General features: G+C 47.8%; 6 protein-coding genes and 2 long non-coding RNA genes across 23 annotated transcripts; 5 read left to right on the top strand and 3 right to left on the bottom strand.

Moving 5' to 3' along the window:
• Positions 1-2,496: 2,496 nt before the first annotated feature.
• Positions 2,497-39,251, bottom strand: Ilf3 (interleukin enhancer binding factor 3). Of its 11 annotated transcripts, XM_021733858.3 has the most exons (22): positions 39,092-39,240; positions 37,000-37,060; positions 24,421-24,518; positions 24,077-24,115; positions 23,409-23,638; positions 23,099-23,276; positions 18,131-18,278; positions 16,688-16,779; positions 16,199-16,294; positions 15,279-15,390; positions 14,744-14,841; positions 14,056-14,167; positions 13,866-13,976; positions 12,907-13,106; positions 12,421-12,588; positions 11,965-12,102; positions 11,653-11,829; positions 11,408-11,561; positions 11,193-11,246; positions 7,174-7,539; positions 6,283-6,411; positions 2,497-5,747 (listed from the first exon to the last, which is right to left on the bottom strand). In XM_021733858.3, exons 3-22 carry the CDS (start codon positions 24,421-24,423, stop codon positions 5,611-5,613), a joined length of 2,742 nt encoding a protein of 913 aa, XP_021589533.1. In that variant the 5' UTR covers positions 24,424-24,518; positions 37,000-37,060; positions 39,092-39,240; the 3' UTR covers positions 2,497-5,610. The 11 variants fall into 11 exon arrangements, with proteins under 11 accessions (XP_021589533.1, XP_005336196.1, XP_013218763.1 ...); XM_005336139.5 differs by lacking the exon at positions 37,000-37,060 and having other exon boundaries at positions 39,092-39,250; XM_013363309.4 differs by lacking the exon at positions 37,000-37,060 and having other exon boundaries at positions 11,965-12,090; positions 39,092-39,250.
• Positions 39,252-39,266: 15 nt separating this feature from the next.
• On the top strand, positions 39,267-39,808 carry LOC144372944 (uncharacterized). The gene is made up of 2 exons (XR_013432763.1): positions 39,267-39,376; positions 39,544-39,808. It is a non-coding gene; the product is annotated as an uncharacterized LOC144372944 (long non-coding RNA).
• Positions 39,809-47,680: 7,872 nt separating this feature from the next.
• Slc44a2 (solute carrier family 44 member 2 (CTL2 blood group)) lies at positions 47,681-79,823 on the bottom strand. Of its 3 annotated transcripts, none has more exons than XM_013363332.4 (23): positions 79,674-79,823; positions 60,368-60,416; positions 57,662-57,735; positions 57,467-57,551; positions 56,580-56,664; positions 56,333-56,443; positions 56,186-56,246; positions 55,974-56,097; positions 55,784-55,867; positions 55,580-55,692; positions 54,091-54,222; positions 53,906-54,005; positions 53,725-53,817; positions 53,492-53,576; positions 52,773-53,035; positions 52,606-52,700; positions 52,095-52,198; positions 51,928-52,001; positions 51,769-51,839; positions 51,518-51,606; positions 49,889-49,973; positions 49,337-49,461; positions 47,681-49,079 (listed from the first exon to the last, which is right to left on the bottom strand). In XM_013363332.4, exons 1-22 carry the CDS (start codon positions 79,702-79,704, stop codon positions 49,340-49,342), a joined length of 2,130 nt encoding a protein of 709 aa, XP_013218786.1. In that variant the 5' UTR covers positions 79,705-79,823; the 3' UTR covers positions 47,681-49,079; positions 49,337-49,339. The 3 variants fall into 3 exon arrangements, with proteins under 3 accessions (XP_013218786.1, XP_013218785.1, XP_005336194.1); XM_013363331.4 differs by lacking the exon at positions 79,674-79,823 and adding an exon at positions 60,972-61,105; XM_005336137.4 differs by lacking the exons at positions 49,337-49,461; positions 79,674-79,823 and adding an exon at positions 60,972-61,105.
• Positions 60,509-64,325, top strand: LOC144372886 (uncharacterized). The gene is made up of 3 exons (XR_013432719.1): positions 60,509-60,715; positions 61,535-61,730; positions 62,453-64,325. It is a non-coding gene; the product is annotated as an uncharacterized LOC144372886 (long non-coding RNA).
• A 9,173-nt stretch (positions 79,824-88,996) lies between the features above and the next one.
• On the top strand, positions 88,997-98,980 carry Ap1m2 (adaptor related protein complex 1 subunit mu 2). 3 transcript variants are annotated; one of them, XM_005336136.5, is made up of 12 exons: positions 88,997-89,130; positions 90,648-90,804; positions 91,034-91,101; positions 92,936-93,066; positions 93,177-93,324; positions 93,417-93,543; positions 94,029-94,171; positions 94,274-94,345; positions 96,642-96,800; positions 97,691-97,816; positions 98,090-98,165; positions 98,548-98,980. In XM_005336136.5, exons 1-12 carry the CDS (start codon positions 89,089-89,091, stop codon positions 98,568-98,570), a joined length of 1,272 nt encoding a protein of 423 aa, XP_005336193.1. In that variant the 5' UTR covers positions 88,997-89,088; the 3' UTR covers positions 98,571-98,980. The 3 variants fall into 3 exon arrangements, with proteins under 3 accessions (XP_005336193.1, XP_005336192.1, XP_040146395.1); XM_005336135.5 differs by having other exon boundaries at positions 94,023-94,171; XM_040290461.2 differs by having other exon boundaries at positions 89,024-89,164; positions 94,023-94,171.
• Positions 98,981-100,809: 1,829 nt separating this feature from the next.
• Cdkn2d (cyclin dependent kinase inhibitor 2D) lies at positions 100,810-102,938 on the top strand. Its single transcript, XM_040290463.2, has 2 exons — positions 100,810-100,950; positions 101,980-102,938. The coding sequence occupies exons 1-2, from the start codon at positions 100,810-100,812 to the stop codon at positions 102,337-102,339; spliced, it is 501 nt and encodes a 166-aa protein (XP_040146397.1). The 3' UTR covers positions 102,340-102,938.
• Positions 102,871-120,213, bottom strand: Atg4d (autophagy related 4D cysteine peptidase). Of its 2 annotated transcripts, none has more exons than XM_040290459.2 (10): positions 119,756-120,213; positions 119,206-119,289; positions 118,951-119,124; positions 118,167-118,443; positions 118,029-118,093; positions 116,886-117,016; positions 114,813-114,891; positions 114,666-114,742; positions 114,463-114,582; positions 102,871-103,033 (listed from the first exon to the last, which is right to left on the bottom strand). In XM_040290459.2, the coding sequence occupies exons 1-10, from the start codon at positions 119,985-119,987 to the stop codon at positions 102,980-102,982; spliced, it is 1,293 nt and encodes a 430-aa protein (XP_040146393.2). In that variant the 5' UTR covers positions 119,988-120,213; the 3' UTR covers positions 102,871-102,979. The 2 variants fall into 2 exon arrangements, with proteins under 2 accessions (XP_040146393.2, XP_005336189.1); XM_005336132.5 differs by lacking the exon at positions 102,871-103,033 and adding an exon at positions 112,878-113,432 and having other exon boundaries at positions 119,756-120,211.
• Positions 103,348-113,762, top strand: Kri1 (KRI1 homolog). Its single transcript, XM_005336131.5, has 19 exons — positions 103,348-103,502; positions 103,607-103,680; positions 104,387-104,492; positions 105,338-105,452; positions 105,809-105,863; positions 105,942-105,991; positions 106,224-106,320; positions 106,402-106,479; positions 106,784-106,917; positions 107,248-107,374; positions 107,469-107,564; positions 107,636-107,806; positions 108,963-109,038; positions 109,131-109,219; positions 109,292-109,418; positions 109,502-109,632; positions 111,058-111,122; positions 111,229-111,327; positions 112,294-113,762. The coding sequence occupies exons 1-19, from the start codon at positions 103,409-103,411 to the stop codon at positions 112,637-112,639; spliced, it is 2,130 nt and encodes a 709-aa protein (XP_005336188.2). The 5' UTR covers positions 103,348-103,408; the 3' UTR covers positions 112,640-113,762.
• Positions 120,214-120,422: the final 209 nt, after the last annotated feature.

Genomic DNA, 120,422 nt, shown 5'->3' with positions numbered 1-120,422 from the left:
TCTCTAAATAAAATACAAAATAGGGCTGGGGATGTTGCTCAGTGATCAAATGCCCCTGAGTACACGCTCCTCCCCCCCAAAAAAGGACTCAACCTCCCAAGTAGGTGGAATTATAGACTTATGCCACTGCACCCTGCTTAAGAGGTCTATTTTAAGTCAAGTGGCCAGAGCCTCGTTAATTGAGTAGTTATAGATTTGAATTAATGCCTGAAAGGAAGGGGCAGGAGTCATTCCAAGTCCTAAGAAAGCTTTGCAGGCAGCGGAGGCAGAGTCAATCCCAGAGATAGGAACGTGCCAATATTGTTTGAAGTGCGGGGAGGAGGTCAGTGTGGCTGGAAAGATTGAAGGAGAAGGCAGAGAAGTGACCACTGGTGGTTATGAAGGGCCTAAGGATCTGCAGTTAGGACTTGAGTTTACGAGAGGGTGGAACATTCTTAGTGGATAAAAGAGCTTAATGAGCTTTATCACCAAGAGGTAAAGCAAAGGTTACGAAGGAAGGGCAACTGGAGGCTCGGTGACATCCTGCCTTAAGGTATTGGCGCAGCTCAGCTGGGAGGGATTGGGGGCACCCTGAGTACTCCCTTGAGGCGCTAAGATCGCGCCTTCAGCACAACGGACAGCGCCGTGTCCTTGGCCTGGAGAACTAGAAAGCGGTCTTCCTGGGGGCGGAGCCTATGAAACCGTCCTACAGGAGCCAGCGAGCTCCCAGAACAGGGCACACCTATGGAGCAGGTTCTGCAAGTGTCCTATTAGGAATCGCGTACTCTATTGCACAGAGCACTCTTTGTGGCCGATTGGATGTGGCGCACTACGTGGCGAGACCCGTGGAAGTGTTATATTAGAAAAGGGTTTAACCACTACGCCCACCGTACTGGGGGCGGAGTTTTCAACTTACATTAAAATAATTTGGTGGGTGTTCTGTGAAAAAGCTGGCTGAATTCATTGAGCTGACTACCCTGGGGTTGCTGTGTGCGATATTCGGGGCGGAGCTTGTTGATTGGGTAAGGAAGGGGCAGTAAGTGTGGGGAGACTTCGGGGCACATCCGAAGTTCAGAGGGGTGGTGTTCTCAGAAGCTGGACCTGAAGAGAGTTTTGCGCACTTGGCCAAAAAGCCTGTGCATAACCACTAGGTGCGGTGAGAAAATATTTGGGACTCTCAGCCCAACTCTGCCCGTTTGGGGACGCTGCGGCTGTGGATGGAAAGCTCCCAATCTGGGGACTAGGTGATTGGCAAGGGAGCAGTGGTGCTGAGATCTGGAACTGAGATAGGCAAGAGCTGTATTTCTGTGCAGAGGGGAGAATGGGAGATTTCTGGTAGAGAACTGGTTGTTTGAACACACCCAACTTTGAAATAGGGGTCCTTGAAACCCTGGACTTGGCCTGGGGGGTGACTGGGGAATTTGGAGGGCTTATCTAGATGGGATTAGAGGTATAAGTCTACAAAGTCCAGGTGTCACACAGGTTCAACTCTTGGAAGACACTGGGAAGAGATTTGGGGTTCAGAGCATGGTGGCCACTGCTGACAATCCTCCTTGTCGCTCAGGAAAGAGAAGGACCCTGACATCTGGGTACCTCTGGGACATGCAGTTTTTAAACCTTTGCATCTCAAAAGAATTCCCTCACCAAGTGCAGGGAACCTTTTGGTTTAGTCCTCAGCACTGACACCTGCTCCCCTCCCTGCCCCCATCCCAAAAGCAAAACAAACCTCAGTTCAAGTATTCTAGAACCCAAACTTCTGCTGGCCTTGCGACCTCCTTCCTCACTTCACCTACTGAACAACAGAATGATAATAAGTTTTCTGGGCTAGGGTTATGACTCAGTGGTAGAGTGCTCACCTCCATATGAAAGGGACTGGGTTCAATCCTCCACCACATCAAAGTAAAATAAAGGTATTGTGTCCATCTACAACTAATATATATATATAGTTTTTCTTCTCAATACTGGGGATTGAACCCAGGTCTACCCTTTTATGAAGACAGTCTGACAATGTTGCCCAGGATAACCTTGAACTTGTCATTCTCACATCTCCTAAGTAGCAGATTACAGGTATGTGTGCCACCAAACCCAGTCCAAAGGATTATTCTGAAGCAAAACTGGACTAGCTTTTTCCAGGTTCAGAATCCTGGTGTGCTTCAGGGATTTTATAAGGGTTGGTTGGAACCCTCTGCTTATGCACTCCCCTCTCCACTAACCTCCAGCCACACTTCTCACCTCCCCTTCCTCTTGCGTTTTAAAATCCTTCACCTGCTGAACTGCAGCTCCTTCAAGTTCATTCCCACCCACCAACTGAATTTTTGTGCATGCTGCTCCCTCTTCACCAGAGGGAAGACTGGACATTCCTAGACATTTCCTGACCAGCAGGGACAGGGCCTTCTTGGGGCCTCCAAGCTCCATTAGGCAAGGACCAGGCTCACCATTTTATTCCTAGCTCCCAGCACAGGACATAACATGTAAGTGCCACCCAATAGACACATGATAAGTGAATGAAGCAACAAACACATGAAGTCTCTCTTTATTCTGGGATGGATTAGTGAGAATCTGAGCCTCCGATAAGGTTGTTGCCCAAATTTTTTTCCAGAAGTCTCAGGCATGTAAAGTGCATGGCCAGTGTGGAGCTAACACCAAGACTGAAATGCAGACAAACACCCCAGCTGCAGTGACCAGGTATACACAAAGCTTCAGGGTAAGATGAGCCTTATGAATTGCACAAGAATGGTCAACATTCAAGAAGTATACCTTCCTGCCAGAGTAGAAGGAGATCAGGCAGCCAAGTGGTAGCCCCCAAATAGAAAAAAAAAGTCATGGTGGCACTGCTTAAACAGGGAATGGAAATGCTGGGTCCTTCATTGAGGCTGATATCCCGCTTCATTTCTAATAATCATTTCCCAATACTTTTCCAGAACCCAAGGACCAGTCCAAATTCCCTAAGGCCCTGCCATTCCCCAAAATGTCACTTCAGTCGGCCACTCCTGTCTTCATATGATTGTTTTCCTTTCCCCCAGCAGCATCTAGAGCTGAGCCGACTGGGGTAGTGTGCACCAAGTGCCCCATCCCTGACACCAGCTCACACCAAGTACCCCATCCTGATCAAATCCACGAAGAGCAGTAGGAAACCTACTTGATCTCTTGGTGATGTCTGCTGGTGATTCAAAATGTTGTACACCAATCACCTGAACCATGTTGCACAAGAAGTCTCTCCATCTTACGCTAATTCTTGCCTATATTATGCTGGACCCAAGAAGAACTTCCCCAGATCAGCTTCCTGGAATTGCAGGATCACCAGCTGGATGGCTCACTCAGCTCCAGATAGGGAACAACAGCCCCAGGACTTCTCTGGGCTCAACTTAACAGCTTTGTCTTCCTGAAGTCAGTTTCTAGTTTGACAGATCCCGAGGGCTGGGATACTGCCACTGGTCAAATGTGTCACCCTCATCATCAGTGAGATTCCCCCAATGGAATCAGGATACCAAGGGCACTGTGCTCTCCGATTGTCTTTCGGATAGGTTTGCTGCAATTTCTGGTGTGTGGGTGGGTATGATTCCTTCCCTCTTGATAGGTCTGTTATCAGAAACTTGAACATGGTGGTTGTTGCTGACTGAGAATCAACTGGAAAGAAAACCCTTGTGTTGAGGATAGAGGTGCTTTGACTGGTTTAGTGGGGCCTGGCAGGTAAGGCCGGGATAAGTCCCTCCCCGTGGGTTTCTGAGCAATGCAGACAACCTCCACTCCATGTTCTCTGCTCAAAGCGCCGATGAGTGTCTTCTTGTCCCAGCCCCTGGATGGGACTGGGAGAGGCAGATCATGGACACAGCATTGTGTCTCTCCACTACTGTGTGCGTTGGTGGGATCCTGGGATATTTAAGGGTAACTTGAAAGCTCCAATTGTGGGTCACCTCTTGGCTTCACTTTGTGTAGTCACCTCCTCCTTCCTGCCTCTTCCTGGGCTGGATTCACACTGTATACGGGGTATCCTCTACACTAACATAAAGCAGAATTGTACCAATATTTTCTCGTTTGATACAGGATACCTTTCTTTCCAGAAAGCCAACCTTCACCCCTTCAAAGTATAGCTGATTTGCTGTGTCAGCTGAGGGATTCCCAGTGGCCAGTTACTCACACATGGGAGGCCAAGGGGCACACCTGAAGCTCAGCTGGTCAACAGCACCAGGTCTCAGAAGCTGGAGAGGCGGCTCCTAGATAACGAGGAAGCTGGGAGGCTGAGGAACACTGTTGAGAGGTGCATAGGCTCTTCCCAAACACACTGAATTGGAGCCTGGGTAAATTCAACTGGAGTGCAGCTCTATCGCCCCCACCACCCCCACTCCCATGGGCAGGGCAACCTTAGGATGGGTTTGTCCACTTCCAGTGCTGACACTTTTGAAATACAGTTCTTTGCAGTGGGGCACTCACTATTCCGTGTGGTACAGGCTGTTCACAAGCATCCTTGGCATCTACCCAAGAGATGCCAGGAGCATCTTTCCAGGTATGATAAGTGTCCCTCAAACGTTGCACAGTCTCCCTTCAGAGTGACAATAACTGTTCCAGGGAAGTCTGCTAGAGTAAATCTGGACAATTCAAAAAAGCAAACTCTACATGTGAATCTCCCTGTGGCAGAGCACCTTAGGGCAAGGCCACAGCAGACACCAGATTTTCCCAGGGCACAGCTCACCTGTAGCTGGGTTGCTTTACATTAGACAGGTCACAGCTGCCCTCTTTCAATTGGGGTACGTGTACATGTGAACTCTACAGGGACATTTTATTCCATAATGATGTAAAATTGCACTTATAACCACCAGAATTTATGGAGTAGCAAAGAATATGCTTCCATTTTTTGATCCAACCTTGAGGCCACTGCATACCACCCAGGATTTAGAGCTGTGGAGCCCACTGGGTTGACAAGATCTCAGGTAAACAGGTTGGTGGCCCTTGCCAAGCACTGAGTAATGTCTGGAGGCCTGGAGTTGGACCCTCTATGCTGACCAGGCACTGTCCTGCCATCCCCAGCCTGCTTCCCAATAGTGGGAACAGAGTGGAGGAACCTGCCCATTGCCCTGCTGGAGGGTCAGACACCCAGGCCTGAGACAGGCACAGTTTTCTTTTTCTTTATTGTCTACAGTCAGCTGAATTCAGATGTAGTGCCTGAATGAGCCAGACATACAAAAACCCCACTCTTTCCCATTGTTTTTTAAAATAAAATCTTCACTTATAAAACTGAAACACTAAAGCATTAAAATACAGAAAGCTCATTTAACTCACTTCACAAAAGCATTAACAGATGATGTATCCCTTCTGTAACTATTTAAAGACAAACTGAGTCAACACTAACACCAAGTGTAAATAGACAGAGGGATACTGAACGGCAAGAACGCAAAACTCTACCCAGACAAGGTTGTAATGGCAACTAACAAACCATTGAAGACACGGAGTCCCAAACACGGCTAAATATGGGTCACAGCACAGGTCCCAGGAGGAACAGCTGCACCTCACAACACAGCAACGTGGACGGGTGGGGGCGCCTGGAGGACCGGCTGACATGGTAACTGTGATACGTAAAACTGAATCTTCCAACGGCGTAAATGCAGAAGGTACAAATGGGCAGCCCCAGGGCCTTTATCTGTACTGGTAGTTCATGCTGTGGTCTGCGTTTCTGCCATAGCCACCCTGTGAGGACTGGTAGGAGCCGGGAGGGCCGCTGTAGTTCTGGCCAGACCCTGGGGAATTGTAGTTCGACTGTGACGAGTAGCCTCCTACAAGAGAGAGGGTAGATTAGAGGTGGTGACAAGGATCTGCCTGCCCACCAGGCCTAAGGACCTCAGATGCACCTGAATTTTTGTCCCCAGGTGGGAAGCCCCACAGGCTCCTCCTTTATTCTAAGTGCCTTTCACTTCTAATCGGGACCCAGCACACTGAGAGGGGGACCACTGTGATCCTGGCTTCTACAAAGGGTGATGGCAAATGGTGATTTTCTTGGTTAAAGAACAGGGGGGCTGCCTGAGCTCAACACCCCGAACCAAAGGTAGCATCCAAGATCATGAGTCAGTTTGGGCCTCAATGTTGTCAACATCTCTTCAAGCAGGTACCAGCGCTGAAGAGTAAGGCAATTTCTGGTCTCCAGCTTAAGAAAAGGCCAAGCAGCTGGTATGGCCAGAGCCCATCTTTTATAGGGCCCCAAATGCCCCACAAGGAAGCAACAGCACAGCTGCCACCACTGTCCTGCCCATGCAGTGCTGTTCCTGCCAGGCCCAGGGCCACCCTGCTGTGCCACCTGCTGCCCAGGCCCACCTTGTTTGCTTTGATATGAGCCGCCGCCCCCAGAGCCTCCACCGTAGCCCCCGTGTGACCCTGGGTTGTAGGACGACCCGCCTGAGCCATAGCTGTTCCCGCCGCTTCGGCCTCCGCTACCACTGTAGTCTAGGGGAGAGAAGACAGTGTCATTAGGGGATCTGAGGGGATCTGGCTGGCATGGTCCAGGACTCTAGCGAGGCTCCCCTAGACAGAGCCTTGCCCCTGCCTTTAGCAGATGTTTGCCTGCTTAAATTTGGCAAGAGGTAACAAGGGCAGGCTAGGGTTGTGGCTCAGTGGTAAAGCGCTTGCCTCGCATGTGTGAGGCACTGGATTCGATTCTCAGCACCGCATATAAATAAATAAAAAGAAAGCTCTGAAACCTGTTCTCTCCAGCCTTCCCACCTGTCCCTGCAACCCAAGCTTTCAGATGTAAATTCAGTGACATGATGCTCCCTCCGGCCTACATGTACACAGCACAGCTCCCTCCAAGTCTCCAGTCTTGATAGTGACCACTATTCTATATCAAGGATAAGTGCACACCTACTCTGCCAACTGGGTCAACAATACAGCCAGTGCCTGCTGGGTCTGTGCAGGAGGTAAAAAGATATTAATAACACTTCAAAGAACTATCCCAGGAGACTGCCTCTCAGCCTCTACCCTCATGCCTAGTCACCCTGAGGAGAGAGGCCTCAGCTATATCTGCCCATGGGGAATAGCAGAGAAAAGAGCAGAGACCTGGGCCATGAGATCCTTCCTAACACCTGCCTGCAGCCAACACCACCTGTTTTCCTCCTAGTTCCTTGGGCAGAGGTCTGGGCACTGCTGGGCTTCTGCAACTCCACAGGACTCACTGCCAGGTTGACCCAGGAATGCTGGAAGCCAACTCACTGAATTTGCTCTCGTAGTTGTAGTCTGACCCGCCCCCGCCTCCGGGAGAGTTGTAGGAGTTGGAGTAGGAGGAGTAGTTGCCTTGTCCATGGTTATAGCCTTTCTGTTTGCCCTGAGGGGGCCCGTAGTTGCTGTACTGGCTCTGGTTGTAGGACTGCTGCTGGCCTTGGTGGGACTGGTAGCCCGAGCTGTAGGAGGGCTTCTGCTGGCCCCCATGTGGCGGTTTCTTCCCAGCATGTTTTGGGGGTACTGGTGAGTTGTAGTTGTCCCCTTGGTAATAGGAGCCGTAGCCGGAGGAGCCACCACCGCCCCCGCCGCCGCCACCACCAGCATTCCCAGAATGCCCTCCGTTGCTGTAGAACTGACCTAAACAGGGAGGCAGCGGGTCAGGTGGAGGAAAAGGAAAGGCAAGGGGGCAGGAAGGAAAAGGGAGGTGGCAGCCGTGGGCCCTGAAGGCTGACCCATAAACTGGCTGCCCAGAGGCAGCAAGGAGGAAGGAGAGCCCTGGCTCTGCTGTAAGGCGCCTGGCTCGGCTGGCCCAGCCTTCAGCTCCACTCACCCATCAGCTGACGACAACAAAGGATCTTTGCCAAGCAGCGGCACGACAGCAGCTTTTGCAGCAGATGTCAACATTACAATGAGATGGGCTCCCAGCGCAGATGACATTCAGGACTAGCTGACGGGTACCCAGATGTCCCCCAACGGTGACAGGAAAAGCAAAGCCCCAGAGAAGCAGCAAGCCACCCCTACTACCTCCTCCCCTCTGTGCTGGAAACAAATTCAGCAGGCAGAGACTGGAGACCTCAGGAGTACCCTGTAATAAGGCCCCTAAAACCACCCTCGCTCTTGGAAGACTAATTAGTATGAAGCTGGATCTTAGAAAAACAAATTGAGACTCAAATGATGTGGGCCTCTCCCTGGTTACTACTTACAGAAAAACATGACTACAAGCAGTATAGATTTCCAACCTATTGGGGAGACCAGCTCAGGCTAAGGCTGGGAACAGGATGTCAGGCAGAGCCTTAAGCTAAATAAAGCCAGTGGCCTCCCCAAGGCTCCTTCCTCATTCCCAGTACAGCTGCTGGGGCACAGGCAGGACAGAGTAGCAGCACTGACAAACTTGCACTGTGGCTGCCACATGTTCAGTCCTGAGGCAGGATGTTACAGTGAGGACCTGCCTTCTGGTAACTAGGCTTTCAACACACTGCTGTAGCTAAAATTGGGGTGGAATAGGGGATAGGCTAAGGAACACTTCATCCCCAGTTTTACAAGAGTCTCTAATTAATCAGGGGGTTCAGGCTTGGCTGTGGGAAGTCCCAGAATGAACTGGATGTAAGGTCTGGGAGGCCAGGCTGTGTGGGCAGCTCTCCAGCCCAGTTAGACATTCACCAGCACCTCAACAGGGGCTGCGGTGTTCCTGGGTCCCTGCAGAAGGGAGGACTAAACATGAAGGCACCTCTGCCCACAGACATCAAAGGCAGCTTCCCTGTTAGGTCCCAGGATGGATGGGAATTAGGGGAGGAGGCTCCCACACAGCCTGTCCTTTCTTCTCGTATCAAGCATGAGGGTTCCATGCCTTCTGGATGGGGACACTGGAGTTCTCACATGCCTTCCATTCTCTGCAGATGTGTAGCCCATGTTGATGTGCCATGGGCTACTGGCACAAGCATATGGAAATAGAACTGGTCTCCAAACTTGAGTCTGTTTCTTCAGGAAGGCCTCTTTCCCCTCCCACCATTCACAAAGCCAACACTGAGGGGGAGGATGTATACCACAAAGCAAAAAAGCAAACATGTGGAGGCTCAGTGAGGAGACTTGGAGGATAAGAGCTTCAGTATACTCCCCGAGAGCACTGTCCCCACCACCCCAAATCCCAGTTTCCCCAGTGTCCTGCACTGAGCACCCCACCTTGCCCCGCCTAAAGCCGGGAATGAATGAAGACGCAAGTATCGAGGACTCGTTACTTTAACATGTATTGATTAAAAAAAAATAATAAAGGGAAGGGGAAGTTTTCAACGTCATTCAAGATAACTATTTCCTGGTATAAAAAGACATTATTCTCAAACAATAACTTTCTAAAAAAAAATAATAATACATCATGCAATCAAAGTTTTTAAAAAGTTTCACTGAATGTTTCATACCTTGGGGAACAAATCACATATTAACCGTTTTGACCGTTTTTGCCTGAATAAACGCAAAATCTTGCAAGTCAGCACAGAGGCAGGCTTTCCTGCAAAAAGAACTGCTGAGCACAGCCTAAACCCCAGTTTTCAAGGATGGCTCCCACCAGAAGAGCCAAAAAGACCACTGGGGTCCCAGTGAAGAGCCATAAGACCATGTGCCTTTGCACACACAGAAAAATATCCAGGCCTCTGGAGTGTGCAGCTGTGTAATCAGCAGAAATCTGGGAATGTACTAGGCTTTTTTTTTCTTTCCTTTTTTTGCAGCGTTGGGAGACTGAACCCAGGGCCTCACATTGTGAGCAAGCGCTCTACCACTGAATCCCAGGCCATGTATTTTTATTTTAATGGTATTGGGAAATGAACCCAGGGGCAATTTACCACTGAGCCACATCCCCAACCTTTTAATTATTATTATATTTTTTCTAAGACAGGGTCTTGGTAAGTTGCCCAAGGCAGGCCTCAATCTTGTGATCATCCAGAGTAGCTGAGACTATAAATGAGTGCCACCATGCTCAGCTCTACTAGACGATTTTTCAAGCCCCATCCAAAAAAAAAAAAAAAGAAAATTCCAGAATCCCATGCATTTGCAACTGTGACCAAGACTTGCAAAATTTCATGTTTTCTACCCCTTAAAGCCTGTCTATTTCTTGCACAGGAAATGGAAGCACAGTTTTGATACCTTTGAGAGTTCACTCTCTAGCTAAACCAGCCACAAAATACCGCACCCTAAACAAGAACCCACCAGAGCATTTACAAAGGCGGGAGGAGGTAACTTAGCACAGTGTACAATTCCCCATGTTCCCAACATTTTACATGCTTGTTTAAAAAAAAAAAAAAAAAAACTCAGTTGCTCTGGATTCAGATGTGGTGAAATCATTTTCATCACTGTCAAAGGCATCAACCAGATGTGGGAATTTGTTAAAAGGTTAAAAATTCATACAAAACCTGCTGTAAATTAAGACAAAGGTAGATTAAAATGCATCATTATCTGTCTCTTTAAATAAAGTAATGCTTTCCATAAAAAGCAAAGGTGGGCTTTTGCCTTGATGCTGAACAACGCTGGCTCTAGAATTCTGTGCAAGTCTGCACAAAAATACATTCTCTGAGAAAATTGTTTTCCACTTATTGTGAACTTCAATATGACCAAGTTCAAAGGCAAATCACGATAAAAACTGCCATTGTCTTAAATTCTGCAGGCTAAGAGTTTCAGACAAGCTGCGGTGGAAAGCCACGGTTGAGAAACCCAGTGAAGCACAGGGACACAGCACGGACACTTTGGGTTTTGGAGTTGGAGGAAATTGGAGTAAAAAGTTGATTTTGTGTGCAATACTTTTAGACGCTCTAGGAAGACCCAAAATCATGATAGCCGTAGCAGTCTGTGAAAAAGTCACCTACAAAAGGGGGAGACAGAGCAGAGAGAAGAAATTAGAATTCTTTTGAAAAATGGCACAGAGCGCCACATTTGAAATTCATGTTTTAGATTTCTCTGCTCCTGTGACCCCCAATGAAGGCTCCTTCTCAAGACAAGAGCGGTGCACTGGCAGGAAAGGTGCGTTTGCAAGATGGGTGCTTCGCATGGCTTAAAGCAGAGAAATTTAAAATTCTGACTTCTAAGGAGCTTGGAAGTCACACAAGTTGGTGTGTTAGCACTTAAGAGTCAAGGACACACTTGTGGGGTCGGGGAAGACCTGAGGGCTGTCTGACCTAATACCCGCAAAAAGGTGCGGGTGGCTCTTTAGCCTCACGAAGGCTGTGGCTAGGCCGCCCTGCACTAACTCAGGCCCATGACTAAGCTGCTGCTTCCTCCCACGTGGACACAGAGAGAAGCACACTTACTGTAGCCTGCTGTCGCCGAGTTGCCTCCGTACCCATAGCTTCCGTACCCAGCACCTAGAAGAGAACAGACAGGGTTATATGCGTCTGACCTGCCCTTGCCCTCTTGAGTTCCACATTTCAGCCCCACCCAAGTCCCTGCACCCCAAAATAAACATGGACACACCCAGAAAATATAAACTGGGTAGATGGGGACAGCACAGGACAAGGGCCCTCACCAGCATTCATGTAGCCTCCATGATTGGTGCCACCAAATCCTCTCCCTCGCCCTCGTCCACGAATGTTGCCTCCTCTTCCCCGTCCTCGGAGGTTTGGAGGTGGAGGCACTTCATTGTGCATGGGGCCTCCCATGCCAAAGCCAGGGTTGTGTGGCTGGAAGAGAAAGCAGACAAGTGAGGGTCGCCTCCCCTCACCATACGAGAGAATTTTTGCTGAAGCTGAAGACTCAAGGACATGTGCTTACCTTGGCAGCAAATTTAGGTCCCCCTCTGACAGGGACTGGGGCTCTCTTTTTTTTGTTGGCTTCGAGGGCAAGGGGAGCATCAGGGAAAAGCTTTTCCAGTGCAGCAAGGGCAGCATATGCCTTTGCCACCTTTTTGTTTGAACCAGCCCCTTGAAACTTCTGTCCATCCACCTCGACCTGAAGACAATGGATGGATGGGTGTGGAGGTGACACAGTGTCTTCCTCTGGGGAAGGAGTCCCACCTTTGTAGAGACCAGTCCCCCAAAGAAGAACTCAATCCAGGAAGTACAGGACTGGCCCTAGGTCACTCACCTCCATGACAAATCGCTTGTCGTGGCTGCCCCCAGTCTCAGAGATGAGCTCATACTTGAGGCCACGCCTCTTCTCATTAAGCTCCATAACTGGGTTCTTGCCATGCTTAGTTAGGATCGGCCCCTGCTGTTTTACGTTCTCAGGGAAAACACAAAAGAAAACCAACAAACTCAGCTACAGGCTATCCAACCACATGGTGGGATACAACTCAATCGGGGTTGAGGTCCTCTGCTCCACATCCCCTGCCATCCCCATATGAGTATATGCCAACTCACAAATGCCTACGCCAAATAACGCAACCAACCCCACCAGTCCCCACTCTGGTGAGCCAAACCATTCCCTGTATGTTGTGGCTACAGTTTTAGGTGTGGGGGCAATCTTTTTTTATATAAATAAACAACCAATGGCTGCCAGCTCTGCCCTGGCAGTCACTCCCAGCACCCACCACACGCTCACCTCGGCAGTTGCATCTGAGGGAAAGGCAGCACTGGGCGCTGAAACAGCTTCCACTACGGGAGGCGGGGCCGCCACTGCAGGCTTCGCATCCGTCTCCTCAGCAGAATCCTCCCCCTTGCTGGAGTCCCTGCCTTCAGCGCCAGTTGGCAGGCCCATGTCCTGTAACACCTGCAAGGAGGCCAGACCCAGAGTCCTGATGTGGAAAGGACCAGTGTGGAACCTTCCCTGCAGGTCCTTGCAGCACGCTACAGCTGCCTGGGACATCCTAGATCAGAAGCTGAGGGTACAGCCCGGCAACTTGCAGTTACTTTTGAGGAAGCTCTAAAAGCATTCTTGCCACATGGTACTTGGCAAATGTCTGAAAATCTAACCTTGGTGTATCCATGCCTTCCCCAGGATGCATGCTATACCGACGGGGACTGAGGTCTCTAAAGGAGCCCAGGAGGAAACTGGTTTTGCCATTCAGACGACATCAGCCACATTTACCTTAACAGCCACGTGCAGCTTGGCAGTCTTTTTGGATGGCCCAGAAGCCTCAAATGAACTTCCATCCACCTCCACAGACATAGTGAAGATAGGGGCATGGACAGGGCCCGTCTGGGAAACCAGCTTGTACTGCAGCCCTGGCTTCAGCTGGTTCAGCCGCATCAGAGCATTCATAGCTTGGGGAGGCTCAGCCTTCTCCTCTGAGGAGAGAACACCAAGATAGTTTGGAATGAGACACCAAAATGCCTGTCAGAGAAAGCCCAGGTGAGGACGCTGAAGTCTCAGTGACTGCTGCACTGCCAGACAGTTTGGCCTGTGCTTCTCCCACAGCCACCCGCAGATGCACATCCACCCCCATGTGTTCCAGTCATCTGTGAGAGTTATTGATTACTTAGTGTTAGGGATCAAAACTGAAGCCTCGAACATGGTCAGGCAAGGGCTCTCCACTGAGCTATAACCCCAATCTAATTTTTAAAAGGACTTAAAAAAAATCACATTTAAGAAAAATGAAGGTCAGCGCAGTGGTGCACACCCATAATCCCACCTGCTGAAGAAGCTGAGGCAGGAGGATTGAGAGTTCAAAGTCAGCCTAGGCAACTTAACGAGGTCCTTAGCAACTTAGTGAGACCCTGTCTCAATAAAATTCGAACAAGAGCTAGGGATGCGGCTTAGTGTTTGAGAGCCCCTGGGTTCAATCCCCCATACCAAAACAAAACAAAAAATTAAAAAAAAAAAAAAAAAAACAAGTTGCTGGGTGTGGTGGTGTACAACTATAATTCTAGCAAGCTAGAAGGCTAAGGCAGGAGGACAGCAAGTTTGAAGCAAGCCTCAGCAATTTATATGGCCCTCAGCAACCCAGGAGACCTTGTCTCGGAAAAAAAAAAAAAAAATTCAGTGTTGGGGCCAACCTAATTGAAGGAGGACTAAATCAACAGCACCAACAAGATATATGCCTGTACCTTTCTTTTGAATCTTCTTCTTCTTCTTGCTGGGAGACTTTTCTTCACCATCTTCTTCCATTGGGCGTTTCATGGGCGTAATGGCATAAGTAGTGCTGGGGGGGATTTGAACTGAAACAGGAAAATAGGTGGAAGGGCTGTAGGTGGCCACTCTGAAGAGACTAGTTACCCAATGCCTGTGTATGCTTACCGGTGTAATCCACTGGATTCTCATTCTTTGGTTTCTTGGGCATCTTGGAAGGCAAGGGGTCCATTCCGAGTACTTTATGAAGCTGGCCAAATGCAGCAAGTCGTAGTGCATGCTGGAGAAGGGGAAGAGGAGTCTGACCTGGCTGCCCTGCGCTCACAGCTATAGCATATGTTGCTCACTAATGTCTTCTGAGATGGAGCAGGAGCTGGGTAACTACTAATGATCTCCCCTACATAAAGGAGGGGTCCCCCAACAGCCAGGGCAGGGCCTGACTGACTGCTTCAGCCCAGCCTTGCTGTGGGGGAAGGCCAGCCAGTGACCACCCCCCTTAAAGAAGAATACAGGAGACCCCAACCTGGGCACTGGTTGCCACACGGAGCCAGGTGGTGGGCCTGCACAGGGGAAGGACCCCTGGAGCAATCTGTATAGCAAACATGTCTCCCCGCTGCACTCAATATGCCAACAGGGCACTCAGGCAGACTGAGGGGCAGACAACAACCACGCATGGCGCCAAGGGGAAAGAAGAATCCCAGATTGGGGCGCCCTGTATCAAAATTCATGCCTTGCCTTCAGTTCACAACCTGAACCTATGATCCAGGGGCTGCCCTGTGAATACTCAGTAATGGAACTGGGAGCCAGTGAGTGCAAACTGGGTACGGGCTCACGTTGGCAATGGCGACAACTATACCTGCGCACTCTGTGTGATATCTTCCCGTTGCTGTCTGTCTAGATGCCCAATAGCATCAGTGGCTTCTTTTTCACAAGGGTCATAAATGCCAGAACCATCTGAAGGCAGGAAACAAGGAAGATATGCAGAGGATTATCTTTTAGCATCTCAGAAGAGTTGTGCTGGCTGAGGGGACCAGGTGCGTTACTCCCCCGCGCCCCATCCACACCCAGCTCTGGAAAACACGCCGAGCTCGGTGACCCACTCGGCATCCAGCCCTTGACAAAAATAATCCACATATGTCTCAGAGCAAGAAAGTCATGTGGGAGTGGGTCACCACTGCCCCCGGATCCGCCCTTTGAATCACAGCTGCGGACCCGGCACAGGGCTGGATATGATGGTGCAAGAGGGTAATCACATGCTTCGGCCCTAGCGGGGTACACGGAGCTGCTGCTGCTGCTGCTGCCCTAACCCAGTCAGTGGACCAGCGAGGAGGTGGCCAAAGGGCCTTGATCCCTGTCCTTTCCCTGCAACTTGCAAACCACAAGGCCCCAACCTGGCATCACGATGCCGGACGCCAAGCACTCCAGCACTCTCCTCAGGGCCTCGCCAGCACCCATGGGCCGATTGGCTGTTCCAATGGACTTCTCACACAGGAGCTCCAGGGGCTGAAAGGAAAGAGTGAAAGTGAGTAACAGGTTTTGGGAGGGGCCTGGCTAAGTCCAAAGCAAGGCAATATTACTGGGTGAGTGGGACAGGGGTGGGGAGTAGGAAAATCACAGCCATACAGTTATGTCAAAGCCAAAGGTGAGACCTGAGGCAGGATTCAGTACACTATTTTCATTCTTTTTTTTCCCCCCACAGAGACATACTCAAGGGAGAATGGGTACCACCTTGAGAGCAAGAAGCTTTCAAGATAAAGCAAAGAATACTCTTTCAAGGGACAATGCAGGCTACCTCCAAAGGGACAAGCTCCTTTTTCTCTTTCTTGGGGAGATCCTGGGAATGGAACCCAGGGCCCTTGCATATGCGTGGCAAGCGCTCTATCACTGAGTGGTATCACCAAGCTTGCCCAAGAAATCTTTTTGGCTGTATGTACCAATATACAATATTGAGCATATAAGTAGGTACATAAAAACACCCAAAGGAAATACGCAGCTGGCTAGGAATGGTTCAAAAGCTCTAGTTTGACTATCCAAGAGAATCTGCAAATGCTTCTTATGAAACAAGTCACATTGTATAGGCTGGCCTGCCTTCTTCCCTGGGCTAAGCCTGAACATCCCCCATGGAGGATCCTTATCTAGCTCTTAGGCCACCCAGAGTCTGGACAACAGTAACTGCCCAACAAGAAACAGTGGAAGGACATGAGAGCCACACCTTGAAAGGCCATACATGCCCAGTATCACCCAGGATTCCTGAAATAGGAGACAGCCTCTGCTATATACAACCCTCTGGTCATGGCTACAGGTGCCTTACCCATCCTCTGAGGGGGCCCCAGGTGGGTACACGAGTACACAGATCCCTCAGAACTCGAATGACAATGACACATGACTTCAGCCCATTGGCTCTTGCCTAAAGAAGAAAGGACAGATTCTTTACATGAAAGCACTTCCCTAGAAACAAGGCCAACATGGACAACACAAGTTTTATGGTGCTGCTTTGCCAAGGGTAAACGGTTAAGTGTGCACAACCACCAAGTATGTGGTCAGCAGTGACTTCACCGGGTGTATGACACTGCTGTTACTCTTAACACAAAGCAGCAGCAGCCCACCTGCTTGGTCACAAGGCTCCTCAGGGGTGTCAAATTTGTTTACGTGCTCTGTGTTAGCAGCTGCACGGCCATGGCCACAGGTGCTAAGATCAGCACGGCTATCGTCAATGTTACAGAAACTTTATGGTAAAAGTTAGCCAAGTTAAAACTTAGGAATTCTCTACAAAAGACAAAGAGAAGAACAAAATGCAAACCTGGAACCATTTGGCGTGTCGGAGGGACGCCAAGGCAGCAAGGCATTTCTGCCTGTCCAGAACATCCGGGGGATCGTTGACTGATAGCGTTTCTATTCATGGATGGAATAAGAAGACAAGGTACAGTTTGACCAAGGGGTTTCTGTCAGGTGGAAAGGGGATATGGCAGCTTCCTAAAGGGCAGCTGAGTCTCCCAGAATCTGAATTCATCTCCACCCTTGACCAGGGAAGGAGAAGCTAGAGTGCAATGAACTCTGCCCTGAGAGGAAATCAGAAAAATTGGAGGCCCCCTCCAAAAAAAAAAAAAAAAAAAAAACCCAAAAAAACCAAAAAAACCAAAAAACCAAAAAACAACAACCAAAAAAAAAAAAAACCCAAAAAAACAAAATTAAAAGTGGGAAGTTATTCTAAAAGGAATAATCCATGGGGAAGGGAGGAAAGATAGGTGCATCCTATCTTCTAATAGACTATTCCCTTGCTTCCTCCCCATAAATTCGCTAGACTAGAATTTTCAATAGGAAAAAAAAAAAGTCAAAAAAGGTGGGGGAGGGGAAATAAACTCCCGCTCTGCTTCCCACAACAGCCATCCCAAGGCATCTGTGGCAAAGGGGACCACCTCCGCCCACTAGGCGGGACTGCCCTAGCCCCAGCCCTTGACAGAGAGAGTCCTGTTGGTCAAAGGTCCAGCGTCCCTAAATGGATAAGCTAGAAGGGCTTTTGCTTTTCAGCTTCAGATATGAGAGCCAAAGGTAAATAACATAACTGCAAAAAGGGTGCCATGTCACTCTATGCTGCAACAGAGCCGGAGTGTGTATCTATTCTGCCATCTATCCGGGACTTGAATAAAGTCTGAGACAGTCATGGGAGAGGCCCAGGGTAGACAATGAATTGTGGACACAGAATTAGTGTCCTATGTGCAAAGATTAAGTTGGAAAGGCTTGCAACAGTTTACAATGTTGCAATGGGCCCTTGATGTCTCAGACATTTGACCAGATAGAAGTACCAATGGCAGAGGACAAAGGAAGCAGCCCTCAGTTCTGCTGCAACACAAACTGACCTAACAATTCCAATGTGACATTCATGCACAAGCCATCTGTTTGTCATTAACAACTGCAAAATTGTAAGATTACCAGGGACCCATTTTTCCAAGGCCAGAGAATGGCTCAACAGGGAGACAAGTTTAATGCTTATATGAAAGAAGATTCAAGGATTAAGAAAAACAATGGTGCAATTCCCTATGAAAAGTGCTACTCACTTTTAGTGCCACCAAATGGACAAACTCCCAGTGATCAAAGCCAATAGGAGATATGACCTCAAGAGTAAAGGTGGACAAATCTACACCTGTACCCTCTAATCAAAGCAGTCTAAAACTGAATAGCACATTTGAACAGTGAGGGAACACCAAGTTTTCAATGTCCTGACAGCCTGCTTCAGCTTCCCTACCTCCAGCTAATACTTTTTCCATTTCTTCTCTGACAACAGGGGATGTCAGGTGGATGGTCAGGGACAATGGAGGTTCTTTTGTATTTTTTATCACAATTGCAGCATCATCCACAGATTGGAGTATTTCGTACTTGTCTTCTGTTACAGCCTGAAATAGAAAATGCAACTTTCAAAACACTTTTCCCAGAGCAATCAACAGTTCTGGTTGACTCTGCAAGTTTCTGTAACAGAAGCCAGCTTTTCAGGGTGTAATATGCCAGGTAAGCCTCCATCTAGCCTGTCCCTTAGCTGGCTCAGCCCTGGGGAATTTTTTTGCTATTCTGAAGGAGGAGTCACTAATTCCATAGGTAAGAGAAATCATTTCTACTAACTTCATGATGCAATGTGTACCAGACACAATGGCACACACCTGTAATCTCAGCGACTTGGGAAAATGAGGCAGGAAGATCTCAAGTTGGAGATCAGCCTGGGTAACTTAGTGAGATCCTGTCTTAAAATAAAAAGGGCTGAGGACATAGCTCAGTCCTCAGGATTCAATTGCTACTACCAAAAAGGAAAAAGCAATGAGGGCTGAGAACAGTGGCAGAAGTCCAAGCTACTATGGAGGATGAGGCAAGAGAATCACATGAACCCAGGAGTTCAAAGATAGTGTAGTCAACATAGTGAAAACCCCATGAAACTAAAAATGCAATAGGGAAGAGCTTAGGATCAGGCAGGAGAACAGGATATGGGGCTGGGGATGTAGCTCAGTAGTAGAGCACTTGCCTAGCATGTACAAGGCCCTGGGTTCAATCCTCTGCATCATAAAAGACTTAAAAATATATACATTGAAGGAGAACAGAGTGTGAATCTTCCTTTTGTTACTTCGTAATCGATAACTTTGGATTAACCAATTTTATTAAGACTGAGGTTTCTAAGCCAGGAGTGGTGGTACCACAGTGGCTTGGGAAACTGAGGCAGAGGATCCCAAGTTCAAAGCCAACCTCAGCAACTTAGCAAGGCCCTAAGCAATTCAGCAAGACCCATTTTTAAATAAAATACAAAAGGGCTGGAGGGCTGGGGCTGTAGCTCAGTGGCAGAGTGCATGCCTAGCATGTGTGAGGCACTGAGTTTGATCCTCAGCACCATATAAAAATAAATAAAATAAAGGCATTCTGTCCATCTAAAAGTACAAAAAGAATTTTAAAAAGTGGGGGAGGGGGATTCCACCTTCTGGGTCCCCTTCTTCCTCCGGGAGAAGTCTTTTCTGCTGTCCTTTAATAAACTTCTAATTTCTACTCTGAAAAAAAAAAAAAAAAAAAAAAAAGTGGGGGAGGCCTGGGGATGTTGCTCAGTGGTTAGGTGGTCCCTGAATCACCAAAAAAAAAAAAAAAAAAACAGTTGATTTGAAAAATGAACTGGGGCTGGGGATGTGGCTCAAGCAGTAGCGCGCTCGCCTGGCATGTGTGTGGCCCGGGTTCGATCCTCAGCACCACGTACAAAGAAAGATGTTGCGTCCGCCGAAATCTAAAGAATAAATACTAAAAAAATTCTCTCTCTTAAAAAAAAAAAAAAAAAAAAAAAAGAAAAAGAAAAATGAACTGATCATGTCCACACCATAAGGCTGCAGGGACAGTTTGAAGTCTGTGGGAAGCATAGGGAAATGGTATCCAGCTATGGCTATTTTAATGCTGCATTAAATTGCCAAATTGTGGAATACAAACCACATGAGGTTAAAAAAAAAACAAAACACCTCTATCAAGCACAGTGGAACAGGCCTATAATCCCAGCAGCTCAGGAGGCTGAGGCAGGAGGACTACAAATTCAAAGCCAGCCACAGCAACTTAGTGAGACCATGACTCAAAACAAAAAAATAAAGCTGAGAATATGGCTCTGGGGTTAAAAAACCCTGGATTCAATTCCTGGAATAAAAACACATACAAAGTCTATATCCTATGACACGTTTGTAAGTATGTACTACAAATGAAAATCTATAAAGATGTTTACAACAATCTGACTTTTCCTTTCTTTATTATTATTTATAGCACTTCATGACAAAAACTCAAGCTCTTAATATTTTGGTTAAAAGAAACAAAGTAACTGTGCTGTGGAGAAAATGAAGGGACCAGAAAATCTAAATAAAGATTTCTTTCCTGTAATTCCAGTCACTCAGAGGAAAGGAAGTGTATAAGTCTGCGCCCAGCCCCAGCAACTTGGAAAGACCCTAAACAACTTGGTGAGATCCTATCTCAAAATAAAAACATAAAAAGGGCTGCACTTGTAGCCCAGTGGTAAAGTGCCCCTAGGTTCCTCAGTACCAATAAAAAGATTTATCCACTTAGGCACAATCAACCTTCTGGGCTGATTTTTTGTTTTTTTCTTTTTGGACAGTACTGGGAATAAATCCAACAAGTTAAATCCCCAGCCCTAGGTATTTTGAGACAGGATCTTGCTAAATTGTCAAGGCTGCTCTCAAACTTGGCATCATCCTGCCTTAGCCTCTTGAATTGCTAGGATTACAGGTGTGTGCCATTGTGCTCAATTTGGGCTGAAAACTCTCAGTTGAGGGAGCGGAAAGCTGCTCTGTGCATCACAGGATGTTCAGCAACATCCCTGTCCCCTATTAGGTGTGGGAGTATCCACCACACCCCTGTTGTCTCCAGATACAACCAAATATCCCTGAGGAAAAAAAATAACACTCAAATGATTAAGATAGCTCCCTTTTTTCTGAGCTGGGCTTTGAACTTAAGAGTCTTGCACATGTTCCACATAAACTCTACCACCCAACTACAGCCCAAGCCCATATTAATTATTTTATCTTTTTTCTAAAGAGGTACTTCACCACTTTTACTTCTTATTTTAAGCAGGGTCTTGCCAAGTTTCTGAGGCTGGCCTCAAACCTGTGATTCCCTTTGCCTCAGCCTCCTGAGTTAGGGAGACTGTAGGCAGGCCTTGTTTCATTATTAATTTTTGGGGGGAGGTACCAGGGATTGAACTCACGGGCACTCACCCAATGAGCCATATCCCCAGCCTTATTTTGTATTTTATTTAGAGACAGGGTCTCACTGAGTTGCTTAGCACCTTGGTAAACTGCTGGGGCTGGCTTTGAATTCACAATCCTCCTGCCTCTGAGCCGCTGGGATTACAAGTGTGTGCTACCACGCCCAGCTACCTTTTTCTTTCCTTAAATATTTTTTTAGTTGTAGGTGGACACAATATCTTTTTCTTTTATTTATTTATATGTGGTGCTAAGGATCGAACCCAGTGCCTCACATGTGCTAGGCAAGCCCTCTACCGCTGAGCTACAATCTCAGCCCCTCCATTACTTTTTCTAAAGAAAGACTCTTGCTGGATGTGGTGCACACACCTATTATCCCAACTTTGGAAGCTGACACAGGAGGATTGCAAGTTCAAGGCCAGCTGCAGCAAGTTAGTAAGACCCTGTCCCCAAGATATAATAAAGAACCCAGGGCTCAATGCCAAAGGCCATGGGTTCAACCTCCAGTGCCACATGGGGGGAAAAAAAGAAAGACTACAAGTTTTTCCTTTAAAAATACACCAATTTGCTACACTTAAAACTTTTTTTACACAATGGTAAAATGAATTTAAAAGTTATGACTAAGGGCTGGGGTTGTGGCTCAGCGGTAGAGCACTTGCCTAATATGTGCAAGGCCCTGGTTTCGATCCTCAGCACTACATATAAATTAGTCCTGAATCCCAAATGTGCAAGAACAATGATTACAAGTGAAAATGTTTTATTTTCAATAGAATAAGACTTAGGGCTCATTTTAAATTTCTTTTTCTTTCCTTTTCTTGTAGCTAAATCCAGAGATCATCCTGAAGAGGCAGCATACAGCAGTGATGTACAGGTTGACCTCTTAACAATTCCCTGCCTCAGCCTACTAAATAGCAGGGATTATAGGAATGCCACCACGTTAACTTCATGCCTGCCTGCCTTTCTTTCTTCTTTCCTTCCTTCCTCTCTTTCTACTACTGGGGATTGAACTCAAGGAAGCACTCTACCTCTGAGCTACAACCCAATCCTTTCTATTTTTTTTGAAACAAGGTCTCACTAAATTGCCTAGATTGGCCTTGAACTTCTGATTTTCCTGCCTCAGCCTCCCAAATTGTTGAAGATTACAAATGTGCACCACCATGCAAGGCTACGATGTTTTTTTAAATTTTGTGTGTGTGTGTGTTGCTAGGGATTGAACCCATGGCCTTATGCATGTGACGCAAGCAGTCTACCAACTGAGCTATATCCCCAGCCCCAAACAATGCTTTTTTAATGGAACAAATACATGAATGTTGAGAGGCTGGGAGTGTGGCTCTGTGGTAGCGCTCTCGTCTTGCACATGTGAGGCACTGGGTTCAATCTTCAGCACCACATAAAAATATAATAAAAGGTATTGTGTCCATATACAACAAAAAATATATTTTTAAAAAATAAGTGAGGGGCTGGGGATGTGGCTCAAGCGGTAGCATGCTCGCCTGGTATGCATGCGGCCTGGGTTCGATCCTCAGCACCACATACCAACAAAGATGTTGTGTCCACCAAGAACTAAAAAATAAATATTAAAAATTCTCTCTCTCTCTCCTCTCTCACTCTCTCTTAAAAAAAAAAAAAAATAAGTGAATGTTTAAAAATAAAATGTCTGTCTGTAACCAGGTCTGGCTGAAGAAGGAAGATTAATTCTTGTATCATCTATCCACTCATCCAATTGAGTCTGGCTATGGATCTTGTGCAGCCTTGTACATGACAACCACTAGGTCCTTACTAGCTGGCAATGTATGGATGCCATTATCACCAGCAGGTGACTTCCTACAGATCCTCAGTTGCTCTGTGGTATTCTTCCTATTACCTACAGAGGAGGTCTCCACATGCAAGTATAAGAGGGAGCCTGCATGATCCTTTTCCTTTGCCTCATGTCCTCCATTACACCCTCCTGCCTGCCCCCACCCCAGGCCATTGGTGGTGTTAACACTTACGGCGAGCTGGATGGCCAAGTTGTCAGCCACCTTGTCCAGGAGGGCAGTTGTGGGCTTCTCCTTACATAGCAGCACCAGCTCCAGATCCAAGTCTCCCTTCAGGAGAAGGCCTTTTGCCACAAGGCCAACCCTCATCACACCCCGCAGAGTCCTGGTCATATGTTCTGCCTTCTGTTCCCTGAGGGACAGACCAAAGCCTGGCTCAGTGGGAAGTGGGTGTAACCAGGACCCAGAGAGGTAGAATTTCTTAGGAAAAAGAGACGATGACCTCTACACTGACTTGTCTCACAACACAAAATCTCAAACTTACCCTGACCCTTCTTTGCTCTCATCGTCTGGGGGCACATCCATGTTGTCAGACTCAGCATGCTCGCCACTGCCCTTCTCCTGCTCATCAATCCAATCAGACACAGCTTTGAGGGCCCGCTCAGTGTGAGACACCATGTTCTGCACTGCCTCCAGTTCCTCTTGTGTTGGATAAACTGAAGAATGCTTTGCCATCACATGGCGATCATCATTCACAAAAATTCGCATTGGACGCTGGAAATGTGAAAACTAAGCTAAAAATGATGTAAAGAGACTAGGCAACCTACCACTTCTCATTTGAGTTGCACGTTTCCAAACAGTCACATAAAAAATGACTGTGTGAATACAACTGAAGGACTAGGAAGCTAGACAACTAAATTTAGCTGTTTTCTCCAAGCAAAAGGAATGGGGCAATATACATCTCTATACTACAGTAGTCCCCCTTGTCCGCGGGGGATACATTGGAAGACCCCAGTGGATGTCTAAAGCCGTCAACATGTCAAACCCGACATAATCCTATGTTTTTCCTCTACATAGGTAAGTATATAAAGTTTAATTTGTAAATCAGGCAAGTAAGAGATTAAAAACAGTAACATAACAATTGTAACAAAAACTGTAATTAAGTTCTGTGACTGTGGACTCTCTCAAAATATCTTATTGCACTGTACTCACCCTTCTTCTTCTTGTGATGAAGTGATGATGATACAATGCCTACGTGATGAGATGAAGTGAGGTGAATGACGCAGGCATTGTGACGGTGCACAATTTAAAACCTATGAATTGTTTATTTCTGGAATTTTCAATTTAATATGTTCAGACCACGATGGACCACAGGTAACTGAAACCATGGCAAGCAAAAACGCGGATAAGGGGGGACTACTGTATTTGAATTATTATGACACACATTACTTTATAATTTAAAAAGTCTAATATAAAATGGTAACAGTCAAATGCTTTGGGGAATTACTACAAACATCTTTGCGCATAAATTAAGAAAACAAAAACAACTTTCTTACCATTTTTATTTCTTTTTCTGTAGTGTCTGCAAATCAAACTTTTGCTTATCTTTTCAAATTGTCACAGATTTCCTTGGTGTTATCAATACTTCAACTATCTATAAGACCAGAAAATCTTATTAGTTGCATATATTTTATACATAGTTTCTAATTTTAGCAGTCAGATATTTGGCAGTAAGAACATGGGTGCTGCCTCACAACGGGGCCTGTTAACACAGAAGGACACATCTTTGTTTTCAAGTATCCAGTGCTAAACCAAGGCACTCAACTATAAATTCCCTTAAAATGAAAAGTGCTACTTTCTGGAAGTCAGGTCTGACTTCCAGCCCACACTCAGTTTTAACTCGTTTTTCTATCTTCCTTCATCATCCCTTCACATACAGTAAGCATCCTTTTTTCCTTTCTTGTGCCTTGCACACATCAGGCAAATGCTCTACTGCTGTGTCACACTCCCATCCCCAAGTCTATCAATTTTTTTTAAAGAGAGAGAGAGAGTTTTTTAATATTTATTTTTCAGTTTTCAGTGAACACAACATCTTTATTTTATGTGGTGCTGAGGATTGAACCCAGCGCCCCACGCATGCCAGGTGAGCGCGTTACCACTTGAGCCACATCCCCAGCCCCCCAAGTCTACCAATTTTTATAAGTATGGCTCAGTGGTAGAGCACATGCTTAGAAGCCCTGGGTTCTATCAACAGGACCAAAATATATATATACAAGAATATTAACAAGTCTGAAAAAAAAAAAAAACAGTACAAAGCAGAAAAGCTCATCAAAATCTTGGTGCTTAAAAAAGAAAAAAGAGCTTTAGAAGAGTTCTAGGCCTTAAATGTGCTAAAAAGAAGGAAAACAAGCACGAGAGTGAGCCAAAAGGCTTCTGTTTTATAGAAAAGCAAAGACCTTCTAAAAAATTAACAGGCACATATGACAACTACATCAAGTGGTATTCCTTTGGGCTCAACTCTAGAGAGGGTGAGACAAACGAAAACAGACAATGTAAGTCTTCACAATAAAAGTGGCTATAATTACAATTCTGGTCTCTACTAAATAACATGCCAACTATAACCTACTCAATTCCGGGTCTTTGCAAACAGTCTGCCCATACTGAAATCTTCCAAAGAAGTAAACAACAGCCATCTACAGACCAGATGACTCCACCTTCCCCCTCAATCATACAAACAGCAAGCAGTTTCACCAACAAATCCTAACATAACTGACCAAATCAAGAATTTCTTATGTTGCTTCAGGACTACCTAGCAATTCGAATTACAAACACGTAAGTTTCTAAACCTCAACACCTAGGGAAAAACAGTGGGTGACACCCTCACAGAGTCAAGCAACAGGATGTAGGAGAGTTAAAGTCTTCATGAGAGGAAAGGGATAAAGGAACAACAGAGGGAGCATGGGGTGGGAAAAGTGGGAGACCAAGTCTAAGGCTTAGCTGCTCCCTGGGCCTGGACCCTTGGTGAGCCACTCAATCAAGTGGAAGCTTCCACACAAACCTGAACCTGAAACCCTGTGCCCTCAGCCACTAGCTGTGCCCTCTTGAACAGTTTCAGTGCAGCTTCCTCCCTACAGCTGCAGCATGGAGGTAGTCCCTTTACTCTATGCAGGGAGAGACTGAAAATTACAGGAGTCAACCTACAAAAAGCATATGACAGAAATCCCTCAAAAATAATACCAACTTGGAGCTGGGGCCGTACTTCAGTGGCAGAGCGCTTGCCTAAGCATGCTGCTTATCTGTAACTACTGGGGGGGAAAAAAAGACCAAATTGTACTCCCAAAAAAATCTACATTACCAGACTGATGCAGATTAAGTGATGAGCAAACTGCATGCCCAAGTGTGTCCTGTGATAATGAAAAATCTTTCAACTAGGAACATATGATACTGGGGTCATGTTTGGAAAGAACATCATTATCTATTTTATACATATTTCAGATACATTTATTACATGCCAAGTATTCACCCTAAAATATTCCAGAAAGGAGGATGAAATACCTGGCCAGCTTAGGCAACTGAGGGAGACTTATTTCAGATTGATTGAAAAGAGTTGATAATATGGCTCAGTGGTAGAGGGCCTCTGAGTTCAAGCCCCAATACAGGAAAGGATGGGGGGGGGAGGAGCCAATTAAAAAAAAAAAGAATCATTAAAAACATATGAACCTATCAGACAAGGTGGCACATACCTATAATCCCAGTTACTCAGGAGACTGCAGAAAGAGAATCCTAAATTCAACACCAGCCTCAACAGACCCTGTCTCAAAATTTAAAAAATAAACAGAGATGGTAGCTCAATGTTTAAGACCCCTGGGTTCAATACCTAGTACCAAAAAAAATACATAAAAGGTCTGAGCTGAGGTAGACTTCACAGCCTCAGCAACTTCACAAGGCCCTAAACAACTTAGACAGACCCTGTATCAAAATAAAAAGAAAAACGGGCTAGGGAAGTGGCTCAGTGGTAAAGCACCCCAGGGTTCAATCACCAATACCAAAAAAATAAAAGGACTGGAGACTGTAGCTCAATAGTAAAGTTCCCCTGGTTTCAAAGACTATGGGAGTTGATAGCTGCTGAAGCTGGGAGATGGATATACTGGGGTTCGCTTGTGCATGTTTTAAAAGTTCCATGACAGTTTTTTAAAAATATCTTTATTTTGTTTATTCATTTTTATGTGGTGCTGAGAATCGAACCCAGTGCCTCACATGTGCAAGGCAAGTGCTATGTCACTAAGCCACAACCAACCCACGCCCACATGACAGCTTTTTTTTTTAGTTGTAGATGGACACAATACCTTTATTTTATTTGTTTTCATGTGGTGCTGAGGATTGAACCCACTGCTTCACATGTGCTAGACAAGTGTTCTACCAATAAGCCAAAACCCCAGCCCCTCCATGACAGTTTTTTAAAATATTTTTTTTTAGTTGTAGTCGGACACAATGACTTACTTATTTTTATATGGTGCTGAGGATCGAACCCAGCACCTCACACGTGTTAGGCAAGCACTCTACTGCTGAGCCCCTCCATGACAGTTTTTTTTTTTTTTAAAGAGAGAGTGAGAGAGAGAATTTTAATATTTATATTTTTTTAGTTATCGGCGGACACACATCTTTGTTTGTGGTGCTGCGGATCGAACCCGGGACACACGCATACCAGGCAAGCATGCTACCGCTTGAGCCACATCCCCAGTCCCCATGACAGTTTTATTTAAATAATTTTTAACTATAGACAGACACAATACCTTTTTTTAAAAAATTTTTTGTGATGCTGAGGATGGAACCCAGTGCCTCACACATGCTAGGCAAGCAACCGCTCTACCACTAAGCCACAACCCCAGCCCAGTTTCATTTCTAACGCAGAGTAAACTTAAAAAACTTCTACAAAGGTGCAGACATGGCAGATAAACTAAAAACCGAAACAAACACAGCCTGTTTTCTGACAGGCACAAAGAGACACCTGAGCTACATGATAAACTGTGACAGTCTCCCAAGTCCTGTCACATAGCCACCAGGCTTGGTCTTATCTATGCTGCAGTATCATCAATATGAGGAGGAAGAACGCAGTTTAAAACCCTATTTATTTATTGAGCTGGGGTTGTGGTTCAGTAGTAGAGGAGCACTTGCCCAGCATGTGTGAGGCACTTGAGCCCAACTCCCACACCAAAAAAACAGCAGGGATTGTGGCTCAATGGTTAAATGCCCCTGGGTACAATCTCTTAAAGTAGTTACAGAAAAAGCAAAACCAATGAACACTAGAAAAAAATTCAGAACCATGAGTGGGGATAGTGGTAGGGACCACTTTGGGAAGGAGCCTAAGAGGGCTTTTTAGGATGATGCACTGGTCAAAACTCACTAAAGAGCACACTCAAGATCTGTACCTAACTTTAAAAGACAGGGGTGAGGGGAGGGGGAGGAGGCAGCCACAGTGGAACACACCTTGGGGGCTGAGGCAGGAGGATTGGCAAATTTGAGTCAGCTCAGGCAAGTTAGGAAGACCTGTCTCAGAATAAAAAACAAAAAAAGATTTGGTGTGGTGGCACACACCTATAATCCCAGTGACTTGGGAGGCTGAGGTCCTAAGCTGCTTAGTAAGACCCTGTCTCAAAAATTAAGAAAGGGGGCTGGAGTTGTGGCTCAGCGATAGAGCACTCTCCTAGCATGTTCGAGGTCCTGGGTTTGAGGCTCAGCACCACATAAAAATAAATAAATAATATATTGTGTCCAACAAAAAAAGAAAGGGAAAAAAAAGGGCTGGGGATATGATCCAGTGGTTATAAGTTCAATCCCCAGTATCAGATAATTAAAAAAAAAAAAAAAAGAGCTGGGGATGTGACTCAGTGGTAGTGCACACCCCTATGTTCATTCCCCAGTACTGGGGTGGCAGGAGTGAGGTAGGGCAGAAGGAAGAGCGGGGGTAAAGAAAGAGAACAATAATTACCTAAAAAACCACTGAAATAGCCAGCACAATGCTGCATACCTATATACCCAGCTACTTGGGATACTGAGGTAAGAGAAGCACAAGTTGAAAGCTGGGCAACTTGATGAGACCCTGCCTCAAAATAAAATTTTAAAAGATGGGGATTACAGCTCAGTGGTAAAGCACCCCTGGGTTCAATCCCCAGTAGCACTCCCCAACAAAAAACAACTCCAGGGGCTGGGGATGTGGCTCAAGCGGTAGCGCGCTCGCCTGGCATGCGTGTGTCCCAGGTTCGATCCTCAGCACCACATACCAACAAAGATGTTGTGTCCTCCGAGAACTAAAACATAAATATTAAAAATTCTCTCTCTCTCTCTCTCTCTTTTCCAGCTAAGCCACAGAGGGAAGACTTCAACTTTGTGCTGCTATTTAGATTGAAATACCCCATAAAAAGTAAAGTAACTGGGCTGGGTTGTGGCTCAGTGGTAGAGCACTCGCCTTGTATGTGTGAGACCTAGGTTCAGTCCTCAACACCACATAAAAATAAAAAAACAAAATAAAGATATTGTGCCCTGGCTGGGGATGTGCCTCAAGCGGTAGCCCGCTCACCTGGCATGCGCGGGGTGCTGGGTTCGATCCTCAGCATCATATAAAAATAAAGATGTTGTGTCCACCGAAAACTAAAAAATAAATATTTAAAAAAAAATTCTTCCCCCACCTATAAAAAAGGAAAAAAAAAGATAGTGTGCCCACGTATATCTAAAAAAATATTTTTTAAAAAAGTGAAGTTACTAAAGGATACATAGAATATACAGATAGTGGACAAGGTGTGAAACACAGGCTTAATCAATGAGCTGGGGATATAGCTCAGTTGGTACAGAGCTTGTCTAGCATGCACAAGGCCCTAGGTTCAATCCCCAGCACACACACAAAAAAGTCAATAGCATAACCAAAGCTGTGTGTAAAGGTAGGTGCTTACTTTTGTCACCCTTCTCTTACTTTCTCTTTGCAACAGTGTTATAAATATGTTTAAACATAAGACAATTAAAATGGTTAACATATTAAATTTATACAAATCCCTTAATCCATAGATTTTTTTAAAAATGCTACTATATTCTGAGTATTGTTAAAAGCAAGAGAAAACATTGCCCACCCACCCCCCAGCTGATGCAAAACCTCTAAAAATACCATTTGACAGGCAGCAAGAGTCCTGAATAGAAAACCACTCTTCCACCAGTAGGGAATGACATTCACTGAGTCAAAATATCACCCCATAGCCAGGCGCAGCTAACTCTCATCTGTAATCCCAGCTGCTAGGGAGGCTGAGGCAGGAGAATCACAAAGTTTGAGACCAACATGGGCAGCTTAGCAAGACTCTTGTCTCAAAATCTAAAAAGGAGGCTGGGGATGTGGCTCAAGCGGTAGCGCACTCGCCTGGCATGCGTTCGGCCTGGGTTCGATCCTCAGCACCACATACAAAACAAAGATGTTGTGTCCGCCAAAAACTAAAAAATAAATATTAAAATTCTCTCTCTCCCCCTCTTAAAAAAAAAAAATCTGAAAAGGGCTGGAGATGTACTCAATGGCAATGCACCTTTGGATTCACTTCCAAATAGAGAATAAAAACAGAAAAAAGAACCCCCACCATCTATTAACATGCCTCAAGCACAGCACATGCCCCAGAAACACATGGCCTGGCCAGGCACAGTGTGCCTACCTGTAATCCCAGCTACTTAGGAGGCTGAGGCAGGAGAAACTCGAGTTCAAAGCCAGCCTCAGCAATTTGGCGAGGTGCTAAGCAACTCAGTGAGACTCTGTTCTGTCTCTAAATAAAATACAAAATAGGGCTGGGGATATGATGTGGATCAGGGGTTGAGTGCCTGAGTTCAATCCCTGATACCAAAAAAAAAAAAAAAAAAAAAAAAAAAAAAGAGCCTGCATATATAAGTTTTCTGTCTACTGTGTTCCCTGTTGAACAGAAACGTAGGCAAGTCTTGGCTACAGGGGGCTGCCTCACTTCATGCTCTCCTCCAGTAGACAGGTGCACCACAGGACCCTTGAAGTGACTCACTAGGCTCTATTCAGCTGGTATGGCCACCACACTTGGTCTGCCTATAGTCCATTGATGCCTGGGCCCTCCTTCTTTAGACCAGATCACCGTGGTGATGCCTTCTGAATCAGAGGAACAAAGCAAGTAAGAGTACTCATTAACTGATTAGGAATAAACTGCTTCTAATATTTTCTATTTAAAGGACTCGAGCTATTCTTCTTTGCAAGTCAACAAAACTAGCATCAAGATCTAGTTTTGACTCCAGATCTGTCAGTCAAGACAGCTGACTTGGGCCTGGAGTTGTGGCTCAGTGGTAGAGCGCTCACCGTAGCATGTGCGAGGTCAAGGGTTCGATCCTCAGCACCACATAAAAATAAATATATTGTGTACAAAAAAAGCTGACCTGGCCTTGAACACCAGGGATTCCATCTCATGAACTGACTCCAGAGTCTTCAAGGTGAGCACCAACCTCCTTCTCAAGAGATTTTTAAGGAATGAACAATAAAGGAGGGAAGCCCACAGCACCCACCTATACACAAGCCTCCACTGCCCCCTAGCAATCTACCTCCACAAAAGCTGCTCCTGTAACCATGGTCATGACTCAGCTTGGCACCAGCAAGACCAGCCTCATGAAGGGGGGGGGGGCCGCCCAAGACAGGTAAAAGTGGTAAGTGAAGCACCAGGATTTTAAACATGTTTTGCATGTGGTTTGCATATTCTAACATGCAGGAATTGGTATCTTTCTTTTGTTCCCGAAACCAGCCCAGCCACAGCATGCAGAGTAAGATGTAAAACCACAAAACCTTTATGCCTAGGATGTGATAGCCTTCTTCCTAACCTCACTGACTACAATATGAAGTTCAAGGAACTTGCAGCTGGGAAAAAGCATACCCAAGTTGGCACACTTATCAACAAATGTTTGGAGAATGAATAAACAGGCATGGCCCACCGTGTTTCACAAAATCTTAAAAACCTTCCCAGTGGGCTGGGATTGTGGCTCAGCGGTAGAGCGTTCGCCTAGGACAGGCGGGACCCGGGTTCGATCCTCAGCACCACATAAAAGTAAAGGCATTATGTTGTGTCCATCTACACCTAAAAAATAAATATTTAAAAAAAAAAAAAAAAAACCTTCCCAGTGACTCTGGGAGATGGTCTTGAAGTGGATATTCATCTTAAAAAGACTGAATTAGGTTTTAAAATTTGCATGGACTCAAGCCAGCTTCTGGATGTCTCTAAAGCTAGCCCATCCTGGGCTCTGAAGTAAAATGATACAAATGAGCTACTCTCAGTGATTCCTTAAATTTTTTATACTTTCACATCATCAAGAACATATGGAAAGCAATTTTATACAAATCAACCCAGCCAGATGATGCTAATCTAAATTCTGTGCTACTCTTGAGAAATTGAATAATCCACCACAAATCTAAAGTATAACTCAATTGTTCCTGGTTCTGCCTGCAACAATGTTTCTACTGACCAACAGGTCAAAAGTTAGGAATAGGAGCTATAGCTCAGAGGTAGAGAGCCTGCCTGCCTCACATGTGTGAGGCACGAGGTTCAATCCTCAGCACCACATAAGAATATTTTTTTTTAAAAAGATTAGGAATAAACTACTTCTAATATTTTCTACTTAAAGGACTATCACCTTCAAGTTTATTTCCTTCCTCCATTTTTAGTGTCAAGTGGTGACACGTGTGTAATTCCAGTGACTATGGAGGCTGAACCAAGAGATCAGGCTCAGAAGCTTAGCAAGACCCCATCTCAAAATAAAAAATAAAAAAAGGGCTGGGGATGTAGCTCAGTTCTAAAACAACCCTGGATTTGATCCCTGGTACCAATAAATAATAAAAATGTAAAGGGCTACAGATGTAGTTTAGTGGTCCAGGCCCCTAGGACCTAGGTTCAATCTTTCATATTACCAAAAAAAAAAAAAAAAATACACTACTCTTTTCCTCCAGTGGTAATGCCTTGCAAAAATATTATAGCACAATAGCTTAATCACTATAAGACACTGAAACAGTCAAAAGTATAGAAAATGCCCCCACGACACAAGGATCCCTCCTGCTGCTCTGTGCTTAAATCCACTTTTCAACCTTCTCTAGCCTTTTCAACTCCCTAGCCCCTGGCAACCGCTAATCCAATCATTTTGTATTTTGTCATTTTAAGAATGTCAGCACAAAATTGGACATGGCTGCACAGGCCTATCATCCCAGTGACTCAGGAGGCTGAAGCAGGAGGACAGCAAATTGGAGATCAACTTCAGCAAATTAGTGAAACCCACAGCAACTTAGTGAGACTGTCTCAAAATAAAAAGTAAGAAGAGCTAGGGATGTGGCTCAGTGGTTAAGCACCCTGGGTTCAATCCCAGATACCAAAAATTTAAAAAAGTCACAGAGGAATGAGGGTGTTATCTCAGTGGTAAAGCAAGTTCTTACCATGCACCCTGCTTAGCATGTGAAAGGCCCTGGGTTCAATCCTCAGCACACACACAGAGAATGGCATATAAATGGTATTGTAGACTATGTAACCATTCATATTTCCTTATTTCACTCAATAGAGTTCTTTTGTTGCTAAATAATATTCATTAGGATGCATGTGCTAATGTTTGTTTAACCATTCACATACTGAAGGACATCTGGGTTGTTGTTGTTGTTTTTATTTTTTTATTTTTTTTTTTTTTTTTTTTTTTTTTTTTTTTTTTTTTTTGAGAGAGAGAGGGGGACAGAGAGAGAGAGAGAGAATTTTAACATTTATTTATTTTTTCTCAGTTCTCGGCGGACACAACATCTTTGTTGGTATGTGGTGCTGCTGAGGATCGAACCCGGGCCGCACGCATGCTAGGCGAGCGCGCTACCGCTTGAGCCACATCCCCAGCCCCCGTTGTTGTTGTTTTTAATGTGGTGCTGAGGATCAAACCCAGGGCCTTGCACATGCGAGGCAAATGCTCTACCGCTGAGCCATAACTCCAGCCCACAGATGGTGACTCTTAGAGCTACTATGAATATGTATGTTTTCAAGAGTGTAATTGCTCCATCACATAGTAGTAGCTAGTTAGTATTTTGGGGTGCTGGGGATTGAACCCAAGGCCTTGCACATGCTAGGCAAGTGATCTACCACTGAGCTACCACCTCAGTCCCAGTTGCCAGTTCAGTTTTATAAAAAACTGCTAAACCATTTTCCAAGTTGCAACCTTGGATTTTAAAAAGCAGACCTGAGGGTTAGCCCAGTAGTACAGCACTTGATGCTCTGGGTTCTGTTTCCAGCACTGCAAAAAAGATAAATAATTTGGGGGCAGGGTTGTGGCTCAGTGGTAGAGCGCTTGCATATCACGTGCAACGCCCTGGGTTCGATCCTCAGCACCACATAAAAATAAAGCTATTGTGTCCAACTAAAAAACAAATATTAAAAAATAAATAAATAACTTGGGGGGGATTAAAGAGACTCATATGGTGTGCAGAGGAAGAAGCTGTAAACCCAGCAACTCAGCAAGACCCTAAACAACTTGGTGAGACCCTGTCTCAAAACACAAAAAGGGCTGGGGGAGCAGGGGTTGAGAGCTCGCCTTGCACATGCACGACCCTGGGTTCGATCCTCAGCACCACCTAAGAATAAATAAGTGATATAAAGGTACCATTTCCAATTACAACTAAAAAATAAATTAAAGGGGCTGGGGATGTGGCTCAAGCGGTAGGTTGCTTGCCTGGCATGCGTGAGGCCCAGGTTCGATCCTCAGCACCACATACAAAGATGTTGTGTCCGCCTAAAACTAATAAATAAATAAATATTTTTTAAAAATTTAAAAATAAAACAAATTTTTTTAAAAAGGGACGGGGATGTGACTCAGTGGTATAGCACTTCTGGGTTCAACCCCCAAAATTAAAAGAAAAAGACTTAAGTAATTTCACCAAAATTCATTTAATTCCTGCTCTCCCCTAGTTTATACAGTTTGCTTTGCAAAACTGTAGTTATCATCACTAGGCAGTCCACAGAACCTCCACATTTAACTGGTCAACAATTATTCCCTCCTATGAAGATACTGCACTGTACCTATGGATCAAATGATTATTAAATTCTCCTATGAACCTGAGCTGTTTGTTTCCATGTTTTTGACATTTTTTTCCCTTAATATTGAGTCTATGGCTGGCCATGAGCTCCTCAGGTCCTGATGCACCTGCCCTAGTTTCCAGAGTAGCTGAGATTACAGATGTTCGTGGGTTATTTTTTTTAATGTTTTTTATTATTAATTAATCTTTGTTTGTTTATATGTGGTGCTGAGAATCAAATCCAGTGCCTCATACATGCTAGGCAAGTGCTCTACCACTGAGCCACAACCCCAGCCCTGGGTTAGATTTTTTAAAATAAATTATAAATTACTGGAGACAGAAGCAGGAGGATCACTTGAGCCCAATAGTTGAAGGCCACCCTGAGCAATCAGTAAGACCCTGTATCAAAATAGAATAACAAGAGCTGGGGATGTAGCTCAGAGATTGCTGCAAAAGAGAAAAAAAAAAAAGAAAGACAGCTGTTTGGCAAGTTCAAGACAAATTATGTGTTTCAAATTGCCAGCAGGGTCATTCTCATTATTACTAAAATTGTAAAAATAATCTGAAGCAAGTTTACTCACTTTAATAAAAAAGATACATTCAACTTCGTAACTAAAGGATCCCTGGTGATCATAAATGGTCTAAAGAACATGGCCCTGGGCTGGGGATGTGGCTCAAGCGGTGCGCACTCGCCTAGCATGCATGCGGCCCGGGTTCGATCCTCAGCACCACATACAAAACAAAGACGTTGTGCCTGCCGAAAACTAAAAAATAAATATTAAAAAAATTCTCTCTCACTCTCTCTTTAAAAAAAAAAAAAAAAAAAAGAACATGGCCCTTAGGTAGTATACACATTTTGGTTTTAAAACTAGTTACATCTTTGGGCAGAGCACTTGTCTCAGATTCAATGGGCCTCTGGGTTCCATCCTCATCAACATACACAGTTACATTTTCAGTCTTTGTTACATAGACATTGTTTTTCAGATGTTGATGGATCTTTTATTCATTTATTTACATGCAGGGCTGAGAATCAAACCCAGTGCGTCGCACATGCTAGGCAAGTGTTCTACAGAGCCACAACCCCAGCCCTGTTAGACATTTTATGAGCAACAGGAAAAAATTTTTTCAACTGGATATTTCTCAAGACATCTGAAAAACAGCACTTACTTAAAATGTTTAAATTTCCAATTGTTATTTATAAAGGATCACCTCTGTGTTGTCTCAGGAAAAAAGGTAACTACCAAAGACAATTTTTTTTTAAATATTTATTTTTTGGTGTAGATGGACACACCACAATGCATTTTATTTTTATGTGGTGCTGAGGATTGAACCTGGGTCCCGCCCGGGCTAGGCAAGCGCTCTACTGCTGAGCCACAATTCCAGCCCCTACCATAGACAATTTTTAAAAATACAAGGTTCCCTTACACACATCTGCCTTCACTATGATTTCGGCACTTATTCTAAATATTAAAGCAGAGAGATAACCTACTTGTTTTGGATAAAACCGCCAAATGCTATAGCAGAAAACTGAAGTCCACATCATCATTATAGAGCCCAAAGCCCACTTCACTCACTGTGTTGCCTGTAACTCCAACCCACTGTTAACAGTAACCAAATCTCTCTTTCTTGGGACTTTGCTAAAATACAAGGCGCCCAATATACAAAACCTAGAAAAAAACCAAATTGCTGAGAAGTTTCAATCAAAGCAAGATCAAAATAAAGGGATCCCGTAAGTTCCTGGGCCATTCATGCTAACACTAGATGGTGATATTACCCATCTTTCACAACTGCAAAAGGTGGACTTAACTTGCTGACAAAATGTAGCAGGACACCAAGGCCAAGAGGCTTATAAAAATTCAAGTTTCTTGGGGAAAGAAATCACTCCCATGAGGCCATGAGGGGTGACTGGAAGGCACTTGAAAGAAGGGTGAAAGAGGTAAGAGAGAGCTGCCTCACCCCAAAGAAAACATCTAATGCCTTTTTCAGGAAAAAAAAAAAAATTTCTAAATTCTACATCTTTCTAGAGCCTAAAGATGCTGCCTATGGTTTACCCAAAGGAAAGAGATCAACTTACAGAATGCCCATTCCCAGCACTGGCTCCACCTGGTCCTACCTGAAGGCCTTATCCAGAGATCCTAAAAAAAGCACATCTGTGAGATCAAAGTCTTAGTAGCTGCTCTTGTCAATGTGTTATTGGACAGGAAGAATTAAAGAAAAATCAGGACCTAAGTGATAGAATATTTGCCTATCATAAGACCTAGGTTCAAACCCCAATACAGGATTAAAACAAAAAGGAAGAATAAGGAACAACAAATTTAGATTCTTCACAATCAGGAATACAATAAGCATGTGAAACTCTTCTAGTATTCTTAAGAGTTAAACGAATTCTTGCTTATAGGTTCTAAAGTTATGTACATAAACAAGTGATGTCAGGAGAAACAAAAACTGTAAATCAGGCACCTTTCAGCTACAAAAAGAATATGATGTCCAAGCTCCTAGAAGACAGAGGTTCTGATAAGTCAGCATCTAGTGTTTGCAAGGGCAAGCCTTGGAAGTAAGTAATCACTAGCCTCCAATCGTAGCAATAAAATACTGCAGACAACACTAGGGCTTGTTCCATTCCATTCACAAATCTCAGGGTGCTGGGGCTCTCCAAACAGGCAAGAGACAGCTTAAATGCAAAGATCCCAGCACTACTGGGCAGGTTCAATAACACCTGTCAGCTTCCTAGGCCTTTTCCCTTCCTCTTTCCAGCTGTACATGAGGCTCAGGTCTACACACTTTCTTCATAGTCTGATATGGTGGCCATATCCCAGGAGAGGACACACAAAGCATAGTGGCAGCAGTGTGAGCAATCCATGGAGGGTCTCAATCACAAATACCTGAGGAAAAGACAGTGTAAAATCCTAAATTTAAGTCCTACATTCAGATAGCAAGTCTCATGATTTTCCTAGACCCTAAATATGCTATCATACCACTCTCTGTAGAGACCACAAAATCTTGAACAACCAGAAAGATTCAGAATCACTGAAGTTCCTGTATCCAGAAAAGGGAGGTTTATCACCGAAAAATGATACTTTCTTGTTGATCCATTATGTCCCTAAATAGCAACTTGCAAGCAATTTTGGAAATAGTGAGAAAAGTAAGCTTACTCTTCCCAAGTTTGGTCAATGAACAGCGGAAGTACTTGCAGGTCATCATATAACACCAATAATTCATCCAGGTTGCAGATTAACTGGATTAGAACCTCATGGTTAACCTCAAGAATCTCAACTGCTCAGCTACTTGAGAAAATAAAAGTAGAAAAGGATTTAAGAACGCACGTTTGGGTTCCAGTTTTGCAGATAACAGTCCCCAAGAATCACATCACATCTCCGTTTGGGGGTAGGATGCTAATCCTTAACAATCTGGAAAACATTCAACATCAATGAAAACCACCTGATCCAAAGAACGAGCCATCTTAAATCCTAAGTTTGGCCACTACCTCGTGGAGGCCTCTGGACCAGAGATTTGGGGACATGACGAACTCATAAAGGCTTCCTCCGTAATAGGTCTAGAGAAAAGATTTACGTTAAGGGGGAATCCGTCTCTCCTCACCCTGTGAGGACAATGGAGGCGACGTTTCCCGCCTTAGAAACCTGTGATCCTCCAAGAACCCAGAAAGAGTCTGGGACAAAGAGGAGGAGAGGGTGAAAAAGCAGAGGGGGGGGTCCGTCCCTGCCAGGATGCTCAGAACCGGAGGGGGTGTGTGCTCTAGGCACGTGCGCGCGTGCGCCCGGCGCAGCGACAGACAAAGCCCGGCCCGGGAGAGGCGGCATCCGAGGGTCCAGTGCGCGCGCACCCCCCGCGAGAGGCGCCGAAGCGGGCCGAGGGGCCACGAAATGGGGGGGAAGATGCGCGCGCACTGGGTCCTCGCCGCCACCGCCGCCGCCATTTTGTTTCTTCGGCACAATGGGGGAGAGTAACGGCCGAGCGCGGGAGCGAGGCCGGCAAAGGAGAAAAGCATTGGATGTCTGGACCCGGGAGCCAAAAGCAAGCAAGAGGCACCAGAAGTCACCAGCCTTGTCACCGCAACAGCTCAATTAGGACCGTGCTAAGAGGGAGAACGGGCGGGGGGGAGGGGCAGAGGCGGGAGTGGGCCTGGCCACGGCCACACTGACGCTTACCTTGTCGGCGTCCCCTTCCCCGTTCGCAGCCGCCGCCGCCTCCCTCCTGCCACAGCCCACCGGGGTCTCCCCCCTAAAGCCACGCGGTGCGCGCCGGGCGGCTGAGTCCAACTGCAATGGCGAGAAGAGGAGGGAGGAGGAGCCGGGGCCGGGGGCGAGCGGGCGGGCGGGCGGGCGCGCGCCGGGGAGGTGCGGGAGCACGTGACCGGCCGAAGCCCCGCCCTTTCGTCGCTTTTCTCTCGACGTAAGCCCAGCCGGAATAAGAAGGAGGGGCGGAAAGAGAAGGTGTGTTCTGGTCACGTGATGCGAATGTAGTCTTGGGTGTCACGTGTCTCTGGTGCTGGTCCCACCCCTTTGACGTATTTGCTTTGTCACGTGACACTTGCGAATGCAAAAGCCGCCTTTTCCATATGACAAGTTCTTCGGCGTTTTCTTTTTTTCTGTATTGGTAGGCCTGCGTCACGTGACAAGATCGACCCTTTTTTTTCAATGGCGGTTTTCGAGCAGTTGTTGCCACGTGATACACGGAGGGACCCGACCTTCCCGCGGCTGCGCGGATCCCATCTTAGTCGGTCTCTAGGAGTTCGTAGACAGAAATGCCTCCGAATGTCTGGCACAAGTGTGTCTTCTGTGCTGGAAACGCTGTCCCGTGGGGATTCGGCCTCCAGGGAGGGAGGCTGCGCTCTTCCTATCTTCTGCTGCAGACGAAGACGAAAAGATGTGTATGAGGAAAATCCGGACCGAGTCCCTCGATCTTGTAAATCAAGCCCAGACCGGCGCTGCAGGGCGCCCCACTTCTTTGGTACCAAAACCTTCCTCCTTGTGGAGCCCGCTGGTCTTTCCTGCCCTGAGCCGCCAAAGACGGGAGATGAGTTGGACGAGATCCTGCAGCCCTTCCACCCGTTTGGCAGTTTGGACGGACAGGGCCACACAGGTGAAGACCGCACTGCGGTGCTTGGCGCTGTTCTTTGAAGAGGCAGGCTGAGACTCAGGACGTTTAGCCCGGGTGCGCTTGGGCCCAAAAGTAAAGGCACTGGTGACCCGGTACCTTCCTAGCGTTGTGTGGCCAAGTCTTCACAACCGAAACACCCTGGCTCAGGTCCAGGGTCCTTTGGGAGCTCAACAGGAATACTGGCTATAGCTAGAAAGGTGACAGATGCAATAGAATAGACATTATAATTGATGTGTGTACATTCCATGTATGTATTATGTCAAAATACATTCTGCTGTCATGTATGATTAAAAAAAATAAATCGTATGGCCAAAAAAAAAAGATGACAAATGCCATGCTTATTTGGGTCAGGATTCGGAGTAAAGAGTTGGCTAAGGGATTTGGGGTTTTAGCTCAGTAGCAGAGCGGTTCCCTCACACATGTGAGGCACTGGGTTTGATCCTCAACACCGCATAAAAATAAAAGTATTGTATCCAACTACAACTAAAAATACTTTTTTTAAGTTGCTGAAGAAGGTGAGAAGATTTGGGAACGTAGGGAAACGAGCAAAAACGTTTTAATAATGGATCTTCAGGTGGCACATGCCTGTAATCCCAGTGGCTTGGGAGGCTAAGGCAGGAGGGTCATGAGTTCAAAGCCAGCCTTAGCAATTTAGCAGGACCCAAAGCAATACAGCGAGATCTTGTTTCTAAATTCTTTTTTTTTTTTTTTTTAAGTAGAATCAAGTCGTTGTCCTGGGTTTGAGTTCCCGGTGTGACCAAGGCACTGAACCTTACTATCTTATTAAAGTAAAATAAAGCATCGGCACAGTTATTTGTGCAGAATGAATCTCCCAAAATGATATTTAAGAACATATTCTTTTATTAAGAACATAATGTGTAAAAATATGATTACCCAAATGGATGCCTGCTGTGCCTACTGCTTTTGTATTATTTACACTTTACTTAAGATTTTGTTTTTTATTTTTTGAGATAGGATCTTGCCTTGTCCTCGTATGGCTGAGATTAAAGAATTTTTAGTAGATCATATATTCACATAATATGAAGTGTCAAATGGGCAAAAAGATGAAAGAGTAAAGTCAATCTCCCTCAGGCACCCAGGACTCCTTTCTCTTGGCAGTCATTGTAAAAATTTTTCTCTACAGGAATTATTGATGTTTTCCACACAAATAATAGACGATGAGTACCTCTGACAGTTTTGGTTCATTTGATGTGTTTCAGAGATCATCTCATTCAAATAAACTTCTAGATTAAAAGAAAATGTGGAGGCTGGGGATGTAGCTCAGTTGGTAGAGTGCTTGCTTCATATACACAAGGCTCTGGGTTCAATCCCCAGCACCACAAAAAAAGAAAAAGAAGAATGTGGTAACCTGAATGGGTCTTGTATTCAGATAAAATTCACTACCTTACAGATGTTTCAAGGACACTGATGATAATGAATGGTAATAACAGAACCTAAGTTGTTTTTAACATACATGATCTTATTTGAAGAAAGACCAACAATACCTCTTTTTTACACTGGAAGGAACTTGCCTAAACTAACAGCGCTACCAAGTGGCAGAACAAGAATAGTTTCTAGTTTTTTGTTTTTTGTTTTTTTAAAGAGAGAGTGAGAGAGGAGAGAGAGAAAATTTTTAATATTTTTTTTTAGTGCGGACACAACATCTTTGTTGGTATGTGGTGCTGAGGATCGAACCCGGGCCGGACGCATGCCAGGCCAGCGCACTACCACTTGAGCCATATCCCCAGCCCAGTTTCTAGTTTTTTTGACTCCCAAGCCTATAGGCCTTTTTCAGAGAACCTCCTGTTAACATTTCTGAAGAAAATATTTTTGTTCTCATTGTTTTCTTTTCCTTTTATGTTTCTTTTTTCCTTCTGAAGAAAATGCTGTTGAATGTCTTATTACTATAAAGTAGCTCCCATCAAAGGGGCCTGCAAACCCAATTAAGAGAAGGTAGACCACAGTCTTAAGCACAGACCTTGGATCAAACCAGAATCTCCATGAGGAGCCCAGGACTAATCTGTAGTTATTCAAACCAATTGCTTGAGTACCTGGCAAGGAGCAGGTTCTTGAAAAAGCAGTCATGCTTATCATTGATACCTATTGACTGGCACCCCATCCTTCCTAGTCTTTTCTTTGATACTGGAGTTTAAATCCAGGGCCTCATTCATGCTAGGTAAGTGCTCTACCACTGAGTTACATCCCAGACCTTTATATTTTACTTCAGGGAAGGGTCTCACTTAATTGCTGAGGCTGACTTAGCCTCCTAAGTAGTTGGAGTTACAGGCCTGCACCACTATGCCAGGCCAACCTGCACTTTTATAAGACCCACTGGGCTGAGTTAGAAATGTCAAGAAAAGAATAGGCAAGGTGTTGCACACCTGTAATTCCAGTGACTCAGAAGGCTGAGGCAGGAAGATCATAAGTTCAAAGCCAGCCTCAGCAGTTTAGCAAGATCCTAAGCAACTTAGTGAGACCCTGTCTCAAAAAAGGCTGAGGGGGAATGGTTTTGTAGCTCAGTGGTTAAGCATCCATGGGTTGAATCTCTTATACCTCCCCCCAAAAAATCCCCTGGACGCAGGTTGGTAAAAGGTTTTCAGCCCAAACTGATGAGCCACATCCAGCATTGCTCCCTGTCCATGTTACTCCTTGGCCACCATAAAAGATGCAGGATGCCATCTGCCCTCTCTCCTCCCTGCATCCCTACCCTGACCAGCCTCCTACCACTGTCCTTGATTTCCACTGCCCCAGGATTAACAATCCCCTATCACACTTCTCTTATCATCTTCTTGCCTTAAAGACACTCCCTGCCATCTAGTTGTTCCCCTTTCTGCTTTTCCCACCTCACTCTCATTAGTTTGACAAATCCAGCCCCTGCTCTTGCTGTCCTCCGTTGAGGGTGCTGCCAACCTCATTAACAACACGCCCCTCCATCCATTGCCTTCCTCATCTTTGAACATTACAGGAGAGTTCCTGATCATACCCAGAACTCCCCTTGCAAGCTAGACTGCTGCTGCCTTCCTTTCATCTCAGGATGGACATAGGATGACCACACTGCTTTAGAGAACAATTCCTTTTCCTTGCTCACTCTGGCAGATCCTCCTGCCTGACTCCAAAACTAGGCCCAGTGCCCAAACATATTAAGAGTAATTCACCAGGGGCTGGAGTTGCACTTCACCTCAGTGGTAGAATTCTTGCATAGCACCTGTGGTTTTGATCCTCAGCACTATGTAAAAATATTGTGTTCATCTGCAACTAAAAATATATTAAAAAGAGAGTATTCACCAAAATTAGGGTCCATGGAGCATGAAGCCTGGGCCTTTTTTCTGATCTTGAAGCCACAAGGTGTGGTTGAGGACAGAGATTAATGTCCTGTTGAAAGAACTTGATAGAGAAAAAGACACCAACCCAGAAATAAACTGAAATATGTCCGTAATTGCAGCAACTTGGGAGGCTGAGCCTGGAGGATTGCCAGTTCAAGGCCAGCCTCAGCCACTTAGCAACACCCTCAGCAATTTAGTGAAACCCTGCCTCAAAATCAAACATAGAAGGGGATGGGGATGTAGCTCAGCAATTAAGCGCCCCAGTGTTCAATCCCTGGTGCAAATAAATGAAAACCATGGACCTGGGCACATGGCACATGCCTGTAATCCCAGCTGCTTGGGAAGCTGAGGCTAGAGAATCAGGAGTTGCAAGCCAGCCTCAGCAACTTAGCAAGGTGCTAAGCAACTCAGTGAAACCCTGTCTCCAAATAAAATACAAAAATGGGCTGGGGGGGCTGGGATGTGGCTCAAGCGGTAGCGCGCTCGCCTAGCATGCGTGCGGCCCGGGTTCGATCCTCAGCAGCACCATATACCAACAAAGATGTTGTGTCCGCCGAGAATTAAGAAAAAATAAATAAATGTTAAAATTCTCTCTCTCTCTGTCCCCCTCTCTCACTCTCTCTTTAAAAAAAAAAAAAAAAAAAAATGGGCTGGGGATATGGCTCAGTGGTTAAGTGCCCTATGTGTTCAATCCTCCATATAGAAAATAAATGAATAAATAAATAAATAAATACATAAATAAATACATAAATAAATAAAAACATGGATCTGGAGATGTAACTCAGTGATAAAGTGTCCCTGGGTTCAATTCCCAATAACATAAAGATAGAGCCAGGTGCAGTGGCACATGCCTCTAATCTTAGCTTCTCTTGCTGTTCAGACAGGGACAAGTTTGAGCACAGCCTAGGCAACTTAACAAGAGAGTTTCAAAAACTGAAAAGGGCCCGCGATGTGGCTCAAACTCCCCCTGGGTTCAATCTCCGTACAAAAAAAAAAAAAAATCATTTGCATGCTTCCAGCTTGAAATTATCAGAAGTTCAGATACACACATCAACCATCTGTTTGACAGGTCTGGTTTTTTGGGGGTTTTTTTGTTTTTGTTTTTGTTTTGTGGGGGGAGGTACCTGGGATTGAACTCAGGAGCACTGGACCACTGAGTCACATCCCCAGCCCTATTTTGTATTTTATTTAGAGACAGGGTCTCACTGAGTTGCTTAGCACCTCACTTTTGCTAACGCTGGCTTGGAACTCTTGATCCCCCTGTCTCCTGTCTTACAGGTGTGCACCACAGCACCTGACGACAGATCTGTTTTATTAGGGTGTTTTTCCACCCTTGTCTGAGCATTGTGAAATATTATTGTCCATACCCCACACCTGCAGCTCTTCCTCAGCAGCTATCCTTAGGCTTAGGACCATAGTGCCAGTGCCATTCTGACTGCACAGAGAATCAGAAGTCTCAGAACTCATGCTCCCTCAGGGTAGCCTTCTCTTATTGACTTTTCAGTGCAAGAATACACAAAGAATGCAATCCACATGCCAAGCTCACATCAGGATCAAGCAGTGGGCGCCTCTAAAGGAAAGTTTGTGACATTGCACCCTTGCCTTGTTGGTTTTCTTTTTCTTTTTTTTTTCCCTTCCCTCTTCCCACCCTCACTTACCCCTCCTCTTTGACTCCTTGCTTTCTTTCACATTCCACGTGTGACCACCTGAGTGCAGTCCACCACAATGTTTGGACCATTGTAGTAGTATCCTGTTAGTTACCTTGGCTTTTGTTTATGGTTTGTTTTTTGGTCCTGGAGATTGAACCCAGGAGCACTTTACCACTGAGCTACATCCCCAGTGCTTTTTATTTTTTGAGACACAGTCTTGCTATGTTGCCCAGGCTGGCCTTGATCTTACGAAGGAGGATTCTTGAAGAGGGGGCATGACAAGAAGGTTCACAAGAGCCTTCTGTCCCCTGTAGGGGGAAACAATGTGTCTAGGAAGCGGGACTGGAACTGGGGAGCTGCTTGGCTGGACTGCTGTGACCCAGATGATTGCTGATAGGAATTGAAAGCTGGACAGGTGGAAAAAAGTAGGTGGGGTGAGGAGCTATGTTGGAGGCAGGGATGAGCTGGAGGTAAGGAAATATGAGCTGGAGGTGAGGAAAAACCAGATTCAAATCATCCAGGCAAAAGTCAGGATACAACTAATTAGAACAAATTTAAAACATTTAAAAAAACAAACAAACAAACAAAAAAGACAGCATTCAGAGAGGTCAGTACCAGTACAGGGTAGAGACTGAGGACTTTGGAGTCGAGGAGGCGTGCATTGAAATGCCTTCTTGGGCCTACAGCCATACCACCCTGAAAGTACCTATCTCATCTGAAATCCCTTCTTGGCCCCTTTCCAACTGGGCATCCTTTAGCCATGTCACCAAACCTTTCTGCCTTCACTTTCATCCTTGGAAAATATAGAGTAATAGAAGTGGGGTGCTATGCACAACAGAAGAAGAAGGATAGTTGGCCCTTTTTTTTTTTTTTTTTTGCAAGTTCTGCATCTGCAGATTCAACCAATAGCATATGGAAAAAAAAATGTTTTTAGGGGCTCGGGATGTGGCTCAAGTGGTAGTGCGCTCGCCAGGCATGTGTGAGGCATTGGGTTGGATCCTTAGCACCACATTAAAAAATAAATAAATAAAGATATTGTGTCCACCTAAAACTTAAAAAAAATAAAAGGTATTTTGGGGTTTGTAGGTCAGTGGTAGAACTTTTTTCTTTTTGCCTATCTTGCACATGGCCCTGTGTAATGCATCTATAATGAACAAGTACAGAGTTTTTTTCCTTGTCATCATTCTCTAAACAACAGCGTAACAACTATTTCCATACCATTTACATTGCATCTGGTATTACAAGTTGCCTAGAGATGATTGAGTCTAAGGGAGGCTGTTCACATATTACATCATTATGTGTAAGGGATTTGATAATCTGCAAATTTCAGTAGCCTAGTAAGCTGTAATAAATTCTCCATGGATACTGAGGGATGACTATACTCAAAATATGGTTAATGGGGTTGAAGATGTAGCTCAAGGTTATAATATATGCTTGCATAAACAAAAGGTTGTAAGGGCTGGGGCTGTAGCTTAGTGGCAGAGCTCTTACTTAGCACGAGTGAGGCACTGAGTTCAATCTTCAGCACAACTTAAAAATAAACAGACAAAATAAACAAAAGTTGTAGATTGCATACCCATCACAGTTACACAAAAGTGGTTACTTAAGAATCGTCCATTGTCGGGCACGGTGGTGCCTGCCTGCAATCCTAGTGGCTTGGAAGGCTGAGACAGAATTGCAAGTTCAAAGCCAGCCTCGGCAGCTGGGAGGTGCTAAGACTCTGTCTCTAAATAAAATACAAAATAGGGCTGGGGATGGGGATGTGGCTCAGTGGGTGAGTACCCCTGAATTAAATCCCGGGTACCAAAACAAAAGTACAGGTAGGTCGCACATACCTGTAATCCCAGTTACTCAGGAGGCTAAACTTGTCTGGAAAAGGGACTGAAGAGCCAAGCATGTGGTGCATGCCTATAATCTCAGCAGCTTGGGAGACTGAGGCAGGAGGATCCCAAGTTCAAGGCCAGGCTCAGCAACCTAGCAAGACCCTAAGCAATTTAGTGAGACCCTGGGCTTGGATGTGGCTCAGTGGTTAAGCACCCCTTGGTTCAATCCCTGGTACCAAAAAAAAAAAAAAAAAAACCAGTAGTGGGGTGCAGCTGAGTAGTAGAGAGCTTGCCTAGCACACTCAAGGCCCTGGGTACCACAAAAAATAAATAAACAAAAAGAAGAGAAGAAAGGAAAGAAGGGGAAAAGGAAATAAGCAAGGGAAAAAGGAAAAATAACTAAATTCCAGAGGAGGGAAATAAACACCCTAACCTTGTAGAGCAGATGGCCTGGAGACAATAACAGCTGGCACCAGGGGGCAGCAGCAAGCCTCCAGGGAGCAAGACGGATCAAAAGCAGCTGGGCTAGACTATGGGGCCTCAGGTGAGGTGCACTGGGAGAAAGATCTGGGGGATGTGCCCAGGACTTGTGACTGAGGAGGTGGACGGGAGGTGGCTGCCTTGTGCACTCCAGGGATCAGAGCAGAAGGGCCATTTTTCAGCCAGCTGCCTCCAGGAGAAACTTGAGCAGCTTCAATGGAAGAATTTGGGGCGGAGATCAAGGCCAGCAGACAGTGGGTTTTCTGCCCTTCCTTCTTCCCCAACTTTGAGAATCCCAGAGCACTGGAAGCTGGGGTTCCCCCATCATCCTCTCATTCCCCCCACAAACATGCCAGGCCCAGACCTGTACAATAGGCACTTTATTAGTGGTTGGAATGCAATTAACAGATGCATAGAGCTGGGCAGACAGGAAGGGGATGGCAGGTGGCAGGCACGGAGACAGGAGACCACAGGCTGGGAATCCTCCCTCTCCAGGATCCTGATGGACAGTGCTGATGGTGCCCATGGGTGAAGGCATGAAGTGGGGGTAGGGGTTGCTGGGTTTGTGGTGGGCAAAGGGGGAACCAGACAACTGGGTCCCCTGAATTCAACAGTTTGGCAAAAGGATCCCCAAGGTAGGCGAGTAGGCAGAGGGCCCTGTTAGCTCAGGGCACCTGCCCCACCCACCCCTGTCCCCTGAAAACCATCCCTTAGGTGGATACAGTTTCTTTTCTCTCTTACAAAGAGAGCAGTGTCAATAACTGGCAAACGAGGGCGAGGGCGGGAGGCGGGAGGCATCGGGTCCAATTCTCCAGCCAGGCAACAGGCCAGCAGGTTTCCATTAAGCATCATTAGCATCTCTTTTGGCGTGCTCTGGTGGTCAAGCCCAATTCCTGCTGCCACTCCCAACATCTGGCCCCATCTCCTCTCATCAAGGGCTCTCCTCAATGAGTCCCCCCCAATATGGCCTCTCCAGTCGGGACTTAGTTACTGCAAGCACACACTCCCAGCCCAGCCACACCCAGTAGAGGGTGGGGACAAATGAAGGCACTCCCTGGCAGCTCCATCCCAGCTGTGGAGACAGATGGAATAAAAGCTAATAGACCCTTTAATGAATGTCCAAGTTAAAAAATAATAATAATAAAGAAATGCATCCGGCGGCCCTTGAGCCAATGGTTCAGCCGTGGAGATGGGTTTCAGTCCTGGCTAGAGAGGCAGGGGGAACTTGGAACTCAAGTTCAGCCTAGCCGCTGCTCTCTCATATACAATCTCAGTCCTTCCCATTGTTCTCCCACTGTGGTCTAAGAAGAGGACAGAAAGCATGAAGGAGCTGGCAGAAGTCTGGCCACCTCCCATCCCAGGCGTCAAGAGGCTACACCGGATTTGTCCCCATCCAGGTCAGTGAGAGCTAAAGTGACTCATGTCATCTCAGTCTTGCAGGGCTGCTGTGGAAACTCCGAGCACCCCTTGGCATAGGGAAGAGATACCCCAGATCCTCCAGGTCCCCAGAAACTGGCAGTAACTAGATCATGAAGAGGGGGCAGAGAGGCAGTGACAGGACTTCAGGCCACTCCGATGGGCTGGGGGTACTGACCCAAGCCGCCGACCAAGCACCCAGTTGGAGGGCTCTGGAGAGGCAGGGGAGGCCAGGCCTTCAGGACTCTGCCGCCTTCTTGTTGGTCTTGTTCAAGAGCTTCTTGAGAGTGGAAGACATGAAGTAAGGCCTCTCAGCTGACCCGTCGTTTCTCTCCAGATCCTCCACTGCAGAGAGAGGCCCCAGAGCAGGTGGCATGAGAGAGAGTCCACAGGCAGGGGCCTTGGGGACAGGGTGAGGGGATGAGGGCCATAGAGAAGCCTCCGAGGGTTAGAAAGCAAGACACACTAGGACCAGAGGGGCAGACTGCAGTGGGCTTGGGAAGGGACCACACGATCCCACACTCCCAGGCCAGGGAGCCCCCCCACATGCACCTCCCCCAGCCTACGGGAGGACACGCGGCTCCCAGGCCAGTCTCCCTCACTCTCTAGTCCTCGACTTCCTCCTGCTTGCCCTCCTCCGCACTCCCCTTTAACAGGATGTCTCTCAGCTCGGGCGACATGAAGTAGGGTCGCTCCTGAGAGCCGTCATTCCTCTCAAGGTCCTCACCTGGGCCCCCCAGGAGCCGGCGGGGGAAAGTGGGGTGTCAGGAAAGGAGGGGGAAAGGGAGGCAGGGGAAGAACGGGGAAGCCAGCAGGCATGGAGGAGAGGAAGAGAAAAGAAAAACAAAAACAGACAGACGGAGAGACCCGAGTTAGTGGCAGCCACAGACCCACCCCCAACAAAGCCAGAAGCTCCAGAGCTGGGGACCCGGGGGCAGAGGGTTCCCGCGGTAGCCCGGGCTGGGGGACCACAGGATGGAGCAGCTCCGTGCAGTGAGGAAGCCAGGAAGGCATGCTAGGGCCCTGGGACAAGGGACAACCTGGGGAAGCGGAGGGCACTGAACACTGATGTGTGCCCACTGCGGGGAGATGGCATGACCCACGGGAAGGAGGGATTTGGGGCCCCATGAGGGCTGGGGTGAGGGGTCACTCACAGAAGCAGAGGAATAGCGTATCCACACACATGCCGTAGACGCTGAAGAAACCATGGGCAATCAAGTAGGACCCAACAATCACCGTCTGGGGGAGGGGAGATGGCTTGTTTCTGCCCCAGCTCTTGCCCAGAACAAGCCCCACCCACCAAGCCCTTCCTAGACTGCCTTCATGTCAATCCCCAGTTGATAAGCCCTCTTTGGAAGAACAACTTCTCACCACTGCTGACAGGATCCCATCGCCCACGTATCACATCTTTTTTTCTTCAACCTCATGGCCTTTGTACATGCTGCCTGTGTACATTACTTAAGTGTAATTCACGCCCCATCATCTTTCTGCTTTCAGCTTAAATAGCGAGTCCTCAAGTACCACCTACTCCAGAAGTTGCCTCCAACACCTAGACCCTGTTTGGGACTCTCCTGGCACTATGCACCCTACCTCAGGCCTGCATTCAGCTTCAATGTCATACCTGTTTTTAGGGAATTATAGGTTTAATAACTACTAGACTGTATGCATGTATTTATTGCTATATCCCTAGCAATTTGGAGACTCCTAGGGCCTTGGGAGTCCGATAAACATTTGTTGACTGAAGTTGACTTTAGGGAGATTAAAAACTTTGCCCAGTTACTCACCCTAGAATGAACAAATACAGGAAATAAGATTAAAAAAAAATCTAGGTCACTGGGCCCCAAGGCCTGTACTGCTCTGGGGATGGAGACTCAACCCATCCAACCCTGTCACCTCCTTATCCTCCTCTCTAGCTCCTTACTCTCACATCAACTCACTGGTCTCCTCGCTGCTCCTGGTGCAGGGTCCTGTCTCAGGGCCTCTGTACTTGCTGTTCTCTCTGCCTGGCAGTCACCTACAGCTTCAGATCTCAGATTCAGTATCATTTGCATGAAGTCACCTGGACTCCTTGACCTACCCAGATCCTTCACCACAGACCCTAATGATTCCCTATAGTGTGTAAATATGCCACAACATGTCCCAGATGGCAATTTACACTCACCAATATCATTCTCTTATTTTTTTTATTTGTATTTTTTTTTTAAGGTTCTGGTGACCAAACCCCAGGTCTTGATCATGCCAGGTAAGCACTCTACCCCTAAGCTACATCCTAGGCCTTTTTTTTTTTTTTTTTTTTTCATTTTTGAAACAGGGTCTCACTAAATTGCATAGAGCCTTGCTAATTTGCTGAGGCTGGCCTTGAATTTTTAATCCTTTTGCCTCCACCTCCTGAGTCACTGGGAATACAGGCCTAGGCCACCTCACCTGGCTTGCCAGTACTATTATTGATTGATTGATTGTGTGCCACCAAGCCTGGCCCAATAAATTCTTTTTTACTATTATTTTTTTGTGATGCTGGGGATTGAAGCCAGGGCTTTGTGCATGCAAGGCAAGTACTTTACCAACTGAGCTATATCCCCAGCCCCCAATATTAATTCTTAATTAATGTCTGTTTACCTCTAAACTGTAAAGCCTCTAAAGGAAAGGACATCTACAAAAATGTTTATGGGCTGAATAAATATTCAGTCCATCTGACTTTCATCCACATCTGTCCAAAGGAGGCCAAGCATGTCCCAATACCTCCTTATCCCCAGATTTCTATCTGTCCCCAAAGATCTCCATACCAGTATTGGGACCCAGTAATAATTGAGAGGTGGTGCTGTATCTTGCACGATCCTGATCCGATGGGTGAAGAAGAAGAAAGCAAGGATTCCTGGAGGTAGGGGAAAGAAAACAAAGATGGTTGAGAGTTCTGGCTATAGGAAATGAGATCCCCAAGGTGACATTTATCATAGAAGAGATGGAGCATGATGGCATTTCACAAGTCACTCCCAATAGGCTGCCGTACTATCACAGGCGGGGTAGTGGCACTCACCCACACTGCCCACGATCAGAAGTTTGCCCAACAGGAAGAGGAAGTCGGTAACTTTGTCTAGGACGGCCACTCTGCAGGGAACAGTGAGGGGCAGGTGTGAATATTGGCTCAAGGACTGGGGAGAGAGGGAAGCAACCGGAGGGAGGTGTCGTCTCTGACCTGATGATGTTTCTCATGAGCAGGAAGAAGGCATTCCTAGCCGAGGTGCAGAAGTTGGTGCCATAGATGGCGATCTGGAAGGGAGGAGGAAGGATCAGGCCCACTGGGTAGGGAACTCACCAGGCAAGAGCTGATGAGTTCATTCTCCCACTGTCTGGGCCACTCACCATGATGTAGGCATTCCTGTTGAGGAATTTGATGAACTTCTCCAGGCACCAAAAGCAACACTTGAGACAGGTCATGAGAAACTTGGCAAACTTGTTCTCCGCAGCTGGAAGAGAAAGAAAGGGATGCAAAAGTGGATGGAAATTCAAGAGTCCTTGGCCCCGCCCCTAATGAATGAGCCAATTGTAAAGCTCTTTAGCCCCGCCCCCAAGAACCTTAATCCCCATACACACACTGCTGCACAGGCCCCGCCCCTAAGCCCAAGCAGAAGCCTCCCACCTCCATCCCATCCTCATCCCGCCCTCCTTGCAGGAGCCAATGGTTCCTCAGGCCTCTTGGACCCGCCCCTTGGGAACCAATCACTTTAGCCCCCCAGCTCCCCACCCCAATAGGCACAAACCAATTATGGTCCCATCACTTTTTTCCACCCACCACCAAGCAAGAAGGAATCCCCGGCTCCTCACATACTCCCTCCCCCAGCAAGAGACAATAACAGCTGTGGCGGGACCACACCTTTCAGGCGCTGATCCAAATACTCAAGAATCACTCGGATGATCTGCACAATGGCCAGAATGAGAGCGCCAAAGGCCAAGGATCCTGTGTGGTACCTGTGGGCAGAGGGGATGGTCAGCAGCTGGCCAGAACACCTCCACCCCAATCCATCCCCAGCCCTGCACTACCTGAGTGCCCGGCCAAAGGCAGAGAAGAGCGGGAAGGCTGGCAGGTCGTCTGGCTTGCGCATGGCCCAGTAGTAGGAGGCAAATGCCCCAGCCAGTGTGACCTGGCCCAGCGCCAGCACGAAGTTGGCCAGCCAAAAGAACATGAAGGCATTGAAGATCTGCAGGCCCAGCAGCGCGCGGTGGTAGCCGGACTCACCGCCATAGAAGGCGAACTGGCAATGCGCGTTGGGGCATAGGCGGGATTCATTGGAGGAAGGGAAGGTCTGGGAGAGGGACACAAGACCAAGTCAAAATACAGGGGCCAGGAGTTCAGTTGGGCTCCGGGCATCACTGAGTGGCCAGTCAGGTTAGACCATGGAATAAGACAGAAGTCATGAGGATCAGAGTGCCATCAAGGAATTGGGAGTTCATGATAGGGGCTCGTGGAACACAAGAAGTGGTTCTAAAAACAAGAACAGTCATCATGGCGGTGGAGAAAAGGGTGTAGTTCAGCACCCAAAATGGGGGAAAGGCCAAGTGTATCACTTCCCAGTTTGTTCAGAAAAGTTGCCAGATCCAGGCTTGGGGGTGTCTTCGACTCCATGTCACTGATACCCAGTACAGTGTAAACAGCAGGTGCCAAATGTCTGCCATATGATCTCCAAGTAGGGATGAGAGGTTTCAAAATGTCTGAGGGCTGCTGGCGCAATACCAGCCCTCCCTACCCGGGGAACACCCACCTCAGGGTTGCAGGTTTTCCCAGCTAGTGAGCAGGTGGCATCATCCAAAATCTTATAGACAGCTTCATTAGAAGTGGACAGGAAGCTAGAGGCTCATTAAGGAACTTGAAATCTGGGCCTGGGAACCCTAGGGGCTTATGAGAAAGGATACACACCCCCACCACCACCTCCATCACCACCATGATCCAGCCCTGTCCCCCAGGCTGTCAGAAATGGGGTCTGGAGATGGATACACAGCAGTGCTGGCCCAGTATGCGATGCAAAGACACAGCAGGAAGAAGGTGACCAGAGGGTACAGCAGGGAGCACATAACGTATCCCACAGCCCTGGGGAAGAGCAGAGACAGAGAGACATCAAGACCTGAAGAGACTTAGGGAAAAACCCAGCCAGGTCCCCTCGTGTGCTGGACCCCACCTGCTGGCTTCTTTGATGAGTGCAATGGCGATGAGAATTCTCTTCCGGAGAAAGATGAGCAGCAAGATGATGACCACTTCAAGAATGCTCAGAATGATCACTGTAAGAGGCCGAGGATGAGCCGTTTGGGCTCCCCACTATCACCCAGGCTCCACCAGAGGCAGGATTAGGGGGCTTCAACTCACTGAAGGCCATCCAGGTCTGCCGTAAGTGCAAGTACACCCGGAGGTCTGTCTGGAAGCCAAGGTCCACCAGGGAGACATCAGAGCCGGCCTCCCCACGCAGCCGGGCATACTCCATGTAGCAGTGAAATATTCCTGCACAGAATCACCACCTCAGCCCACCAACTCCATTGTGTAGATATACCACATTTTCTTTTTCTTTTCCTTTTTCTGGTACCAGGAATTGAACCCAGGGGCGCTTAACCACTAAGCCACATCCCCACCCATCCCCCCTTTTCTTTATTTTTAATTTTGAAACAGGGTCTCACTAAGATGCTTAGGGCCTAAGTTGCTGAGGCTGGCCTGGAACTTGTGATCTTGATGCCTTGCCTGTACCCCTTAGCTCTTTGTAAAACAAAAATTGTAGAACAAGGGTGCAGTGTGGTGGTAGAAGGCTTTCCTGGCATGGACAAGGCCCTTGGTTCCATCCCCAGCACCGCAAAAACTAAATTATAAATAAAAATGTAAGTACAGTTATTAAGAACAAATCAAGTCACTTAAAATGCCAGCACCCAACCAGAAACCACTATTAACCTGAACATTTGGATACTGTGTCCTCAGATGGGAGGACACACCAAGCAAGTTGAAGTGAAGCATCAGCATATGAAGCACTGGTTTGGGAGTGAAGCCTCCAAATTCCAAAGTCCTGCTCTAAACAAGCCCTTCCCCTGATTTTATCCTCACATTGTCTCCTTCTCATTAAGCCTCTAAACCAGTAAATACTAATTATCCCCATAATATGAAGAAAGAAATTGAGGCTCAGTGAGGCTTAGTCACTTGCCCAAGGACACAGAACTAGGAAGTGACAGAGCCAGAATTTGATCCCCTGCTAGTGTAGGTACCCTTTCCCTGGTGCTAAAAAGCCTTCTTTTTTTTTTTTTTTTTTTTTTTTTTTAATTTTTTTTTTTTTTTTTTTTTCAAAGAGAGAGTGAGAGAGGAGACAGAGAGAATGTTAATATTTATTTTTCAGTTCTTGGCGGACACAACATCTTTGTTGGTATGTGGTGCTGAGGATCGAACCCGGGCCGCACGCATGCCAGGCGAGCGCGCTACCGCTTGAGCCACATCCCCAGCCCTAAAAAGCCTTCTTGAGAATGTCTTTTGGTGTTGACAAAATGCTGACCTAGGTCCTAGTTTAGAAAGCTACAAATAGCCAGAGATTTGGGGAATATTTGTTTGTTTTGAGCAGTCCTGGGGAAGAAATCCAGGGCTTTGGCTATGCTAGGCAGGGGCTCTAACACTGAGCTGCAACCCCAGCCCTTAGTCTGGTTCTTGTTTGTGGCACTGGGGACTGAACACAAGGGGACTGCACATCCTAGTAAGTACTCTACCAAAGAGCCGCAACCCCAGTGCCAGAGAGCTGGATTGAACCCATTCCCTATTGAGGGCACCGAAGGGCATGGGCATTCTATAGACTGTAGGCAAGGGTGGATACAGAGGGGGGGAGACACACCATAGCCCAGCACCAGAATCACCATGACGATCATCACCCAGACCATAATGCCAGCCAAGAAGCGCAGCAGGATGATGAAAAGGAGGCTCAGCACCATGGCGATGACCAGGCCTCTGGGGGATAAAATAGGGACATTAGAAGATCCTATCCTACAAGAGCCTCAGATGGGGCAGCCAGGGGAGAGCCACCTTCCCTCTAACTCACATGACAATCCAGTACCAAGAGACGGTATAATCTTCAAATATCCGCATGGCCAGCTGTCGTGCCTCCAGAACGCCATTGGCCTTTCTGGGGGAAGATAGGAGAGGCTCAGGACAGAACCCCTCCCGGCCCAGGGTATGCCCTCTCCCAGCCAGGGCAGTATGACACCCATGTGGGGGGCCTCGATCCTTACTTGGCACCCTCCACCAGTTCTGTGATGTTCTTCCGAGAGCCGTGCCCATCTTCATAGGTCGTCTCGTTGCCCACCATGAGGACCCCTTTGCGGGCATGGATGGCTGGGAAGCAGCGCCGGGCCACTGGAGGCAACAGGGGACACGAGCTGTCAGGCTGAGCCCTGCAGACCCTCCTCCACCCCAGCCTGGCCTTATGGAACTCCAGACTCACAGGGTTTGCTGGGGGTGAGAACAGCAGGGCAGTCACCATCTCGAAGCACTTCTGCCAGACCCTGCCAAGAGAGAGAGGGAAGAGGCAATCCCCCAGGCTGGCACCACTAGATGCATGCCTGAGCGCCCAGGGCAGCTTCCTGCTCACCTTATTGTTCTGGAAGCCAGGAACACAGAACTGCTTGTAGTACTCGAAGTCCCGACTATTTCGGGCACTCAGGAAGGTGAGGTAGCGGTCGGGGCATTTCTCCACACAGATCTGGGGGCAGAAAGACGAGAGCAGACATAGTCAAGACAGACAGCAGATCCCCACTTAGGGACCAGGTTCCACCCCACATTTATGGGGCACAGAAAGTGAACTAGAAGAGCAAAGTGGAGAGGTGGGGACAAGTTACCTGTGGGGTGGGACACTGGAATTCCAGCAGGACCAGAGGGCTGGCACACTTCACAATGTTGAAGTAGAATAGGAAGGGTTTGTTCCTAGGGTTGGAGAAGGGAGAATGGAAATAAATAGTCAAGGCTTCTCAACCCCTGACACACACATAAAAATCTTTATGAAAACAACCAATGAAAACCAGAAGCCAGGCCTCTGTCGTCCCAACGACTTGGGGTACTGGGCAGGAGGATGGTAAGTTCAAGTTCAGCCGGGGCAACTTAGCAAGATTCCATCTCAAGATAAAAATGAAAAAGGACTAGAGATGTGGCTCAGTGGTAGAGAGTCCCTGGGTTCAATCCTCCGTAAAAACAAATGAACAAAAATAAAATCTCGCAGCAGTTGTTCCATGACAGACACTATCCATACTCTGTTCAGGTCTTAGATCGTCAAACTCAAAACAGAAGAAAAGGAGGCTCAGAGACGGAGGGCATGGCTCTGTGGTAGATGGTGCAAACTTGAAGCCCTGGCTGGGTCCCCACCACTTGCACATGCAAAAAAAAAGGAAGAAGTAGAGACTTGCCTTTCTTGTTATTCTCTAAACAGCACGGTACACTAACGTTTATGTAGCATTTATACTGTATTGTGCACTCGAAATCATCTTACATGATGAGAGGTGCTGAGGTCTACTGAAGGATGTGCCTTGATCCTGAGCAAATACTATTCCCTTTATTGGGAGACTGGAGCGTCCAATCATTTTGCAGGGGGTCCTGGAAGAAACCACCCTTGGGTGCTGAGGGATGACTGTACTTGTGGACTGGATTAATAATGGACAGGACGGGGAAAGCCCAGAACCACCCCCTGTTCTTATGAAGCCCTTCTTCTGCCCAGCAGGGGAAGCCCACTCACGCATTTTTTGTGCCTTTCTGCCCGCAGAACTCCCCGCGGCTGTCAGTAGGATAGATCACCTTTCGAGGGTCCCCATGGGTCCAAGCTGTGGAGGGATTCGGCCACCTTTGAGCAGCAGCCTTCCCCCTGCCCCAGAGGCTGCACTGTCCCCTCCCACCCTAGAATCCACCTTCTCCTAAGGGCTCCTCTACTCACCTATGATGCCCACGGCCACATAACCCACAATGGCCAGAAGAAGCAGCACACAGCAGATGACATCCGTGCAACCCCTGGAACAGAGGAAGAGTGTCAGGGCAAGGGTCCACTGGCCCTTATGTACCTGTTTCCACGCATGATATACATTTTCCTGAGTAGCTTGAATGCTGTGCCAAAGGGTATGTGCATTTTACGTTTTGATATCTAAATGCTGCGCTGTCCTCGAAAGAGGGTTATGACAGCAATGTGAAGCTCTCTCGTGCTTCAGTGTTCATTTCCCCACATCATCTCCTTTTTCTTCTTTAGGTACTGGGAATTGAACACAGGGACACTTTACCACTGAGTCACATCTCCAGTCCTTTTTATCTTTTATTTTATATTTTGAGACAGGGTCTCACTAAATTGTTTAGGGTCTCACTAAGTTGCCAAGGCTGGCCTCGAATTTGCCATCCTCCTGCCTCAACCTCCTGAGTGGCTAGGATTAGAGGCATGTACCACTCCACCTGGTTATTTTACCACATTTTTTTTTAAGAGAGAGAGAGAGATAATTTTTTTAATATTTATTTTTCAGATTTTGGCAGACACAACATCTTTGTTGGTATGTGGTGCTGAGGATCGAACCCGGGCCACACCCATGCCAGGCGAGCGCACTACCGCTTGAGCCACATCCTCAACCCCAATTTTACTACATCTTTACCAGCAATTTCTAATAACATTTTGAGCATGTGTGCAAGGTTTATTGGAAATTTTTTTCCCTAAAATTAAAATTTGGGGGGTAGTGAGTGAAGCTCAGTGGTAGGGTGATTGCCTAGCATGCTCCTGGCTTTGGGGTCCATCCCCAACACCGCAAAAAACAAACAAACCAAAACCAAAAAAAATTCTTTTTTTTAATATTTATTTGTTTATTAGTTATTGGCGGACACAACATCTTTGTTTGTATGTGGTGCTGGAGGATCGAACCCGGGCCGCACGCACGCCAGGGCTACCGCTTGAGCCACATCCCCAGCCCCACCAAAAAATTTTTAAAAAGAATTAAAGGGGTCAGGGGATGTGGCTCAAGCGGTGGCGCACTCGCCTGGCATGCGTGCGGCCCAGGTTCAATCCTCAGCACCACATACCAACAAAGATGTTGTGTCTGCCGAAAACTGAAAAATAAATATTGGAATTCTCTCTCTCTAAAAAAAAAAAAAAAAAAAGAATTAAAGGTTTGGGAACCAAGAAATTTACATTAAGAAAATTTTATATTCCAGTTGGGCACAGTGGTGCACACCTGTAATCCCAGAGACTCAGGAGGGTGAGGTAGGAGGATCACAAGTTCAAGGCCAGCCTAGGCAATTTAGAGAGACCCTGTCATAAAACAGAAAAAGAGTTTGGGGGTGTAACTCAGTAGTAGAGCACTCCTGAGTTCAATCCCTAGTACCAGGAGGTAAAAGAAAATAGAAACTTTACATTTTCAATTACCTCCCCCAAAAAACTGTACCAGCCAGTTATAGATGTATGAATCTGTAGTCCCCATTACCCAGGAGGATCACTTGAGCCTAGGAGTTTAGGCCAGACTGGGGAATATGGCAAGACCCTATCTCAAAAATAAATAAAGACTAGCAGGGCTTGGTGGTGCAAACCTGTAATCCCAGCTATTCTGGAGGCTGAGGCAAGAGGATCTCAAATTCAAAGTCAGTTTGAGCAATTTAGTGAGAATCTACCTCAAAATAAAAGATCAGGGCTAGGAATGTAGCTCAGTGGTAGAATACTTGCCTAGCCATTTGCAAGATCCCAGCCAGGTTGGATCCCTAGTATTGCAAAAAATAAATTGATTAAAATAAAGACTGCACCAATTAATTTCAGAGCAGAATATGTGTCAATCTTTTATCTGTGCTAATCTCTGAGGGGGAAATACAATCTGTTATTCTTTTAAATTACATTATTTTATTTTTTCCTGAAGTTCAGCATTTTTTCTTAAGTTCATTATCTTCAGTACTTCTTCTCCTGCCAATGATCTGATCCCATCATTTGTTTATTCTTAAAATCCATTTGCAAAGTTGGAAGTGTAGGGGCTGGGGATGTGGCTCAAGCGGTAGCGCGCTCGCCTAGCATGCGTGCGGCCCGGGTTCGATCCTCAGCAGCACCACATACCAACAAAGATGTTGTGTCCGCCAAGAACTAAGAATAAATAAATGTTAAAATTCTCTCTCTCTCTCTGTCCCCCTCTCTCTCACTCTCTCTTTAAAAAAAAAAAAAAAAAAAAAAAAAAAAAAAAAAAAAAAAAAAGTTGGAAGTGTAGTTCAATGGAAAAGTTGATCCCCACTATCAAAAAAAAAAAAAAAAGATGTGGAGATGAAGAAATCTAGTCAGGTGCAGTGGTGCACATATGTAATCCAGAGACATGAGGCTGAGGCAGGAGAATCACAAAAAGTTTAAGGTCGCCCTCATCAAAGCTACTTAGTGAGATACTGTCTCGAAACAAAAATAATAATAAAATAAAAAGAGGTGGACACATAGCTCAGTAGTAGAGTGCCCCTGGATTCCACAAAAAAAAAAAAAATCTGTAAAGTCTTCTTTGTATATTACAGAAATCAGTCCTTCCATCAGGTTGCAAATATTTATTACCAGTCTACTGGAGAACAGAAGGGAGGAGAGCAGAAACAAGAGTTGGGGTGGTATAAGCAGGAGTAGCATCGCCTGCTGCCAGGATTCCAGAGCCCTTACCTGTTGTAAATGGGTCCTTTGAAGGTAGGATCGTACTTCTGGGGAGTTCCTGAAAGTCAACAGGATTAAGTTAGGTAGGTCAGAAAATCTGAACTAAAAACAGGCTGCAAAACCCATTGCCCCAGATGACCGTAGGTGTGCTTTGCGTGGGCAGGAGTAAAATTTAGAACGCTAGTGCAAATTTTTGGCACCACTGTACCTCCAGGCCACCACACCCAAGTCCCCAGTCAGTGCATACCACTGCCCGGGGCGGGAGAGCCCCTCATAGTTATCAGCGAGATTATCAGCTGGCCGCTGACCAGAGGTGGAACACCAGGAAGGGAACCTGGCAGAAAGGGAAGGTTCAAGGTGACATGGGGGCAGGGGGCTTCTGCAGCGGAAGGGGCTACGGAAGCAGGTCCTTAGGGGAAGGGGGTTTGGAGGCACGAATGAGAGGCAGCTCTGGACAGAACTGGGGTGAGGGAGGCTGGCAGGGGATGGGGGGCTCAGGCAGAGATCTACCATTCCGCTCCTGCCTCTAGTGGTCTTTCCTCCCGTCCCCGAGGTCCCCCGGCTGCGCCTTCCAAGGCGCCAGCCCCGGGGCGCGGGACGGGGCTCAGCCTACCGTGCTTCCCGTAGTAATCCTGCCGATCGCCCCCCATGCCTGCGGGCGCCGGGCCCCGACGGCGCCCGCCAGCTCCCGCGCCCTCGCAGTCCCGGGGTCTGGACGCGCAGACGTCCCGAGAGAGACCCGGAGCCAGCGAGCGAGCGACTGGCGGCGGCTCCTCCCAGCCGAGTGCCAGGCTGGGCGGCCCAAACCGGTCAGACCGGCCCGAGCCAAGGGACGGAGGGGAGGGACGGAAGAGGGGGCCGATCCGGGCAGCAGCTGCTCCCGCCACTCACCAACCGCCGGATTTAGCCCTCCCCGCCCCCCACACCGGCCCAGCCCCCACCCGGGAACCCGGTGGCTTCACCCTGGGGCCTGAGCCCACCCTGCTGCCACCCACCTAGCGACACCGCCAGGAAGAGTTTCCAACCCTAAAGAGGCGCCTCCACCGTTCCATTCTGCAGGTGTAGAAACTGAGGCTGATGGCTGGGCCCCAACAACCAACTGTGAAGTACTGGGATAGAAAACTCAGACCGGTGAAGGAGTTTTATTTATTTTAGTCTTTTTCTTTTTTGAGACAGGATCTCCCTCCGGGGCCCCAGCAATTCTCCTCTCTCAGCCTCCCACTAGCTTGGACTGCAGATCCACCACCCAACAAGGCCTCCCAGTCTACCCTCTGAGGACAGTTGTTCACAGAACAGCCCACCACAAGTTATCATGGTATTATACAGTCCCTGTGGGGGTGTCTTCAGCAATGGGAGGTCTGCAGTCAGTGTGGTGAGATTCCTACATTTGGTGTTCCATAACTGTAGCAGTTGCTACCTCAGTGAAACACCCTGGGGGGGCGGGGGGGCTCTGGTCACTGACTTAGTTTTTGCCCCCTAGAGAAAATGCCACCTCCCTTGTTGGCCTCCAGCTAAGGAGGCCCCGCCTGACCCCTGGACCACAGGCTTCAGCAAACAGGCGAGGCCCAAGGCGCCAAGCCATGCCCTTGGGTGACCAGGGCTCCCAAAGAAACCCTGTGGTTCCTGAAGTCCCTGCCAGCCCTAAGGCCAGCTGGTCCCACCCCACCCAGTCTGAGCAGTGGACAGATATCAGGCTGGTCCCAGGCCACAAGCCTCATCTGTTCCTGGCTACCTGTCCGTGGAGGACACTCAAACTCACCTACAGGGTCCTCACTGACAACTCCAAATGTCTGCTTCCTCACCCGGGTCTCACCCCACATTTGTGAGGCACCTCCCTCCCCTCACCCCACATGGCGGTCTCACTGCCACTTCATGCTCAGCAAGGTCAAGTTTGAACCCATGATTGTCCCTCAATCTGCCCAGACATAGTAATTGGCCGCTCCATCCTTCCAGATGCTCAGGCCAGAAACCTGGGAGCCCCCTCTGGACACACCTGCCCTGCCTTCAGACCCTTCCAGAACCAAGCTTTCCTCATCCCCCTCCCGCTCCCTACCCTGTCACACAGCAGGTCATTTCCTTCCTGGACCCTTGCAGGCACCTCCACCTGACAGACCTGCGCTCACCCAGGCTCCAGTCTGTCTTCTCTACAGCAGGCTCCTAAATCAGAGTGCACCCTCCTCTGCTCAGAACCCTCGGTGGCCTCCACGTTGCTCTGAGGAAAAGCGGAAATCTTCATCATGGCCTCTTCTTGGCCCTCGGCTCCTTCCACTGGACCCTTGGCTTGCTCTGAGCATTCTCACCAGCCTCCTGACTGTACCAGAAAATCCCCACCAGACACCTCGGGGCCCTTGTACTGGCGATTCTGTTCCCTCCGCATAGAAACTCTTTTTCCAGATGTCTACGTGTAGCACCTCCTTGGGCCTCTGCTAAGGTGTCTCCTTGGAGAGGTCTCCTCTGCCCAACTTATCTAAACAGTATAGCTCAGTGCTAGAGCACATTCCTAGTGAGCACGAGGTCCTGGGTTCATCCTCACTACCACAAAAAATAAATAAGCAAATAAACAAACAGAAAAAACAGGGCCCCTTTCTCTTCTATCTCTCACATTCATTTTATTTTAACATTTTATATAGCCAGGGTCTCAGTACGTTGCCACAGTTGACCTTGAAACCTCTGGGCTCAAGAGATCCTCCTGCCTTAACATCCCAAGTAGCTAGGACCAAGTGTGTGCTTGTTTCTGAGCCAGCTCCACTGCCTTTTAAATGTTGTCTGTTGTCACTGTCTTTTACTTATTGGTTGTTGAGTGTGTGCCCCTTTGTCTCCTGGCTGAAATGTGCAGGAAGTTGTCTCTTTTGTTCTTAGCTCTGTCTCCAGTGACCAGCATAGCACACCGCATAAAACAGGACCTCAGTAAGGGCTTGATGAATGAATAAGCACAATATATAATCCATACACATAGAACTAAGACTGAGAAATACAGCTTAGAGTCATCATTGTGCAAGGTTGTTTTGTTTTTAAATGTATTAGAGATTGAACCCAGGTGCACTTTACCACTGAGCTATATCCTCAGCCTTTTTTTTTTTTAAATAATTATTCTTAATTATTACAATATCTTTATTTTACATTTATGTGGTGCTGAGGATGGAACCCAGTGCCTCCTGCATGCTAAGCCAGCACTCTACCACTGAGCCACAACCCCCAGTCCTTTTTGTTTTTATTTTGAATCAAGGTCTCACTATATTGCCCAGGCTGGCCTTGAATTTGTCATCCTCTAACTTCAGTATCTGCCCCCACCAGTAACCAAGATTAGAGGACTGTGCCACTATTCAGGGCTAAAGGTACATACACACACATTTTTGTAGTTGCAGATGGACAGAATGCCTTTTATTTTATTTATTTAATTTTTTATGTGATGCTGAGGATCAAACCCAGTGCCTCACACATTAGGCAAGTGCTCTGCCACTGAGCTACAGTCCCAGCCCAAGGTACACATATTTTAAAAACAAATTTGTGAAGGACTAGGGTGTAGCTCGGTGAAAGAATGCTTGCCTAGCACTCTCAAGGTCCCAGGATCCATCCCCAGGACAAAAAAAACACAAACAACAACAAAAAAGTTAGTTTCTGGATATTTTTTACTTAAAATAATTTAATATATGACAAAGGTAGAATTCTCAGTCTTCAAGGAGAGGGCAAATTCTTTGGTCAGTAGCCTTGATGCATATTTGGAGGAAAAATAAACTTAACCCCACCCCCAAACGCATAGCAAAATAAATTCCACATGGATTAATCATGCAAATATATAAAAAACAGAAGTAATACAAGTATGAGAAGGAAAACAGGAGAAACATCTACCGTGTGATAGGAAGTGAGACCAGCAAGGCATGTGGGAGGAGAGATAAGGGATTACCAGAAGTTTTTGGTGTTAGCTGGAGTATCTATCTACAGGCTGCCACAGGGGTGGGGGACTCGGTAGTGGCACATGCCTGTGGTCCAGCTGTAACAGTGGCCCACTTCACCTTTTGAATATAGCTCTGAGGCTTATTTTTAAAAGGGATGTTTTCCTTTTCCTCTACTCCCTCTCCGGCTACCCTGAGGCAGGGAACAAGATAACCTGGGCTCAACAGGAGGGAGATGTCAGCTAGAGGATCTAGGAAGTGAATATCTCCCAAATTAACAAGTGAATCCTAACACACCACACCATCAGCTCACACCAGAAAAGTAGCCTTTGAATAGGTCTTTTAAAATCCCCCTGTTGTTCCCCCAGATGGGCAGATTCACAGCCTCTGGGCCTGGAGCCCCCAGTGTTTCTCCTTTGCTAGCAAAACAATAAAACAACTTTTTCCCCTTTTTCTCATTATTAAATTGGCATTAATTGGCTTTGGAGACAAGGATCAAGCTTTTGTTTATACAGCAACTCGGGGAAGCTAAGGCAGGAGGAGCACAAGTTTGAAGCCAACCTGGACTACTCAGAAAGACCCTATCTCAAAAAAAAAAAAAAAAAAAAAAAAGGTTGCGGGGTAGCAGAGGTAGAGCGCTTGCCTAACATGCATAAGATCCTGGGTTCAATCCTTAGCACCACAAAGAAAGAAAAAAAAAAGAAAAGAAAAGTCAGTGTTGACCCAGGAGGTCTCAAGACCTTTCAGACTCTTTGCCAAAATGGAGACTATCAACACAGAGAAGGCAGAGGAAAGAAAGCTCAGGGAGGAAGTGCAATTTACCTGTCACCAAGGAGGCCCATCCCCAATCTAGGTGTGACTGGTCAAGTAGGAGCCACTGAGGGTGTCTGAGCATGACAAGGCCACACTAGGAAGGGAGATACTGGGGTGGTCTCAGACAGCTCTTTCACTCAGGGAAACAGTGAGGATTTGGTGCCAGGGGTGTGGCGGCAGGACCTGGCTGGTGAACATGAATCACCCCTCTGTGAGATGAAGCTAAAAATACAGAGGGGCACCTGGGACGGGGTTGGCTTCAGTCCTGGCCTTGTGGGCTCTCAGGAAACATAAGAGGGAACATTGACCTTGCCATCTATGGGTTCCATTAGCTCTTAAGAACCTTACTGGGTGGGGTTGAAGGGAAGAGAGTGGAAAATACTAATGGTTTTTAATTGAGCCCAATCCAAAACCTGCCAGATGGGGAATTGGCTGAACAAATCTCTGCAAGCATGCTAGAAGATACCATCAAAACAGTACTCATGTCCCCATTTTCCTGACTTTCCTGACGTTTGCCATGTGCCAGGCAATCTTCTAAAATATTATACAGTTGCCAGACGCAGTGGTGTATGCCTGTAATCTCAGCTGAGGTTGAGGACCTTGAGTTCAAGGTCTCCAGACAAAAAATAAAAGGGCTGCGGATGCAGCTTAGTGATAGAGCATCCCTGGGTTCAGGCCCAGTATCAAAAATAAATAAATAAAGTCACAGAATTGACCTCAATTTTAATCTGTACAGCAACTTCTTTGTGAGATTGATCCTACCATTAAGTTTATTGGACAGATGCAGTAAATGAAGCTGAGAGAGAAATAACATGCCCATCATCTCAAAGTCTGTGAACAACGAACAGCTTGTCCAACTCCTGAACTAGCATCTGTATGAGTTTCCTATGGTTGCTGTAACAAAACCATCAATTTGATGACTTAACACAGAGGCTGAAGTAGGAGGATCTCAAGTTCAAAGCCAGCCTCAGCAAAAAGCTAGGCACTAAACAACTCAGTGAGACCCTGTCTCTAAATAAAATACAAAAAAAAAAAAAATAGGGCTGGAGATGTGGCTCAGTGGTTGAGTGTCCCTGAGTTTAGTCCCTGGTACCAAAAAAATAAATAAAATATAAAATAGGGCTGGGGATGAGGCTCAGTGGTTGAGTGCTCTTGAGTTCAATCCATGGCACTCAAAAAAGAAAAAAAATGTATTTTACTTTTATTTATTTAATTGGTATTGGGGATTGAACTCAGGGGCACTTAACCACTAAGCCATATCCAGCTCTATTTTGTATTTTTTTAGAGACAGGGTCTCTCTGAGATGCTTAGTGCCTTGCTAAATTGCTGAGGCTGGCTTTGAATTCAAGATCCTCCTGCCTCAGCCTCCCAAACTTCTGGGATTACAGGTGTGTGACACCATGCCTGGCTTATTTTTAATTTTTGCAGCAGCTGGAGCTCAAACCCAGGACCTCCCACATCCTCAGCACCCTCCTTGCCACAAGGTGCAACCCAGACAATTATCCTACAGTTCAGGAAATCAGAAGTCCAACATGCATCTCCCTAGGCTGAGATTAAGCATCTTCTGGGAATTCTAGATTCTCTGAAATTCTCTGAGGAACTGTAGAGTCTTCTGAGATTCTAGGGACGAATTGATTCCAGGTTCTAGAAGCTTCATTTCTTATCACCTTTATTTTTTTCTATGTGTGGTACTGGGGATGGAATCTGGGGTCTCATACATGCTGGGCAACTGATCTACCAGCCCTTTTCTAAAAATTTTTAATTTTGAAACAGGGTCTTGCTAAACTGCCCAAATTGGCCTTGAATTTCCAGTCCTTCTGCCTCCTGAGTAGCTGGGATTAGCTGGCATTATAGGCTTGCACCAGCACAGCAGGCTTTTGACCATCTTTAAAGTTCATAATCCCCTCAAGCCCATGTCAGCTACAATTGTCACATGTCCTTCTCTGATTCCCCACCTCCCTCTTTCACTTAAAAGGACTCTTGTCCAGGTGCCCAAGGGTCCACCTGGATTATGCAGAATAATCGACTATTTTAAGATCCTTAGTTTAAATTCATCTTCAAAGCTTCATTTTTGCCATTTAAACTAATATATACCCAGGTTGAGGAAATTACTGTGGGGACATATTTGGGAGCGAGTACTCTGCCTGCCGTAGTTGCTGCTGCTTCTATTTTTTTTTATCCTCTGTGTTGGGGACTGAATCTAGAGCCTGTGTGTGCTAGGCCATCACTCCAGCAACTGGAGTCATTATTTATTTGTGTCTGTTTGTTTATTTTTGGTACCAGAAATTGAACCTAAGGGCGCTTAACCACTGAGCCACATCCCCAGCCCTTTTTATTTTGAGATAGAATCTCACTAAGTTGCTTAGGGCCTCTAAGTTGCTGCTACTGGCCTTGAACTTGCCATCCTCCTGTCTCAGTGCCCATACGCAAGTACCATATATATATATTTTTTTCAATATTTATTTTTTAGGGGCTGGGGGTGTGGCTCAAGAGGTAGCGCGCTCGCCTGGTATGCGTGTGGCCCAGGTTCAATCCTCAGCCCCACATACAAAGATGTTGCGTCCGCTGAAAACTAAAATAAAGAAATATTAAAAAAAAAAAAGATTACATATATCTTTCACCTTTAAAAAATATATTTATTTTTTAGCTTTTTAGGTTGACACAATATCTTTATTTAATATTTATGTGGTGCTGAGGATTGAACCAAAAGTGCCTTATGCATACTAGGTGAGCACTCTACCACTGAGCCACAACCCCAGTTAAAAAAAAATCCAAAGAATAAAGAACAACAAAAAAAGTTTTAATTAATTAAATTTAATTAAACGGATTTTTTTTTTTAATGAGAAAATGACGTGAGATATCATGAGGATGGCCTTAGGCCTGAGCCTAAGCAACTCCATTTTAAAAACTCCAGTTTGAAACCTGCAGTCTCACCAGGCACATCTAACAGAGCCCTCCAATGCGGCCCTCAGACAAGTCACTTCCCTTCACCCTGATAAACAGAGTGAAGTCTCTGGCAGGCTGTCCTCACCTGATAAGAGAGAAAGATCAGGATGGAGACCACCAGACCAGATGTTTCTGACCCCAGGATAAATGATGTCATGGAGAAATCCGGTGGTAACTGATAAGGATTGAAAGGGGGGTCAAAAGCCCCCAAATGTGGTATAAATAATAGAGCTGATGAACAGGGATTCAGCCAGCACTGAGCTGGAGAGCCTGAAGAGGACCAGGACTGACATCCCATCACTTGTCATTGTTTTCTGATCCTCTGCATGATCCTCCACCACCCTCAAACTCTACCGCCTCATCTGGACCTTGGTGAGAGCCGCAACTTCTCCATATGGTCCCCTCCTCAACTGGTTGTCCACTCCACGACAGGAAAAGCCTGCCTTGGTTCCGGACCTGATTGCTGCTGTCTGAGTGAGTGAGTGAGTGTGCATCTGCTAGATGTAAAGCTCAAGGCTTGAGACTTTTGAGTTTAGTACGCAGAGGGAATGTCTGTCATGAGCCTATCATGGTTAAGCATGTTTGCAGTGCTTAGAATTAATCTAGAATTGTTTGCTGTGAATTAATTAATCTAGAATTGTTTACTGTGCATTGGTTATGTCTATTGCAGTGCCTAGCATTAGGGATTGTTGCTTTCTTTCTTTTTTTTTTTTTTTTTTTTAAGAGAGAAGAGAGAGAGAAAATTTTTTAATATTTTCTTTTTTTTTTAGTTTTCGGCAGACACAACATCTTTGTTGGTATGTGGTGCTGAGGATCAAACCCGGGCCGCACACATGCCAGGTGAGCGCGCTACCTCTTGAGCCACATCCCCAGCCCCATGGGATTGTCACTTTCTTGATTAAGAACCTATAGAGCAAAATTATATTGAGTATTTGAGTGAGTAAAACATTAAAAAGAGCAGAAGCACGTGGACATTCTTTATTTCTCCCCCTCGGCTGCATACATCGCAACTTTGCCCCCTCACGACAAATATACATGTTAATAAATAAGTAGAACGAATAATAAATAAAAATATAGACATGTTAGTGTCCATAAAGTTTTCTATAAGTGTTTTTTTGGTATCAGGGATTGAACTCAGGGCCACTCAACCAGTAAGCCACATCCCCAGCCCTATTTTGTATTTTATTTAGAGACAGGGTCTCACTGAGTTGCTTAGCGTCTCGCTGTTGCTGAGGCTGGCTTTGAACTTGCGACCCTCCTGCCTCAGCCTCCAGAGCTGCTGAAATTACAGGTGTGCGCCTCGGTGTCTGATTTAAGAAGTTTTCTTCACACATTCGAGACTCGTATGTTTCACACTCTCTGCGGTGGCTGCTTTTCCACTACAATGTCAGCATTAGGTACAAATGGTACATTTATTCCCCACAGTGGGTATGGGGGATTGGACTCTCTGAGAAGGAATGTAATTGTTCCAAAGGGTCCACAGCTTAGAAGTAGGGGTGAGGGGTGTCAGACCCAGCGGGGCTCCCATCCTTCTTGGAGGATGTTGGACACACCTTTCCATCTCTCAGCTGCCATTTTCCTGACTGGAGAATGAAGCTAATACTGACATTTCTTTTGAAGGTGTTGCAAGAACTTGATGCTCCAAGATCACCTAGGTTCATCGCTTCAAGAAATGCTAAGGGGGCTGGGGTTCTGGCTCAGTGGTAGAGTGCTTGTCGCACATGTGTGAGGCACTGGGTTTAATTCTCGGCACCACATATTAAAAAATGAAGAAAATAAAGGTCCATCAACAACTAAAAAAGTGTTTAAAAAAAAAAAAGTGCTAAGGGCTGGGTGTGGCTCAGTGGTGGAGCACTTGCCCAGCATTTGGTTCAATCTCCAGCACCACCAGAAGAAAAAAAATAAATAAATAAGCTAACTATATATAAATTGTTCTCACTTGATAAGGGGAACCAAAAACAGTCACTTAAGCCACACAGCTGGTGGAGGACAGAGACCGGAATCGGAGCAGAGCCCCTCTGGAGCCGAATCAGAACTTTTCTTTGGCAGATCCTGACTGCTATGGTTCAAATGTAGTTTGTCCTCTCCGAAACTCATGGAGTTTAGATCCCCTTGTTAGGTATTATGAGGGTAGAAACTGCCAGGCGAGGTGGCACATGCCTGTAATGCAAACGGCTCAGGAGGCTGAGGCAGGAGGATTGCGAGGCTGAGACAGGAGCCTCAGCAAGTGAGGCTCTAAGTAAAATACAAAAATGGGCTTGGGGGCTGGGATTGTGGCTCAGCAGTAGAGCACCGGCCTAGCATGTGTGAAGCCCTGGATTCGATCCTCAGCACCATGTAAAAATAAAAGATATTGTGTCCAACTACAACTAAAAAAAATAAATATTTTTTTAAAAAAATGGGCTTGGGGGCTGGGATTGTGGGTCAGTGGTAGAGCGCTCGCCTAGCACAGGCAGGACATGGGTTCAATCCTCAGCACCACATAAAAATAAAGGCATTGTGTTGTGTCCATATACACCTAAAAAATAAATATTAAAAAAAAAAATGGGCTTGGGATGTGACTTAGCGGTCAAGTGCCAATCCCTGGTACCCCCTCTCCCCCCCAAAAAAAAACAAAACAAGGGTAGAAACTGGGGCTGGGGCTATAACTCAGTAGTAGAGTGCTTGTTTGCATGTGTGAGTCATGGGTTCGATCGTCAGCAACACATAAAAATGAATAAATAAAGTAAAGGTGTTGTGTCCATCTAAAACTAAAAAAAAAAAAAAAAAAAGGTAGAAACTGAAGGGGACCATGATGTTTAGAGGTGGGGCCTTTGGGAAGTAGTTAGGATTACTGGATGTGTTATGGGAATAATCTGTTATTGTGAAGAATCCCCAGTAATCCTAATTTCAGGATCCTTTGGGTTGAGTCCCCCCAGCTGAGCACTGGTGGTTTTATAAGAAGAGGGAGAGCCAGGCATGGTGGCACTGACTGTCATCCCAGCAGCCTGGGAGGCTGCAGCAGAAGGGTCACCAGTTCAAGGCCAGCCTCAGCAAATTGGCCAAGACCCTGTCTCAAAAATAAAAAAAATATAAAGAGCTGGGATTGCTGGGCGTGGTGGTGCCCACCCTTCTGTAATCCCAGCAGCTGGGAGGCTGAGGCAGGAGGATCATGAATTCACAGCCAGCCCCAGCAATTTAGCGAGGTGCTAAGCAACTCAGTGAAACCCTCTCTCTAAATAAAACCCAAAATAGTGTTGGAGATGTGGTTCCGTGGTCGAGCGCCTCTGAGTTCAATCTCTGGTGGCCCCCTGCCCAAATAAATAAATAAATAAATAAGGGCTGGGATGTGGCTCAGGGGTAGAGCATCCTGGGTTCATTCCCAGTGGCTCAGTGGCTCAGGGATTTAGGTGCATAAGAGGCCCTGGGTTCCATCCCCAGCACAAGAAGCAAAAGAGATTCTAAATTTGTACGCTCCCTATCGCTCACCATGTGATTCCCTCCCTGTGTCACTTGGCCACTCCGCCAGGAGGAAGACGGGCCGATGCAGCCCCTCAACCTTGGACCAGAACTGCAAGCCAAGTAGACTTTTCTTTATAACCCTCCCTGTCTAAGGTATGGTAACTTGCAACAGAAAATGGATCAAGAGCCTGACCGAGTCAGTGGGGGAGAGGGAATGGGAAGTTGGGCTGTTAGATCAGGCCCAGGGGACACAGGCTGCCCCAACACAATGCCTGTGCCAGAACATCAGATGCCACCCAGCCCCCACAGCTTCCGGACACGGGCCAAGTCCCCAAGGGCTGCAGTGGCCCAAGGCCTCACCCACACGGCCAGGCCAGCAGCCCCCGCCCTCCCAGAAGTTTGTCCCTAAGTAATGAGCATCCCAGCTGCTCAGACAAGTCCCTTTGACAAAGGGTTTGAGAAAAACAACTGGGTAGAGAAGCTTAGAAATACAGAAAAAAAAAAAAAAAAAAAAACAGAGTGCCTACTGTAGGCGACAGGCACTAAACATGACATTTTCTTCCAAGAATGTTTCATCTTCCTTGGGGCTGGGATTGTGGCTCAGTGGTAGAGTGCTCGCCTAGCACGTGTGAGGACCTGGGTTCGATCCTAGCACCACATAAAAATAAATAAATAAAATAAAGATAGGGCTGGGGTTGCAGCTCAGTGGTTGAGCACTTGCCTCGCATGCGTGAGGCACTGGGTTCGATCCGCAGCACCACATAAAATAAATAAATAAGTAAAATAAAGATATTGTGTCCATCTACAACTAAAAAAATAATTAAGGTAAAATAAATATATTGTGTACAACTACAAATAAAAAATAAATATTAAAAAAAAGAATATTTCATCCTCACAATGATGTTTTGAGGGCAGATGGCCCAGTGAAGAATCTGAGGCACAGAAATGCTTAAGCAAGATATGTGGGTGCACGCCTGTAATCCCAGTGGCTCAGGAGGCTGAGGCAGGAGGATCCCCCAAGTTCAAGGCCAGCCTCAGTAATTTAGCTAGGCCCTAAGCAATTTAGCAAGATCCTGTCTAAAAAAAAAAAAAAAAAAAAGCTGAAGATGTAGCTCAGTGGTAAAGCACCCCTGGGTTCAATTTCCAGTACAGAAAAAAAAAAGAAAGGGGCTGGGGATGTGGCTCAAGCGGTAGCGCGCTCGCCTGGCATGGGTGTGGCCCGGGTTCGATCCTCAGCACCACATACAAACAAAGATGTTGTGTCCACGGAAAACTAAAAAATAAATAAACAAATATTTTTAAAAAAAGAAAAAAAAGAAAGAATGAAAGAAAAGTGTCAGAACTCTTGCTTGGGGTCACATGGGCACTGGAGGCTGAGATTTGAACACTGTTTCTGACTCTATACTCTTAAACTATGTTATATGAATAATCCCCAGTAAGTGGCATTTACCATGCTCTCCTAGCTCATGGCCAAGGGCTGAATGCACATCAGTTCTCTGAGCTCCAGCCCTCACAGAAGCCTCAGGGGTCCATGCTGTTGTAAACTTTTTTTTTTTTTTTTTTTTTTGATACGGAGGATTAAACCCAAGGGCACTTAACCACTGAGCTACATCCCCAACATTTTTTATATTTCATTTTAGACAGGGTCTCGCTAAGTTGCTGAGGCTGACTTTGCCATCCTCCTGCCTCAGCCTCCAAGCCATTGGGATTACAGTTGTGTACCACCTTTGCCTGGCCTGTGTACTCCATTTTATGCATAAAGAAACTGAGGCTCAGGGCTATACAAGAGAGCAGGTGGTGCAAAATGAGGAGGGATGGAGCTGAGATTCATGCAGAACTGGTGCTAGGCTCTAGAACCTGACAGAGTCAGAATTGTACAGGGAATTGAATCCAGGACCGTGAGCATGCTAAGCAAGCACTCCACCACTGAGCTATACCTCCAGCCCTTTTATAAATTTTATTTTGAGACTGTTTTGTTAAAAAGACTGTTTTGAGCCTAGGCTGGCTATGAACTTGCCATTCTCCTACCTCAGTCTCCCCAGTAGCTGGGATTACAGGTATGCACCATTGGGCCCTTCTAGATGTGTTCTCTTATTTACACATTGGGATCAGATGATTCACATCCTTGACTATTGCTATGGCCTAACTCCTAACTTCTGCCATTGGATCCCATAGAGGCCAGAGGAAGCCTGTGAAGACCTGAGTCAGGCCACATCCCTGGTTTGCCCAAGATTTCTCACTGGGCCTCACCTTTCTCCTAACAAAAGTCTAACAAGGCCCTGGACTCTCTGTCCTTTCCCTCCTCCCGCCACATGGGCCTCCTCATTGCTCCATCACACCAGATATGCCTCTACCCCAGGGCCTTTGCACACATACTTGTCCTGAAATATTCTTCACAGCTCCCTGGCTCCCTCCTCTGGTCACCTGTCAGGCTGACTCTCTGCGATCCCCACACTTTTAAATCTCAAACCCTGGTCTGGGGATGTGGCTCAAGCGGTAGCGCGCTCGCCTGGCATGCATGCGGCCCAGGTTCGATTCTCAGCACCACATACAAACAAAGATGTTATGTCCGCCGAAAACTAAAAAATAAGTATTAAAAAAACTCTCTCTCTCTCTCTCTCTCTCTCTTTAAAAAATAAAATAAATAAAATAAATAAATCTCAAACCCACCTCCAGACCCTAACAATCACTCCCACCCCTCTTCCACAATTAATTTTTCTCCAGAACCCTTATTGGATATACTAAGTATTTCCCAATCATACATCTTAGTTCTCATCTGTCTCCCTTTCTAGAATGTTCCACAAGGGCAGCATTTTTGTTCTGTCCACTGCTGTGTCTTCAGGGTCTAGGACAGACTTTGGTACACGGCACTGGTCCAATGAATGTTCATAGAAGGAAGCTATAGGTGAATTTATTTACATTAAGCAATCTGTACACTTATCGAGATCAAAATTTCAGGACTGGTAATGTGGCTCAGTGGTTAATTGCCCCTCGGTTCAATCCCCAGTAACAACAACAACAACAAAAATCAAAACCAAAATCTCAGTTCAGAATTGGGTGCAGTGGTATGTAAACCCAGTGACTCAGGAGGCTGAGGCAGGAGGACTGTAAATTCAAAGTCAGTCTCAGCAACTTAGGGAGGCCCTAAGCCATTTAGTGAGACCCTGTGTCAAAATAAAAGATTGAAAGGGTTGGGGCTGTGACTCATTGGCAAAGTGCCCCTGGGTTCAACCCCCAGTACCAAAAAAAGAAAAAAATTCAGTTTAGACTAAAAAAAAAAAAAATCACTATGCCTTTCACCATTATTCTGAGAACCCTCATTTGTTCTCCCTGGGGCAAGTTCCTCTCATGAATTCCTTTTTCTCTTTTCCCAGGCACTGCCTAGAGGGCGGAGACACAAGCGGATTTGTAACTAACTTCATCTCTCTCGCTGGGGATGGAACCCAGGGCCTTGCACATGCTCCGCTGGTGCTGAGCCAAGGAACCACACCCCAAGCCCTAACCTAATCTTGTCAGGCACTGTTCCCCTCTTTGCTATTTTACAGAACAACATAATTGGACTATTTCACAGAACAACATAATTGGATAGTGTTTCCCACTATCAAGAGCTGGAACTGTTTCATCTTTTTAAAAGACTACATAGTATTCCACTATGGAACCCTACCATTTTTTCCATTAAACCAGCCCAAGGAGCTGTAAAAAGATACAGATGTCACATGCAAGCGCTAAAACAAATAGACTAAGCTCTAGAAGAAGACATTATGTCTGGGGTGAGGACAGATGGCCAGGGGCTTGTAGAAGGTTCTTTCACATGGAAAGCTAGAAATCTTCCATGTGTTGCAGGGTTTATTTATTTTTAGTTTTTAGTCTCCCTGTTCCAAAAGAGAGAAGATACTAATTTTGTTGTACAAGAGTTTAAAATCGGGGCTGGAGTTGTAGTTCTGTGGCAGAGCGCTTGCCTAGCACATGTGAGGCACTGGGTTCAATTCTCAGCACCACATATATATAAATAAAATAAAGTCCATCAACAACTAATAAATATTTTAAAAAAAAAGAGTAACTGTTTTCAGTATTGGGAACTGAGCTCAGGGGTGCTCCACCACCAAGTTCAATTCTCAGTTCTTTGTTTTGTTTTTTTTTTTTTTTTTTCTTTCTTCTTTTCTTTTTCTTTTTTTAGTACTGGGGATTGAACCAGGGTGCTTAACCACTGAGCCACATCCCCAAACCTATTTATTTATTTATTTATTTTGGGTGCTGGGGTGGCGTGGGCTCTCTCTCCTCCAGCGAGGAGGTCCACGGAACAGGGTAGAGGAGAGTGTGGCTGCAGAGTCGCTGTTCCAGACCTCCGGAGACCAAGCAGGAAGCAGGTCTGATTTTATTGCGCAGTTACCAGGTATATATCCTCAGGCAGTAGCCAAGCAGATTACAGGCAGCCACCAATGCAATTTCTGGCCAACTGTCCTTGCAGCGACCAATCGAAGAGCGGACCGGGCTGTGGAGCAAGCCCAGGGACTGCACCACTGCAACACGGGGCCTCACGCCCAGGGCTGTGCCTATGGGGTAAGCAGTTAGCAGCTGGGGGAGTGGTTTGCCACTCAGATGCCCTTAACGTATGCCATGTATGCAGTACTCCATCCACTTGTCCCCATGCTGGGGATTGAACCCAGGGCCTTGTGCAGGAGAGGCAAGCACTCAACAAACTGAGCTATATCCCCAACCCTTATTTTTTTTTTTTTTTTAAGAGAGAGTGAGAGAGGAGAGAGAGAGAGGAGAAAGAGAATTTTTAATATTTATTTTTTAGTTCTCGGCGGACACAACATCTTTGTTTGTATGTGGTGCTGAGGATCGAACCTGGGCCGCACGCATGCCAGGAGAGCGCGCTACCGCTTGAGCCACATCCCCAGCCCCCCAACCCTTATTTTTTGAGACAGGGTTTTTTTTTGTTGTTGTTGTTTATTTTTTTGTTTGTTTTTGTACCAGGAATTGAACCCAGGGGTGCTTAACCACTGAGCCACAACCCTAGCCCTTTGTTATATATTTTACTTAGAGATAGGGTCTTGCTGAGTTGCTTAGGGCCTCACTGAGTTGCTGAAGCTGATTTTGAACTTTCGATCCTCCAACCTCAACCTCCCAAGCTGCTAGGATTACAGGCGTGCACCACTGTTTTCAGTTCCCAGTCCTTTTTATTTATTTTTAAATTTTGACACAGCATCTCATTGTGTTGCCTAGGCTGACCTTGAACTTGCGATCCTCCTGCCTCAGCCTCCTGGGTAGCTGGGATTACATACGTGCACCATTGCACCTGGCATTTGTTTTGTACTCTGAAGCAGGTAAGTGTATTATCATGTTCCCCCAAAGTTGCCATTAACAAGTAAATACCTCTCCTACACACACCTTTTCCTTTTCCTTTTTCAGACCTGGGGCATGCTAGACAGTCACCCTACCACTGAGCTACACCCTGGCCCAGGAATCTGCTTTTTAATGAAGCAGCACTCCTTTCCCCCCCTGTTTTTCTCCTTCCTGGCCGAAGTTTACTCTTTGGGGCTCTAGAATCCTTCTCTGTGCTGCTGATGTCATGGGTGGGCTAAGAATGGCAGTGCCCATCGACGACATCCGCTGGGACCCAGGCGGTTTCCTGTTTCCCCTGGAGGCTGCCGCCTTCCTCTAGAGATAGAGCCTCTACGAAGGAAGGCGTTTTCGGTCCTTCCCAGTTCAGCCCGAGTCTATGTCTTGACAGAGGGGGCCGTGTCCTCAGTGTCACCAACCCCAAAGACCTCCTGAGCACACTGAGCTCGCCACCGTGCAGATTGTTTCCCACCAGTGAGTGTGATGGGCCCAGCCGCCGTAGAGACAGGGATGCAGAGCTTCAGAGAGGTCATTGACTCACCTAGAGTCACACAGCCTGTTAAATGTCAGAACCACAATTTGGTCTGGGTCTGTCTGATGTCACCCCTAAATTCAAGGTAACCAGTGGGAAGCCATAGGGGTAGCAGGGAGGAGTATAAGAACCACTCAGTCCCAGGGCTGGGGATGTAGCTCAGTTGGTAGAGTGCTAAGTAGTGCATGCACAAGGCCCTGGGTTCCTTCCCAGCACCAAAAACAACAAAAAAGAACCATTTAGTCTTGTACCTTATTTCCAAGGAAAAGCTCTCCATTATCCGACAGACTTCCTGGGAAAGCCCAGCCGCCTCAGATTTTTGGTTCCAATAAAAAGGAAGGATTTACAAATTAAGCAAGAACCCAGCAAGCAATCAAGTCAGGGAGCCCCTCTAAGGACATGAGGGTCTGAGCGCAGGACTCAGAAGACCTTTCCATCTCAGGCTCTGCTCAGTCTCATAGAGGGAACTAATAAAGCAACTATGTGGTTTATTTGCTGTTCCTTCTGACTAGACCACACTCCCCTGAGATCTTCCCACGGCCAGCTCCTCATCCAGTCCTTAGTCGCCTAAAATAGAGCCCGATGCTTCTTCCACACAGTGTCCTGTTCTTTGCTTCACAACCTCAAACAACCTATAATTACATATTTATTCTCTTGTCCACTCCCTGCGGTCTAGGATTTTTCTACTTCTCCACTACTACCTTCCCAGTGTCTAGGTCTCTGCTGGTAAGACATTTGGTAAATACTTGTTGACTGGGGCTGGGAGGTAGCTCAGAGGCAGAGCATTTGCCCAGCATTTGCAAGGCTCTGGGTTCAATCCCCAGCCCCGCAGGGAAAAAACAACCACCACCACCAAAAAAAAAAAAGTGGGCTGTCTTGACTTCTGGGCAAGTCTGACTGGACCGAGGCAGGTTTACTCAGCTCCATCCATGGCTCAGTGTTAGCCTTTGGCCAGATTCAAAACTGGGTGAATCACATCATTGTCCACTCTGCCCTCACAACCCCCATCCCAGCCAGACCTCATGGAAACCAAAGATCCCTCAGGTACTGACCACAGGCAGGAAGGACCTGGTCAGTACCCCAGCGTTCAGATTCCTACATCAGAGACAGCCCGCCATACCCGAGGGATGCACAGCACAGAGTAGTTGCAAAGTCTGGGACTTGATCCAAAACCAAGAGCCTGGGGACCCTTCTGGAGGTCTAGGCTGGCAGCTTCAAACAGCCAGGGACGTGACTAGGAGATGGCCAGGTAATGGTAGCTCCCTCTTGGATGGGTTGGGCAGGGAGGGTCCCAGCCTCACCCGTCTGTCTCTCCCTGCAGCCTCCAGAGGCCACAGTCCCTAGGGGAAAGGAAGGCATAATGCTAGCCTACTTGTTTTTCTTGATTATTTTCGCAGTTTCCGGCCCCCTTCCCAAGGCCCTTGATTCTCTGCAGTTTGCAGGAAGTTCCTGTCACACAATCTGCCAGCGAAAGGGTCCCTTTCCCCCAGGACAGTGCCTCTTGAGTCTAGGACCGAATTGGGTCCTGGGAACCCAAAATGGAGAAGAGACAGGAGAAACTGAGAACAGCAACACCCGCCCGCGGGAAAGCAGGGGATGGCCTCACCTGCAAGGGGATGGCCTTGCCTTAGGGCGCGCGAGAGTGAGGAGGGGCCCACATCCTGGCCCCATCCCCAGTGCGAAAAGGCTAAGGCCTCCCTCTGAGGTTCACCAAGGGGGGCTCTGTCTCCCGGACCTGCTAAAATGGGAGGCGGGCACCCCGGGTTATTTGCACAGGGCAAGGAAAGTTTCTCAATTGTTTCCTGCTTCCTTCCTGGCCCCTCACAGGAGGCGCCCTTGTTTCCGCCCTTCCTAGGCTTCTGGCCAGACTGGGTGGGCTCCCATCCCAGTATTCGGTCTCTCCAATCTTGCCTCAGTTTCCCCATCTAGCCCAAAGCCCAGGATGTTTACTTCTTGGGGATGGGGGATGTGCGTCGGAGGAAGAAGTAAACAAAGGGGCCTGGGAGAGGAGGGGGATTTGGAGAGGTCGGGGCCCTGTTCCTTTACCCAGCCGCGATCACCACTCCTCCCCTCCCCCGCCTGCCATCTGAGCCGCCCAGATAACGGGACCTCCACGGGCAGAGCATGCGCGGTGAGCCCCGGCCCATCAGCCAGAGGGGGAGCTGGGGCTCTGGGGAGGGGACGCGGGGCGACCAGAGTCACCCGGGAGCGTGGGCTGCGCGCAGCGCAGGATGCAGAGGCCTGGAGGCGGAAGGACCTCAGGCTGCAGCGCGGCTGTTTAAGGTCTCAGATGTCCCCTCCCTCAAGATCAGTAGCCCCCCGACTCCGCAGAGGCGCTCCCTACCGTAGGCTCCGTCCTTCCGATCGTCCTCCATGGCCGCAGCAGGCGGGGAAGGGTGTCCCAGCCAGCGAGACCCCAGCCCCGGCGGGCGCGAGGCTCCGCGGGCTGCAGCGCCCCGCCCCGGGTCGAGGTCCCGCCCGCCTGGCCAGCCCCCGCGTGTCCTCTCCAATGGGAGCCCTGCGCGGGAGGGGGCGGGACCTGGGGGCGGGGCCGGGGCCCGGAGGGGGTGGGCTCCAATCTTTGTTTCTAATCTGGGCGCTCTGGAGACCCCTCTTACTGCGTGTGACCGGTCTGGAGAGGTTGGTTGTCATTCATTCATCCCTTCATCCATTCATAGATTCGTCAAACAGATACTGAGCGCTGACCGTGTGCCTATGAACAGACAAAAAGATGACATTAATAAAAAGGTCTAGTTATAGATGGACACAGTATCTTTATTCTGTTTATTTATTTTTCCTTGGTGCTGAGGATCGAACCCACAGCCTCACATGTGCGAGGCAAGCGCTCCACCACTGAGCCACAACTCCAGCCCAAGATGCCATTTTTCATTCATCAGATTGGCAAGAATTTGAGTTTGGTCACATCAAACGGGAGTGAGCACATACTGCAGGGCAGAATGGTCTCTGACCAAATGATTCCAAACCTTGTTCATGCTGCGTGATTCCTCTCTCTAGCATTGACCCTAGAGAAGCCAACACAGGCGGATGTGCATGGGGCGTACGCATCAAAGGGTGTGTTCCCAGAAGCCTTGATCCTTACTGCCGAAAATATACATGTCTATCAATGGGGGTGGGGGTGTGTGTTATACAATATGATTTGCAAGAGGAAATACAATAACTGTGGAGAAAAAAAAATGAACTTCAGTAACCTCGGTGAGCTACACACCCATGAGAAGAGCCAAAACTAAAAAGACTGACTGTGCCAAGGGGTGACTAGGATCTGGCGCTGATAGGAATGAAAAATGACACAGTCTCTTGGGAAAAGAACTGGCAGTTTCTTGTAAAGTTAAATGGACATCTATCAATGACTTAGGCATTATACTTCCAGGTATTTACCCAAGAAAAGTTAAATATATATATATTTAACACCACCACCCACCCCCACCCCAGGTAGGCGCTGAGCCACACACCTATCTGTAATCACAGTGCCTCATGAGGGTGAGACAGGAGGATAGCAAGTTTCAGGCCAGCCTCAGCAACTTAGCAATGCCCTGTCAAACAGGCAAGTGGGGGGCAGAGCACCCCTGGGTTCAATCCAAATTAATTAATTAGATTTAAAAATAAAAATAAAGGAACGACCCCCAAAGACTTTTATATAAATATTCTTAGCAGCTTTCTACATAGTGGCCCCAAACCTAGAAGCAACCAAAATGTCCATCAATAAGTAAATGTTAAAGAAATTGTGTTCCTTCCATGTCATGTAATTCTCAGCAATAAAAGGAATGAACTAAGGGCAGGGAGACCTGGGAAAGGGGAAATACAGGAGAGTGATATTGACCAGTCTATTGTTATATCCTGTGCATGTATGAATATGTAACAATACCTCCTACCATATGGACAACTAAAATGAATCAATTTTAAAAATAAAAAAAATGAAATGAAAGGAATGAACTACTGATACATACAGCTAGGATGGATCTAAAAACAAAAGCATGCTGGGGCTGGGCATGGTGGCACACGCCTGCAATCCCAGCAGTGGGGAGGCTGCTGGGCTCCGTGGTGCACACCTCAAATCCCACCAGCTTGGGAGGCTGAGGAAAGAGGATGGCAAGTTCAAGGCCTGTCTAGGCAATTAGCAAGACCCTGTGTCAAGATAAGATAAAAAAGGCTGAAGATGTATGTAGCTCTGTGGTACAGCACGATGGGTTCAAACTTCAGCACCAAAATAAGGATGATAATGCCCAGTGAAAGAGATCAGACACTTGTTTCCATAAAATTCGAGAACACATAATCAACTTAAGATAGCAGAGCAGACCCCTCAGTAAAAATTTTAAAATGTGGCATATAGGGCTGGGGATGTGGCTCAAGCGGTAGCGCGCTCGCCTGGCATGAGTGCGAACCGGGTTCGATCCTCAGCACCACATACCAACAAAGATGTTGTGTCCACCGAGAACTAAAAAATAAATATTAAAAAAATTTTGGGGCTGGGGATGTGGCTCAAGCGGTAGCGCTCTTGCCTAGCATGCGTGCGGCCCGGGTTCGATCCTCAGCACCACATACAAACTAAGATGTTGTGTCCGCCAAATACTAAAAAAATAAATATTAAAAAAATTCTCTCTCTCTCTCCCACTCTCTCCTTCTCTCTTTAAAAAAAAAAGAAAAAAATGTGGCATATATACACACATGGAATATTACTCAGCAATAAAAGAGAATAAGATCATGGCATTTGCAGGTAAATGGATGGCATTGGAGAAAATAATGCTAAGTGAAGTGAGCCAATCCCCAAAAAACAAATGCTGAATGTTTTCTCTGATATAAGGTGACCAACCCATAATGGCATAGGGAGGGGGAGCATGGGAGGAATAGAGGAACTCTAGATGGTGCAGAGGGATGGGAGGGGAAGGGAGGGGGCAGGAGGTTAGCAATGATGGTGGAATGTGATGGACATCATTATCCAAAGTACATGTATGAAGACATGAATTGGTGTGAACATACTTTATATACAAACAGAAATATGAAAAATTGTGCTCTATATATGAATTGTGATGCATTCCACTGTCATGTATTTAAAAATAAAATCGATTAAATATTAAAATAAAACTAAGCAAAACTTTTAACTGATCAAATAAAAAAAAAAGATAGCAGAGCATAGATTATGGTTTGCCTTCAGGGGCAGTAGCCGCTGGCAGGGGAACTTCCGGGTGACAGAAAACAGAAGTGTGGTTTCCACAGGTGGGTTCAGTGTGTGAAAACTTGACTTCTGCCCTTTCTCAGTGTATGTTTCACTTTTTTTTTAATATTTATTTTTTAGTTTTAGGTGGACACAATATCTTTATTTTACATTTATGTGGTGCTGAGGATTGAACCCAGTGCCTCATGCATGCTGGGTGAGTGCTCTACCACTGAGCCACAACCCCAGCCCCTGTATGTTTCATTTTTAAAATGGAAAAATTTAAATAGTTCGTGAGAGGGCTGGGGTGTAGCTCAGTGGTAAAGCGTTTGCCTAGCATGTGTGAGGCCCTGGGTCCAATCCCTAGCATGTGGGGAGGGGAGGAAGTGGTTTGGCAAGTTATAATGGGACTGAATGTTTATATAGAGCTTACTCAGCATTAGGCAAGGTATTAAGTACTTCACATTAAATCTTCCTGACCACTTTCCAGTGAGGGAAAGTGATGCAGAGAGGTTAAACAATTGACTCACAGTCACACTGTGCACATGCAATTGTATAAGGATCTGAACCCACGCAATTGGATTCCAAGACCCCCAGACAGGCTCCACCCCCATTCCCTGCCATACCCCTTTTGCATAGCCTAGCTAGGCTCCTAGCTTGTATTGTTGAGTAAAACTAGCAAGTTACACTAAGTCACATATCATGTTCCCCAACCTGATATGGGGAAAAGAGAGGGAGAGAAGAACAATAATCAGGAACCTCACCACACAGGCACACATGCACACAGGCACACACGGAGCCAGAGAAAGATCTGGACAGTCCTCAGTTAACAGAGGGACCAGGATGGTGGGGTGGTGATCAAAGGGGATTGCTTTCTCTCTAACATTCTCTAAGATAAAGTATTCATCTGTTTCTGGGGTAGGTAAAAACACTATTGCAAAATATAACTTTAAATAAGTCAGTCACAAAAGGACAAATGCTTGAATTTCACTCCTAGGTGGTCCCTAGAGTCCTCTCATGCATGGAGACAGAAGGCCAATGGTGGGTGCCTGTGGCTGGAGGGGGAGGATGGAGAGTTAGTGTTTACTGGGTTCAGTTTTAATTTGGGGAGATGAGAAAGTTCTGGAAACAGATGGTGGTGATGCTTGCATCAGGAGTGTGTTCCATGCCACTTAAAAAGGGTTCGAGGGGGTGAGGCTGGGGCTCAGCAGTAGAGCACTCAACTAGCACGTACGAGGCCTTGGGTTTGATCCTCAGCACCACATCAAAATAAATAAGTAAAATAAAGGTATTGTGTCCAACTACAACTAAAAAATAAATAGAAAAGAGAGATGGTTTGAGGGCTGGGGCTGTGGCTCAGTGGAAGAGCTCTTGCCTACAACGTGTGAGGCTCTGGGTTCGATCCCCAGCACCACATACCAATAAACAAATAAAAATAAAGATATTGTGTCTATCTACAACTTTTTTTTTTTTTAATGGTTCGAGCTGGGCGCAGTGGCACATGCCTGTCATCCCAGTAGTTTGGAAGTCTGAGACAGGAGAATCACGGATTCAAAGCCAGCTTCAGCAATGGTGAGGCGCCAAGCAATTTGGTGAGACCCTGTCTCTAAATAAAATACAAAATAGGGCCCGGGGACGTGGCTCTAGTGGCTGAGTGCCCCTGAGTTCAATCCCTGGTACCAAAAACAAACAAATAAATAAATAATAAAAATGGCTTGAATGACACATTTTTGTTATATTTTGCCACCATAAAAAGTTTTAAATTGACTTCAAAATATAAGGTGCAACAGGGCTGTGAGGGTAGCACCAGGCACTGGGAAAGCACAGAGCAGGGATCTGCCCCAGACAGAAAAACCTCTGAGAGCTGAGTGCGGAGGGACAGCGGGTAAAGAAAGCCAAACGGGGTGTGGGGGGGGTTTGCAAGCAGGGGTCAGGGGTCAGGACCTGAAGAAAGAGTGTAAGAAGCGGGAGAGAGAGGAACTAAAACTAGGGAAGTCACTGTGTCTGGGGCAAGGAGTTCAAGTGGTGCCATGTGGCTGAGGTCAGCAGGGTGTGGTTGTGCCAGATAGGGCAGCTCCAGGGTAATGGGGAGCCATGGTGGGTGGGGGAGTGAGTGAGGGCCCTAGCAACTTTGTGTTTCAGAGAGATGCCTTCAGTGGGTGGAGAAGGGAATGAGGATGGGGCCTGGAGGCAGGGTCCCTGAGGGACGATGCCCACATTTGGGAGGAACTAGGACAAGGCTATACAGCCTCTGGGGGACGGGGGTGGTTGTATCTAAGGTAGGGCAGGCTGGGCAGAGCCAGAACACAGAGCTGTTCTGTTCTCTGACCCCGCTGAAGCTTTTGGGCTCATGAATTTTTCAGCCAAACAAACCTTGAGTTTCGGATTCCAGGGCGCTGGGCCCAGGCTTTCGGGTTCTCTATACAGCCTGAAAACATCTCAGGGCCCCAGGAGAGGGATTCTTTCAAGGTTCGTGGCTGGTAGGAATACAGGGCACCCCCACCCTTGCTCCTTTGGGCAGAGGCAGCATAGAATCTCAGGCTTAGGCCTGGAAGAGCTGGAATTCCAGTTGGATGACTTTGTGCAGCTCACTTATCTTCTCTGAGCCTCAAGTGAAGATAACGGCCTTCCCTAAACCAAAGTGTTTCCTTGAGGGTCCCTGCTTGGGAGGTGTTCAGGGCAGTGCCTGCATATAATGCGCACCCTTTGGGCCTTAGGTAGCGTAACTAATAGAAATACTCCTCTCCGTCAAGTCAGCAAAGCCATCAGCAGTCTTGGTTGAACCAGGCTCCAGCTTCTAATTCCAGCTTAACAACCTCCTTGCCCTGTGGCCTTGAGCAAGTGGCTTGGCCTCTCTGTTCTGCTGACGATATGAACAAGACACTGTGTCAGATGATAAGCTCTTATTGAATGTACAATACTGCTGTCTTGTTGGAGATGCTGGATTGGAGAGGAAAAAGGAGTGGGAGGGGAGGCCTGATAATTGTTGCCTTTTCAATTTCTTCCCTGAAGTCCCCACTCTCTGGGGCTTATAAAGGTCTGGGGCTGGGATAGAGGAAGGAAAGATGAGACCTGGGCTGGCTCAGGCCGTGGCGCATCTGAGGTAGGCTGAGGGTTAGTTTCTCTTTCTTTTCTCCACCCTCCCTCAAACTGACCCACAGTGAATCAAGATCACAGAAAGCCCTAGGGTGGATCCTAGGGTCCTCTACTGCTGATGTTCATGGTGCATCATTGCATCCCACAGTCCAAGGAAAGGGCACATGACTGTTATGTCCATTTGGGGGGGTGGGTAACTAGGGATTGAGCCCAGAGATGCTTAAGCACTACATCCCCAGCCCTGTTAAATTTTTTTTTTTATATATAGCTGTAGATGAACAGGATGCCTCTGTTTTATTTGTTAATTTTTTTTCTTTTTGTGGTGCTGGGGGTTGAAACCAGGGCCTTGTGTGTGTGAGGCAAGCACTCTACCAACTGAGCTATGTCTCCAGCCCTTACTTATTTATTTTATGTGGTGTTAAGGATCGAACCCAGTGCCTCACACATGCTAGGCAAATGCTCTGCCACTGAGCTACAGCCCCATCCCCATCCTCAGCCCTTTTATTTTTTATTTTGAAACAGGGTCTATCTAAGTTCCTGGAACTGAACTTGAACTTGCCATCCTTCTGCCTCAACCTCCTGAGTTACAGGGATGACAGGTATGAGCCACCACACCCAAGTTCATTATGTCCACTTAACGGAGGGGAAACTGAGTTACAGTTGATGTGATCACAAAATGTTGTACAATATTTTTAGCACACAGGATCATATGAGGTCAGGTGTAGAATTTTCTGCCTTTAGCCAATCATGTCAACACTCAAAAAGTTTTGAATTTTGAGTTGGGTGCAGTGCCACATGACTGTAATCCTAGAGCACTGGGGGTGGGGGTGGGGAGCTGAGATAGAAGGATCACAAGTTCAAAGCCATCCTCAGTCTCCACAAGGCACTAAGTAACTCAGTGAGACCCTGTCTCTAAATAAAATATTAAATAGTGCTGGAGATGTGGCTCAGTGGTTGAGCACCCCTGAGTTCAATCCCCAGTACCCCCCCCAAAAAAAAAAGAAGAGAAAAAAGTTTTGGATTTTAGAGCAACACCCCAAGCTCAAATTTTGGAGCATTTCTGACTTCATATTTTCAGATTAGGGATGCTCTACCTAAATAAGCATACGAAATTGTGTCGGCTACATCCCAGGCAGTGTTTCAACACCAGGTTGCATAAAATAACTCACTTAGTTGGTACCATAAGTTAATGAGGAAAGCAGAATGATTAGCCCCATTTCCTAGATGTGCAAGCTGAAATCCAGGAAGGTACAAAGCGAAGATTCCAACACAGACAGCCAGCTCCAGAGTCCTGGTGCTTCACCAGCACACAAAGGGCAACAAAAACTATGCTACAGCCAGCACCAGGCAGCCAGGGGGCGGGACTGAGTAGGAGGATGCAAGTTCCTGGCCAGCCTGAGCATTTAGTGAGAATCTGTCTCAACATAAAAAATAAAGTCTGGTGCGGTGGGGCAAGCCTGTAATCCCAGCGGTTTGGGAGGCTGAATCAGGAGGATCTGGAGTTCAAAGCCAGCCTCAGCAACAGTGAGGCGCTAAGCAACTCAGAGAGACCCTGTCTTTAAATAAAATACAATATAGGGCTGGAGATGTGGCTCAGTGGTCGAGGGCCCCAAGTTAAATCCTCAGTACCCACCCCCCCAAACAAACAAATAAATAAAAATAAAAAGGGCAGGAGATGTAGCTCAGTACTAGAGCGCCCCCTGGTGTCAACCCCCATCACTGGGGGAAAATTATGGTGGCGGGTCAAGTTCAGGGGTAGAGAGTTTCCCCAGCATGATCCAGGACCTGGGTCCCATCTCCAACACTGAAAAAGCAAACAAGAAAAAAAAAAAATCCCTGCAGTGCGATTTTGTTTTTCAGAACTGGGATTGAACCCAGGGATGCTTTACCACCAAGGTACATCTCCAGGCCATCCATCTATCTGGCAATTGGGGATTAAACCCAGGGGAGCTTTACCACCGAGCCACATCACCAGCCCTTTTCATTGTTTGTTTTGAGGCAGGATCTCCCTAAATTGCTGAGGCTGCCCTCGAACTTGCAATCCTCCCTCAACCTCCAGAGTCGGTGGGATTACAGGCATATACCACCACACCTGGCCTTTTATTTTTTTCTGTTTCTCTTAGGATTATCCCTTTTTTGTGTTTCAACCTCGTGTCTTTTGGCCTCCCTAGAAAAAGAGCAGTGACATTATCTATTTCAACTCTCACTGAGCCACAGATGATGTTTAATAAATAAATATTCACTTACTAAATAAATCATCCTTGTAAAGAAAGAGCTTTCAGTAGGATATGGTAGTGCTCTCCTGTAATCCCAGCAACTCTGTAATCCCAGCGGCTCAAGAGGTTGAGGCAGGAGGATCAAAGCCAGCCTCATAAATTTAGTAAAGCCTTAGATAACTTAGCAAGAATCTGTCAAAAAAAAAAAAAGCTTTAAGTGCCCCTGAGTTCAATCCCTGGTACTAAAAGGAAAAAGAAAAAGAAAACTCAGGTAGCACACACAGTAGTTGCTCAGTAAATATTTGTAAACGACTATTATTATGTTTATATAATAATCCATTTATTTTCTGACATTCTGTCAACATCTAGTTGTATTAGAGTAGGAGTATTTATTTATTTATTTATATTTAAAGAGAGAGAGAGAGAGAGAATTTTAATATTTATTTTTTAGATTTCGGCGGACACAACATCTTTGTGGGTATGTGGTGCTGAGGATCGAATCCTGGCTGCACGCTTGCCAGGCGAGCGCGCTATGGCTTGAGCCACATCCCCAGCCCAGGAGTATTTATTTAATTTCATTTTTTTTGCTGAGGATGGAACTCATGGCCTCATATATACTACTACAGGAACACCACTGTCACTGATCTATGCTTCCAGCCTTTTTTTTTTTTTTTTTTAATGAGTGAAAAAGAACACTAGGATTAAGAAAAGCAGCTACATTTGTCCTACTCTGAGAGCTATCCATGGTTTCTGGCACTGAGTGGGAAAACGATTGAGTTTGAAAAGAGTCATTTAGTAGTAAAATGTATTATATGGATGAATGAATTGGACAAACACTGAGTCGACAGCGAGGGGCTCTGGGGACAAACATAAACAGGACGAGGTCCTCCCCTACTGGGACTGACATTCCTGTGGGAGAGATAGGGAATGAAGAGGAAGGGTGAGTAAGTGGAGGATGGCCGTGGGAGGAATGGAAGGAGGGATGGTTGGGCGCCTGGAGGGCGGGCGGTCGACTGGACCGGGTTCTGTGCGCCCCAGCGCTCCTGAGTGCCTGGGGAAGGCGAGGCGCGGCCGTGGTTCCGCGCTTCGTCTCGCTCCTCCCAGCCCCTGTGGCCAGCCGGGTCGGCCGACCGCGACGCTCACCTGGCGGCCTCCCCTTTAAGAGGCGCTCACCTGGGCGCTCACCTGGGTGCGGGCGCTTCCGCAGGAAGAGGAAGCTGCGCGGTCGTCGCCTCTCGGATCGCCCCGTCCGTGTCCCAGGTCCAGCGGCCTCCACCATGTCCGCCTCAGCAGTTTTCATTCTTGACGTCAAGGGCAAGGTGAGGGTGACTAGAGGGACCGTGGGGCCGACAGGTGAGGCGCGCTCCGTGGGATCCGGGGCCCACCTCTCTCCTCCGCGCAGGCTAGGCAGGTCTTGGAGGCGTGGGGACCCCGCCGTCCCCCGCAATCCCTGGGAGTCCCGCTTACTCTCCAGGTGGCCTGGGGGCAGGCAGGCTCTCAGAGCCTCCATTCCCCTTGATGTGAAAATGGGGACCACAGGGCCGGGCTGCAGCTCAGGTGGTGGGGTGCTCGCCCCCGTGCACAAGGCCTGGGTCAGTCCCCAACGGGAACAACAAAGGTCCCCACCCAGTGCTCGTATGAATACATATAAACCGCTGGGCTTAGTGGCCCTGCTGCAAAGTTAAGCGCTCTGTAAATTGAGAGTCATTCCATCGCCAGTGTTAATGGCGCCTCTGGGGAAAGGGACTCCACCTCATTTCCCTATGGGTCCCCTTGCCCCTTCCTGAAGCCCCTTGCCCTTAAAGGTGGTGATGACAGTGATGGTGAAGGTGAAAACATAGTAGTGAGAGCCAGGCGAGGCCGCTCATGCCTGTAAACCCCAGTGGCTCCGGAGCCTGAGACAGGAGGATCGCGAGTTCAAAGCCAGCCTCCGCAAAAGCAAGGCGCTAAGCAATTCAGTGAGACCCTGTCTCTAAATAAAACATAAAATAGGGCTGGGGATGTGGGTCAGTGGTCGAGTGCCCTTGAGTTCAATCCCTGGTACTCCCCCCTCCAAAAAAAAAAAAAAATAGTAGTGAGAGCCCAGCCAGGGAGTGGTACCGGCCTATAGTCCGGCTGCTCAGGAGGCTGAGGCAGAGAGAGGATCACTGAGTTTCAGATTAGCCTGGGCAACATAGGGAAACCCAGCCTCAAGAAAACCAGCAAGTAAAAATTAAAATAAAATAAAAACAGGTAATACCAACCTCTTCCATGGACAAGAGCAGAATTCTGAAGCCTTGGTTCAATTTGTTTCTGCACTTCTTATGACTTATAAACTCAACTTACCCAATCTGTAAGATGGAGATGCTGACATGGCAACAATGAAATAAACTGAGAAATGTCAAACCTTTGTTCCTTTTATTTTTTTGCCATGATGGAGAGTGAACCTAGTGTCTCATGTATTTGAAGCAAGCTCTCTGCCACTGAGCTACATCACAGCCCTTTTTTATATTAAGATAAGAGCTTGCTAAATTACTCAGGTTGGCCTTGAATTTGAGATCCTCTTGCTTCAGCCTTCCCAGTCACTGGGAGTAGCTGGGATTACAGGCTGTGCGCCACCATGCTAGCATAATCCTCCTTGGCAGGAAGCACACTGGGTTTCAGTGAGGGCTCTGAATACATTAGCTGTTGTTATCATGTGCCCATTTTATAGACAGGGAAACTGAGGCACACAGAAGCAGAGCCTTGGCTTGCTCCCCTCTGGGAAATCCAGCCAAAACTGGACACTCTGAGGCCCCAAGGTTGTGGGTTCTCAGATACTGGGGGTGACCAGGTCATCCCCTTTATCCACCCTTAGCCCCTGATCAGCCGCAACTATAAGGGCGATGTGGCCATGAGCGAGATTGACCATTTCATGCCTCTGCTTATGCAACGGGAGGAGGAGGGTGCCCTGGCACCACTACTGAGCCATGGCCGGGTCCACTTCCTGTGGATCAAACACAGTAACCTCTACTGTATCCAGCCCAGGTAGGGCCCCTGGGGGTTCAGGGTGGTGGCACTTAGGCACTGAGAGGGTGACCTAAGGACAGGAATTGCATAGCACATCTGCAGCGACTCGGGTTATCTGTAGGGGTAGTTTGCAATGGGGGTAATGGCGGGACATAGATTGGAAGTTCAGGATCTGTACTGAATTTGAGCCCCACCCCTCCAATGTCACCTTTTCCTTAACCTTGCTGTGCCCAGTGGTGGCCACCACACTGAAGAATGCCAATGCCTCCATGGTATACTCCTTCCTCTACAAGACTGTGGAGGTAAGTACTGGCCTCTCATTGGCCCACTGTTCTGTGCCCACCTCTTTCAAGGGTCCTATCTCCCAGGAAACCAGCCTTCCATGGCCTTCTGTAGGGGTCTCTGGGTTAGCCTGTGCTTCCCCATCAAAGGCTCCTTAGCTGTTCAGATCATCTCTTCTTCTGGGTGCAGTGTAATCTCAGTGTCTTGGAAGGCTGAGGCAGGAAGATTGCAAGTCTAAAGCCAGCCTCAGCAACTTTGTGAGGCCCTAAGAAACTCAGCAAGACTTTTGTCTCTAAAACATGAAAAAGGGCTGGGGATGTGGCTCAGTGGTAAAGCACCCCTGGGTTGGTTCAATCCCCCCGGGACACACACCCACACAAAAGATCATCTCTTCCTCTAATGCAGGAACCAGGGAGATCCCTGAGCCAGCGGGCTTAGGATCCAGCCCCAGCTTCCCTACTTCCTGTTACTTGACCCTAAACAAGTCCTGCCTCAGGATTGTTGTGCAATTTAATGAAATTAATATGTATAAAGTGCCTAGAACAATCTCCAGTGCAGTCATCCCTTGATATCCACTGGGGATTGGTCCCAGGACATTCCAAGATGCCAGTATCCAAGGATGCTCAAGTCTCTTGTGTAAAATGTTCTAGTATTTCATAGAACCTATGCACATCCTTCTGTAAACTTTAAGTAATCTCAAGATGAAAATATAATACTAAGTGCTATGAAAATCTATATAAAGTTGTAGATTGTATTGTTTAGGAATTTTGACAGGACTTTATTTAAGTAATCTCAAGATGAAAACATAATACTAAGTGCTATGTAAATCTATATAAAGTTGTAGATTGTATTGTTTAGGAATTTTGACAGGATTTTATTCAAGTTCAGCACAACATGCAACTTTCTTTTGGGACTTTTTTTTTTGGTACTAGAAATTGAACCCAAGGGTGCTTTACCACTGAGCTATCTTGGGGATGTGACACAGGTTCAAACATGAAATTAACTTATGTTTTGCTAGGTGGTGGCATACACCTGTAATCTGGGTGATTTAAGAGAGGCAGAAGCTAGGAGGATTGCAAGTTCAAAACCTCAGTAACATAGAGAGGCCCTCAGCAACTTAGAGACACTCAGTCTCAAAACAAAAAATAAAAAGTGCTGTGGATATGGCTCAGTGATAAATCACCCCTGACTTCAATCCCCAGTGCCCCCCCAAAAATAATTTATGTTTTATAGACACCTTATACATATAGACTGAAGATCTTTGTTTTGTTTTTTTTTTTTTTTGGGTACTGGGGTTGAACTCAGGGCACTGGACCACTGAGCCATATCCCCAGCCCTATTGTATTTTATTTAGAGACAGGGCTCACTGAGTTGCTTAGGGCCTCACCTTTGCTGAGGCTGGCTTTGAACTCGTGGTCCTCCTACCTCAGTCTTCCAAGTCACTGGCATTACAGGCATGTGCTGCCATGCCCGGCTAGTTACAGTTCTCTATGACTCACATACAACAACAAAAAATACACACATACTTGATACATATATTTATAAAAGTCCTTTTAATTCCTTCCTCCAGAAGTCTTCTTTACAGAATCTTCCTAGACCTCTCTGCCCTCTAGGATCCTGTGGCTACTTGTATTTTCCTCCTTACTGTCCCTGATTGGATTGGATTGGTTCTGTGATCCATCCATTTTCCCCATGAGGGGAGAGAACCTGTCTGCTTTCTCTAACATTAATGTCCCAGCACAGGCACAGAGTAGGTACTCAATAATTGCTCCTTGGATAGTGGCTTCAATGACTGCAGACACAGCCCATGGCCATAGCCACACCTATGTGGCAATCTGTCTGCCCCTACCCCAGGTTTTCTGTGAATACTTCAAGGAGCTGGAGGAGGAGAGCATCCGTGACAACTTTGTCATTGTCTATGAGCTGCTGGATGAGCTCATGGACTTTGGTTTCCCACAGACCACGGACAGCAAGATCCTACAGGAGTGAGTGGGCCACATGGGCAGCTGCGGCTGGGCCGTGGGTGGAAGGAATCCAGGAAGGCCCAGAGGTGTTCCAGGGACTAGCTGCTGGTCCCCGTTGCCCTTCCTGCCAGGTACATCACGCAGCAGGGCAACAAACTGGAGACTGGCAAGTCACGGGTGCCACCCACGGTAACGAACGCCGTGTCTTGGCGCTCTGAGGGCATCAAGTACAAGAAGAATGAGGTCTTCATTGATGTCATAGAGTCTGTCAACCTACTGGTGAGGCCCCGCATCTCCACTCCACCCCCATCACGGTCTACCAGCAGGAGAGGGGACCCTAAGCCTGATGACCTCCATGTGTCTGTCTGTAGGTCAACGCCAATGGCAGTGTCCTGCTGAGTGAGATCGTGGGAACCATCAAGCTCAAGGTGTTTCTGTCTGGAATGCCTGAGCTGCGGCTTGGCCTCAATGACCGCGTGCTCTTTGAGCTCACTGGCCGTAAGATTCTGGGGGATCCTCTGACCCAAAGCATGCCCAAGGGAACCAGAGAGCCCAGGGCACCTGGGAACCCAAGGAATGCAGCCAGATCTGAAATAAGTTCTCGCGCGCCCTCTGCTGGTCAATACCAGTGCTGCAGTTGCAATTTAACTGAGCAAAAGCTTTTTCATTGTCAAAGCGCTAGAGGCGCACACACTGGTGGAATTTGACATCCTCCTGCTGCATTCCAGGAGCAGCTCTCTATCTTGCCCTCATGGCCTTGATATTCTAGTGGGAGAAAACACATCAGCATCATGTTTAAAAGGCTGACATCAATATCCAGGCTCTGGCTTCACATCTTAGCTCTGCCCTACCAGTTGCTTATGCTCTCTGGGCCTCAGTTTCCTCATCTGTCTTCGCCTTGGTAGTGCTGGGTAGGGAAGGTGGAGATACAGACCCTACCCTGGCATCCAAGGTCACTGTCTTTACTGACCTCCGAGTTTCAGGCAGCAAGAACAAGTCCGTGGAGCTGGAGGATGTCAAATTCCACCAGTGTGTGCGCCTCTCGCGCTTTGACAATGACCGCACCATCTCCTTTATCCCGCCTGATGGTGACTTTGAGCTTATGTCCTACCGCCTCAGCACCCAGGTGAGGCATGGTCAAGCCCTGTGGGAATGGGGTGGTGGTGTGGATGAGCTGGGATGAGGGTTGATCCCAGAGTCTCTGAAAACTCTTCTGTTCTGTCTGCAGGTCAAGCCACTGATATGGATTGAATCTGTCATTGAGAAGTTCTCCCATAGCCGAGTGGAGATCATGGTCAAGGTGGGTCCTGCGGCAAACATGTTAACGAGGAATGGTCTTTCCCACCTGACTTTTTCCTAGTCCGACCCTCCTGCTGTTCTTCTTCTGCTGCATTGTTTCCTCTTCGTTTGTTTATTTTTTTCTTCTTCTTTATATTGGGAATTGAAACCAGGACATTGTGCAAGCTAGGCAAGTGCTCTACCACTGAGCTATATCCCACCCTTTTTTATTGTATTTAGAAACTGGGTCTCCCTAAGTTGCCCAGGCCAGCCTTGCCTCGGCATCCTGAGTAGCTCGGATTGTAGGCATGTGCCACCGTGCCCACCTCTTCAGAGTCCTTAACTTATGATTTTCACAAAGAAAGTTCTCAATAGTGTTTCAATAACAAAAGGAGTATTAACTATTCATTATGTAATTTTAACTGACTCTGTACTTTGTACAGAGACTGAGGGGTGTGAGAAAAAACCAAAAATCTTGCAGGTCAGAGTACTTGCTGGTCAAAGAACTTGTAGGTTGGGACTGGGGTAGTGGCTCAGCAGTAGACTGCTCGCTTAGCACCTGTGAGGTGCTGGCTTTGATCCTCAGCACCACATAAAAATAAATAAATAAAATAAAGGTATTGTGTCCAACTACAACTAAAAAATATCATTTCTTTCTTTCTTTCTTTTTTTTTTTTTTTCCTTGTGGTGCTGGGGATTGAACCCAGGGCCTTGTGCATGTGAGGCAAGCACTCTACCAACTGAGCTATATACCTGGCCCAAAACTAATATTAAAAAAAAAAAAGGAGAGGACGGGGCTGGAGTTGAGGCTCAGTGGCAGAGCACTTGCCTAGCATGGGTGAGGCACTGGGTTTGATCCTCAGCACCACATAAAGATAAATAAATAAATAAAGATTTAAAAAAGAAAACTTGCAGGTCAGTTGATGAGATAGATCAATGATCCACAGATCTTGTCTGATAGGTTATCAGCACAGGTAATAGGAGCTGGCCATACATGAGGCCTGTGTTTTTTTTTTCTTTTTCCTTTTCTTTTTTTTTTTTGGCAGGGCATACCAGGGATTGAACCCAGGAACACTTGACCACTCAGCCATATCCCCAGTCCTTTTTATGTTTCATTTTGAGAAGGACCTCACTAAATTAGAGTCTCACTAAATTGCTGAGCCTGACTTTGAACTCATGATCCTCCTGCCTCAACCTCCTGAGCTGCTGGAATTACAGTCAGTGTGTCCATGTGTGGCCCTACTTGATTTTTTTTTTTTTTTTTTTTTTTGGTACCAGGGATTGAACCCAGGGGTACTCCGCCACTGAGCCATATCCTCAGCTCTATTTTATATAGAGTCAGAGTCTCCCTGAGTTGCTTATTACCTCACTTTTGCTGGGGCTGGCTTTGAAGTCACAATCCTCCTGCCTCTGTCTGCTGAGCTGCTGGGATTACAGGTGTGCACTCCTGCACCTGGCCCAGTCTTTCCTTATCCCATTCTTCTTTCCTTCCTTCATTCCCTTTCATTCATTTCTCTCCACCTACTCCACTGATCTTCCTTCTATTTTTATTTTCATCCCCCTACCCCTTATTTTTGAATAGCTTCAGTTTTTGTGGGGTTTTTTTTTGAGGGGGGGGCTGGGGGTTGGGGTACACAGTTCCAGCACTTCCAAAAGAGAGAGAGAAAGAGAGAGAGAGATCCTAACTCCCCTGTCCTCCTCTGTCCTGACCCAGCTCTGTCATATTTACTTGGACTTGGGTATTCCTGGTCCCCTGGCTTCCACTCTTGGCCCCTATGTTCTATTCTCCTGATGATGCCTGAACACCTAAGCCAGTCAGGAGCTACTGCTCAGAACCTCCATGGCTCCCATCTGACCTGGCATAAAAGCCAAGAACCCAAGGTGGTAGAGTCCCCGCCCAGTTTGCTCTGTTAAGTCCCTGCCTGCACTTCCTCTCACTGTCCCCTTCGTTCGTTCACTCCCTCGAGCCACACCAGCCTTCTCACTGTTTCTGAAGCACACCCAGCAAAATGCTACCAAGGGGCTTTGCACTAGCTGTTCCCTCTCCCTCGATCACCCTGCTACCACCACCCAGATACCCACGTGCCACCTTCCATCTCCTTTAGTTCTTTGCTTAAATGTCACCTCCCAGAAGCTTTCCCTGACCATCTGCCCCCTTTAAAGTTGCTGTCCCAGGGCATGTAGCTCAGTGACAGAACACTTGCCCAGCATGCAGGGGAGGCCCTGGGTTCATTTTCATTACTGAAAAGCAAGGGCTTGGTGGATGTTGGCAGAATAGATCATTGAATTCTTCATGCCCATGCTCTCTCCCTGGACAGGCCAAGGGCCAGTTTAAGAAGCAGTCAGTGGCAAACGGCGTGGAAATATCTGTTCCTGTACCCAGTGATGCTGACTCTCCACGCTTCAAGACCAGCGTGGGCAGTGCCAAGTATGTGCCAGAAAAGAATGTCGTTATTTGGAGTATCAAGTCCTTCCCAGTGAGTACTGGCGACAGACAGGACATGTGAGGGAAAGAGGGGACTGGCATGGTGGGGGGATGAGGTGGGGAACGGATCAGGCACCCACATATGTATGTGTACATGTGCTTATCCTTTGGGAGGGATAAAGGGCAGAACTCAGACCAATCTTCATGATGGAAAGTGGGTTTAAATGCCACATCCCACCCCAAGTTCTCAGGAAACCAGCCCTGGATTCAGATTTCTCACCCTGGACTTTCTGAGCCTGGTGAGTTTGGAAAACCTGCTGCCCCTCAGGGACTCAGTTTGCTATCTATCAAATAAGCTGACTGATGATTTAGCTACATCCTTGGGTCACTGGAAGATTTTTGGTTTTTTTTTTTGAGACGGCATCCTGCTATAGTGCCTAGACTGGCCTCAAACTCCTGGGCTCAAGTGGTCTTCCGACTCACCCTCCTGTGAGGGGGGACTACTGGGGTACCACTGTCCTCAGCCACTGAAGGATTTGGTCTGTTCATGTCATCTGGGTATGGGGGTTGTCCTCAGGCCTGAGAAGACAGGAGATGGTAATTCAATCCCTGCACCTCTGGGTTTTACAGTTAAGAGTCTTCCATGAGTCTAAGCAGGTGCCTTTCCTTCCTTTTTGTGGTGCTGAAGATGAAACCCAGGGGTGCTTCACTACCGAGCCACATTCCAGCCCTTTTTATATTTTATTTTGAGAGTTTTGCTAAGGCTGGCCTTGAATTTGTGATCCTCCTGCCTCACCCTCCTGAGTCACTTGGATTACAGGCATGCGCCATCTCACCCCTGTATAATGGGCTGCATGCAGAGATTGCTCCAGGGACTGTCGTGAAGATGGTCTGGAATGGATAGGGGGCCCATGTGCAGCTGATGTCCCCATGTATTCTCAGGGGGGCAAGGAATACCTGATGCGTGCCCACTTTGGCCTCCCCAGCGTGGAAAAGGAAGAGGTAGATGGCCGGCCCCCCATTGGGGTCAAGTTTGAGATTCCCTACTTCACCGTCTCTGGCATCCAGGTAAGGGAAGCGGGTAGGGAAGTGCCTCTCTGTGCCTTCAGTGGGTTCCCTGTTTCTCCTGTGCCTTGTCTCAAGTCACCTGAGATTACAGCTGTGAGCCACCATGCCAGCCCACCTCTTTCCTTTCTGTCCTGGACCACCTTCTCTGTTCATGCCATGCCACTTCCTTATTACCCTGTGTCATATATTCCCTTGGCCCAAACCATCGTTCCCTTCTGACCCATGGCATCTCACTCCTACAAGCCTGGGCCACCTCATTTTGTTCCCTTTCAGGTCCGTTACATGAAGATCATTGAGAAAAGCGGTTACCAGGCCCTGCCCTGGGTTCGTTATATCACCCAGAGTGGCGGTAAGGCAGCCTGGTTCCTGGGATGATGGGGTCAGGGAGATGGAGGGGAGTGGGATCTCAGGGCTTAAACAATGCTAAAATTCAACAGCCAGCCCTGCCTGTTCACAAGCCACAGTGAACCTCTGTACATCTATAAAATGGAGTCAGTGTCCAGGTCCAGGTTGGGTAAGGTTAGGATAAGGGACTGAATTCTTAGTACTTCCATCTGCTGCCTGGAAACCAGATTGTTGTCAAGGTTACCTTGTTTAACTCCATCCTAAGCTTTGTTAAATACTCTCGAGAACGATTATGAATGCTGGGGCAGGGGATGGATTTTAGGGGACTGTTCCTGTTCCTCTTTTCCTCGGTTCTTATAGGGCCCCTGCTCATTGTTTTTCTGCAGATTATCAACTTCGTACCAGCTAGATGGGAGAAGAAGTGGGGGTTTGAACACGAGGGATCCCTCTCCTCAGGGCCCCTCTGCATATTTTAGAGAGGAGCTGGAAATGTGTGGCTGTGTGTGTGGCTGTGTGTGTGTGGGCAGGCCACTGACTTAGCAAGTTTCCTGCTCCCAGCACCCAACCCCCTCCTTGTATCTTCTACTAATGGGCTGGGAGGGGATGGTCTCTTTGCCTCCCTTACTCTTGGGGCCCCCCCACCATGATTTTATATGAAGAAATATCATAGGGGCTCGAACCGCCCCCTCATGAGTGCCTTCTTGCAGTGTCCTGCCTTAGAGTGTACTGGGGACCCCTCCTTCTTCACAGCTGCTGAGCCCAGAGCTCCTCAAGCCTGTTACTCTGAGCTTTAGGATGTCATTAAAATGATGAATCTCCTTGCTGAGTACATGCTTCTTGGCTGGGGACTGGGGATGTCAGTTATGTCCCTGAAATGCTGATTGGGAGTGTCCATTTGATGCATGTCCATTTCTTAGCCCTGGTCATCACTCGCCTAGGCTAGGGCAGTAATCACCCTGGTGACCTGCTCTTGCCTGAACTTCCCCACTACAGTCTGGTTTTCCCCAGTAGCAGGCAGAGGGATGGCTATTAACTTCTTTCTTTTTGGGGGGTTCCAGGTATTGAACCCAAGGGTGCCTAACCACTATATTGCTGAGGCTGGTTTTGAACTTGTGATACTCATGCCTCAGCCTCCTAAGCCGCAGGCTTGTGCCACCATGCCTAACCTGTGATTGTTAATTTCTTAGTCACATCAAGGTTTCTCTACCTAGACCCTTCCTGTGGTTCCAGTGTTGTTCAAAGTAAAAGCCAATGCAGCCCACAGGCCCCATCTGCACAACCCCACCCTATTTCCCACCCACCTTCCCTGACCTCATCCCACTCTTACTTTCTAAGTCATAGCAAGCACACACGCCTCAGGGCCTTTGAGCCTTACACCAGTCTTGGTTTCCCCACAGAGCCATGTGGCCCCCTTCCTCACCCTCAGGTTTTCAATCAAATGCCACCTCTTTAGGGAGGTTATTCCTGTGACCTTGACCTGTTTTATCAGTTCCAGAGCCTTTACCACTGTGAAGAGATTTAATTACTCCTCCTGCAGCAGGAGCCGCCTGGCTAGCTCTCAGTTGGGCGCCTCCAAGAGGTGCTCTGTAGATTTGTATAAAGACCTCTGTGGCCACCTTCTGCCACTCTCCTGGGAGGCTCGCCCACGTGGCAGCTGTAGGGTCAACTTTTCTCACTAGCTCACCCTGAGCCAGAATATGATTTTGTTCTCACGCAACCCATTTCCCCTTTTGTGTTTTTTCGTGGTTTCTGACGCTAAAAGTTCCTTGAATGTGCGATCCCAAGTGTCCAGAACGGCTCTTGCATGCGGTGGAGGAATGAATGAAAGTGCTTAGCGCATATTAAGGGCTAATAAACGCTTCTTAGATGAATGGATGCTAGGAGGCCGGACCGAGAGGCTCCAGCCTTGCCTCCCTTCCCTCTGGGGGGCACCGAAGTCCCAGAGAACTCCAAGCTACACTCTTCCTGACCTTTCTCCCTGGGGCAGTTAAACCGGCTCTCTTTCCCGCCCGCCTGGCGGGTTTGAAAACCGAAAACCCCGCCGTTGCGGGCGGCCCACCGTTCGCCGCTTCCTGGCCAATCAGAAACGATACCTCCCACGCCGGCGCGCGGAACCTCCCCGGCGACGCTCTGTCATTGGCTGCCAGGAGCATGTGGGCGGAGCCCCATTAGGTTGAGGTTTGGCAAGGAGGCTCCGCTACTGTGTAGCGAGTTTGTAAGAAAACAAATTGGCGGAGTTCGGGGGTGGGGCCTTGAGTGCGCTGACTCCGCCCCTTGGCGTCTGATTTTGCCGCAGCGGCGGCAGCGCAGGCTCAGAACAGACCCCGCCCGTCGTGGAGGAGGGAGGGTGAGTAGCGGGGAGACCCTGCCCCTAAGGGGCGGGCGCCTGGCAGTGCCCTACCGGCGGCGGAGGGTTGGGCCGAGTTCCCAGCCCCTCTCCGCCCGCCGGGTTGACAGGGGGAGAAGCCGGCTGCGAGGGCGGGGGTCTCGCGGGAGCCTTGCGCCTGCGAGCCAGGCCAGGAGTCTAGCGTAGGCCGGGCGCACCGGGGCCGAGCCCCGAGAGGGCTGTTTGGGCCAGCAACGGCTGGCTCCCCGGCACTAACCGGGCTGGGGTGTGGCGGGGGGCTTCGCAGGCCACCAGTATCGACATGTTGCTTGAGGAGGTCCGCGTTGGCGACAGACTGAGTGGGGCCGCAGCCCGGGGCGACGTGCAGGAGGTGCGCCGCCTTCTGTACCGCGAGCTGGTGCACCCCGACGCCCTGAATCGCTTTGGCAAAACGGCTCTGCAGGTGAGGCCCGGCTGGCCAGGGACAAAGGCGGGGCAGTGGAACCCAGCGAGCGTTCCCTTCCTTGATGACCCCCTGGGCTCCAGTCCTTCTCTAGGCTGATATTGTACCTCAAGGTCCCTTTTTTAGGTGGGTTATGGGGGGGGTGAAGGTGGGGGGTTGGGAGGGCTTTTCATCTTTCCTTGACGATTCCTTGTTTTCTGCGTGCGGGAAGAATTCGTTTTCCTTTGGGAGGTTCTTATTCAGCGGGTGGGTTTCAGCTTCTTTGGATCCCAGCTTCATGAGATAGCTTAAGTTTCTTGGGGCTTCTATGCAGAGAGCCAGTCTCTGGAAAAGATGAGTTCTTGTCTCCCTGAGAAGGAGGGACCCCATTTTCTAGGTAGTCCTCTAAAAGTTATCTAGTTATTTGAGGGGAGTCTTTATTTCTGAGGATTGTATGGATTCTTGGCATCTTATGGGGGCCCCAATAGAACTGTATCATATTGTATGAGGTCTCTATTCCCTGGGAACATTTTACAGGGGAAACGCCCCACTTCTTGAGGGACATCAGGTATCCCCAGGAAGATTCCCTTATAAAAGATGGGGCTTTTTCCTGGAAAAAGTATTTTCAAATTCTCTGGGCATTTCCTTTCCCTTGAGACACCTGCCAAGTTATTTGGGGGCAGTTCTCAGTCTCCAGGGGCTCATTTCCTGGAGGGGGCTTTAGATTTCCTGATGATTTCCCATATGTGGGTGGCTCTGTTTCCTTGGGGTAGGGAACGTTCTTGGGTTCCTTGAAAGTTCTCCTGGAGGTTATACTTTTTGTTAGGGTCTCGCTGTATTATTACGGGAATGATCAGCTTCTTGAGGATCCCAGAACTTGTTTTCTTGGGTCTCACTATCCCTGGGGACTGGTGTTTCCTGGAGTGTCCCCATTCTCTAGAGGACCTCTTCTCTTGCATTCTCTATTCGTGAGGACCCCTCTTTTTGGATGACCATTTTCTCTCCAGTGACCCTTCCTTGGGGACTTCCTGACCCTCTGTCACAACATAGGTCATGATGTTTGGCAGTCCCGCCATCGCTCTGGAACTTCTGAAGCAAGGTGCTAGCCCCAATGTTCAGGATGCCTCCGGTACCAGTCCAGTCCACGATGCAGCTCGCACTGGATTCCTGGACACCCTGAAAGTCCTCGTGGAGCATGGTGCTGATGTCAACGCGCCTGATGGCACTGGGGCGCTCCCCATCCATCTAGCTGTGCAGGAGGGCCACAGTGCTGTGGTCAGCTTCCTGGCTCCTGAGTCTGATCTTCAACACAAGGATGCCAGGGGGCTTACACCCTTGGAGCTGGCACGACAGAGAGGGTCTCAGGACATCATGGACATCCTGCAGGGGTGCACAGTGATCCCACTGTGAACCAGGGCCACTCTACCCAGCAAGAGAACCTACTAGGTTCTGTCAAAAGAGGAGGGAAGAAACACTTTCTCTCCTCACTCCTCTTGCTCTTTACAGAAGGGGGAGGAGGACCAGTTTGTGGCTTATTGGTGTTGATTTTTGGGGGAGTGTGTGTTTGGGGGACATTTCTCATTTGTTTTTCTCACCCCTTTTGGTGTGTTGGACAGAGAAGGGCTCCTATAGGCAACAGCCACCGAAACGGTTCATTTTGTCTGCACCCTGGGCTGCTGGGGCTGCAGACTAGACCCAAGCGCAAAGCGCTTAAAGCCCCAGCCCCAGAGTGAGTCATCACCTCCAAGGCTCCAGGAACCTGGTGACTTTGGCCGGCTGTGCTCAGAGAGATCCCTGAAGTGTGAGCTCTGTCTTGGGCATGGGGGGCAGGGAGGGAAGTGTTTCAAATCAATAAAAGGGTAGTATGAGTAAATATTTTGTTGGAAGCTTGTTTTCCAGTCTCTTGTACAGCGTTTAAAAAAGAGATTCTATTTATTAAGCTTTATGGAAAAAATTGTGTGTGATAATTTAATGTTTCTACCCATTAAATTAAAACTTGTGCATGATCACGGCTTGGGTGGCTTCTGATTTGTGAGGTTGAGATGAAGACTCACGCGACCAGAATGTCGATGGGGATGAGCATCGGGGTCAGGGGTCGCAGAAGCTGTGGGGGAGGGGAGAGCGTGGTCACTCCCAGAGCGCTAGGGTGAGCGAGCTGGGTGGGGCAGCGGTTGGCGCTGTCGGAACGGAAGGGAGGCAGGAAACCGCGAGTGGAGAAAGGGCCCCCAGATGTCAGCTGGCTGCCCGGAGCCAGAAGGGTGGGGAGGTGGGCGGTGGCTGCGGCCTTCTCCTCAGGGGCGTGACCCATGGGCGGGACGGCGGTCACAAGGCAAAAGGGATCCCGGAAGGGCTGGGGGCGGGGTTAGGCTCACACGCGCGGCCCCGCCTCTTTTAAAGTTCAAGGCGGGCGTGACAGAACGTGACCACGCCCCTTTAGGGGGCTATCTGCGACACATGCGCAGTGGCCTCGAGTGCCGCCATGCCCGAACCGCGCGGGTCGTCACCCTTGCGGGTGAACGCTGCCTTTGCCGCGCGGTACGGCCGCTACCGGGAGCGCGAGGAGCTGCAGCGCCGTGAGTGCGGGGCGCGTGCGCGCGGGGCGCCAGCCCTGGAAGGGTCTTCGGGAAGTTGGGAGTTTGATCTGGTCTCCAAGGCTGATCCTGTCTGTGCCTCACAGTGAAGGATCGCTACGGGGACCGAGACAGCGGCGATGACTCCAGCTCCGAGTCTGACTCCAGCGAGGAGCGTGTGGTGCGCTTCCCCACCCCTGTTCCGGACTCACCCAATCGTTCGAGCCTCCTATCGCACTCTGACCCCGATTACAGGGGGCGCCTTGTCCCCAAGTCCCTCAGCGCCCTACAGTATAGTCCAAGCTCCGCCCCCAATCCTTGAGGACCATACTGCACCTTCTCCATCTCCAAGTGTCGCCAAGCCCCCTCTCTTTCTCTCTCCTTTGATGGGTGGTGAGATCCCTCAGCCTGCCTCTCTTCCCCTTCTCTCATTCCTAAGGGCCTAACCATTTCTCAATGTACTATTATGCGCCACGTGGGGCGCCCAACTTCTTCCCATATCAGCTTTGTATTCTTCCTGGCTCCATTGTGCAACCTGGCCCCTCCCTGTTGTACCCCAAGTGTCCTCAGCCCACCTGCTCCTTTATAGATCTCTTTTCTTTCTCAGGAACTACCTCCTTTTGTCCTACCTTCCTTTGCCCATATCCTCTACTGTCTGTGGTGGGCTCCCTACCAGTCCCCAAGTTGGTCCCTCCCTCCTCTGACCCCTAGTCACACCCGGCTGCCCAGCTACCTCTCCCCAGCTGGATCCTCTGCCCTTTCCTGTACCACATACCCCTCTCCCCCATACTCTCTGGTCCACCTGCCCCTGCTGCATACTGTCCCCATCACTGGTTTCCTCCAGAGCTGTTCCCTTCTGATGACTGCCTTCCCTTTTCCTGCCCTAGGAATTTGACCCCCAGCAGGAGCGTGACTTTTACAGGACCCTTTCTTTGTTGAAGAAGAAGGATCCCCGCATTTATCAGAAAGATGTCACCTTCTATCAGAGAACAGGTGTGTGTGTGTGGGGGTGCAGTTTCCTCTGTGCCCTACTGGTTCTTGTGACTACTGAAAGAATATTTTACATCAAAAGAGCTTAGGAGAGTACTTGGATTATTACCTGTGGGGTGGTAATAACCACTATAAATGCTCTTAATCTACAATGGGGTTAGATCCCTATAAACCCACATGTCACTGCTGGACACAGTATCTTATACCTGTAATTCCAGTGGCTCTGGAGGCTGTGGCAAAAATATCACAAGTTCGAGGCCAGTGTGGGCAATTTAGTGAGAACCTGTCTCAAAAGGGCTAGAAATATAACTCAGATGGGCTGGGGATGTGGCTCAAGTGGTAGCGCGCTCACCTGGCATGTGTGCGGCCTGGGTTCGATCCTCAGCACCACATATAAACAAAGATGTTGTGTCCGCCAAAAACTAAAAAATAAATATTAAAAAAAAAAAAGAAATATAACTCAGGGGTGAAACACCCTTGGCTTTTATCCCTAGTACTGGAGGGGAAAAAAATAATTAGGGGCTTGGGGTGTAGTTTAGTGGTAAGGCACCCCTGAGTTTAGTTCTCAGTATTGGAAAAAAAATATATGTATGATAAAAAATAATTTATAAAGTTAAAAAAATCATAAGTTGAATCATCCTATGTCAGGGACTGGTGGCATGTCAAAGTGTGAGTTGCTAACTGAATGATCCCAGCCCCACCCAGTAGTGCAAGTGTGATGCTTGTTTTATAGCAGAGAAGTGGTGGATTGGAAACCTCTCTCTGCCCCGGCCCTGCCCTGTGGGATTCGCTGCTAGGGGAACAGGGTCATGGGTAATGGTGATGGCAAGTATCTGGGTGCCCCACAGCATCATCCTCATCCTCGGAGAGTGAGGAGGAACCAGCAGCCTCAGAGAAGCAGAAGAAGGTGCAGCCCATGTATTTGAAAGACTATGAGAGGAAGGTCATCTTGGAGAAGGAAGGGTAAGAAGGGTCCCTAACCCTCAGATCCCAACCTTCCTGGGATTTTGGGAGTCTTACAGGTAGAAGTGGAAAAGCCCCAAACTCCAGAGACTAGAGGAAACCTCTGAGATCCTTCAGAAAATAACTTCCTGGTGAAAATAACTGCCCCCCCGCTTGTGGGGATAGGCAGGCCATGGAGCATGTACAGATAGGGTTAAACTCTGACAAACCTGTTGTAAATTTAAAATATTAAAAAATAAATTTAAAACTTGTTTGCATTTAATACTGAGAAGTCTATTTGCAAAATCAAACCATCATAAGTTGAGGTGTCAAGAGTCAGGGACTTTATTCTAAAGCCCCCATCTTTGCCTGCACAGCAAGTATGTTGATGAGGAGAACTCAGATGGGGAGACCTGCAATCAGACAGCCAAGGTATGTAGATTGGAGGAAGCTGGGACAGGCTGAGGAGCCAGCACTGGCCTAAGGCCCGTATCATTCTCTCCTCTGCAGCAAATCTCGTCGCAGAGTTATGTGGAAGAACAGAAGCAGCTCAAGGAAAGGTGAGCCGTGGCCAGATGTGTAGGAGTTGAGGCTGCGGATTGGGGAGGCCTGGGATCAAAGCAAGCCCTGACATTTGCTATCTGTGTGCCTCATCTGTTACATGGGTTAATGTCATAGCACTGCTCTGAGCTTTTGGAGAACAAGCTGTGGGTTTGGTAAGCAGGGTTAATCTTGGGACCTCGTGCAGGGGCCAATCTGCCTGTCCTGAGTTTTGTTTGCCGCTGTCTGCAGCTTCCGGGTGTTCATGGAGGACAGCGAGGATGAGGACAGTGCTGGGGAAGGTGGCTCTGGGTTGCTGCAGAAACATGCAAAAACCAGGGAAGAGAAGGTAGGTGCTGGGACCCAGTTGGACTGCTGAGGGGGCAGGCAGCTGGGGCTCCCACAGTCCTTCAGCACTGGCCTTTCTCAGGCCCAGGAAGAGGCTGACTACGTTGAGTGGCTGAAGGGACAGAAGGAGATTCCGAATCCTGAGTCCCTGAAGGAACTGGTGAGATCTCACACATTGTCCCTGATGGCCCAAACTGCTTGTTCCACCTGCATCCAACCTTCCTCCAGAAAATAGTAGTAGGTTCCATCTCAGCACCAAAAAACCAAAAAGCAAAACAAGGTCATGTACTCTTGAGAGATGAGGTGTACCCATCTGTAGGCCTCAGTTTCTATGTCTAGAAAATGGGGTAAACCCACCCACTCTAGGCTGGCTATGATGTTTCATTTTCCTAAATCCATTTGGCGCCCATGCCCACTCCCCTTCCCTGTCCCTGGGTTCTGTCACCCCTACCACTCCCTTCCAGACACACCTCAAAGAATATTGGAATGACCCAGAGCTGGACGAAGGGGAGCAATTCCTGCGGGATTATATTCTCAACAAACGCTATGAGGAAGAGGAGGAGGAAGAGGAAGAGGAGGAGGAAGAGGAGGGGGAAGGGTGAGCCTCATGCCTCCCAGGGCTGCACCTATATCTCCTGAAGTATTGGCCAGGAGTGAAAGGCACCTTGTGCTTGTTTTTTTCACACAAAGGGAGAGAAAGAGCCACAAAGTATGGGCTCTGGAATCCTGTGGCACTGGTTTTAATCTTGGCCCTGTGCTAGAGCCCCATGCCTAGGTTCCCTATAGATAAAACAGGTAATAGAATCACTCACCTTGTAGGCTCTTGGGAGGGGGGGTTAAATGAGTAGATTCTTCTGGTACCCGCCCATGCATGTGGCCCAACCTATCTCAGCTGACTCCCCCAGCCTTGCCCTGTCCTGCCCTTCAGGGTCCTCAGCCCCCGAGTCCAACTGGCTGTAGAGGATTCCTCAGATGAGGGGGAGCTGTTCCTGAAGAAGCAGGAAGACTTTGAGCACAAATACAACTTCCGCTTTGAGGAGCCAGACTCGGCCTCGGTGTGTGGCCAGGGCCGGGGTCAGGGAGGCCCCAGACCTCGGTTCCAGGCTGGAGAGCCGCAGGTCATCTCTCTGGCTCTTCTGCTACCCTCAGGTCAAGACCTACCCGCGAACCATCGCATCCTCTGTGCGCCGCAAGGATGAGCGCAGGAAGGAGAAGCGGGAAGAAACCAGGGAGCGAAAGAGGAGGGTGAGTGGGGGAGGCCAGCTGGGGGTGGCCCAGCCCACTAGGAAAGCCCATGGCCTGCCCCCTTCCCATAGGAGAAGGCCAGGAAGCAGGAGGAGCTAAAGCAACTGAAGAACCTGAAGAGGAAGGAGATTCTGGCGAAGCTGGAGAAGCTGCGCCAGGTGACTGGCAACGAGACACTGGGCCTTGAGGAGCAGGACCTTGAGGATGATTTTGACCCCACCCGACACGACCAGCTTATGCAGGTGCGGTTCAGTCATGGCATCAAGTCCTCACGAACTTGACCAAAATCAGGTTGTTTCCTAGCGTGTGGCCTCAGAAAAGGGACTTGCTCTTTCTGAGCCTCTTTCCCTGATTGAAGGTGGGTCTAACAGTAGCATCTACCCCAGGGCCATTGTAAGGACAGACTGGAAAAAATTCACATTATAGCTTAATTGGGGGCTGGGGTAGTAGCTCAGTGGTGGAGTGCTTGCCTAGCACAGGTGAGACACTGGGTCCATTCCTCAGCACCACATAAAATACAGGCTGAATTCTTTTTTTTTTTTTTTTTTTGTGAGTACCAGGGATTGAACTTGGGAACACTTGACTACTGAGCCACATTTTGTATTTCTAGCCCTATTTTGTATTTTTTTTGGAGACAGGGTCTTAGAGTTTACAGAGAAAAATCCTAAGTTGAACCATTGTCAGGGACCATCCGGATCTCCTTTCAACTCATTTTTTGAGCAGTTAGTGTTTATTGCTGATTATGAGGGAACACGGCTCAGGGGAGGGCTTTATGGGAGAAGTCATGAGCATTGCAGGGGCCCCAGTGAGGCCCTGCCTGAGCCTGGGGAGCTGGAAAAAGGCCTGAAAACTGGAGCTTCTCATCCCTGAGCTTTGTTTTCTGAGATGGAAGTAGTTACTCTCAGGGTGGTTGTAAGAAAAAAGAAGGATGCTCTCCAGATTTGGACATGTAGTAGGTGCTTAATAAATGATGCAGCTCACAATACTTGCTTTCACTAGACCTCCATTGGATGCTGGGGTTCCAGCAGGGGCCTTATTTCACCTTCGAAATGGTGGGATCTTAGAGGAGACCCCTGACCAGACAACTAAAATAAGTCCTCATGCCTGAGTAGCAGTTAGCCAGCCCAAGACAGGCAGAGGGTGCCACAGAGCAAAGACTTGCAAGCTAGAAAGAACTGGGTCTGTGGAACATACTGGTAGCTAGAATGACAGGGTAACCAGCAGGGGTCAGTGAAGGGTCCTGAACCCCTAGGGTCCCTTGCTTTAGGAGGTAGGTCTTGGGAGGGCACTGGGAGCCACATAGGGTGCAGGAGTAAAGGTGCCAAGGGCATTGTTGGCATCATCATGGCTTCCTGTGAAGCAAGAAGGCCCTGCTGACCCCCAGCTCTGACCCTACAGAAATGCTTTGGAGATGACTTCTATGGCACTGCAGAGGAGGAGAAGCCACAGTTTGAGGAAGAGGAGGGGCTGGAAGGTGACATCACCTGCACAGGAGGCTGGGGTAGAAGTGGGGCCTACAGTCCAGGTCCCACCCTGACCCCACCTTTCTGTCCTCTCTGGAATCAGAGGACTGGAACTGGGACACATGGGATGGACAGGAGGAGGATGGAGCTTGGAGCCAGCAGGAGCCACACTGCGAGGACCCCGACTTCAATGTAGGTGTCACCAGTGGGGGATGTCTCAGGGACCTAGAGGGCTGCTGGAATCTTAACTTGTGTGTCTGGCAGATGGATGCTGACTACGACCCCAGCCAGCATCGGAAGAAGAAGCGAGAGATCCCCTCCACGGGCAAGAAGAAGCGCAAATCACCCTTTGCCACAGCTGTGGGGCAGGAAAAACCTGTGTTCAACCCTGGTGAGGCCCGATGGGCTCTGGGTGATGGTGGGACTCCACAGGGCCTGGAATACCCCAGCAACTTGGCTTTGTCTCCCCTGCAGAGGACAAGACCTTTGAGGAGTATCTAGATGAATATTACCGGCTGGATTATGAGGACATCATTGATGACCTCCCTTGTCGCTTCAAGTACCGCACTGTGGTGCCCTGTGACTTTGGGCTCAGTACTGAGGAGGTCAGGGCCTTGGGTGGGCATGGGACAGCAAGGGCACCCAGCAAGAGGGACCAGAGAGCTGGCCGAGGCCCAAAGATGCCACAATACTGTGGCCCATTTCTTCATCTCAAATATAATAATAACAATAGTGCTAATGTTGGCAATAATAACCTTACCTGTCTGAAAGGGTCTCCATGAGGTCAAGGGCCAGAGGGCTTGGCACAGTGTCCAAGGCACAATCCATTATGCCTTTTTGGTCAGGGGTTGGGGGTAGATGGTGAGGATGGAACCCAGGGCCTCATACATTCTAAGCATATGCTTTTTTTTTTTTAATACTTATTATTTTTTAGTTATAGTTGAACATATTATATTTATTTTCATCCTTATGTGGTGCTGAGGATCAAACCCAGGGCTTCACACATGCTTGGCAAGCACTTTACCACTGAGCCACAATTCCCACCCCCTAAGCACGTACTTTACCACTAAAGTTATTGCCCCAGTCCTTTTAGATGACTTTTAATTCTGTTAGTGTGTATCAGCAGTAGGTTGGACTTCAAGACTTGCTGGGGGGGCTGAGGTCGCGGCTCAGTGGTAGAGCACTTGCCTAGCATATGAGAGGCACAGGGTTCGATTCTTAGCACCACATATAATAAAGATCCAATGACAACTAAAGCAATTTAAAAAAAAAAAAAAGACTTGCTGGGATCTTGAATGAGCCCCTCCCACTCAAAACAACAAAAAGACTTGGTCTATACAACCAAATGGCCCAGGTTCAAGTCCTGACTAGGTAGCTGAGCAGTTGTATGAACTTACATAAATGATTTGACCACCCACACCTCAGTTTTCCCATCTTTAAATGGAAATAAATAGCCCCCACCTTAGGCTGTGAAGCAGAAATGAAATCCAACATATGTGGCTCTTTGAATAGCACCTGACAGGTTGTGAATGCCCACAAGCCCTAGTTTGACTATTGATTTATGGTCAGTCAAAATGGCCAGTGTTGACTGAGCTTATTCTGTGCAGAAACACCCCCTTAATCTACCCAGTGACTTTCCAGGGGGTTCTGAAGGGATGCCCTCCTCATAAATGGGGAGGCAATCTTGGGAACCTGAGCTTTACCTTGGTTGGTAAAGGTAGTTGGCATGGGACCCCTGCCCTGCCTTTGAGACTTCGGGGACAGCACTCTATGTCCCTTGAGGGCTCAGGGCTCTTGGGTTCAACCTGGAGTCTGAAACTAGCCAACTTCCTGGCCCCATGACCTGGAGCAAGAACCTCCTCCCTGAGCCAGTTTCTGCATTTGAGACCATCCACCAGAACCTCAAGTATCTACTACAGAAGTCAGCGCTCTCCCGCCATCATGACATCCCAGCTAGGTAGTCCTCACATGACCCTGCGTCCACCAATGAGGTGACTAAGGCTCAGGGTTTCCCTCTCCCTTCCACACAGATCCTTGCTGCTGATGACAAGGAGCTGAATCGGTGGTGTTCCCTGAAGAAGACCTGCATGTACAGGTGACGGGGCAGGGTGGGGCCAGTGTCTGGTAACAGGCTGCTGAGCCACAAGTATGAACACCTCCCAGAGCACAAGGTGACAGGCATATCTGCCCGGTACCTGCAGGTCAGAGCAGGAGGAGCTGCAGGACAAGCGGGCGTACAGCCAGAAGGCCCAGAACTCTTGGAAAAAGAGGCAGATCTTCAAGTCGCTCTGCCCAGAGGAGTAAGTACGGCTGGGTTGGTAACCTGGGACTTGGGTTTGTGTCACTTTGTCAGCTACTGATTGCATGATCATGGCAATGGACTTCCCTATCTGAGACCTGTGTTCCAGTCTTACCTGCACCACTGCTGGGTGATCTTGAGCAAGTCACTACCCATCTCATCTATAAAATGGACATCGGTTGGGCTGGGGATATAGCTCAGTTGGTAGAGGGTCTGCCTTGTATGCACAAAGCTATGAGTTCAATCCCCACCACCACACACACACACACAGAAATGGACATCAGTTTATGGTTCTTATTTCATCTGGTTGTTGAAGATTGAGTTAATCTATGTTTAAAATAAAATATAGAGGGCTAGGGATGTAGCTCAGGGGGTTTAATTCTCAGCATCAAAAATCTAGAAAATGCTGGGGCTGGGGTTATGGCTTAGTGGTAGAGTGCTTGCCTCACATGTTTGATTTTCAGTACTGCGAATAAATAAATGAGTAAAATAAGCGTCCATCAACAACTTTATGATGTTCATTATTTCCCAGTATATAAACAGGGGTAGTAGAAGCTCATAGTTCATTTAAAATTTTTTTTTTCAACATGGGGAATTGAGCTCAGGGTTTCACACAGTTAGGCAACCACTGTACCACTGAGCCACATCCCCAGCCCTTTATTTAGAGAGCATACTGCCGAATTGTCCAGGCTATCCTTGAACTTGAGATGCTCCTGTCTTAGCCTTCCTAGAATATGGAGTTATAGGTATGTGCCATCACACTCAGCTACATCATAGTCCATCCTTAGTGTTCAGTAAGAAAAACTTGACTTTTACATCAGGCCCAGGTTTGAACCCCAGGCAGGGCCTGAATCTCTGTAGATGCTTCTTCCTATCTATAAAATGGGGCTGTGGCTGGGGGAGGGGGGGTGGTGCTCAGGAGCAGGTCATGACTGGCCTGGCCTGATCCCTGACTTTTTGCCTATAGGACACAGACGCAGATGTCCACAGAATCCACAAGGAAGCCAGAGAGAGACAAAGCTAGCCCACAGGGGCAGCTGCCAGTGCCTGATGGGGCCTGTAGGAATCAGCCCCAGGCAGAGAGCCCCCCAGCACAGGAAGAAGAGGTGTCTGTTTCACCCACTGAAAAGCCAGCCCCCCAAAGACGGAAGAGGAACAAGAAGGCACGGCTATTGGGCCCCACTGTGACACTTGGTGGCCATGAGTTCAGCCGTCAGAGACTTCAGGCCTTTGGCCTCAACCCCAAAAGGCTGCACTTCCGCCAGCTGAGCAAGCAACTAAGGAAACAGCGTGGGCCCAAAAGCTGCCCCTAAAGATCATGGAGCAGGCAGAGGCTGGTGGGCTCCTTCCCTGGGCCAGGTCTTCCCTCTTGCCAACCTGTGCTATGTACCTGCTCTGGAGAACCTCATGTCTACCTGCAGGCAAATGCATCATCCTCTCTTAAAAGATGATGAAACTGAGGTTGGCTTAACTTCCTCAAGTGGCTTAGAAACCTCACCTTGAACAACCTTGGACCCCACATCCCCTTGCAATGAATGCTAAGCCCAGCCATTTCCACATTCAAGTTCAGCAGCTTTATTATCCCCCAGCAGCCAAAGTTCCCTTAGAAGGGGGCTTTGAGAAAATGAGGGGCACAGCTGGTCCAGTGCAAACTACAGTACTTGAGTCAGGCCCTGAGTGAGTGCCCGGGAGTCCTCCCTCGCTCCCTGCCTGTGAGGAGGACCCAGCTGGCAGGAGGCAGGCTGCCTGGGGCTCATCCACTGCTAGAACAGCCCCAGCCCTGCAGAGTCCTAGACAGGTCTCAGCCGGGTTTGTGGAGGGGGTGAGAATGGGGATCCTATCACCAGAGTTCTAGATCCCATATCCAAGATGACATAAATAAAAAAATAAATAGTATTGCATCTTTCCCCCCCCATCCCATTATAAAAACACAAAGTCCTCGGAGCTTGGCCTTTTGGCCTTGAGGAGGCGCCCTGTGCGAGGGGGGCGCAGAGTGGCTGGCTGGGAAAGCTGGGAGCAGAGGTCATCCAGGCTGTGGTCCTGAGCGTGGCCCTCGGCCAGGGTGAACATGGGGTACCGTTCTGTGGCTGAAGAGGAGCTGAGAACCTGTTGGAAGGCAAGAGGCTCAGCCTCTTAACAGTAACCAATCCCAGAGCCCAGCAGTCAAGGGCAAAGGCACGACCACTCATAAACAATGAAAATGGCCCTGGGATATCTATAGGATCTACTACAAAAACTGAGCACCCCTTCAGATGAACAGGTATTGAGTGTACCTGGAAGGACTAGTAGCCATATTATACCACAATAAGGGTACTACAGAGACCAAAAACAGGTGAAGTTGATGCAGCTGCCCCCAAGGCAGTAATGCCCCAAGCCTTTTAATTCACACCCCATTTTACTGTCCTCAAATAAAAGCTGAGGTTTTTCCATCTTGCAGACACCATAATCCTTGCCAAATTTTTCCTCCCAGTAGTTCTAGGGATAGAAGTCCAGCCCTTGCACATGCTAGGCAAGCACTCTGCCACTGAACTACATCCCCAGCCCTTTTTTCTTTTTCAGTACCAGGGATTGACCCAGAGGGGCTTAACCACTGAGCCACATCCCCAGCGCTTTTCTATATTTTATTATTGCTCAGGGCCTGACTAAATTGCTGAGGCTGGGTTTGAAGTTGTGATCCTCCTGCGTAAGTCTCCCAAGACACTGGAATTACAGGTGTGTGTTACTGTGTGGAGCTCCTCAGCCCTTTGAGACAGGGTCTTGCTGATCTGCCCATGTTGCTCTAACTTCTTATCCTCCTGCCTCTGCCCACTGAAAAGCTGGGGTTATAGCCGTGTGCCACTGCCAACCACAGGCACTTCACTGCAGAGCTACATCCTCAGCTATTTTTCTTTTGAGTCTGGGTTCAGAAGTTGCTTAGGGTCTGCTAAAGCTGGCCCCAAATTTGTGATCCTCCTGCCTCAATCTCCCCAAATCACTGGGATTACAGACATGATCACCACATCTGGCCTAAAGGGAGACATTCTTTACATTTTCTAGACTATCAACACCCAGCCTGCACCGCCAGGTCTACTGGACTCAGGTCTCTGTTCCTCTTTTAATCCCAGTCCTGCCCTTGCCTCCCACCTTTCTTGCTCACCCTGGTCAGCTCCGAGCAGAGCTTCTCAAACTCCTTCCTGTCTCCAGCATAGAACCCCACGGTACAGCTAGGGTCCATCTTGGCGAAGGCCATCTTGCGGGGTGAGGTACAATGGAAAGACTGGGGCAGAAAGATGAGGGAGGTTCAGAGGAGCCCAGCCGCCTCTCCATAAGCCCAACCCCACCCTGGGGAAACCAGCTCACCTCCAGGGGAAAATCAGCCTGGCTGACATCCACTGTTGGCTGGCAGTAGTGGGGGTCCAGGTAGAGCAGGAAGTCATCTGCAGGGGGCCAGACATGAGCAGGGGAAGGGCAAGGAGGTGGGGAAGGGCACAGTGGGGCAAGGCCTACCCTGGTAGCCGATGAAGTACAGTGAGTGTCGTGGCTTGCCCCCCATGATGCCTAAGCACAGTTCTGACCGCAGTAGCTCCTGCAGGGAAGAGGGGGCAGAAGCAGAGGCTGGTGGCATGAGGCAGTCACTCAAAACACTTAGCAGACACCTACAGTATGTAAACCCAGTCCTGTGCTAAGCCCTGGAGAAGTAATAATGATTAAGATGAACACACCCCTGCCTCATGGAGCTGACATTCTAGTGTGGGAAATGAACAAGGAAGATGAACTACTTATTAGAGGTAATAACATTATGGAAAAGGATAAAAGAGGAAAGGTGGCTTGAAGTTTTATTTACTTATTTTTTTTGTGTGCTGTTGGGGAATGAACCCAGGGCCTTGTACACACTAGGCAAGTGCTCTATCACTGAGTTACAAGTCCAGCATAAGACTTTGCAATTTTATTTATCATTTATTTACTTATAGTACTGGGATTAAATCCAGGGGCACTATACCACTGAACTATACCGAGCCCTTTTTAAATTTGAAACAGGGTCGAAGTTGCCCAAGCAAGACTTGAACTTGTGACCCTCTTGCCTCTACCCCCAAGTCACAGAGATTAAAAGTGTGTGCCACTGTGCAAGGCAGACTTTGTGATTTTATTTTATTTCAATTTATTTTTTTTAAGTACCAGGTATTGAACCCAGGAGTACTTAACCACTGAGTCACATCCCCAACCCTTTTAATTTATTTATTTGGGGGAGTACCAGGAATTAAACTCAGGGGCACTCAACCACTAAGCCACATTCCCAGCCCCATTTTGTATTTTATTTAGAAACAGGGTTTCACTTAGTAGCTTAGCACCTCAGTTTTGCTAAGGCTGGCTTTGGACTTGCAATCGTCCTGCCTCATCCTCCTGGGCCACTGGGCTTAAAGAGGCACATGCCACCATGCCTGGCTCTCAGACTCTGCAATTTTAAACAGGGAAGTCAGCTGGACATGGTGGCACAAGCCTGTAATCCCAGCAGCTTGGGAGGCTGAGCCAGGAGGATCGTGAGTTCAAAGCCAGCCTCAGCAAAGGTGAGGTGCTAAGCAACTCAGTGAGACCCTGTCTCTAAATAAAATACAAAATAGGGCTGGGGATGTGGCTCAGCGGTCAAGTACACTTGAGTTCAATCCCAGTACCAACAAAACAGGGAAGTCAGAAAGGCCTCATTGAGAGGTGAGGTCTCAACAAAGACCTGGGGGATTAGAGAAGGAGGCATTGGCACGGCTAGAAAGAAAGCTGTCCCAGTACAAAGGGAACAAGTACAAAGGTGCAGAGGCAGGGTGGTGTGAAAACAGTACAGAGGCCCATGTGACTGAAGCAAAATGAGTGACAGAGGAGTCTGGGTGAGAAGTTCACGGAGGTGACAGGAACAAATGGTTCAGCGCCTTGTGGGCTACGGGAGAACTCTTGAGTGCAAATGCATCTGGGTTTTTCCAGCTCCTGGGCCTTTGTCTTGCTGTTCCTTTTCCCTGGACCACTTCTCTGGTTCCTCATTTGCTTCTGGGCTGGGCAGGGGCTTTCCCATGCTCCACAGCCATCCCATGCTCCACAGCCATCCCATGCACCCGTATTGGGGAAGGTTCCTTCCCTTTAGAGTCCAGGGCACAATGCCAACTTCTTTTTCTTTTTGTATATGGACACACTATCTTTATTTTTTATTTATTTTTATGTGGTGCCAGGGTCGAACACGCGTGCTCAGCAAGCACTCTATCGCTTAGCTACAACCCTGGCCCCAACAATGCCTTTTTTTTAATTATTTTTTTTTTCCTTTTTGGTGTGCTAATAAACATATGGTCTCCCACTGAACTACATCCCCACCCTCTAATGCCAATTTAATCACAGATCATGCCCCTCCCACTGGGCACATTCAGAATTTCTGCCTGTTCTGTTCCTCCCTGGATCTCAACACCCAGGACAGCAAGTGGCACATAGGCACTCCATGACTACTGAAAGAAAGGATGAAGGAGACACAAACTACGATCCAAACCCAAGCTAAAAAGGTTGGAGGACTCCCAGGTGGAGATGCCAGAATCTGTGCAAACCTACCTTTACGCAGGGCACGTACACTGGGTTGAGCGTCTCACCACCCAGTCGCACAGGCACCAGGATGACCACAGACTTCCACTCAGCTGTAGGGTCCGACCTGGCCATCAGGCGTGCCACGTCCGCCTTATAAACTGGGGGGATGACAGGGCAGCAGTAGGTCACCTTCCTACCTACCCTTCAAGCCCTGGAGGATGGCCCTCAAACCCCAGGGGCCCAACCTTATCTGTACAAGCTCCTGGTGAGCAATAACATCATTGTCAGCCAAAAATTTCTAGTGCCCTCCAAAACTGCCAGACAATCCTGGGACCTCCAGGCACATGTGGATATCCCCATTTAACAGAGAGGGCGACTAAGACATGGAGACCAAGAGCATAAAACAGAAAGCAGCAGCCTCTCCTTCTAGGTCAATGCCCCTCTAGTGTCCAAAGTTGTGCTGGCCCCCAGTGACACAGCACCGTGTTTTGCCTGTATAGAAATGGGAGCACCAGGCACTTTGTCCCTGTGTCCCTCTTCTACAAGTCCACTCTTTACTCTTCCCCAACCCCCATCTCCTTCCATGAGGCCTCTCTTTCCTGGCTCCCATAAGTAGACTCAACCCTTTTTGGAAACCCCATTCTCTAAAAATAAAATCTTGTCCCAAACACCTACAATTTTGCTTGAAAACTTACAGGTTATGCAGATTCCCTGACAGAAAACTACAGTGCTCCTGTCAAGACCCTTTTTAAACTGATTTGGAGGGTAGTGGGATATTATAATAATAACTACTACTTAGTGAATATTGGCTCGTAAAAAGACTGCTCTAAGTGCTTGTATTATTGCTTGTATTATTGATTCACTGAATCCTCATGACAACTCTCTGTGGCAGAGGAGACCAGACAGACCTCCAAATGTTATAATCGTTAGAACAGCAAGAGTGAATGGGACAGGGGAGAGGGAGAACCTTATGTTTCTATCAAGGTGAAGCCCCTGAAGTTTCCTCTCCTGGTTCTATAAAGAGGCAGAAGAAAGGGACCCTGTATACCTCTAAGCCATGGGTCTAGAGAATCCTTCCCAATGTTCCTGTGCCCTAGAACTTTTTTCAGCCTCTGAAAAAGGTGAGTCCTAAGGGGCAGTTAAGGCAATGACTGGCTCTTAGCCCCTTACCTGTGCAGTCCTGAGAAACATACACTACCAGGCGGGTGACCTCTGAGCAGCTCTCCACAGCTTTCCTAGGGGTAGAAGGGAAGGCCTGAGTTCCTGGGGATACATAGCAGCTCCCATATTCCCTGCAGCTGTCCTCACCTGAGGATGTGTGCCACCAGCGATGGCCCATACCAGTCACCCGCCTTCTTGCCTGAGCTCTGTCCCAGCTCCACCAGCCGATGTAGACCGAAAGGGGCCTGGGGGTGGTCAGCAAACCAGGACACAATCTGCCGGTGCCGACGTTCCTGTTCCAGCTCAGGGGTGCCCTGAGCCCAGTGAGGGGACATCCAGCGGGCAGGCCCACGGTACCGGCTGGGAGAGGCCACCCCTGACAGCTCAGGGGGAAGCAAGCCTGTGCCCTCGGCCCATCTCCAGTCTGGTGGGGATGGAGTACATAGTCAAATAGTGCTAGTGTGTGTATGGAGGGACACAGTTCCCATTTATTCATATTTTACACACAATTGTGATACTTCTGAGAACCATAAATTTAACTGTAATTTTCACATGCCTGGAACTCCATTTTTTTCTTTCTGTTTTTCTGGTGATACTGGAGATGGAACCCAGGGCCTCACACATGCTAGGTAAGCATCCTACCACTGAGCCACACCCTAGTCCTTTTTAAAATTTTACCTTGAGACAGGGTGTTGTTAAATTTCCCAAAACTTTCCATCCTCCTACTCCAGCCTTCCAAGTAGTTCAGACTTCAAGCACGCACCATTTCCCTTCTGAAACTCTTATTTTCCAAACAACTCTCACACTCCCTAAAACTAATCTCGTAACACACCATTCTAACATGGCTTTAAACACTTTACAAACAGTTTTAACACTGCTGACACATGGTTGGCATTATACTCCTAGTATACCCCTTCCTCTGCAGGCTCACCTCTGGGGAGGAAATGCAGTAGCAGGCCCTGGGCCAGCATCATCTGGCCACTGCGCAACATGCATCCCCAGCCACAATCGGAGGTCAGGCAGCCCCCCGCCAGGGGTGGAAAGTCCCTTCGGTAAGTGAGCCACAGGCGTGACATAAAGTCTCGCTGGAAACGTTGGATGTCACCTACAAAAGCAGACCTGTCAGATGCCATCAGGGACACCTCTGGAAGCCTACCCCAACCCTGGTTCCCAGCCTCATGCTCACCTTCACCCTCAAAACGGTAGCGGCGGCCACAGAGGTGAATGCTGGAGATCTTGCTAAAGCTGGTCCGGCTTTTAACCGCCCAACCTGAGGAGACATAAGGTAGCCAGAGAAATGAAGCACTTGATTGTCAGCAATAGGGGCTTCCATTCACCTATCTGTGAAATAGACATGACTCTGGTTCCTTATTTAGGGATGCTTCTGGAATATACATGTAACACACTCCTGAGGAGGTGGAGCCCCTGGTAACAGCCGCATGTGTGTCCACCAACAGCTCGGTCTGAATTACAGCAGTTCTGATTATTGTACCCATTTTACCGAAGGGGGAAATGGAAGCTTAGGGAAGCAAAAAAGCTTGCCCAAGGTCAAAGGAAGGAATGGGCGGGGCTTGAAACATTCCCTGTAGAACCTGCCCTGGGTCCACCTTGGGTTCGGCAGGGTGGAGACCCACAGGTGACTCACAGAATGGGAACAAATGGTGGAATAATCGGCAGGAACGGGATTTGATTTTCCTTGAGTCCCTCCAACCCTGACCTCTAAGCCCCCTCCTCACCATATTTGACGTTGTTCCAGGCAGTCAGAAACTTGGCCTTGAACTTGTCCACTTCGTCCGGCTCAACTGGGGCAGCTCCAGGAGAGGCAAGAGTGGGACCGCTGGCTCCGGAGGGCCCCAGGCCGTTGGGGTCCGGGACTCGAGGAACCCTCGGCCTGCGGCCCTCGGGCCGGCGCGCGTCCTCCGGGCTCCCGCTCCGGTACTGCGCGGCGGCCGGCGACACCGAGTTCATGGACGCGCCAGGAGGGCAGACCGAGGATCCGGGTGGGGGCTGCGGCCGCCGCGCCCCAGGACGCCCCGCGGCCAGGACGCAGGCTCCGGGGAAGGGACTACTCGGCCCCTAGCCCCGGGCTCCCGGGAGCGGCGCGAGCTGCCGCCACCGATACGGCCATCGCCATTTTAGCGGCTCAGGCCCCCGGATGGAGGCGGGCGTAACCCGGCCGCTCGCCCCACCCCGCCCTGACCCCCGTGGGTCCCCCGTCCAGGCCGCCCCGCAGGGACTCGAAGACCCAGAGCCTCCCCGCGCCACCCCCACGCCCGCCTTATCGCACCGCCCAGGCGCGCGCGAGCCCCTGCGGGCCCTTATCAGAAGCCCCAGAGCCGAGAAGCCCCGCCCCGAACACGCCCCCAGGACCGCCCCCCAGAGCCCCGGGGGCGGGACCTCGGC

The sequence above is a fragment of the Ictidomys tridecemlineatus genome, chromosome 2 (assembly GCF_052094955.1).
Source record: "Ictidomys tridecemlineatus isolate mIctTri1 chromosome 2, mIctTri1.hap1, whole genome shotgun sequence".
In the NCBI taxonomy this organism is placed as follows: Eukaryota; Metazoa; Chordata; class Mammalia; order Rodentia; family Sciuridae; genus Ictidomys; species Ictidomys tridecemlineatus.
Note: the sequence above shows the minus strand (reverse complement) of the source record. Positions and strands in the feature narration are given on the sequence as shown.

Coding starts and splice junctions, on each gene's coding strand:
- Ap1m2 (XM_005336135.5), top strand. CDS start 89,089: ATGTCCGCCTCAGCAGTTTTCATTCTTGACGTCAAGGGCAAG. Junction 93,325..93,416: donor TAGAGTCTGTCAACCTACTG/GTGAGGCCCCGC, acceptor GTCTGTCTGTAG/GTCAACGCCAATGGCAGTGT. Junction 94,346..96,641: donor GAGTGGAGATCATGGTCAAG/GTGGGTCCTGCG, acceptor CTCCCTGGACAG/GCCAAGGGCCAGTTTAAGAA.
- Atg4d (XM_005336132.5), bottom strand. CDS start 119,987: ATGAACTCGGTGTCGCCGGCCGCCGCGCAGTACCGGAGCGGGAGCCCG. Junction 119,125..119,205: donor CTACCGTTTTGAGGGTGAAG/GTGAGCATGAGG, acceptor CTGCTTTTGTAG/GTGACATCCAACGTTTCCAG. Junction 113,433..114,462: donor TCTGCTCGGAGCTGACCAGG/GTGAGCAAGAAA, acceptor GCCTTCCAACAG/GTTCTCAGCTCCTCTTCAGC.
- Ilf3 (XM_005336139.5), bottom strand. Junction 11,562..11,652: donor GACCTAAATTTGCTGCCAAG/GTAAGCACATGT, acceptor TTTCTCTTCCAG/CCACACAACCCTGGCTTTGG. Junction 7,540..11,192: donor CTCGGCGACAGCAGGCTACA/GTAAGTGTGCTT, acceptor CTCCCTGTTTAG/GTCAGTTCTACAGCAACGGA.
- Slc44a2 (XM_013363331.4), bottom strand. CDS start 61,008: ATGGGGGGCGATCGGCAGGATTACTACGGGAAGCACG. Junction 56,444..56,579: donor TCCAGTGTCCCACCCCACAG/GTAACTTGTCCC, acceptor TTCTGCCCCCAG/ATCTGTGTGGAGAAATGCCC. Junction 54,006..54,090: donor GCAGACCTGGATGGCCTTCA/GTGAGTTGAAGC, acceptor GGCCTCTTACAG/TGATCATTCTGAGCATTCTT.
- Cdkn2d (XM_040290463.2), top strand. CDS start 100,810: ATGTTGCTTGAGGAGGTCCGCGTTGGCGACAGACTGAGTGGGGCCGCA. Junction 100,951..101,979: donor TTGGCAAAACGGCTCTGCAG/GTGAGGCCCGGC, acceptor GTCACAACATAG/GTCATGATGTTTGGCAGTCC.
- Kri1 (XM_005336131.5), top strand. CDS start 103,409: ATGCCCGAACCGCGCGGGTCGTCACCCTTGCGGGTGAACGCTGCCTTT. Junction 103,503..103,606: donor GCGCGAGGAGCTGCAGCGCC/GTGAGTGCGGGG, acceptor TGTGCCTCACAG/TGAAGGATCGCTACGGGGAC. Junction 104,493..105,337: donor CACCTTCTATCAGAGAACAG/GTGTGTGTGTGT, acceptor GGTGCCCCACAG/CATCATCCTCATCCTCGGAG.